Source organism: Molothrus ater, unplaced genomic scaffold, assembly GCF_012460135.2.
Source record: "Molothrus ater isolate BHLD 08-10-18 breed brown headed cowbird unplaced genomic scaffold, BPBGC_Mater_1.1 matUn_MA100, whole genome shotgun sequence".
NCBI lineage: Eukaryota > Metazoa > Chordata > Aves > Passeriformes > Icteridae > Molothrus > Molothrus ater.
Window position 1 is genome coordinate 1 of NW_023416561.1, and position 130,295 is coordinate 130,295.

The 130,295-nt window shown below is 62.2% G+C and overlaps 15 protein-coding genes across 28 annotated transcripts in view; 10 read left to right on the forward strand and 5 right to left on the reverse strand.

Moving 5' to 3' along the window:
* The first annotated feature begins 133 nt into the window (after positions 1-133).
* NDUFB11 (NADH:ubiquinone oxidoreductase subunit B11) lies at positions 134-1,740 on the forward strand. The gene is made up of 3 exons (XM_036405509.2): positions 134-297; positions 861-991; positions 1,537-1,740. Exons 1-3 carry the CDS (start codon positions 145-147, stop codon positions 1,658-1,660), a joined length of 408 nt encoding a protein of 135 aa, XP_036261402.1. The 5' UTR covers positions 134-144; the 3' UTR covers positions 1,661-1,740.
* Positions 1,741-2,756: 1,016 nt separating this feature from the next.
* Positions 2,757-30,636, forward strand: UBA1 (ubiquitin like modifier activating enzyme 1). The gene is made up of 26 exons (XM_036405506.2): positions 2,757-2,831; positions 4,227-4,337; positions 5,560-5,618; positions 7,573-7,741; positions 8,819-8,953; positions 10,034-10,140; positions 11,350-11,440; positions 12,413-12,545; positions 13,172-13,269; positions 14,427-14,573; positions 15,219-15,374; positions 16,174-16,284; positions 16,894-16,974; positions 17,651-17,806; positions 18,744-18,909; positions 19,689-19,885; positions 20,779-20,843; positions 21,957-22,152; positions 23,504-23,578; positions 24,913-25,102; positions 26,898-26,986; positions 27,097-27,189; positions 27,988-28,179; positions 28,828-28,929; positions 29,353-29,453; positions 30,330-30,636. The coding sequence occupies exons 2-26, from the start codon at positions 4,227-4,229 to the stop codon at positions 30,463-30,465; spliced, it is 3,156 nt and encodes a 1,051-aa protein (XP_036261399.1). The 5' UTR covers positions 2,757-2,831; the 3' UTR covers positions 30,466-30,636.
* Positions 30,637-31,253: 617 nt separating this feature from the next.
* Positions 31,254-34,326, reverse strand: CCDC115 (coiled-coil domain containing 115). Its single transcript, XM_036405507.2, is given in 8 exon segments — positions 31,254-31,465; positions 31,534-31,749; positions 32,170-32,298; positions 32,582-32,673; positions 33,169-33,272; positions 33,723-33,823; positions 34,166-34,256; positions 34,258-34,326. Coding segments are annotated over 7 exon segments (783 nt in total). The 3' UTR covers positions 31,254-31,465; positions 31,534-31,552.
* Positions 34,327-34,410: 84 nt separating this feature from the next.
* IMP4 (IMP U3 small nucleolar ribonucleoprotein 4) lies at positions 34,411-39,096 on the forward strand. Of its 2 annotated transcripts, none has more exons than XM_036405538.2 (9): positions 34,411-34,472; positions 34,862-34,970; positions 35,319-35,402; positions 35,988-36,097; positions 37,163-37,295; positions 38,164-38,318; positions 38,517-38,611; positions 38,689-38,759; positions 38,842-39,096. In XM_036405538.2, the coding sequence occupies exons 1-9, from the start codon at positions 34,470-34,472 to the stop codon at positions 38,952-38,954; spliced, it is 873 nt and encodes a 290-aa protein (XP_036261431.1). In that variant the 5' UTR covers positions 34,411-34,469; the 3' UTR covers positions 38,955-39,096. The 2 variants fall into 2 exon arrangements, with proteins under 2 accessions (XP_036261431.1, XP_036261432.1); XM_036405539.2 differs by having other exon boundaries at positions 35,994-36,097.
* On the reverse strand, positions 39,057-40,164 carry PTPN18 (protein tyrosine phosphatase non-receptor type 18). The gene is made up of 4 exons (XM_054518242.1): positions 40,146-40,164; positions 39,543-39,754; positions 39,375-39,449; positions 39,057-39,248 (listed from the first exon to the last, which is right to left on the reverse strand). Exons 2-4 carry the CDS (start codon positions 39,712-39,714, stop codon positions 39,181-39,183), a joined length of 315 nt encoding a protein of 104 aa, XP_054374217.1. The 5' UTR covers positions 39,715-39,754; positions 40,146-40,164; the 3' UTR covers positions 39,057-39,180.
* A 928-nt stretch (positions 40,165-41,092) lies between these two features.
* LOC118700944 (vacuolar fusion protein MON1 homolog B-like) lies at positions 41,093-44,874 on the forward strand. Its single transcript, XM_036405535.2, has 5 exons — positions 41,093-41,148; positions 41,570-42,589; positions 43,001-43,817; positions 43,916-44,063; positions 44,673-44,874. Exons 2-5 carry the CDS (start codon positions 41,683-41,685, stop codon positions 44,853-44,855), a joined length of 2,055 nt encoding a protein of 684 aa, XP_036261428.1. The 5' UTR covers positions 41,093-41,148; positions 41,570-41,682; the 3' UTR covers positions 44,856-44,874.
* Positions 44,875-46,849: 1,975 nt separating this feature from the next.
* LOC118700945 (synaptonemal complex central element protein 1-like) lies at positions 46,850-49,734 on the forward strand. Its single transcript, XM_036405536.2, has 10 exons — positions 46,850-47,459; positions 47,579-47,653; positions 47,872-47,919; positions 48,148-48,202; positions 48,302-48,391; positions 48,495-48,558; positions 48,680-48,746; positions 49,017-49,071; positions 49,159-49,248; positions 49,422-49,734. The coding sequence occupies exons 1-10, from the start codon at positions 47,204-47,206 to the stop codon at positions 49,474-49,476; spliced, it is 855 nt and encodes a 284-aa protein (XP_036261429.1). The 5' UTR covers positions 46,850-47,203; the 3' UTR covers positions 49,477-49,734.
* A 157-nt stretch (positions 49,735-49,891) lies between these two features.
* On the forward strand, positions 49,892-64,409 carry CXXC1 (CXXC finger protein 1). Its single transcript, XM_036405534.1, has 15 exons — positions 49,892-49,952; positions 50,052-50,149; positions 51,158-51,258; positions 51,843-51,946; positions 52,629-52,784; positions 54,306-54,332; positions 55,011-55,160; positions 56,831-56,938; positions 57,982-58,166; positions 58,952-59,159; positions 60,633-60,743; positions 61,897-61,946; positions 62,476-62,572; positions 63,280-63,432; positions 64,141-64,409. Exons 1-15 carry the CDS (start codon positions 49,950-49,952, stop codon positions 64,279-64,281), a joined length of 1,692 nt encoding a protein of 563 aa, XP_036261427.1. The 5' UTR covers positions 49,892-49,949; the 3' UTR covers positions 64,282-64,409.
* A 751-nt stretch (positions 64,410-65,160) lies between these two features.
* Positions 65,161-74,273, forward strand: MBD1 (methyl-CpG binding domain protein 1). Of its 8 annotated transcripts, XM_054518237.1 has the most exons (17): positions 65,161-65,262; positions 66,009-66,130; positions 66,536-66,650; positions 66,928-67,193; positions 67,459-67,544; positions 67,962-68,002; positions 68,098-68,247; positions 69,113-69,247; positions 69,382-69,429; positions 69,539-69,595; positions 69,674-69,742; positions 71,296-71,460; positions 72,554-72,664; positions 72,737-72,817; positions 72,906-72,992; positions 73,071-73,163; positions 73,798-74,273. In XM_054518237.1, the coding sequence occupies exons 1-17, from the start codon at positions 65,254-65,256 to the stop codon at positions 74,239-74,241; spliced, it is 2,079 nt and encodes a 692-aa protein (XP_054374212.1). In that variant the 5' UTR covers positions 65,161-65,253; the 3' UTR covers positions 74,242-74,273. The 8 variants fall into 8 exon arrangements, with proteins under 8 accessions (XP_054374212.1, XP_054374209.1, XP_036261419.1 ...); XM_054518234.1 differs by having other exon boundaries at positions 72,554-72,817; XM_036405526.1 differs by having other exon boundaries at positions 72,554-72,817; positions 73,098-73,163.
* A 1,155-nt stretch (positions 74,274-75,428) lies between these two features.
* LOC118700918 (activator of basal transcription 1) lies at positions 75,429-77,425 on the reverse strand. The gene is made up of 4 exons (XM_054518241.1): positions 77,379-77,425; positions 76,873-77,262; positions 76,461-76,639; positions 75,429-75,857 (listed from the first exon to the last, which is right to left on the reverse strand). Exons 2-4 carry the CDS (start codon positions 77,255-77,257, stop codon positions 75,564-75,566), a joined length of 858 nt encoding a protein of 285 aa, XP_054374216.1. The 5' UTR covers positions 77,258-77,262; positions 77,379-77,425; the 3' UTR covers positions 75,429-75,563.
* Positions 77,426-79,301: 1,876 nt separating this feature from the next.
* LOC118700919 (metabotropic glutamate receptor 6-like) lies at positions 79,302-88,803 on the forward strand. Its single transcript, XM_036405489.2, has 10 exons — positions 79,302-79,592; positions 81,209-81,425; positions 82,148-82,283; positions 82,846-83,000; positions 84,000-84,161; positions 84,756-84,953; positions 85,613-85,749; positions 86,101-86,644; positions 87,143-87,534; positions 88,654-88,803. Exons 1-10 carry the CDS (start codon positions 79,317-79,319, stop codon positions 88,801-88,803), a joined length of 2,367 nt encoding a protein of 788 aa, XP_036261382.2. The 5' UTR covers positions 79,302-79,316.
* Positions 88,804-88,885: 82 nt separating this feature from the next.
* LOC118700941 (uncharacterized) lies at positions 88,886-94,049 on the reverse strand. Of its 2 annotated transcripts, XM_054518226.1 has the most exons (10): positions 93,984-94,049; positions 93,414-93,498; positions 92,921-93,026; positions 92,251-92,417; positions 91,938-91,988; positions 91,255-91,337; positions 90,258-90,432; positions 89,902-90,011; positions 89,437-89,593; positions 88,886-89,078 (listed from the first exon to the last, which is right to left on the reverse strand). In XM_054518226.1, exons 1-10 carry the CDS (start codon positions 94,010-94,012, stop codon positions 88,974-88,976), a joined length of 1,068 nt encoding a protein of 355 aa, XP_054374201.1. In that variant the 5' UTR covers positions 94,013-94,049; the 3' UTR covers positions 88,886-88,973. The 2 variants fall into 2 exon arrangements, with proteins under 2 accessions (XP_054374201.1, XP_054374200.1); XM_054518225.1 differs by lacking the exon at positions 93,984-94,049 and having other exon boundaries at positions 93,414-93,950.
* Positions 94,050-94,265: 216 nt separating this feature from the next.
* On the reverse strand, positions 94,266-97,675 carry TSR2 (TSR2 ribosome maturation factor). 5 transcript variants are annotated; one of them, XM_054518229.1, is made up of 5 exons: positions 96,359-96,628; positions 96,068-96,158; positions 95,892-95,983; positions 95,010-95,080; positions 94,266-94,562 (listed from the first exon to the last, which is right to left on the reverse strand). In XM_054518229.1, the coding sequence occupies exons 1-5, from the start codon at positions 96,437-96,439 to the stop codon at positions 94,364-94,366; spliced, it is 534 nt and encodes a 177-aa protein (XP_054374204.1). In that variant the 5' UTR covers positions 96,440-96,628; the 3' UTR covers positions 94,266-94,363. The 5 variants fall into 5 exon arrangements, with proteins under 5 accessions (XP_054374204.1, XP_054374205.1, XP_054374206.1 ...); XM_054518230.1 differs by lacking the exon at positions 96,359-96,628 and adding an exon at positions 97,564-97,675 and having other exon boundaries at positions 94,375-94,562; positions 95,010-95,249; XM_054518231.1 differs by lacking the exon at positions 96,359-96,628 and adding an exon at positions 97,409-97,452 and having other exon boundaries at positions 94,375-94,562; positions 95,010-95,249.
* WNK3 (WNK lysine deficient protein kinase 3) lies at positions 96,619-112,944 on the forward strand. Its single transcript, XM_054518224.1, has 21 exons — positions 96,619-96,636; positions 97,792-98,344; positions 100,063-100,235; positions 100,306-100,526; positions 100,589-100,746; positions 100,821-100,909; positions 100,992-101,211; positions 101,741-101,951; positions 102,557-102,687; positions 102,759-104,258; positions 104,338-104,454; positions 104,707-104,817; positions 104,910-104,937; positions 105,013-105,093; positions 105,501-106,180; positions 107,932-108,085; positions 108,768-108,814; positions 109,341-109,543; positions 109,861-110,072; positions 110,673-110,791; positions 111,327-112,944. Exons 2-21 carry the CDS (start codon positions 98,030-98,032, stop codon positions 111,450-111,452), a joined length of 4,896 nt encoding a protein of 1,631 aa, XP_054374199.1. The 5' UTR covers positions 96,619-96,636; positions 97,792-98,029; the 3' UTR covers positions 111,453-112,944.
* Positions 112,945-114,107: 1,163 nt separating this feature from the next.
* The window catches only part of PHF8 (PHD finger protein 8), a 32,638-nt gene continuing 16,450 nt past the window's right edge, over positions 114,108-130,295 (forward strand). The window contains exons 1-13 of the mRNA XM_054518221.1: positions 114,108-114,238; positions 115,007-115,092; positions 115,420-115,528; positions 117,015-117,175; positions 118,450-118,591; positions 120,523-120,709; positions 121,650-121,812; positions 123,652-123,739; positions 125,584-125,690; positions 127,371-127,462; positions 128,843-128,932; positions 129,381-129,533; positions 129,844-129,929. Coding sequence (XP_054374196.1) covers positions 114,141-114,238; positions 115,007-115,092; positions 115,420-115,528; positions 117,015-117,175; positions 118,450-118,591; positions 120,523-120,709; positions 121,650-121,812; positions 123,652-123,739; positions 125,584-125,690; positions 127,371-127,462; positions 128,843-128,932; positions 129,381-129,533; positions 129,844-129,929 — 1,562 coding nt within the window. The 5' untranslated portion in view covers positions 114,108-114,140. The remainder of the gene's footprint in view (positions 114,239-115,006; positions 115,093-115,419; positions 115,529-117,014; positions 117,176-118,449; positions 118,592-120,522; positions 120,710-121,649; positions 121,813-123,651; positions 123,740-125,583; positions 125,691-127,370; positions 127,463-128,842; positions 128,933-129,380; positions 129,534-129,843; positions 129,930-130,295) is intronic.

The following is a 130,295-nucleotide window of genomic DNA, read 5'->3' on the forward strand; positions in this document are numbered from 1 at the left end:
GGGGTCATAATGAGTGAATGGGGCGCGACAACGTAAGCGCAGCGCTGCGATTGGCTGTCCGGCGCGAGGGCGGGACGAAACGGCAATGCGAGGTTGCCATTGGCCGAGTTGAGCGGAAGAGGCGAGGCGAAGTGGCGGGGCAAGATGGCGGCGCTGTGGCGGGCGCTGCGGGCGCTGCGGGCGCTGCCCGCCGGGGCTCGGGGCCGCTCGGCGGGGTCGCCCGGGGCCGTGGCGCTGCCGCGGCCGCTCGGGGCCGACGCGCACGAGGAGGAGCCGATGTTGGTGGCGCAGAGGAAGGTGAGCGGCCAAGGGCAAAGCGGGAGGGGCGGGGCGGGTTTGTGTGGGGATTGTGGGTGGGCGTGTTCTGATGAGGGGGCGCGGCTTCGTGGCGGGGCCACTCTTGGGTGGGGTTTAATGTACATGACTGGAAAGGGGCGTGACTTAATTGGAATGGGCGTGGTGTAAAGGTTGTGGGCGGGGCTTGGGGAGTTTTGAGGGCATCGGGAAAGGGGCGCGGTTTTGTGGGCGGGCGTAATGTGGGCGGGGCTTTACCCTGCTCAGGTGAGTGTGTGCCTGCAAAGGGGCGTGGCCTGGAGGGGGCGTGACCTGGGCTGAAATAGGACTGGGGACACACCTGGGGACCGCGGGTGTGGTTCAGGGAAGGGCGTGGCCAGGAAAGGGCGTGGCCAATGCTGGGATTGAGGACGAGGACACACCTGGGGTTGGGGCTCAGGTGGCTCCTTTGGCTCAGTGCTCCTGAGGAGGGGCTGGGGCACACCTGGGGGCCTGGAGGAGAGGCCGGGATACACCTGGGGGTACCTGGGCAGGGGCAGGGGATTCACATGACCCTCCCCACACAGAACCCCGACTATCACGGCTTCTCGGCCGACCCCGAGGCCGACGTGCTGAACATGCGCGCCGCCTTCCTGGCCGGCATCTCCATCGCCATCGTCCTGGGCTCCGTCTTCGTCCATTACCTGCCCGACTACGGGTCCGTGATCGGGGGGAGGGGGGGGTCTCACCTGGGAACCTCCCACGGTGAAGGGGGGAGGGGGAGAGCCCCAAGGGGAGCTTGTATTTGAGAGTTGCTCCATAGCTTCCTACATTTTTGGGGGTTTTAGGGTTTTTTGGGGGAGTCTGTGAGTGTTGTAGGGTCTCCTGAGAGTTCTACAGGAGCTTCCAAGGGAATTGGGGGCCAACAAGACCCCTTGTACAGCCGACAGGGATTTCTAATAATTCTCTGGGGGGTTTCGGGGTCTATACGGCCCTTGGCAGCTTTGGGGGTGTCTATAGGAGCCCATGGGGGATCCAGGAGAAGATTTAGGGGACTACAGAGCCCTGTGGGGGCCTATGGAAGCTGGGGGTGGTTAGGGTGGACTCCTAAATCCTGGACCTCAAAATCTGGGGGGTGTATGGGGACCTATAGGGACACCTGGTCCTTTGAGGAGGGAGGAATTTGGACACCTGGCCGGGGTTTGGGAGTCCCCATGGATCCCCGAGGTGTGGCGCTCACCTGTCCATCCCCTCCCCCCGCAGGCTGCAGCAGTGGGCGCGGCGCGAGGCCGAGATCCTGGTGCGGGAGCGGGAGCGCTGTGGGGAGCCCCTGCTCACCTCCAACTACTACGACCCCAAGCGCCTCCCCCTGCCCCCCCCGGAGTGACCCTCGGACCCTCAGCCGCTACCCCGGAGTGACCCCGGACCCCGGTGTTGGTTTGTGAATAAAGTTCTGGGTCCCCCCCCCGACTCCTGTGCCTTTTATTTTGGGGGAGGAACCAGAAACTACATCTCCCAGCGACCCCTGCGGGTCCATGACGTCACAAGACAGCGACACCATGCGGAAATGCCGCTCTGGCCCCCGCGGCCTCTCCTGTGTGCTTAAGAGACTGCATCTCCCAGCGCACCTTGCGGCTCTGTGACGTCACCAGACAGCGACACCATGCGGAAATGGCGCCCTGGTCCCCACGGCCCCTCCCATGTTCCCCCATAGCTCCCCACAGCCCCTATGGGGCCCCCCATGGCCCCCTACAGCCACTCAAGCCCCACATAGCCTACGAGTTAGCCCGTCTAGGGCTCTGGAGACCCCCGAGGCTCCCCACGCTCCTCCTGGGCTGCCGCATACCCCCCCTCGGTCCCCTATAGCCCCCTCAGGTTCTCCCCACGCCCCTGCGTGAAGCCCCTTGTGGCTCTGGGGAACCCCCTTAGGCTTCTATAGGTCCTGCGTTACTTCGGAGGCCTTTATTTAAGTTTTTCTATACAGATCTACAAAGTTGTGCAATTCAGGATGACACTACGTAAAGTCTTCCGCCGTTTCCTGTGGGTTCTTTAAGCGCTTCTACGAGGCTCTGATCGGCCCCTATAACCCCCCAAAAAACCCCACTTGGGTCCCTATACCTCCCCAAGGGCCTCTAAAGCTCCCAGACCCCCCCGTACACATCCATAGCCCCCCGCACTCCGCCCTTTCCAGCCCCGTGTCCCCTCTCGGCCGCCGTCTGGGCGGCGCGCGCCGTGCCGTATCACGAGGCCGCGCAAGGGGCGTGGTCTTCCTCATCCGGGGCTCTGCGGCAGGAAAAGAGGCGTGGCCAGCCGGGGCGCGCCCGCCCAATCCTCGCGTCGGGTGAGGCGGGCAGGAAGGGGGGCGGGCGGTGGCGGGAGGAGACAACCAATGAGAGCGCGGTGCCGGGCGCGGCCGACCAATGGGAGAGCGCGGGAGGCGGGGCCTATCGCGCGCAGGGAGGGGGCGGCGGGTGGCAGCGGCCGCGGCCGCCATCTTGTCGCGGAGGAGCCGAGCGGAGCGGGCGGGACCCGGCGGCGGGGCCTGGACAGCGACATTGGTGCGGGGCCGGCGGCGAGCCCGGGGCTCTTTGGGGGCTGCCCTGGGCTGCAGGGGCGCGGGGAGGCGGCTCTGGGGCCGGCCAGTGCGGCCCCGCCTTGCGGGAGCCGGCGCCGGGCCTGAAGGGGCCGGGGGGAAGCCGTGAGGGGGAACCGCCCCCCCTCCCTCACACCGGGACCCTCAGGATGGGGAGCGCGGGTGGAACCGCGACCCCCGCTCTGGGACCCCCGGGGATGGGGACCCCCCTGGGTGGGACCCCCGGGGATGGGGAACCCGCCTCGGTTAATGGGGAAGCCCCGCAAGGGAGGCCCCGGGGGCGGGATCGCCCCGGGATGGGACCCCCGGGACCCCCCGGTGCTGGGAGCGCTCTCAGGGGCGGGGGGCGGTGCCGTGTCTGGGTCTGGGGGTGCTGGTGTGGTCTGATGTCCCTCAGTGCCACCTCGCTGTCCCCAAGTGTCCCTCCCCACCCTTCTGTGTGTCCCTCCATCCCTGCGTGTCGCCCTGTCCGTCCCCGGTGTCACTGGGGCGGTGACAACCAATGGGACAGCGCGGGGGCTGTCGCACCTGGTGGCCCCACCCGTGACCCCATTCAGCCGGTGTCACCGTCTGTGTCACCTGTTGTCACCCTCCCTGTCCCCGCTGTCACCTGGTGTCACCCTGCATCACCCTCTCCATCCCTCCTGTCTCTCATTGCCACCTCCGGTGTCACCTGGTGTCACCTCCAGCATCATCCCCTGTCCCTGGTGTCACCTCTCGTCACTTTATGTGTCGCTGCATCCTGTTCAGTGCCACCCCTGTGTGTCACCCCTTGCTCTTGGTGACCTCAGGGCACCACAAATGTCACCTCTTGCCCCCAGCCTCACCCTGTGTCTCTCCCAGTGTCCCTGCTGTCCCCAGCACTGTCCCCATGTGACCCTGCCTGGCTTCTGTCCCTGTTCCCAGATGTCCAGTTCGCTGCTGTCCCTGGATGTCCCCAGATGTGCCCTGACCCCATCCTTGTCCCCAGATGTCCAGCTCCCCTCTGCCCATGGATGTCCCGACCCCCTCTTTGTCCCTGTGTGTCCCCTGACCTGTCCTTGTCTCCAGGTGTCCCCAGCTGTCCCTTGATGTGTCCCTATCCCCATGTGTCCCCTGACTGTCTCTGTCCCCAGCTGTCCCCTGACCTGTCCCCAGATATCCCCTGACCTGTCTCCCAACTGTCCTTGTCCCCAGCTGTCCCTGACTGTCCCCAGCTGTCCCCAGATGTCCCTGACTGTCCCCAGCTGTCCCTGATGTCCCGGACTGTCCCCAGCTGTCCCTGATGTCCCTGTCCCCAGCTGTCCCTGATGTCCCTGACTGTCCCCAGCTGTCCCTGACTGTCCCCTGATGTCCCTGATGTCCCTGTCCCTGTCCCCAGATGTCCAGCTCCCCGCTGTCGAAGAAGCGCCGCGTCTCTGGGTCAGAGCCACCGACGGGCTCCAGCCGTGCCCCTGCCCCCGCCGTGTCCCCGAGCGTCACCCCCGCCAACGTGAGTGCCACCAACCCCCCCGAGTGCCACCGACCCATCCTGAGTGCCACCAACCCCCCCTGAGTGCCACCAACCCCCCCGAGTGCCACCGACCCCTCCTGAGTGCCACCGATGCCCCCTGAGTGCCACCAACCCCCCTGAGTGCCACCAACCCCCCTGAGTGCCACCAACCCATCCTGAGTGCCACCAATGCCCCCTGAGTGCCACCAACCCATCTTGAGTGCCACCAATGCCCCCCGAGTGCCACCGACCCATCCTGAGTGCCACCAATGCCCCCTGAGTGCCACCGACCCCCCCTGAGTGCCACCGACCCCTCCTGAGTGCCACTGTCCCATCTTGAATGCCACCAACTCACCCTGAGTGCCACCAACTCCTCCTGAGTGCCACCAACGCCCCCTGAGTGCCACCAACCCATCCTGAGTGCCACCGACCCCTCCTGAATGCCACCAATGCCCCCTGAGTGCCACCAATGCCCCCTGAGTGTCACCAACCCATCCTGAGTGCCACCGACCCATCCTGAGTGCCACCAATGCCCCCTGAGTGCCACCAACCCCTCCAGAGTGCCACCAACCCATCCTGAATGCCACCAACCCCCCCCGAGTGCCACCAATGCCCCCTGAGTGCCACCAACCCGCCCTGAGTGCCACCAACCCCTCCTGAGTGCCACCAACCCCTCGGGGACCCTGGACCACCCACAGGGGCTTTGTCACTCTCTGGGCATTGTCTGGTGTCATTGTCACCTCAGAGCTGCTGCTGGGGGCGTGGTGTCACCTGGTGTCACCTGTGGGTCTTGGGGCTGTCCCTCGATGTCCCCTTACTCTGCTCAGGGTCATTTCCTGTTCCTCTTTGACTTGGGGGTGACATTTGTCCCCAAATGGGCGGTGTCACCCACAAGGTGTCACCTGTGGGTCTTGGTGGTGGCACATGTCCCTTAATGTCCCCTCAGTCCATTCAGGGTCACTTTATACACAATGCTTTGGTGACAATTATTGTCCTTTGCTGTCCCTCTCTTTGTCCTGAGGGTGACATTTGTCCCCCAGGTCCCCAATGTCCCCTCAACAATGGGCACCTCAACAATGTCCCCTCAACAATGCCACCCTGCCATCCCTGCTGTCACCCCCTGCCACCCCTTGGGGGTCCTGCTCCCTGTCCCAGGGTGTCACAGCACCCGTTGGCACCCTCAGTGTCCCCGTGGTGACACCGCTGTCCCCTGTGTCCCCAGGGAATGGCGAAGAACGGGGCCGAGGCCGAGATCGATGAGGGGCTCTACTCCCGCCAGCTGTGAGTGAGGGGGACATGGGGGGGACATTTTGGGGTCTCCAGGGGGGTTTTGGGGTCCCCAAGGGATTTGGGATCTCCACAGACTTGGGGGGCTCCCTGTGGAGTGGGCGAGTCCTGGTAGTTTGGGGTTTCTCCATGGATTTGGGGTTTCCCATGGATTTGAGGTTCCCCCATGGATTTGGGGTTTCCCCATGGATTTGGGGTTTCTCCATGGATTTGGGGTTTCCCCATAATTTGAGGTTTCCCCATGGATTTGGGGTTTCCCCATAGTTTGAGGTTTCCCCATGGGTTTGGGGTTTCCCCATGGATTTGGGGTTTCCCCATGGGTTTGAGGTTTCCCATGGATTTGGGGTTTCCCATGGATTTGGGGTTTCCCCATGGATTTGGGGCTTCTCCACAGTTTGAGGTTCCTCATGGGTTTGGGGTTTCCCCATGGATTTACGTTTTCCCATGGGTTTGGGGTTTCCCATGGATTTGGGGTTTCCCCGCAGTTTGGGGTTTCCCCCTGGAATTTGGAGTTTCCCCCATAGTTTGGGGTTTGCTCTATGGGTTCTGGGGTCCCCATGGATTTGGGGTTCCCTGTGGATTTGGAGTTTCCCCCATAGTTTGGGGTTTGCTCTATGGGTTCTGGGGTCCCCATGGATTTGGGAACATCCCATAAATAGGAATTTTCTTGGGAATTTTTATAAATTTAAGGGATGAAATGGGATCTGCCTGAATTTGGGTCTTGCAGCCTTGAGGGGTTTCCTTGGGACTTTTGGGGTCCCGTTGAGTTCTTTGGGTTCCCACTGAGATTTTTGGGTTTCCCATTGAGTTCTTTGGGATTTCATTGAGATTTTTGGGTTTCCCATTGAGTTCTTTGGGTTCCCATGGAGATTTTTGGGTTTCCCATTGAGTTCTTTGGGCTCTCATTCAGATTTTTGGGTTCCCATTGAGTTCTTTGGGATCCCATTGAGTTCTTTAGGATCCCATTGAGATTTTTGGGTTCCTGTTGAGTTCTTTGGGATCCCATGGAGATTTTTGGGTTCCCGTTGGGTTTTTTGGGATCTCATTGAGATTTTTGGGTTCCCATTGAGTTCTTTGGGTTCCTGTTGAGTTCTTTAGGATCCCATGGAGATTTTTGGGTTCCCGTTGAGTTCTTTGGGATTTCATTGAGATTTTTGGGTTCCCATGGAGATTTTTGGGTTCCCGTTGAGTTCTTTGGGATTTCATTGAGATTTTTGGGTTCCCGTTGAGGTTTTTGGGATCTCATTGAGATTTTTGGGTTCCCATTGAGTTCTTTGGGTTCCTGTTGAGTTCTTTGGGATCCCACTGAGATTTTTGGGTTTCCCATTGAGTTCTTTGGGTTCCCATGGAGATTTTTGGGTTCCCGTTGAGTTCTTTGGGATCTCATTGAGATCTTTGGGTTCCCATTGAGTTCTTTGGGATCTCATTGAGATTTTTGGGTTCCTGTTGAGTTCTTTAGGATCCCATTGAGATTTTTGGGTTCCCGTTGAGTTCTTTGGGATTTCATTGAGATTTTTGGGTTCCTGTTGAGTTCTTTAGGATCCCATTGAGATTTTTGGGTTTCCCATTGAGTTCTTTGGGTTCCCATGGAGATTTTTGGGTTCCCATGGAGATTTTTGGGTTCCCATTGAGTTCTTTGGGATCTCATTGAGATCTTTGGGTTCCCGTTGAGTTCTTTGGGATCCCATGGAGATTTTTGGGTTCCCATGGAGATTTTTGGGTTCCCGTTGAGTTCTTTGGGATCCCATTGAGATTTTTGGCTTTCCCATTGAGTTCCTTGAGACCCCACTGAGATTTTTGCTGTCCCAATGAGGTTTTGGGGTTTTTTTCTTTCGACTTGAACTGAGGAGACTTCCTCCGACCTTACCGAATTCCCCGTGACTTCTGAGTTCCCATTTCATGTTTTTGGGGTTCCCATTGATATTTTGGGGTTTTTTTTCCCCCCCAGGTACGTGCTGGGCCACGAGGCCATGAAGCGCATGCAGACCTCCAACGTTCTGGTGTCGGGGCTGCGGGGCCTGGGCGTGGAGGTGGCCAAGAACCTGGTGCTGGGGGGGGTCAAATCTGTCACCCTGCACGACCCCCACCCCGCAGCCTGGGCCGACCTGGCCTCCCAGGTGGGTCCCTGCTTGGGCTTTTCCTGGGCTTTTTTTGGGGTTTTTTTTCTTGGGTTTTTTTTATCCTGAATTGTCGTTAATTTGCCGCGTTTGGGTGGCGGAGTTTCTTGTGGGCGTGAGGGGATTTTGGAGGGAGGGATTTGGGGTGGTTTGGGGGGGATTTGGGGGGTGTTTGTTGGGGTTTTGGGGTGGTTGGAGGGGTTTTGGGGGTGTTTGGAGAGGTTTTGGGGGTGGTTTGGGGTGTTTTTAAGGAGGTTTGGAAGGGTTTTGGAGGTGTTTGGGGTTGGTTTTGGGGTTGGTTTTGGGACTGTTTTGGGGATGTTTTTGCGGCATTTTTGGGGATGTTTTTGGGGTTGTTTTGGGGACGTTTTGGGGTTTCTGATCCTCATGCCCCCCAGTTCTATCTGTGAGAGGAGAACATGGGGTGTTTGGGGGATGGTTTTGGGGTTGGTTTTGGGCTGTTTTGGGGTTGGTTTTGGGGCTGTTTTGGGGTTGGTTTTGGGGATGTTGTAGGGACGTTTTTGGGATTGTTTTGAGGACTTTTTGGGATTGTTTTGGGGCTGTTTTGGGGTTCGTTTTGGGGCTGTTTTGGGGGTTTTTTTGGGCTGTTTTGGGGTTGTTTTTGGGGCTGTTTCGGGGTTGTTTTGAGGATGTTTTAGGGATGTTTTTTGGGGCTGTTTTGGGGTTGTTTTTGGGGCTGTTTGGGGATTGTTTTGAGGATGTTTTAGGGATGTTTTTGGGATTGTTTTGGGGATGGTTTTGAGGTCTTTTTGGGGTCCTTTTGGGGCTGTTTAGGGGTTTCTGACCCCCATTCCCCCCAGTTCTACCTGCGGGAGGAGGACATGGGGTGTTTTGGGGGTGGTTTTGGGGATGATTTTGGGGTTGCTTTGGGGATTTTTTGGGGTTGTTTTGTGGATGTTTTGGGGTTGTTTTGGGGATGTTTTGGGGGGGTTTTTTTGAGGATGTTTTGGGGTTGTTTTGGGGATGTTGTTGGGGACGTTTTTGGGATTGTTTGGGGGATTTTTTGGGATTGTTTTGGGGATGTTTTTGGGGTTCCTGACCCCTCCTTCCCCCCAGTTCTACCTGCGGGAGGAGGACGTGGGGCGCAGCCGGGCCGAGGCGACGCTGCCGCGCTTGGCCGAGCTCAACTCCTACGTGGCCGTGAGCAGCACCCGGGAGCCGCTGTCCAAGGAGCTGCTGGGCACATTCCAGGTAACCTGGCACAGGTGTGCCCACCTGGGCACAGGGGTAACCCCCAGGTGTGCCCCCTCAGACAGGTGTGCCCACCTGGGCACAGGGGTGTCCTCTCAGATATACCCACCTGGGCACAGGGGTAACCCCCAGGTGTAACCCTCAGACAGGTGTGCCCACCTGGGCACAGGGGTGTCCTCTCAGATATACCCACCTGGGCACAGGGGTAACCCCCTCAGACAGGTGTGCCCACCTGGGCACAGGGGTAACACTCAGGTGTGCCCACCTGGGTACAGGTGGCCCAGATAATCCAGGTGGGTGGCCCAGGTGAGCACTCAGGTGAGTGCCCAGGTGGGTGCCCAGATTCCCCAGATGAGTGCCCAGGTGAGTACCCAGGTGAGAGCCCAGGTGAGCGCCCAGGTGAATGCCCAGGTGGGTGCCCAGGTGAGTGCCCAGGTGTGCGCCCAGGTGTGTGCCCAGGTGAGCACCCAGGTGAGTGAACACCCAGGTGAGTGAACACCCAGGTGTGTGCCCAGGTGAGCGCCCTGGTGAGTACCCAGGTGAGCGCCCAGGTGAGTGCCCAGGTGAGCGCCCTGGTGTGTGCCCACATGAGTGCCCACGTGAATACCCAAGTGAGTGCCCAGGTAAATTCCCACGTGAATACCCAGGTGAGTGCCCGGGTGAGTGAACACCCAGGTGAGTGAACACCCAGGTGTGTGCCTAGGTGAATACCCAGGTGTGTGCCCAGGTGAGCGCCCTGGTGTGTGCCCAGGTGAGTGAACACCCAGGTGTGTGCCTAGGTGAATACCCAGGTGTGTGCCCAGGTGAGCGCCCTGGTGTATGCCCACGTGAGTGCCCATGTGAATACCCAGGTGTGTGCCCAGGTGAATACCCATGTGTGTGCTCAGGTGAGTACCCAGGTGAGTACCCAGGTGAGTACCCAGGTGAGTGCCCAGGTGTGTGCCCAGATTCCACAGGTGAGCACCCAGGTGAATACCCAGGTAAATGCCCACGTGAATACCCAGGTGAGCGCCCAGGTGAGCACCCAGGTGAGCGCCCAGGTGTGTGCCCAGGTGAGTGCCCAGGTGCCCTGTCCCACAGGTGGTGGTGCTGACCAACTCCCCGCTGGAGGAGCAGCTCTGGGTGGGCGATTTCTGCCACAGCCACGGCATCAAACTGGTGGTGGCCGACACGCGCGGGCTCTTCGGGTGAGGGGCACCCCCACCTGGGGGCGTTCGGGGTCCCTTTTGGGGTGGGTCCTTTTGGGGTCCCTTTTAGGGTGGGTCCTTTTTGGGGTGGATTCCTCTTGGAGTGGATCTCTTTTGGGGTGGATCTCTTTTGGAGTGGGTCCCTTTTGGGGTGGGTCCTTCTGGGGTGGGTCCTTTTTGGGGTGGGTTCTTTTGGGGTGGATCTCTTGGGATGGGTCTCTTTTGGGGTGCATCCCTTTTGGAGTGGGTTCCTTTTGGGGTGCATCCCTTTTGGGGTGGGTTCCTTTTGGGATGAGTCTTTTTTGGGGTGTGTCTTTTCTGGGGGGTCCCTTTTGGGGTGGGTCCTTTTGGGGTGGGTTCTTTTAGGGTGGGTCCCTTTTAGGGTGGGTCCTTTTGGGGTCCCTTTTGGGGTGGTTTCTTTTAGGGTGCATCCCTTTTGGGGTGGATCTCTTTTGGGGTGGGTCTCATTTGGGGTGGATTCCTCTTGGGGTGGGTTCCTTTTGGGGTGGGTTCTTTTAGGGTGGGTCCCTTTTGGGGTGGGTCCTTTTTGGGGTAGGTTCTTTTACGGTGGGTCACTTTTGGGGTGGATTCCTCTTGGGGTGGGTCTATTTTGGGGTAGGCTCCTTTTGGGGTGGGTCCCTTTTGGGGTGGGTCCCTTTTTGGGCTGGGTTCTTTTAGGGTGGATCTCTTTTAGGGTGGGTTCCTTTTGGGGTGGGTCCCTTTTTGGGGTGGGTTCTTTTAGGGTGCATCCCTTTTAGGGTGGATCTCTTTTGGGGTGGGTTCCTCTTGGGGTAGGCTCCTTTTGGGGTGGGTCCTTTTTGGGGGAAATTTTGAGGTGTGTCCATGTTGGGGTGGGATTTTTAGGGGAGTTTCTTTCTGAGGTTGATTTTTAGGGGATTCTTTTCTGGTCTGGGATTTTTGGGGTGGGATTTTGGGCCGGATCCTTTTTGGGATGTGGATTTTAGGCTGGATTCCTTTAGGACAGGATTTTTAGGGGGGTTCCTTTTTTGGGAGGGAGGATTTTAGGACGTTCCTTTTTAGGGTGGGATTTCGAGTTGGGATTTTTGAGGGGGGCATTTTAGGACAAATCCCTTTTTGGGGGCGGGGGGGATTTTTAGGAGATTCTTTTCTGGGATTGCACTTTTAGGGTGGGGATTTTGGGCTGGATCCCTTTTGGGGTTCAGCACTGACCCCTTTCCCCCCTCACAGGCAGCTGTTCTGCGACTTTGGGGACGACATGGTGGTGACAGACCCCAACGGGGAGCAGCCCCTCAGTGCCATGGTGTCCATGGTCACCAAGGTACAGGGAGGGGACAGCTCGGGGTGTCCCCAGGGGTGCAGGGAGGGGACAGCTCGGGGTGTCCCCACACGCCTGTCCTGGGGATTTTTGGGGTGTCCTGGTCCCCTCAGCACCTTCTGGGTGTCCCCAAGGGGGTTCCTGGGTGCCCCTCAGCACCCCTTGTGTCCCCTCAAGGGTGTCCTGGTCCCCTCAGCACCCCTTGTGTCCCCCTGTGTCCCCTCATGTCCCCCAAGGGTGTTCCTGGGTGTCCTGGTCCCCTCTGGGTTCCTGGGTGTCCCTCTGTCCCCTCTCCATGTCCTGTGTCCCCAGGCCTGGGGAGGTCCCTTGTTGTCCCCCCCATGTCCCCTGACTGTCCCATGTCCCCAGCGCTGTCCTGGGGAGGTCCCTGGGTGTCCCCCCCGTGTCCCCTCACACTGTCCCATGTCCCCAGTGTTGTCCTGGGGAGGTCCCTTGGTGTCCCCCCGTGTCCCCTCACACTGTCCCTTGTCCCCAGGGCTGTCCTGGGGAGGTTCCTGGGTGTCCCCACCATGTCCTGTGTCCCCAGTGCTGGCCTGGGGAGGTCCCTGGGTGTCCCCCTGTGTCCCCTCACACTGTCCTGTGTCCCCAGGAATTTCCCGGGGAGGTCCCTTGGTGTCCCCCCTGTGTCCCCTGATTCTGTCCTGTGTCCCCAGGGCTGTCCTGGCGAGGTTCCTGGGTGTCCCCCCGTGTCCCCAGTGTTGTCCTGGGGAGGTCCCTTGGTGTCCCCCCTGTGTCCCCAGTGTTGTCCTGGGGAGGTTCCTGGGTGTCCCCCCCATGTCCCCTGACTGTCCCATGTCCCCAGTGTTGTCCTGGGGAGGTTCCTGGGTGTCCCCCCCATGTCCCCAGGGCTGTCCTGGGGAGGTTCCTGGGTGTCCCCTCCATGTCCTGTGTCCCCAGGCCTGGGGAGGTCCCTGGGTGTCCCCCCCATGTCCCCTGACTGTCCCGTGTCCCCAGGGCTGTCCTGGGGAGGTGACCTGCCTGGACGAGGCGCGTCACGGCTTCGAGACGGGCGACTTTGTCACCTTCACGGAGGTGGAGGGGATGGAGGAGCTGAACCGCTGCGGGCCCGTGGAGATCCGGGTGCTGGGTGAGCCCTGCTTGGGGGGGCCTCACCTGGGGGTCCTTTTTGGGGTCTCTGAGGCACCTGGGGGTCCTTTTTGGGGTCTCTGAGGCACCTGGGACTGTTCTTAGGGGGTCTCTGAGGTACATTTGGGTCCTTTTTGGGGTCTCTGAGGCACCTGGAGCTGTGCTGGGGGTGTGTCTGAGGTACCTGGGACCCATTTTGGGGTCTCTGAGGCACCTGGGGGTCCTTTTTGGGGTGTCTAAAGCACCTGGGACTGTTCTTAGGGGGTCTCTGAGGTACATTGGGGTCCTTTTGGGGGTCTCTGAGGCATCTGGGGTTCCTTTTTGGGATCTTGGAGGCACCTGGAGCTGTGCTGGGGGTGTGTCTGAGGTACCTGGGGTCCTTTTTGGGGTGTCTAAAGCACCTGGGACTGTTCTTAGGGAGTCTCTGAGGTACATTGGGGTCCTTTTTTGGGGTGCCTAAGGTACCTGGGGTTCCTTTTTGGGGTCTCTCAGTCACCTGGGGCTGTCCTTAGGGAATCTCTCAGGCACCTGGGGCCATTCTTGGGGTGTCTGGGTCCCTTTTTTGGGGTGCCCCAGACCCCTGGGTCCCTTTTTTGGGGTGCCCCAGTGACACCCCCGTGTCCCCAGGGCCGTACACGTTCAGCATCGGGGACACCAGCGGCTACGGGGACTACGTGCGGGGTGGCATCGTCACCCAGGTCAAGATGCCCAAGCACATCCACTTCGTGAGTGGCACTGGGAGGCACTGGGAGGCACTGGGAGGGCACTGGGAGGGCACTGGGAGGGATTGGGGGGCACTGGGAGGGCACTGGGAGGGCACTGGGGGGCTACTGGGTTATACTGAGCTATACTGGGTTGTACTGGATTGTATGGGCCTGTGCTGGGTTATACTGGTGTATACTGGGTTATACTGGTGTGTACTGGGTTATACTGGTGTGTACTGGGTTATACTGGGCTGTATAGGGTTATAGGAAGTTATACTGGGTTACACTGGGCTATACTGGGCTATAGGGGTTTATACTGGATTATACTGGGCTATACTGGGCTATAGGGGTTTATACTGGGTTATACTGGGCTATATGGGTTTATACTGGGCTGTGCTGGTTTATACTGGTTTGTGTTCAGCTATACTGGGTTGTACTGGATTATACTGGGCTATACTGGGCTATAGGGGTTTATACTGGGTTATACTGGGCTATATTGGGTTGTACTGGGCTGTATTGGGTTATAGGAAGTTATACTGGGTTACACTGGGCTATACTGGGCTATAGAGGTTTATACTGGGTTATACTGGGCTATACTGGGTTGTACTGGGCTGTATTGGGTTATGCTGCGTTGTACTGCATTATATTGACTTGTACTGGTTTATACTGGGATATATTGGGTTATACTGGATTATACTGGGTGCTGTTGAGTTATACTGGATTGTACTGGGTAGCACTGACTTATACTGGGCTCTACTGGTTTATACTGGGCTATGCTGGTCTATACTGGGTTATACTCAGCTATACTGGTTTATACTGGTTTACACTGGGCTGTTCCCCCCAGAAACGGTTGCGGGACGTGCTGCCAGGGTACTGAGGTGTACTGGTTTATACTGGGATATACTGGGTTGTACTGGTTTATACTGGGCTATACTGGTTTGTACTGGTTTATACTGGTTTACACTGGTGTGTTTTCCCCAGAAACGGTTGCAGGACGTGCTGCCAGGGTACCAAGGTGTACTGGTTTATACTGGGCTATGCTGGGTTATACTGGTTTATACTGGACTATACTGGTTTATATTGGGTTATGCTGGGCTATAGGGGCTTATACTGGGCTATACTGGTTTATACTGGTTTGTACTGGTTTATACCGGTTTACACTGGTGTGTTTTCCCCAGAAACGGTTGCGGGACGCGCTGGCCGAGCCCGAGATGATGGTGACGGATTTTGGGAAGGCCGAGAGGCCCTCGATGCTGCACTGGGCGTGGCAGGGCCTGCACCGCTTCCTGCAGCAGCACGGCCGCGCCCCGCGGCCCCGCCACCAGGTGGGGACACCAGGGGGACAGCGGGGACACCGGGGGGACAGCAGGGTGTGGGGACGTTGGGGACATGGAGGCCACCGTGACACACGGTGTTCCTGGGGCCCTGGCACCAGCTGGTGACACTGGTGATGTTGAGGGACATGGAGGTCACCATGACCTGCCCCAGCAGTGTCCCTGGGGCCCTGTCACTGGTGGCACTGGGGACATTGAGGATGTTGGGGACATGGAGGTCCCCATGACCTGCCCCATCATGGCCACCCCCAGGTGGTGACACTGGGGACATTGAGGGTGTTGGGGACCTGGAGGTCACCATGTCCTGCCCCATCATGGCCACCTGCAGCTGGTGACATCGGGGACATTGAGGGTGTTGGGGACATGGAGGTCACCGGGGCCCCACCAGAATTTGGGGACATCAGAGGGCTTGGGGGTGGTTGGGGCTTGGAGGGACATTGGGGACATGAAGCCACCGTGTCCTGCACCAACAGGGACCCCCACCACGGTCCCCTTATCTCTTGGGGACACTGGTGACCTCATTTGGGGCTGCCACAGATGGTGGAGTGGCCTTTGGGGACTCTGAGGCCATGGAGGCCACCAAGCCCTTCTCGTGGGCCATCCCCAGCACCACGTCCCTGTCCTTGTCCCCATCAGGGTGACGCAGCCGAGGTGGTGGCCCTGACCAAGGAGGTGGCGGCGGGGGCCGAGCTGGACGAGGAGCTTGTGCGGGAATTGGCCTTCCAGGCCACCGGCGACCTGGCCCCGGTCAACGCCTTCATCGGCGGCCTGGCCGCGCAGGAGGTCATGAAGGTACCGTGTCCCCGTGTCCCCAAGGCCACCTGGGGCTGCTGTCCCTGTGTGTCGCAGCTGGAGCCGCTCAGCTGGCCCTGCCTGGGGTACCAGACTTGGTGTCCCCTGGTGTCCCCTGGGTCACTGTGGTGTCCCTAAGGTGCTCACTGGGGTTCCCCCGAGGTCGCTGCCTTGTCCTTGTCCCGTCCCTGACATGTCACTTGAGATGTCCCTGGTGTGTTCCCCAGAATTTCCCTGTCCCCGATACTTCCCTGGCTGTCCCTGTCCCTGACTGTCCCTAGGCTGTCCCTGTCCCTGACATATCCCAGAGCTGTTTGTGATGTGTCCCTGACTGTCCCCAGGCTGTCCCTATCCCTGACGTGTCCCCAGGCTGTCCCTGTCCCTGACATGTCCCCGGGCTGTCCCTGTCCCTGACTGTCCCCAAGCTGTCCCTGTCCCTGACATGTCCCTGGGCTGTACCTGTCCCCAGGTTGTCCCTGTCCCTGACTGTCCCCAGGCTGTCCCTGTCCCTGACTGTCCCCAGGCTGTCCCTGTCTCTGACGTGTCCCCGGGCTGTCCCTGTCCCTGACTGTCCCCAGGCTGTCCCTGTTCCTGATGTGTCCGCAGGCTGTCCCTGTTCCTGACTGTCCCCAGGTTGTCCCTGTCCCTGACTGTCCCCAAGCTGTCCCTGTTCCTGATGTGTCCCCAGGTCGTCCTTGTCCCTGACTGTCCCTGACGTGTCCCTGGGCTGTCCCTGTCCCCAGGCTGTCCCTGTCCCTGACTGTCCCTGACGTGTCCCTGGGCTGTCCCTGTCCCCCAGGCCGTGTCAGGGAAGTTCACGCCCATCACGCAGTGGCTTTACTTCGACGCGCTCGAGTGTCTGCCCGAGGAGAACCGCGACACGCTGCTCACCGAGGAGCAGTGCCGGCCGGTGAGGGGACACGGGGACACCTGGGGACACCTGGGGGACACCTGGGGGCTGGGGGACACCCCTGGGGGCTGAGGAGAGCCGCGACATGCTGCTCACTGAGGAGCAGTGCAGGCCGGTGAGGGGACACACCTGGGGGACACCTGAGGAGCATTACCAGCTGGTAAGGGACATGGGGACATTTGGGGACACCTGTGGGGGCTGGGGGACACTGGGGACACCTGGGGGACACCTGAGGAGAGCCGCGACACGCTGCTCACCGAGGAGCAGTGCCAGCCAGTGAGGGGACACCTGAGGGACATTCATGGGGGCTAAGGGACACATGAGAACTGCAGTGGGGGACACCTTGGCGGGACTGGGGGACACCAGGGGGGCTGCGGGTGTCACCCCTGGGTGCTGTCATCGTTGGGGGGACATTGCTTAGGGGATGCCCATTGGTCACCCCATTGGGGACAGCAGGTGGCGGCCACCCAGCACCCATGGGTGGTCATTCCGTGAGGACACAGCCATGGCTGCTGTCACCCCCCGCGTCCCCGTGGTGGCTCTGCAGCCGCGGGGGTGTCCCCTGGCAGGTGACACAGCCAGGTGACGCCGGTGTCGCGTCGTCCCCAGCGCAACAGCCGCTACGACGGGCAGATCGCCGTGTTCGGGGCCGAGCTGCAGGCCAAGCTGGGCGCCCAGAAGTACTTTGTGGTCAGTGTCCCCAATGTCCTCAAGTGTCCCCACCCACGTTCTCCATCGTCCCCGAGTCTCCTGTGTTGTCACCTCTTCCTCAAACGTCACCAAATTTCCCTTCGTGAATTTACCAAGCGTCGCCTCTCCCACACGCACGTCCCCAGCCCTCCTGGGCCACCCTAAGTGTCCCCATGTGTCCCTTAGGTGTCCCTTGGTGTCCTCACACGTTTCCTGATTGTTCCTTCAAGTCATCTGTATGTCCTCAATGTCCCTTGTGTCCCCATGCCCTGATTGCCCCAGAATGTCCCCTCACCCTTATCCCTTTCTCACCACATGTCCCCAACCCCACAGGCCACCTCGTGCTCTGTCCCCATATGTCCCCAACCCCACAGGCCACCTCCTGCTGTGTCCCCCCACATCCCCACATGTCCCCAATCCCATGGGCCGCCTTGTGCTGTGTCCCCACATGTCCCCAGCCCTGTGGGCCACCTCCTGCTCTGTCCCCACACATCCTCACATGTCCCCAGTCCCACAGGCCATGTCCCGCTGTGTCCCCACGTCTTCGCTTCTTCCCGCACACGTCCCCACGTGTCCCCAGCCCTGTGGGCCACCTCGTGCTTTGTCCCCGCATGTCCCCAGCCCTGCGGGCCACCTCGTGGCTCTGTCCCCACGTGTCCCCACGTGTCCCTGCCAGGTGGGGGCGGGGGCCATCGGCTGCGAGCTGCTCAAGAACTTCGCCATGGTGGGCCTGGGCTGCGGCCCCGAGGGCAGCGTCACCGTCACCGACATGGACACCATCGAGAAGTCCAACCTCAACCGCCAGTTCCTCTTCCGGCCGTGGGACGTCACGGTGAGGGCTGGGAGTCACCCAAGGGTTGGCCAACGTTGAGTTGGCTGCGCCAAGTGGGGAGGGAGGAGTTGGGGGGACAATGAGGGGCAGAGTTTGGGGGGGTCTGGAGAGGCAGAGCCGGGGGGGGGGTTGGGTGGCCACCCTTAAGATGGTGCCATTGAGTTGGCCAAGGTCAACGTTGAGTTTCATGCTTGGTGTCAAGGATTGAGTTTCGTGCTCAATGTCAGCGGTTGAGTGTCATACTCAATGTCAACACTTGAGTTTCTCAACCAATGTCAACAGTTGAGTTTCATGCTCAATATCAACAGTTGAGTTTCTTGGCCAATGTCACCTTTAGAGTTTCCTGGTCAACATCAACAGTTGAGTTTCTTGGCCCATGTCACCAGTTGAGTTTTGTGCTCATTAGTTTCTTGGCCAATATCAATGATCGAGTTTTGCATTCGATGCCAGGAGTTGAGTTTCTTTGGTCAACGTCAACAGTTGGTTTTTCTGGTTAATATCAATGACAGCTTTGTACTCAACGTCAACAGTTGAGTTTTTTGGCCAAAATCAATGATTGAATTTTGTGCTCAACGTCAACAGTTGAGTTTCTTGGCCAATGCCAATGGTTGAGTTTTGTGCTCAACGTCAATGGTTGAGTTTCTTGGCCAACGTCAACGATTGAATTTTGTGCTCAACGTCAACGGTTGAGTTTCTTGGCCAACGTCAACGATTGAATTTTGTGCTCAACATCAACAGTTGAGTTTCTTGACCAACGGTTGAGTTTCTTGGCCAATGTCAACGATTGAATTTTGTGCTCAACATCAACAGTTGAGTTTCTTGACCAACGTCACCGATTGAGTTTCCGAGCTGTGTCAATGCATTAGGGAAGGGGCGTGGCCTACCAGGGCGTGTCCCGAGGGGCGGGGCTCACCTCCCAGCTGTTCCCCGCCCACAGAAGCTGAAGTCCGAGCGGGCGGCGGCGGCGGCGCGGGAGATGAACCCGGCGCTGCGCGTCAGCAGCCGCACCGACCGCGTGGGCCCCGACACCGAGCGCGTCTACGACGACGACTTCTTCGAGGGGCTGGACGGCGTGGCCAACGCGCTGGACAACGTGGACGCGCGTGAGCACGGCGGGCTGGGCGCCACAGGGAGCTCGGGGGGGCTCTGGGGACCCTTGGGGGGCTGGAGAGACCCTTTGGGGGTCCCTCTTGGGGGGTATGGGGATCCTTGGGGGGCTATGGGGACCTTTGGGGGGTTATGGGGACCCTTGGGGGGCTATGGGGACCCTTGGGGGTTTATGGGGATTCTTGGGGGGCTGCCCCATAGCCCCTGCTTGTGCCTTATATCTGAGGGGTGCCCTCAGCCCCTGGGGGTGCTCCATATCAGAAGGTGCCCCATATTTGGGGGTGCCTCATACCTGGGTCCCCCACAGCCCTTGGGGTGCCCCATATTCACGGGGTGCCCCATAACCCTTAGAGATCTTAGGCAGCGTGTACTGTGGGGTATCCCATATCTGGGGGTACCCCATAGGCCCTGAGGGTGCTCTGGACCCCCTGGGCTGCCCCATAACTGCCCCCACACCCCCAGGCAGGGCTGTACATGGACCAATGCTGTATTTACCATAGGGTCTGCTATATCACCCTGCTCATGCCCCATATCTAGGGGTGCCCTACAGCCCTTGGGGGTGCTCTACACCCCCTGGCCGTGCCCCACACCCCCTGGGCTGCCCCATAACTGCCCCCACACCTCCAGGCAGGGCTGTACATGGACCAATGCTGTATTTACTGTAGGGTCCCCTATATCACCCTGGTCATACCCCATATGTAGGGTGCCCTACAGCCCTTTGGGGTGCCCTACACCCCCTGGGCTGCCCCATAACTGCCCCCACCCCCCCGGGCAGGGCTGTACATGGACCGGCGCTGCGTTTATTACCGGAAGCCGCTGCTGGAGTCGGGCACGTTGGGCACCAAGGGCAACGTGCAGGTGGTGATCCCGTTCCTGAGCGAGTCCTACAGCTCCAGCCAGGACCCCCCCGAGAAGGCCATTCCCATCTGCACCCTCAAGAACTTCCCCAACGCCATCGAGCACACGCTGCAGGTGCGTCCAGGTGTGCCCAGGCCTGTTTTGGGGTCACCTGCTGTGTCCCAGGTGGTTTTTTTGGGGGGGTTCCAGATGGTTGGGTGGTGTTTGAGGGGTCCTGGACAGCACAGGGGTGCTGTTTTAGGGCATCCCAAACTTTGTGTTTCCTGCTTTGGGGGGTTCTGGATCTGGGGTTGTGGTTTGGGTGGGTCTTGGACGCTGGAGTTGTTGTTTTGGGGGGCGGTGGACACCGGGTTCCCTGGTTTTTGGGGCTCCCGGGTTCTGGTTTGGGGGGCTCTGAACACTTGGGTTGTGGTTTACGGGGTGTCCTGGACACTGGGGTCCCATTTTGGGGGATCCCAGACTCAGTGTTCCCTGGTTTTGGGGATCCTGGACACTGAAGTGCCCATTTTGGGGGGTCTTGGACACCAGGGTTGTTTTTTGGGGGGTCCTGGACACAAGGGTTCTGTTTTGGGGGGTCCCCTGACACAGAGTTCCCTGGTTTTGGGAGTTCTGGACCTCGGGTTCTGGTTCTGGGGGTGTGGACACTGCACTCCTTGTTTTTGGGGGGGTCTGGACACCAGGGTCCCTGGTTTTGGGGCTCCTGGGTTCTGTTTTGGGGGGTTCTGGACACTTCAGTCCCCATTTTGGGGGGTTTGGATGCCAAGTTTTGGTTTGGGGGTGTCCTGGGCTCTCCAGTCCCTGTTTTGGGGTGTCCTGGGCACTCCAGTCCCTATTTTGGGGTGTCCTGGGCACTGCAGTCCCCGTTTTGGAGGTTCTTGGGCACTACAGTTCCCGTTTTGGGGTGCCCTGAGCACTCCAGTCCATTTTGGGGTGCCCTGAGCACTGCAGTCCCCGTTTTGGGGTGCCCCTGGTGCCAGGACCCCCCAGTGACCCCCCCGTTTTTGCAGTGGGCCCGTGATGAGTTCGAGGGGCTCTTCAAGCAGCCGGCCGAGAACGTGAACCAGTACCTGATGTGAGTGTGGGGGACGGGCCCCCCAAATCCCACAGGAGCCCCCCAAATCCCACAGGAACCCCCCCAAATCCCACAGGAGCCCCCCAAATCCCACAGGAACCCCCCAAATCCCACAGGAGCCCCCCCCAAATCCCAATGGATCCCCCCCAAATCCCACAGGAACCCCCCAAATCCCACAGGAGCCCCCCAAATCCCAATGGACCCCCCCAAATCCCACAGGAACCCCCCAAGGTTCTTGGAGTGGACCCTGTGACTCATTGAGAGCCCTCCTTAACTCTGTACCCCCCCTTTTCCCTGGAGACCCCAAATTCCTGGAGGGGACCCTGCACCCCCATAATCCCCTGTACCCCCATAAGCCCCTGCACCCCCTTTTCCTCCCAGGGACCCCAAGTTCCTGGAGCGCACCCTGTGACCCACAATCACCCCCTGTGACCCATTGTCACCCCCTGTGACCCATTGTCACCCCCTGTGACCCATTATCACCCCCTGTACCCCCTCTTTTCCCCCAGGGACCCCAAGTTCCTGGAGCGCACCCTGTGACCCATTGTCACCCCCTGTGACCCATTGTCACCCCCTCTTTTTCCCCAGGGACCCCAAGTTCCTGGAGCGCACCCTGTGACCCATTGTCACCCCCTGTGACCCATTGTCACCCCCTGTACCCCCTCTTTCCCCCCAGGGACCCCAAGTTCCTGGAGCGCACCCTGTGACCCACAATCACCCCCTGTGACCCATTGTCACCCCCTGTGACCCATTGTCACCCCCTGTGACACATTGTCACCCCCTTTTCCCCCCAGGGACCCCAAGTTCCTGGATCGCATCCTGTGACCCACAATCACCCCCTGTGACCCACAATCACCCCCTGTGACCCATTGTCACCCCCTGTGACCCATTGTCACCCCCTCTTTTCTCCCCAGGGACCCCAAGTTCCTGGAGCGCACCCTGTGACCCACAATCACCCCCTGTGACCCACAATCACCCCCTGTGACCCACAATCACCCCCTGTGACCCATTGTCACCCCTTCTTTCCCCCCAGGGACCCCAAGTTCCTGGAGCGCACCCTGTGACCCATTGTCACCCCCTGTGACCCATTGTCACCCCCTCTTTTCTCCCCAGGGACCCCAAGTTCCTGGAGCGCACGCTGCGCCTGGCGGGGACGCAGCCGCTGGAGGTGCTGGAGGCCGTGCAGCGCAGCCTGGTCAGCGACCGGCCCCGAGCCTGGCCCGACTGCGTGGCCTGGGCCTGCCGGCACTGGCACCGCCAGTACAGCAACAACATCCGCCAGCTGCTGCACAACTTCCCCCCGGGACAGGTGCGAGAGCGCTAATTACCTCGCGATTTAATTAATTACCTCATTAGCCATGATTAATGACGCTATTAACCCCATTGGTTACCTTGTTTACCCCCATTGCTTTATTTACCCAAAACTCATTTACCCCAACATCCGCCAGCTGCTGCCCAACTTCCCCCCGGGACAGGTGGGAGAGCCTTAATTACCTCGTTAGTCTAATTAATTATGTCATTCGCCCTGATTAATTTCCCTATTAACCCCATTAGTTACTTTATTTACCCCAATCCATTACCTCATTTACCCCAACATCCGCCAGATGCTGCACAACTTCCCCCCGGGACAGGTGCGACAGCCTTAATTGCCTCGTTAGTTAATTAATTGCGTCATTAACCCTGATTAATTCCCCTGTTTACCCCATTAGTTACTTTATTTACCCCAATATCCGCCAGCTGCTGCACAACTTCCCCCCAGGACAGCTTCAAGAGCCTTAATCACCTCGTTAGTCTAATTAATTACTTAATTCGCCCTGATTAATTTCCCTATTAACCCCATTAGTTACCTTATTTACCCCCATTGCTTCATTTACCCCAACCACATTTACCCCAATATCCACCAGATGCTGCACAACTTCCCCCCGGGACAGGTGCGAGAGCATTAATTACCTTGTTAGTCTAATTAATTACATCATTAACCCTGATAATTTGCCCCATTAGCCCTATAAGTTACCTCATTTACCCCAACCACATTTACCCCAATATTTGCCATCTGCTGCACAACTTCCCCCCAGGAAAGGTGGGACTGCCTTAATTAATTTGTTTATTTAAGTAATTACATTTTCAGCCCAGATTAATTACCCCATTAACCCCATTAGTTATCTCATTTACCCCAGTCAATTACCTCATTTACCCCAACAGCCACCAGCTGCTGCACAAATTCCCCCCGGGACAGGTGGGAGTCCCTTAATTAACTCATTAACCTGATTAATTACATTGTTAGCCCCAGTTAATAACCACAGTAACCTCGTTAGTTACCTCACTCCAATATCTGCCAACTGCTGCACAAATGGGAGAGCCTTTGTTGCCTTCTTAATTTAATCAATTACATCATTAGCCCTGATTAATTACCACATTCATCCCATTAATTACCTTGTTTACCCCATTGCCTCGTTTACCCCAATTAATTACCTTGTTAACCTATTAATTACCTCATTTACCCCAATACCTGCCAAGACAGGGGAGCACCTCTTGATTGCCTCGTTAATCTAATTAATTACCACGTTAACCTAAACAATCGGCTCATTAACTCCAATTAATAGCTCATTAAGCTCAATTAATGACCTCGTTAACCCTGATTTTCTCCCTCCCCCCCATAGAAAACGAACTCGGGGACCCTGTTCTGGTCGGGGCCCAAGCGCTGCCCCCACCCCCTCGTGTTCGACCCCGACAACGTGAGTGGGGTCACCTGGGGGGGAGGGGAGGGGACATCACCTGGGGGGCGGGGACATCACCTGGGGGGCGGGGACATCACCTGGGGGGGCGGGGACATCACCTGGGTCACCTGTGGGGGTGGGGACATCACCTGGGGAGGGTGGGGACATCACCTGGGGGGCGGGGACATCACCTGGGGAGGGTGGGGACATCACCTGGGTCACCTGGGGAGGGGAGGGGACATCACCTGGCTCACCTGTGGGGCTGGGGATGTCACCTGTGGGGCTGGGGATGTCACCTGTGGGGCTGGGGTTGTCACCCGTGTCACTCTTTGGGCCCCACCGTCCTAAAAATCATTTTTTGGGAGTTGTTGGGCATTGTTGGGTTCCAGTTTTTGGGTGCCACCCCTGCCTCATGGCTACCACCCCTGCCCCGTGGGTGCCACACCTGTCCCCCCTGGGTGCCACCTGTGCCCCTGTGGGTGCCAACTCTGTCCTGTGGGTGCCACACCTGTCCCCTCTGGGTGCCACCTGTGCCCCTCTGGGCGCCACCTGTGTCCCATAGCCCTTGCCCCTTTGGATGCCACCTGCCCCCCATGGGTGCCCCTCTGGGTGCCACCTGTCCCCTTTGGGTGCCACCTGTGCCCTTATGGGTGCCCCCCATGCCCCTCTGGGTGCCACCCGTGTCCCACAGCCCCTGCCCCTTTGGGTGCCGCCTGCCCCCTATGGGTGCCCCTCTGGGTGCCACCTGTGCCCCTGTGAGTGCCACCAATCCCCTCTGGGTGCCACACGTGCCCCGTGTCCCACAGCCCCTGCCCCTTTGGGTGCCACCTGCCCCCTATGGGTGCCCCCCATGCCCCTCTGGGTGTCACCCGTGTCCTGCAGCCCCTGCACCTTTGGGTGCCACCTGCCCCCCCGTGGGTGCCCCTTTGGGTGCCCCCCGTGCCCCTCTGGGTGCCACCTGTGCCCCTCTGGGTGCCACCTGTGCCCTGTGGGTGCCCCTAATCCCCTTTGGGTGCCACCTGCCCCCCCGTGGGTGCCCCTTTGGGTGCCACCTGCCCCCCTGTGGGTGCCCCCCGTGTCCCTCTGGGTGCCACCTGTGCCCTGTGGGTGCCCCCCATGCCCCTCTGGGTGCCACCTGTCCCCTCTGGGTGCCACCTGTGCCCCTGTGGGTGCCACCAATCCCCTCTGGGTGCCACCTGTGCCCCATGTCCCTCAGCCCCTGCCCCTTTGGGTGCCACCTGCCCCCCCGTGGGTGCCCTTTGGGTGCCACCTGTGCCCTGTGGGTGCCCCCCGTGCCCCTCTGGGTGCCACCTGTGCCCCTCTGGGTGCCACCTGTGCCCCGTGTCCCCCAGCCCCTGCACCTGGACTACGTGGTGGCGGCGGCGAACCTGTTTGCTCAGAGCTACGGCATCGCGGGCTCGCGGGACCGGGCGGCCGTGGCCGAGCTGCTGCGGCACGTCCGGGTGCCCCCGTTCGCGCCCAAGGCCGGCGTGCGCATCCACGTGTCCGACCAGGAGCTGCAGAGCGCCAGCGCCGCCCTGGGTACGGGACGGGGGCACTGGGACAGGGGCTGGGGGACTGGGAGCACTGGGACAGGGGCTGGGGGACTGGGAGCACTGGGAGAGGGGCTGGGGGCACTGGGACAGGGGCTGGGGGCACTGGGAGCACTGGGAGCACTGGGAGCACTGGGAGAGGGACTGGGGGCACTGGGGGCACTGGGAGCACTGGGAGCACTGGGAGAGGGGCTGGGGGCACTGGGAAAGGGACTGGGGGCACTGGGAAACTGGGAGAGGGGCTGGGGGCACTGGGAGCACTGGGAGAGGGGCTGGGGGTACTGGGAGCACTGGGAGAGGGGCTGGGGGCACTGGGACAGGGGCTGGGGGTACTGGAACAGGGGCTGGGGGACTGGGAGCACTGGGAGCACTGGGAGAGGGACTGGGAGCACTGGGACAGAGGCTGGGGGTACTGGAACAGGGGATGGGGGCACTGGGAGCACTGGGAGAGGGGCTGGGGGCACTGGGAGCACTGGGAGAGGGGCTGGGGGCACTGGGACAGGGGATGGGGGCACTGGGAGCACTGGGAGAGGGGCTGGGGGCACTGGGAGAGGGGCTGGGGGCACTGGGAGAGGGGCTGGGGGCACTGGGACAGGGGCTGGGGGTACTGGGACAGGGACTGGAGACACTGGGGGTACTGGGAGAAGGGCTGGGGGTACTGGGAGAGGGGCTGGGGGCACTGGGAGCACTGGGAGAGGGACTGGGGGCACTGGAACAGGAGCTGCAGAGCACCAGCGCCACCCTGGGTACGGGATGGAGGGACTGGGAGAGAGACTGGGGGCACTGGGAGCACTGGGAGAGGGGCTGGGAGCACTGGGACAGGGGCTGGGGGCACTGGGAGAACTGGGAGAGGCGCTGGGGGCACTGGGACAGGGACTGGGGGCACTGGGACAGGAGCTGGAGAGCACCAGCGCCGCCCTGGGTACAGGATGGAGGGACTGGGAGTACTGGGAGCACTGGGAGAGGGGCTGGGATACTGGGAGAGAGACTGGGGGCACTGGGACAGGAGCTGCAGAGCACCAGGGCTGCCCTGGGTATGGGATGGAGGGGGACTGGGAGAACTGGGAGAGGGACTGCAGAGTGCCAGTGCTGCACTGGGTACGGCACCAGGGCACTGGGGGATACTGGGAGAGGGGCTGGGGGCACTGGGAGAACTGGGACAGGGGTTGGGGGACACTGGGAGAGGAGCTGGGAGCACTGGGACAGGGACTGGGGGCACTGGGACAGGAGCTGCAGAGCATCAGTGCTGCCCTGGGTATGGGATGGGGGCACTGGGGGGCACTGGGTGAGGGGCTGGGGGCACTGGGGGGCACTGGGAGAGGGGCTGGGGGCACTGGGGAGCTGCCAATGCCACACTGGGCACAGGCTGGGGCCACTGGGTGTACTGGGTGTACTGGGGGCCTGGCAGTGCCACTGCAGGTGAGGGGCTGGGGGGTCCTCCAGGTGCCCAGGAGGTGCCAGGGGAGTCCCACAGGTACCCAGGGGGTGCCAGGGGAGTCCCACAGGTGCCAGGGGGTGCCAGGGGGGTCCCACAGGTACCATGGGGGTGCCAGGGGGGTCCCACAGGTGCCCAGGGGGTGCCAGGGGGGTCCCACAGGTACCCAGGGGGGTGCCAGGGGGGTCCCACAGGTGCCATGGGGATGCCAGAGGAGTCCCACAGGTACCCAGGGGGGTGCCAGGGGGGTCCCACAGGTACCATGGGGGTGCCAGGGGGGTCCCACAGGTACCATGGGGGTGCCAGGGGGTGCCAGGGGGGTCCCACGTGCGCCCCTCCCTCCCCACAGACGACGGGCGCCTGGAGGAGCTGAAGGCGTCGCTGCCCAGCCCCGAGGAGCTCCCAGGGTTCCGGATGTTCCCCATCGACTTTGAGAAGGTGGGTGCTGCCCCCCCCCCCCCCCCCGCCGGGTGCTGCCCCCACCTTGGGTGCCCCCTGCCCACCCTGGGTGCCCCCTGCCCACCCTCGCCCACCCCTGGCTGTCCCAGGACGATGACACCAATTTCCACATGGATTTCATCGTGGCCGCCTCCAACCTGCGGGCGGAGAACTACGACATCCCCCCGGCCGACCGCCACAAGGTGGGCACTGGGAGGGACTGGGAGCACTGGGGAGGGACTGGGGAGGGACTGGGGGCACTGGGGAGGGACTGGGGATACTGGGGAACACTGGGAGAGCACTGGGGAGGGACTGGGGAGAGACTGGGAGCACTGGGAGAGCACTGGGGAGGGACTGGAGGGTACTGGGAGCACTGGGGAGGGACTGGGGAACACTGGGAGCACTGGGGATGGACTGGAGGAGGGTTATTATGGGGTGCTGTGGGGTTTTTATGGGGTTTTTATGGGTGCTGGGGGGTGCTTTGGGGTATTCCAGTGGTTATTCTGAGGTGCTGTAGGGTTTTTATGGGGTTATTATGGGTGCTGGGGGGTGTTATGGGGGTTATTATGGGGTGCTATGGAGTTTTTATGGGGTTTTTATGGGTGCTGGGTGTGCTTTGGCATATTCCAGGGGTTATTATGGGATGCTGTAAGGTTTTTATGGGTTTTTTATGGGTGCTGGGGGGTGTTATGGGGGTTATTATGGGACGCTGTAAGGTTTTTATGGGGTTTTTATGGGTGCTGGGTGTGCTTTGGCATATTCCAGGGGTTATTATGGGATGCTGTAAGGTTTTTATGGGTTTTTTATGGGTGCTGGGGGGTGCTTTGGCATATTCCAGGGATTATTCTGGGATGTGTGGGGCACACACAGAACCCGTACAGACCCCACAGTGTCTGTGTGCCCTTTATGGTTCTGTGAGACACTCAGACTGATTTTTTGGGGCCATCCCCCAAACCCCCAAACCCTAAATCCCTTTTTGTTTTGTGTCTTTCTCCCCCCAGAGCAAACTGATCGCGGGGAAGATCATCCCGGCCATCGCCACCACCACGGCGGCCGTGGTGGGCCTGGCGTGCCTGGAGCTCTTCAAGCTGGTGCAGGGGCACCGCCGGCTGAGCTCCTACAAAAACGCCTTCCTCAACCTGGCCCTGCCCTTCGTGGGCTTCTCCGAGCCCCTCGCCTGCCCCCGCAACAAGGTGGGCACTGCCAGGGCCGGGGGGCAACGGCACCGGGGGGACTGGGGTGGCTGGGGGGTGGCAGGAGGGGGTTTGGGGTCAGAATGGGGCTGGGGGTGTGGGGAGAGGGGATTTGGGGTCACAGTGGGGCTGGGGGATGTGGGGAGAGGGGGTTTGGGGTCACAGTGGGGCTGGGGGTGTGGGGAGAGGGGGTTTGGGGTCACAGTGGGGCTGGGGGTGTGGGGAGAGGGGGTTTGGGGTCGCAGCGGGGCAGGGATCACTCCCAGAGGGGATTTGGGGTCACAGTGGGGCTGGGGTCACTCCCAGAGGGGATTTGGGGTCACAGTGGGGCTGGGGGGTGTGGGGAGAGGGGATTTGGGGTCACAGTGGGGCTGGGGTCACTCCCAGAGGGGATTTGGGGTCACAGTGGGGCTGGGGGGTGTGGGGAGAGGGGATTTGGGGTCACAGCAGGGCAGGGATCACTCCCAGAGGGGGTTTGGGGTCACAGTGGGGCTGGGGGGTGTGGGGAGAGGGGATTTGGGGTCACAGTGGGGCAGGGGTCACTCCCAGCAGGGATTTGGGGTCACAGTGGGGCTGGGGTCACTCCCAGCAGGGATTTGGGGATTTGGGGTCCCCCCATGGCTCTGACTGTCCCCACCGTGTCCCCAGTACTACGAGGTGGAGTGGACGCTGTGGGACCGGTTCGAGGTGCAGGGGCTGCAGCCCGACGGGCAGGAGATGACGCTGCGCCAGTTCCTCGCCTACTTCAAGGTACTGGGAGGGACTGGGAGGGACTGGGATGGGGGCAGGCAACAACTGAGGGACCCCTGACCAAGAGGGGAGTGCTGGGAAGAGGGCAAAGGTCACGCCCCTGTGGTGGCCGATGTCCCCAAGGCCATGGGTGCCCTGTGGTGGCCAATGTCCCCAAGGCCATGAGGTTCCTGTGGGTGCCCCATGGTGGCCGATGTCCCCAAGCCTTGCTGACCCCTGTGGTGGCCAATGTCCCCAGGGCCATGTGTGCCCCATGGTGGCTGATGTCCCCAAACCCTGCTGACCCTTGTGGTGGCCGATGTCCCCAAGGCCATGTGTGCCCCATGGTGCCCAATGTCCCCAAGGCCATGTGTGCCCCGTGGTGGCCGATGTCCCCAAGGCCATGTGTGCCCCGTGGTGGCCGATGTCCCCGTGTCCCCACAGAAGGAGCACCGGCTGGAGATCACCATGCTGTCCCAGGGCGTGTCCATGCTCTACTCCTTCTTCATGCCGGCTGCCAAGCTGCGCGAGCGCCACGACCAACCGTAGGGACGCCGGGGACACTGGGGGACATGGGGACACTGGGGGATGCTGGGGACACTGGGGACACAGGTGGGGTTGGAGGAAGGGCACAGCCTGCGGCAGGGACATGTCCTGGGGACAAGAACGCAGCCCTGAGGTGGGGGAAATGTCCCAGGGGTGGGGACAGGGCGTGGTGGTGTCCCCTCCATGTGTGCCCTGGCACTCCCTCCCTGTCCCCAGAGGATGATCCGTGTCACATCTCCCTGCCTGCCGTGTCCCCCGGTCTCCATACGCTGACAAGAGACCCCATGTCCCGGCCTTGTCCCCTGTCCCCTCAGGATGACAGAGGCCATGTCCCCCATGTCCCTGCAGGATGACAGAGACCAAACCCCATCTCCCACCCTGTCCCCCCAGGATGACCATGCCCCATGTATGTCCCTGCCATGTCCCCTGTCCCCACAGGATGACAGAGGCTGTCCCCCATGTCCCCTGTTCCCACAGAATGACTGTGCCCCATGTTCCCTGTCCCTGCAGGATGACAGAGACCCTACCCCCTGTCCCTGCCATGTCCCCCACATCCCCTGTCCCCACAGGATGACACAGACTGTGTCCCCTGTCCCTGCCATGTCCCCCCTGTCCCCACAGGATGACAGAGGCCGTGCCCCCTGTCCCTTCCATGTCCCCTGTCCCCACAGGATGACAGAGGCCGTGCCCCCTGTCCCTTCCACGTCCCCTGTCCCCACAGGATGACACAGACTGTGCCCCCTGTCCCTGCCATGTCCCCCCTGTCCCCACAGGATGACACAGACTGTGCCCCCTGTCCCTGCCATGTCCCCCGTCCCCACAGGATGACACAGACTGTACCCCATGTCCCTGCCATGTGCCCCCTGTCCCCACAGGATGACAGAGATCGTGACGCGGGTGTCCAAGAAGAAGCTGGGCCGCCACGTCAAGGCGCTGGTGTTCGAGCTGTGCTGCAACGACGACAGCGACGCCGACATCGAGGTGCCCTACGTGCGCTACACCATCCGCTAGGGGGCGCCCGGCCCCGCCCCTCCGCCCGGCCCCGCCCCCCGCACAGGCCACGCCCCGTCACGCCCCGCCCCTCTCCCATAGTCGTTGTTGTGTCGGCCCCGCCCCCTGGGTGGGGGCGGGGTCTGGGGGCGGGGCGAGGGCCCCGCCCAATAAACATAGACCTTGGCAAAAGGGGGGCGTGTCTGAGTCACGTGGCGCTGGCACGGCCGGCATGTGACAGCACAGAGGTGACAATTTACCCTATGGTGGCATCGCTGTGGCTGGCATGTGACAGCAGGGACAACTGAGCCCGTGGTGCCACCAGCATGTGACAGCAGTGACAATGGTACTGCTGTGGCTGGCATGTGACAGCAGGGACAACTGAGCCCGTGGTGCCACCAGCATGTGACAGCAGTGACAATGGTACTGCTGTGGCTGGCATGTGACAGCAGGGACAAATGAGCCCATGGTGCCACCAGCACGGCCAGCATGTGACAGCAGTGACAATGGCACTGCTGTGGCTGGCATGTGACAGCAGGGACTAATGAGCCTGTGGTGCCACCAGCATGTGACAGCAGTGACAATGGTACCGCTGTGGCTGGTATATGACAGTGGTGACAAATGAGCCCATGGTGGCACTGGCACGGCCAGCATGTGACAGCAGTGACAATGGCACTGCTGTGGCTGGCATGTGACAGTGGTGACAAATGACCCCACAGTGCCACTGGCACAGCTAGGATGTGACAAAGGTGACAAATTATTCCGTGGTGGCATTGGCTATGGTGGCACTGGCACATCTGTCACAGCAATAACGTGTGGCCCTGTGGTGGCACCAGGGTGACTTTATTGGGGGTGGGGACATGGGGGAACCACCCTCAGTCACCTGCTGGGCTCGGTGTCACCTGCAAAGTCCTCAGTGTCACCTGGTGTCACCTCAGTGCCACCCGCAGGCCTTGGGGACTTGGTGTCACCCACAGGCAGGTGCTGCTGTCCTCCGTGTCACCGGTGGCAGCTGTGTCACCTGTGAAAGGTCACCGTGTCACCTGTGTCCCCGTGGCTCACAGTGTCACCTGTGTCCCCATGCGTCACCTGCAGATGTGTCCTCGTCTCACGCAGTCACTGAGGTCACTGTGCCACCCTCGGTGTCCTTGCTGTCCCCAGGGCTTCCCGTGGAGCTCTGGCTGTCCCCGCTGTCCCCATTGTCCCCATCCAGGTGACGTTTCTGCCGCAGGAGCTGCCGGTACCGGGCGGCCGCCGCCTCCATGGTGGCCTGGAGCTCGGCCACCTCCACGGCCAGCGTCACCCCTGGGGACAGGGGGACACCAGGGCGACCGAGGAGGTCACAGGGGCCACGACCTTTAGGCCCTCCCCAGGTTTGGGGACACCCCAGATTTGGGCTGTTCTTGGGTCCCTCTGGGTTTGGGGACCTTTGCTGGTTTTTGGGGTCCCCCAGTCCCTCCCAGTCCCTCCCCAGTTCTTCCCATTTCCTCCCAGTCACCCCCATTTCCTCCCAGTTCCTCCCATTTCCTCCCAGTCCCCCCCAGTCCCTCCCATTTCCCTCCCATTTCCTCCCAGTCCCCCCGTTTCCTCCCAGTCCCTCCCAGTCCCCCCCATTTCCTCCCAGTTCCCTCACAGTCCCTCCCAGTTTCCTCCCAGTCCCCCCCATTTCCTCCCAGTTCCCTCCCAGTCCCTCCCAGTTCCCTCCCAGTCCCCCCCAGTCCTCACCCTTCTGGAAGCTTCCCTGGGCCTGCCTCAGACTGGGGGGCACCAGGACCCCAAACCAGCCCAGGGGGTCTGGGGGGGGCCGGCTGGGGGTCCCCCCTTTTTCGGGGGCTCCCCGGCGCTGCCGCAGCCCTGGGGGAGAGAGAAAGGTCAGAGACCCCCCCAAAAAAACACAACTGAGGGACCCCCAAACACCCACAGGACCCCTCAGAACCCCCCAGCACCCACAGGACCCCTCAGAACCCCCCCCAGCACCCCAAATTCCCCCCCCCCCCCCAGTTCCTCCCTTGCCCCCCCAGCACCCATGGGTGACATCCCCAGACCCCCCAGTCTGTCCCCAACACCCACTGGGGCCTTCTGGGGACCCCCACACCCACAGGACCACCCCCCCGAAGGGACCCCAACCCCCCCTCACCGTCACCCCCCCCCTGCTGGGGGTCGGGGTCCTCGGGGTCCCCCCCTGTTCCAGGCACCTCCTCAAAGTGGGGGCGTCCCTCTGGGTCCTGCCTGGGGGTGACACAATGGGGACAGCGTCACCACCATGTCCTGGTGTCACTTGGCCACCACAGGGACATCCCAGCACCCCCCAGAACTCCTAAACCTCCCCCACACTGGGGACATTGATGTCACCCCTGTGTCACCTCCCCAAACTGGGGTTGGGTCCCTGATGTCCCCATCCCCATGTCCTTCCCTGCATCACTGCCACCCCCCTCAGTGTGTCCCCGATGTTCTCATGTCCCCCCCGTGTCCCTGCTGACCCCACTGAGTCTCCCCAATGTCCCAGTGTCCCCCCCAGCGTCCCTGTCACCCCCCTCAGTGTGTCCCCAATGTTGTCATGTCCCCCCAGTGTCCCTGCCACTCCTCACTGAGTGTCCCCAGTGTCCCTCTCTGTGTCCCTGTCACCCCCCTCAGTGTGTCCCCAATGTCCCAGTGTCCCCCCCATGTCCCTGTCACCCCACTGAGTGTCCCCAGTGTCCCCTCCCCAGTGTCCCCGTCCCCCACCTGTGGCACACACGGACCCGGGGCACCATGGTGGCCCCGTACTGCAGGGATGAGACGCGGTGACATCCCAGGGAGTAACGGGCCTGAGCCAGGGACAGCCACCCCTGTGGGGACATTGGGGACATCAGGGACACAGCACGGGGACAGCCACCCCTGCAGGGACATTGGGGACACAGTATGGGGACAGCCACCCCTACACAGACACAGGGGGACATTGAAGGGGACAGAGGGACACCAACTCTGGGGACACAGGGACATGGCGTTAGGGACACTCACCTGGGGGGACACGGGACATTGTGGCGTGTCCCTTTGTGTCCCCACAGTGGGTGACACGTCCCCCCAAGATGTCCCATGACGGGTGGTTTGTCCCCAGCCATGTCCCCACAGCAGGGGACTGTCCCCAGCTGTGTCCCCATGGGGGTTGGCACATCGCTGTAGCGGGTGACACCCGCCAGGTGTGTCTCTGTGGCAGGTGGCACCTCCTCACACGTGTCCCCGCGAGGGGTGGCGTGTCCCCATAGTGTCCCTGCTGTGTCCCCGTTGTGTCCCCTCACCTGCCGCAGGTGCTGCTCCAGCTGCTCCCGCCGCTGCTGCAGCAGCTCCAGCGCCTCCATCACCTCCAGCGCGGCCGCGTCCAGGGACAGCGACAGCGACCCTGGGGTGGGGGACACGGCTCAGGACCCCAAACAACACCCGGGGGCACCCCAGGGGCTCCCCCAGAACCACCGAAACCGCCCCGCAGAGGGACCGGCCCGGTGTCCCCACAGTGTCACCCATGTCCCCGGGAACCCCCCCAGACACCTCCGGGCCCTCAGAGACCCCATCAAGACTCCTCTGGGCCCCCGAAAACCCGCTCAAAAAACCCTCAGGATCCCTGAATCCCCAAAACTACCCCAAAACGTTCCCGGTCTTCTGAAAACCCCCCAAAACCCTCGGAGAGCCCTAAAAACACCCCCGGGACCCCCAGAGACCCCCGGAGCCCCCGGTCCTCCCTCACCGTCCATCGCCGCCCTCACCGCGGCCTCAGGCCCGGCCCCGCCTCGTCCAATCCCAGCCCGCCCCGGCACCTCTCGACCAATCAGCGGGCGCCGCAGCCCGGGAGGCGGGGCCTGCATGAGGGCCGGCAGCTCAGCGGAGTGACGCCGACCCGGCCGCCATCTTGCGTGAGGGCGCAGCGGTTCCTCCCCTTTCCGGCAGCACCGCGCGCTCCTATTGGTCCGCCGGCGCTCGGCCAATGGGAGGCGGCGATGCTGGGAGGTGCCGGCGTGTGAGGAGCATCGCGGAGCGGAGCGATCGCGACCATGGTGAGGGGCCGGGGGTTGGGTCGGTGGTCCTGTGTCCTCATCGTGTTCCCCCGTCCCTCTCGTGTCCCACAAGACGTCCCAAACCTCCCCTCCGTGTCCTCCAACCTCTCATTTCCCCGGCCCCCACAGCGGGCCCTCCCCCGTGCCCAGTGTCCCCATATCTCCCCTCACGCGTCCCTCACTCTGTGTCCCTGTCCCCTGATGTCCCCCGATGTCGCCGCTGTCCCCCATCCCTCCATGCCTCCCCCTCAGTGCCCCCCATCCTCTCATTCCTCCATATCACCGGGCCCTTCCCCGCATCCCCTCGTGTGTCACCTGTGTGTGTCACCTGTGTGTGTCACCTGTGTGTGTCACCTGAGTGTGTCCCCGTGTGTGTCCCCGTGTCGTAGCTGCGTCGCCAGGCCCGGGAGCGTCGGGAGTACCTGCAGCGCCGGGCCAAGGAGCAGCAGCAGCAGCGGCAGCGGGAGCGAAGGGAGAGCCTGAAGCGGGCGCTGGACGGTACCGGAGGGGCACGGGAAGGGGGCGAGAGAGGGACTGGGAGGGGGAAAAAGGCACCCAGAGGGGTGAAGGGGGGCCGGGAGGAATTTGGGGGGGTTTGGGAAGAGTTAAGGGGTGTTAGAGGAGATTCCGGGTGTGTGAAAAGGGGGTTGGGGGCGGTAAAGAGGATTTGGAGGAGTTGAGGAGAATTTTGGGGGGTAGAGAGGAGTTTAAGGGGTTATTTGGGGGTGTTAAAGAGATGAGATGGGGGTGCTGTGGGCCCAGAGGGTTATTTGGGGTTGGGGCATTGGCATTGGGAGGGTTGGGGGTCCTGTCTGAGCCCCCCCCGTTTCTCTCCTCACCCCCCAGAGAATCGGCTGCTGCCCACAGAGCTGCGGCACGAGGCGCTGGCCCTGCAGAAGGAGCTCGAGTTCGACTTCCAGGCACCGGGGGGTGAGAGGGACCCACAAATCGGGCAAGAGGGACCCCAAAATCAGGGGGGAGGAATGGGGAGAGGGACCTTTAAATCAGGGGAAAAGGGATCCCCAAATCGGGGGGGAAAGGTGGGGAAAGGGACCCCCAAATTGGAAGAGTTTGGAATTTCCAAACCCAGGGGTGAGGGACAGGCAAGACCCTTGAATGAGCTGGACCCCAAAATGGGGAGAGGGGAATCCAGGGACAGGAGGGAGGCAGCCCAAAAAACGACTTAAAAAAAAAATTGTCTCCAGTTCCAAGAGTTTCCTCAAATTCTTTGGGCGTTTAAATTCCCCAGATGAGATTAAATTCACCCCAAAATGAGTGTGGGCTTGCACCAACACCCACAGTCTGGGCTGTACCCCAAATCTGGGCCTCGTTCCTCCCTCAATGGGCCATAAATCCCCCAAAATTGGAATTAAACCCCCAAAATGGGAGTTAAACCCCCAAAATCCCCCCCAGAACCATCACTGGATTGACCCCAATGACCCTGGGCTGGGTGTGGCTGCACTGGGCGGGGCTACGAACGCAGGTGGGTGTGGCCTGACAAAGCCCCGCCCCCAGAGACAGGTGACAGCCAGGATGACGAGTACAGGTGGGCGGGGCTGGAGCCCCCCAAGGTGATGGTGACGACGTCACGTGACCCCAGCGCCCGCCTGCGGCTCTTTGCCAAGGTGGGCGTGGCCAGGTTTGGGTGTGGCTCTGGATGGGTGTGGCTGGATTAGGGTGTGGTCTGAGGGGTGGGTGTGGCTTGATTGGGTGGGGCTCATGAGTGGGTGGGGCCAGTTTTGGGTGGGCGTGGCCCAGCCTTAGCACCCTGACCCCACCCCTTGTGGCTGCTCCCATGGGGGTGTGGCCTCGAACAAGGGTGGGTGTGGCTTGCAAGTGGGAGGGGCTTGATTGGCCCCACCCCTTGAGGGCTGTGCTAGGGATGAGCCAATGCTGGGCCGTGAAACTCACAGGAGTGGGAGGAGTCTTTGTGGGTGTGGCCTGAAAGTGGGCGTGGCTCATAGTGACCCTTAAATGGTGAAGGGGCGGAGCCAGGGGATGAGTGTGTCACTGTCACCGTGTGCTGGGGGGACACAGGGGGGACACAGACTTGGGGACATGGGGGGGTGATTTGGGGACACAGGGGAGGTGATTTGGGGTACATGGTTAGGGATGATTTGGGGGACATGGAGGAGGTGATTTGGGGACACGGGGAAGGTGATTTGGGGTGGTAATGGGGTAATTGAGGGGTAATTTGGGGGACACAAGGGGGGTGATTTGGGGGACACAATGAGGGTTATTTGTGGGACACAGGAGGGTGACCGGGGACATGGAGGAGGTGATTTTGGGGACACAGGGGGGGTGATTTGGGGGACATGAGGGGGGTGATTTGGGGGACATGGGAGAGGTGATTTGGGGGACACCAGGGGGGTGATTTGGGGGACATGGGAGAAGTGATTTGGGGGACACGGGGTGATTTGGGGGACATGAGGGGGGTGATTTGGGGGACACGGGGTGATTTGGGGGACACAGGGGGTGATTTGGGGGACATGTGGGGTGATTTGGGTGATTTGGGGGACACGGGGTGATTTGGGGGACATGAGGGGAGTGATTTGGGTGATTTGGGGGACCTGTTGACGCTGCAACGGCCCAAGCCAGGGGGGGGGGACGCTGTGCGAAGGAGTGACACCAACAGGGCGTGGCAGGGCTGTCACTGAGCCCGCCCCGTGTCCCCGTGTCCCTGTCCCCAGGAGCTGTGCCTGCTGCTGCCCGGGGCTCGCCGCATGAACCGCGGCCGTGCCGAGCTGGGCGCTCTGGTGGCGGCGTGCCGGGCCGCGGGCGTCACCGACCTGCTGGTGCTGCACGAGACCCGCGGGCGGCCCGGTCAGTGCCAAATGGGGGGGCTGGGGGCGCCTTCTGGGGTCTCTGCTGGGAGGGGAGGGCCTGGGGAAGTGCTCTGGAAGGCTGAGGTAGCACAGAGCTAGGCAGGGTTAATTGATAATAAAGGAGGGATTTGTGAAAAGGGTATTCTCAGTGGAATGCAGCTTGGGCAGCACAAGAGCTGCAGCCAAGGTGAAGCAAACTGGGCACAAAATGAAGGCAAGGTGAAACAAACTGGTCACAAAATGAACTCAAGATGGACCAAAATAGTCACAAAATGAACCAAAATGGTCACAAAATGAACCCAAGATGGACCCACATGGTCACAAAATGAACTCAAGATGGACCAAAATAGTCACAAAATGAACTCAAGATGGACCCACATGGTCACAAAATTAACCCAAGATGGACCAAAATGGTCACAAAATGAACCCAAGATGGACCCACATGGTCACAAAATGAACCCAAGATGGACCAAAATGGTCACAAAATGGACAACTGCTCACAGGGTCTCTTCATTTTTATAAGTTCTGCTCCATTTGCATATTGGAGTTAATTGTCTAATTATGGCTTTAGGTTATGTAGTTCCATCTTTCTTGTTTTTCTCTTTTCAATCCAAATGGTTTTATGTTGTCAGGCCTGCGATTTTGATCGCTGTCCTTGCCCCCCAGCCAGAGAAGGAATTGCTTTGTGTCCTATCTGTGCAGAGAACCCTCCAACATTTAATGTGAACCACACAGATCCACACACTGAAGCAGGACAGAATCTGAAAAGCATAAAACCTGAGGGACAAACAGAGTGGGTGGGGCTAATCCCAATGGGGGTGTGGCCTGTTTGTGGGTGTGTCCTTATCAAGCTCCACCCCCCCCAGACGGGCTGACCGTGTCTCACCTGCCCCACGGCCCCACTGCCCACTTCACCCTGAGCGGGGCCGTGCTGCGCCAGGAGGTTGGGGGGCTCGGGGGGGCCCCGCTGGCCGCCCCCCACCTGCTGCTGCTGCGCCTGGACTCCACGCTGGGGAAAAGGGTAAGGCTGGAGGGACACTGGGGACATGGGGGGGACATTGGGGGGACAGGAGGGGAGAGGGGGACACACACACCTTGGGGGGCCGTGAGTAGATACTGGGGGGTGCGTGGGGAGGAAACGGGGACGCTGGGGAGGAACACGGGAGGCGCCAGGGGTGGGGTGAGCCCATCTCTGCCCCCATCCCTGTCCCCCCTCCAGGTCGGGACCATCCTGAAGCACCTGTTCCCCGTTCCCCGTGCCGACAGCCGCCGCGTGGTGACCTTCGCCAACGAGGACGACGTCATTTTAGTGCGGTGGGTGACACATGGGGGACACGGGGACACGGACAGACCCCCCCCCCCCGGGCCTGTCTGACCCCCCCTCCCCACAGGAACCACGTGTACCGGCGCCGGGGCCGCACGGTGGAGCTGGAGGAGGTGGGACCCCGATTCCAGCTGAGGCGTGAGTGTCCCCCGCTGTCCCCAGAAAATGTCCCCATGTGTCCCCAAAGTCCCACCAACCCCTCCCCGTGTCCCCCCCCCAGCCTACCTGATCCGTCTGGGGACCCTGGAGCAGGGGGACGCGGCCGACGTGGAATGGCGCTGGCACCCGTACACGGCCACGGCCCCCAAACGCCGCCTGCTCAGCGCCACCTGAGCCCCCCGGGACCCCCCCAGGTGGGACCCACCTGCACACCTGAGACCACCTCGGCAGCTGAGACCCCTCTGGACCGGCCCAGGCACGGCTGGGTTTCTCACAATCGGTTTTTATTTGCCATAATAAATGGGTTTTGTTTATATCAGGTTCTGTAAGGGTCAGGTGGGTTCTGCTGCAGCTCCTCCTCTGTGGGGGGGGGGGGGGGGCCAGGGATCTGGACCCCCCCTCACACCTGGGACCACTCGGCCGGGGGGTCCCGCGGGCCCTTGGGCTTCCCGATGCGGAAATTAAACCCTGAGGGGAGGAGTGGGGGTCAGTGAGGGGGGGCTGGACATTGATGTCCCCCCAGGACCCCCCAAACCCCTCCCAGTCACTGAGACCCCCCCCCCCCCTCAGAACACCAGGGACCCCCATGCTCACCCAGGCAGGGGCCGCTGCCGGTGTCCACGGGGGGGGTCACAACCTCGTAGGCGCCATCCGAGGGTCTGGGGGAGCCTGGGGGGGGGGGGGACCAGGGTCAGAATTATCGATCCTGGGGACCCCTGAGCCCCCCAAAAACCCCCCCGAACCCCCCCCCCCCCCACTCACCTGCCGGGCTGGGGGAGGGGCGGCGCACGGGGCTGCCCGGAAGGGAGCACGTGCCCGAGGGGGCGGAGTCTCTTCCGAAGGGGGCGTGGTCTCTTCCAAAAGGGGAGGGGGCTCTCCCCGCGGCCCCGCCCCCCCGGCGGGGCTTGTTGACCACGGCGTAGGTGACGTCCATGGTGGGGGGCGCGGGGGGCTCGGCCGGCACCGAAACGCTCCTGGAGGGGCGGCGAGGGAGGGGACACCTGTCCGGGTCACCTGTCCCCTGCTGCCCGGCTCACCTGTCCCCGCTGCGAGCACTCACCTGAGCAGCGCGGGCCGCAGAGCCCGGCGGGCCACGGCGTCCTGGTACAGGGGGGCCTGGGGAGGCGGGGGTGGGGGTCACCTGCGGCCCCCCCAAACTGGGGCGGCCGGAGCTCCCGAGTCCCCCCAACCTCTCGGATTCCCCCCCCGAGCTCTTGGGGTCCCTCCCGGCCGTCCGGGTCCCTTCTTTCACTTCCCCTTTCCGGGGGCAGGAAGTGCCGCGGCCGCCCTCGTGCCCCCACCCCGCCCCGGATGCTCGCGGCCCCCCAGGCTCCCCCCAGAACCGCGGTCCCCCTCCTCTCTCACCTGGACCCCGCGGGACAGGCTGAGGTGGCCGGGGGGCGGTGGAGGTGCCATGGGGGTCCGGGATGGGGGGGGTCTCAGGTGTGTGGGGCACCGAGGGGACCTGAGGGGTTTTCAGTGCCCCCCGGGCCCCGCCCCCGGCTGGAGCCCCGCCCCTGGGCTGGACCCTAAAGCTCCGCTGGGAATTCCCTGTGGCGCTTTGGGGGGCTCCTGAGGGACCCTATAGGCACTGCAGGGGCTGTTTAGGGGCTCTCTGGGGCTTCTTGGGGTCCCTATAGACACTGCAGCGTCTGCAGGGGCTGTTTTGGGGCTCTTTAGGGCTTCTTGGGGTCCCTCTTGCCCCTGCAGCGAGTCTGGGGGGGCTCTAACAGACCCCACAGAGCCTCTGTAGAGATTTTGGGTGTCCTTATGGACCCTACAGTCCCTGCATGGGTCCCCTAAAGCTCTTCGGGGGGGCCTATAGAGTTTTTGGGGTGTTCCTAGAGCTCTTCGGGAGTTCCTATAGAGTTTTTGGGGTGCCCTAGAGCTCTTCGGGGGTGCCTATAGAGTTTTTGGGGTGCCCCAAAGCCGCCCCGGTGTGTCTGTGGCTCCTGGGGCTCACCCGGGAGGCGCTGAAGTTGCGATGGGGCCGTGCCGGGGGGGTCGCAGGGTTGCCCCCCACATTGAGGGGTCCCCTATGGCCCTGCGGGGGCGGGGCCAGGCGCCTATAGCCGCTATAGGGATCGCTCTGGCCCCGCCCTCCGCAATGAGGCTGCGTTCTGACCCCGCCCCTTTGTGACGTCACGGAGAGTCATGAGGGAAGGGGGTGGAGCGGTTGAACCCGCCAAAAGAGGCGTCACTCCTTAGGCCCCGCCCCGCGGTCGCTGATTGGTGCACCCGCGAAGGCCGCGCCCCCTTCCTCCGCGCCGCGCGGTGATTGGTGGATGCGGCGGCGCAATGACGTCACGGGGCGCGCGGCGCGGCGGCCCCGGAAGCGGCGGCAGCGGCGGGAGCGGGAGCGCGGCCGGTGAGCGCGCGCGGGGCGGGGACAGCGCGGGGGCGGGGATAGCGGGGGCGGGCACGGCTGGGGGCGGGGCCTGAACGAGGGCGGGGCCGAGTGGGGAGGGGGCGGCCCGGGGGCGATCTCGCCGGAGGGCGGGGCGGCCCGGGGGCTCCGGAGGCGGAGCTAAAGATATTTGGGGCGTGGCTTGTAGCTGTGTGGGCGTGGCTTCACTTTGGGGGCGTGGCCTGGGATGCACGTGTGGGGTGTTCCGGGGTGAGGCTCGTTGGGGGCGTGGCTTGTTGATAGTGGGCGTGGCCTAGGCAAAGACCACCAGGACTGAGACATACTGGGTGGGGCTGGAGGTGTGGCCACAAGGTGTGGATTAGGGGTGGGGTGTGGTCTGTGAAGCCACGCCCCCGGTGAGCCCACCCCATCTCCCCCACAGGTGCCCAGGAGCCCTGACCCCACCCTTGGTGAGGGCAGGGTGGGGCAGGGCGGGGCTGTCCAGGTGTGCAGGCACCGCCCCGGCGCCCCCTGCTGGTCACAGGTGAGGCAGAGATGGAGCCAGGCAGGACAGTGGACACGGCGTTCCCAAGCTGTCACCACAGTGGGGACGATGAGGAGGAAGATGTGACAGCAGCGGCAGCCATGACATCATCCGTGTGTCACCCTGCTGGGAATGAGGAGGAGGAGGACAAGGAGGTGGCAGCAGTGGTGACAGCCACAGCGTCCCTGAAGTGCCACCCCAGTGAGAAGGAGGAGGAGGAGGTGGCAGTGGCCATGGCATCCCAAGGTGGGCCGTGTGGCAGGGATGAGGATGTGATGGCAGCAGTGACAGCAGAAGCAGCCACAACGTCCCAGGGCTGTCATCCCAGTGAGGAGGAGGAGGAAGTGACCACAGCAGGGACATCCCTGGGGTGTCCCCCACTTGGGGGTGAGGAGGAGGAGGTGACCACAGCAGGGACAGCAGCAGTGACATCCCCAGGCATTCAACCCAGTGAGGAGGAGATGACCATGGACGCAACGTCCCCAGCACGTCCTCCTGTAGGGGATGAAGAGGAGGTGACAACAGCGGTGACATCCCCAGGGTGTCACCCCAGTGAAGAGGAGGTGACGGCAGCAGTGACGTCCCCAGTGTGTCACCATGAGGAGGAAGAGGAGGAGGTGACGGCAGCAGTGACGTCCCCAGTGTGTCACCCCAGTGAGGAAGAGGAGGAGGTGACGGCGGCGGTGACGGCAGCGGCGGCCACATCGGCGCCAGGCGGGCGGCGCGGTGCGGACGAGGACGTGGCGGCCGCGGGCTGGCGAGCACGGCGCAAACACGTGTTCGTGCTCAGCGAGGCCGGGAAGCCGATCTACTCCCGGCACGGCAACGAGGAGGCGCTGGCGGCCACCATGGGTGTCATGATGGCCCTTGTGTCCTTCATCCAGAGCGGCGGCAACGCCATCCGGGCCATCTGCTCCGGTACGGGGCCAGCGGGGGGCGGACACAGAATCCCCAGATTTACACAGACCTGTGGGTAACCCCAAACCTGCATAGCACCACCCCCAGGTAGCCCCGAAACAGCCCCCACAGGTACGGCCATCCCTGCTCCAAACAGCCCCCTCCAAACACAACATCCCAGCCCCAAAACCACCTCTCCCAGGTACAGCTGAATCTACCGAATCAGCCTGCCCAGGTACAACCAGCCCCCCAAAACTCTCTACCCCCCCAAACCCCTTCCTGGCTCCTGCCACCCCCCCTAAAAACCCTGCCTTGCTACAGCCACTCTCCAGAAACAGCACACCCCACAATGTCCAGGTACATCTGGCTACCCCCAAACCCTCCGTGTCCCCCCGCCCCGTGTGACCGCCGTGTCCCCTCTCTGCCCCGCAGAGGACCGCACGCTGGTGTTCGAGCAGCGGGGCCCGCTGCTGCTGGTGTCGGTGTCCCGCACACGGCAGTCGGCGGCGCAGCTGCGGCGGGAGCTGGCCTTCGTTCACGAGCAGATCCTGTCGCTGCTGACCCGCGGGGGCATCGCCCGAGTCTTCGCCCGACGCCGCGGCTTCGACCTTCGCCGGCTGCTGGCGGGCGCCGAGGCCGTGCTGGACCGGCTGCTCTGCGGGGCCGCGGCCGACGGGCGGCTGCTGCTGGGGGCCGCTCGCTGCCTGCCCCTGCCCGGGGGGCTCCGCCGCGCCGTGTCCGGGGCCCTGCGCCGCGCCGCCGCCGCCGCCCGCCCCGCGCCCGCCCTGGCCGTGCTGGCGGCCCGGGGCCGCCTGGTGACGGCGGCGCGGCAGCGGGCGCTGGCCGAGGGCGGGCGGCTCTGCGCCAGCGACCTCCACCTGCTGCTCAACCTGCTGGGCGGCGGGGCGGGCGCGGGGGCGGGCGAGGTGTGGACCCCCGTGTGCTTGCCACGCTTCAACCCCGATGGGTATTTCTATGCGTACGCGGCGCGGCTGGGCGAGGAGGAGGAGGAGGGTGTGACGCTGATCCTGCTGTCCACGGAGCGAGAGGGATTCTACGCGGCGGCTGCGTGCCGGAGGCAGCTGGAGGACACGCTGCGGGCGCAGGGCTGGCTGGCCGAGCTGGCGGCGGCCGTGCGAGGGGGAGCGGGGTACGGCCCGTCCCGTCCCGGCGCCCCCGAGCTCCGGCACTTCCTCTACAAACCCTTGGAAGGGCCGGAGGAGATGCAGCAGCTGCCGCAGTTCACCAGGTGCGCGGATGGGGGGGGGGACACGCCAGAATTGGGGGGGTGGGAGTGTCCCTGACCTTCACCTGACGCCCGTGTCCCCCCTCCCTCACTGGCCGCAGCCCCGAGCTGGAGGAGCCCTACACCAGCGAGGAGGAGCAGCACCGGCTCTTCGACCTGTACCACTACCTGCACAGCCGGGTGCACAGCCCACACCGGCCCCTGCGCCTGCTCTACCACGTGGCCGAGAAGGAAACGCTGCTGGCCTGGGTGAGCCGCGGGGAAGGAGCCCTCAGCAGGGCCCAGAGGCAGCAGCACCTGTTGGTGCTTTCCTGAGAAGATTCCAGAGTTAGTGGGGGTCACTGGCTGGTGGTGCTGTCGGTAGATCCTTCAGTTAACGGGATGTGGTGTCATCAGTAGGTGCTGCAGTTAATGGGATTCTCACTGGCGGTGTCAGTAAATCCTGCAGTTAATGGGATGCTCACTGGCAGTGCCATCAGTAGATCCCACAGTTAGTGGGATGCTTGGTGTCAGTACCATCAGTAAATCCCACAGTTAATGGGATGCTCGGTGTCAGTGCTGTCAGTAAATCCCACAATTAAGGAGATACTTACTGGCAGTGCCATCAGTAGATCCCATAGTTAACAGGATGTTCCCTGGTGGTGCTGTCACTAAATCCCACAATTAATGGGATGCTCACTGGCAATGCTGTCAGTAGATCCCACAGTTAATGGGATTTTCACTGGCAATGCTGTCAGTAGATCCCACAGTTAACAGGATTTTCACTGGCAATGCCATCAGTAGATCCCAAAATTAACAGGATTTTCACTGGCAGTGCCATCAGTAAATCCCACAGTTAACAGGCGTGGGTTCTCACAGGTGACCAGCAAATTCGAGCTGTACAGCTGCTTCAGCCCGCTGGTGACGAAGGCGGGCGCCATCGCCGTGCTGACCAAGCTGCTGCGCTGGCTCAAGAAGGAGGAGGACTGGCTGTTCATCCGCTACCCGGCACCGTTCTGCGCCGCGCCCGCGCGCCCCGAGGGGCCCGAGCCCGAGGGCTGACAATAAACACTGAGAGCCCGGGGAGAGTCCTGACTCCGGGGGGACTGGGGGGACAGGGGACACGGCCTGAGGGGTGAGGGGACATCCTGAGGGGTGAGGGGACATCCTGAGGGATCAGGGGATGGCAGGGACATCCTGAGGGGTGAGAGGATGAGGGGACACGGCCTGAGGGGTGAGGGGACGTCCTGAGGGGTCAGGGGACATCCTGAGGGGTGAGGGGATCAGGGGACACGGCCTGAGGGGTGAGGGGATGGCAGGGACATGGCCTGAGGGGTGAGGAGATGAGGGGACATCCTGAGGGGATGGGGGGACACGGCCTGAGGGGTCAGGGGACATCCTGAGGGATGAGGGGATGGCAGGGACATGGCCTGAGGGGTGAGGGGATTGGGGGACACGGCCTGAGGGGTGAGGGGATCGGGGAACACAGCCTGAGGGGTGAGGGGATCAGGGGACATGGCCTGAGGGGTGAGGAGATGAGGGGACATCCTGAGGGGATGAGGGGACATCTTGAGGGATGAGGGGATGAGAGGACATGGCCTGAAGGGTGAGGGGACATCCTGAGGGGTCTGGGGACATCCTGAGGGGTGAGGGTATGGGGGGACACAGCCTGAGGGGTGAGGGGACAGGGGGGACACAGCCTGAGGGGTGAGAGGATCGGGGGACACAGCCTGAGGGGTGAGGAGATGGCAGGGACATGGCCTGAAGGGTGAGGAGATGAGGGGACATCCTGAGGGGATGAGGGGACATCCTGAGGGGTGAGGGGATGGAGGGACACGGCCTGAGGGGTGAGGGAATGAGGGGACATGGCCTGAAGGATGAGGGGATGGAGGAACATCCTGAGGGGATCGGGGATTGGGGGACACGGCCTGAGGGGTGAGGGGACAGGGGACATCCTAAGGGGATGAGGGGACATCTTGAGGGATGAGGGGATGAGAGGACATGGCCTGAAGGGTGAGGGGACATCCTGAAGGGTGAGGGGACATCCTGAGGGGTCAGGGGACATCCTGAGGGGTGAGGGTATGGGGGGACATGGCCTGAGGGTTGAGAGGACGGGGGGGACATCCTGAGGGGTGAGGGGATGGGGAAGGGGGGAGAGGAGATGAGAACAGCGACAGCGAAGGGGGAAAAGGGAACTGAAAATGAGAGGAATGCGGGAGGGAAAATGGGGAGAAAACCTTAAAGAAAAGGTGGGTAAGAGTAGGCAAAAAAGAGGGGAAATGGGGCAGGAAAGAGAGGGGTGAGGAGACAGAAATCAGTGGGAAAATGTGACAGGAAAGGCTGGAAGAGGTGACAAGAAATGGAGAGCAAAAATAGACAGGAAAGGGAGCAGAAAAAGGGAAGAGGATATGCTGGAAGAAGTGACAGATTGGGGGTGAAAAGGGGACAGAAAATGACATCAGGAAGGGACAGAAACAGCTGGAAAAGGGGACAAAAATTAGGGCAAGGAGTGGATGGAAAATGACGGGAAGTTGTGAGGGGGAAAGGTGGAAAAATGTGAGAGGAAAAAAGGTGGGGAAATGTGAGGGGAAAAGTGGAAAAATAGAAGGGAAATGGCATGAAAATGTGAGGGGCGAAAGGCAGGAAAACATGAGGGGGAAGGGTGAGAGAAATTAGGGAGAAATTAGGGAAAAAAGTAGAAAATGTGAGGGGAAAGGGGCAAGAAAATGTGAGGAGAAAAGGGCGGGAAAACGTGAGGGGAAAAGAGCGGGAAAACGTGAGGGGAAAAGGGCGGGAAAACGTGAGGGGGGAAACAGCAGGAAAACCTGAGGGGAAAAATATAGGAAAACATGAGGGGAAAAGGGCAGGAAAACATGAGGGGAAAAGGTAGGAAAACATGAGGGGAAAAGGTAGGAAAAAGTGAGGGGAAAAGGGCGGGAAAACATGAGGGGAAAAGGGCGGGAAAACGTGAGGGGGAAAAGGATGGGAAAATATGAGGGGGAAAGGGTGGGAAAACGTGAGGGGAAGAAGAGGGAAAAACCTGAGAGAATGGGAAGGACATGAGCTGAGAAAGCTGTAGAAAGAAGGTGAAGGGAAAGGGGGGATGAAAAGGGACGAAGTGTAAGGACACAAGACAGAAAAGTGTAAAAAGAGGGTGTTGGTGACTGAAAATGGAGCAAGAGGGGAAAGGACTGAGGGGGAAATGAGGGGCAGAAATGGAAGGGACAGAGGCGGCAGGAACTGGAGGAAGCAGGTGACAGGAATGGGAGGAACCCTAGAGGAAAGAGATAAGGAGGGAGAAAATGGTGAAACGTGACAGAAAATGTGGGGCTGAGGGTGGAAAAAGGGGAATGAAGAGGATGACAAGGTGACAGGAGGGGACAAGCCACTGCCCACCATCATCATCCTCCATGTACCCCTATGTCCCCACCGTGTCCCTCCAGGCTGCAGTGATGGACCCGGACCCACGCAGTGAGGGGTTCTATGGCCAAGACCCCCCAAGACCACCGTGTGTCCCAGTGTCCCCCCGCCCCAGGGACAAGGTGGTCTCAAGTGTCTCCAAGAGAGGCAGTGGCCCTGTGTCCTGCCCAGTTCCCCCCTCAGGTCCCTCTGGGGGGACACCACAGCTGGAGGTGCTGCTGAGGCAGGTGCACAGCCTGAAGAAAGGTGAGTGTGAGGAGCCCTGTGTTCCCCCATGTTCCCATGTCCCACATGTCCTCCTGTGCTCCCTCATGTGACTGCCATGTCCCCCTGTGTCCCTCTGTCCATCCCACCGTGTCCCACAGTCCGTGAGGCCACAACAGAGGAGCTGGTGAAGGCACAAGACTGCAGTGAGGAGTTGCGCCAGGAACTGGAGCAGCGTGGGTCACCTGGGGGGGACACTGAGAGGTTTGGGGGATCCCTAAGGGGTCTGGAGGGGGACACAGAGGTTTGGGGGATCCCTAAGGGTTCTGGAGGGGGACTCAGAGAGGGCTGGGGACACACAGAGAGGGGTCTGTGGTGTCGCAGGGTGGTGGGTAGGGACCCTGAGGGGTTTGTGGGGACAGAGGGCTCTGAGCTCGTTTCCCCCTCCCCACAGTGCAGCAGCAAAAGCAGGCACTGGAGAGGACCTGGCAGCAGGTGCAGGGTGAGCCTGGGGGGTCCTGGGGTCTTTGGGCCGCCCCCAAAACCTCCCCTGATGTCCCCTGAACCTCTGACCCCCTTGACCCCCATGATTCCCTGACCCTTGTGGCCCCTCCTGACTCCCCCAGAAGGGGTGGGACCCTGTCACAGAGGGACCCCCTTGGCCCCTGTGACCCCCTGACCCCTGTGACCCCCTGACCCCTGTGACCCCCTGCCCCCCCCCCCCCCCAAGAGTCACTGCGGAGAGCACAGCTGCAAGGGAAGGAGGTGGAGGCCAAAGGTCAGAGGTGAGTGGGGACACCTGTGACCCTCCCCAACCTCACCTGTGCCCACATGACCTCTGACCCCCTCCCCAAGCACACCTGGTGCCCCCTGACCCCCCACAGGCACTGTGGGCTCTGCCTGGAGCAGCAGCAGGACCTGGAAGGGACAAAGCAGCAGTGGGAGCAGCTGAAAAACCTGCGCCGGGAACAGAGGTGGGGCTGGGGGACACAGGTGGGCTAGGGGTGGCACCAGGTGACCCACACAGGTCATGTGACCACCGTGTCACCCCCCCCCCCTATGTCCCCTCACTCCCAGGTGGCAGCACTGCCAGCAGCTCGAGGCCATCATGGAGGAGCTCAAGCACCTGCATGTCACTCACGTGAGGCCTGGGCTGGGGTCCCTGACACACCTGGGGGTCCCACACACACCTGGGGGTCCCACCCACACCTGGGTTCCCTGGCACACCCCGGGATCACCCCCTCCCCCCTGTCCCCCCACAGGCTCCAGCCCACCTGAAGGCTGAACTGGTGAAGCTGGAGAAGATGAAGGAGAAGTGGCTGAGCTTGGGTGAGCCCCTGACACCTGAGTGACCCCCCCAGGACCCCCCTCGAGCACCTGAGTGTCCCTGCTGACACCTGAATGACACCTGTGACACCTCTGGGCACCTGAGGGACACCCTTGAACACCTCAGTGCCAACACCTGAGTGACCTCCTGAGCTCCTGACTGACCCTGAACCCCTCTCCCACAAGCCCCTGAGTGACCCCCCCTGGACACCTGAGCCCCCCCAAACCCAGGTGTGTCCCCTTGGGCTGATCAATGTCCCCCCCCTTGCCCAGAGCGCCGTGTGATGGACACCGAGGAGCAGCTGGGCCCAGAGGGAGCTGTGCTCTGGTGAGTGCCCAGCTCTGGCCCCGCCCCCTCAAAGGTGACCCCGCCCACTTGGGGCCTGTCCCCACCCCCCAATCCCCATTCTTGCAGGCGATTGGTGCAGCAGGAGCAGGAGTGGGCGGAGCGACAGCTGGAGGTGGAGTTGGGTCGGCAGCAGCTGAGCCTGCAACGCCGTGACAGGTGTGTGACACCTGGGACAGGTGTGTGACCCCCAAGGATGGGTGTGTGACCCCCTCAGGACAGAGGTGTGATTCCTGGGGACAGGTGTGGGACAGGTGTGTAGGACAGGTGTGGCCCTGTCACCTGGGGCCTGCCCACGTCTGGCCCCACCCCTTCTCTGGCCCCGCCCCCAGGTTGGCAGAGGAGCTGCAGCAGCTGCAGCACTCCCAGGAGGCTCGCCCAGAGTGACAGGGGACGAGATGGACACACCCCGTGGGATACCTGTGGCACCTGTGTGACACCTCCGTGTGGCACCTGCGGGCCACCTGCGTCCTGCCATGTTCTCATGACCCCCATTCCCTGTTGTCCTCCCCACCATATCCCCCGTCTCCCCCCAGGTCCCCATGTGTCCCCCATGTCCCCCCACTGTCCTCCATGTCCCCTCATATCCCCAATGTCCCCCATGTCCCCTCACATCCCGATGTCCCCCATGTCCCCAATAAACGTTCTGCCACAACTGCTGTCTCTCAGGCGTCTCTTTGCGACCGCGGGTGACATTTCCCCCACACATGGCGGCCCCTCATGGCCGCCGCCATTGCTCTCCTGGCAGCCGCCATGCTGTGGGCGGGCGCGTCCCTAACAGGAAGCGGAAGTTGGCCACGCCTCCGCTTCCGGCCGCGGTTGGGCCTAGCCGGGAGCGTCCCTCGGAGGCGGCGGCAGCGATGGTGGGAGGGGGGAACCAGGGGTGTGTGGGGGCCTCAGGGGGGCTGCGGTGTCTGGGGGACCCCCCCAGGCCCTGACACCCCCCGCCGTTACCCCCTCAGGACAGCGAATTCTCGGACGCGGAGGCGGCCCCGGGCGGGGAGGAGAACGCGCCGGTTTATTGCGTGTGCCGCAAGCCGGACATCAACTGCTTCATGATGTGAGGAGGGGTCTGGGGGGTCCGTAACTACTTCAGGATATGAGGAGAACGGGGAGGAGTGGGGTCTGCAGATGTTTCAGGATGTGAGGGGAGGTTGTCGGGGGTCTCCAAGTGCTTCAGGATGTGAAGGGCGGTCTGGGGGGGTCCACAGGTGCTTCATGATGTGAGGGGAACGGAGGGGAGTGGGGTTTGCAGGTGCTTCATGATGTGAGGAGGGGTCTGGGGGGGTCCCCAACTGCTTCATGATGTGAGGAGGGGTCTGGGGGAGTCCCCAACTGCTTCAAGGATGTGAGGGGCGGTCTCGGGGGTCTCCAAGTGCTTCAGGATATGAGGGAGGGTCTGGGGGGTCCTCAACTGCTTCAGGATGTGAAGGGCGGTCTGGGGGGGTCCCCAACTGCTTCATGTTGTGAGGGGGGGATCTGGGGGCTCCGTAACTACTTCAGGATATGAGGAGAACGGGGAGGAGTGGGGTCCTCAACTGCTTCAGGATGTGAGGGATGGTCTGAGGGGTCCTCAACTGCTTCATGATGTGAGGGGGGGTCTGGGGGGTCCGTAACTACTTCAGGATATGAGGAGAACGGGGAGGAGTGGGGTCTGCAGGTGCTTCAGGATGTGAGGGGCGGTCTCGGGGGTCCCCAAGTGCTTCAGGATGTGAGGGGGGGGGGTCTGGGGAGTGCCCAGCTTCTTCAGGATGTGAGGAGGGGTCTCGAGGGTCCCCAGCTGCTTCAGGATATTTGGGGGAATGGGGGGAGCAGGGTCCCCAAGTGCTTCAGGATGTGGGAGAGGGTCTGGGGGGGTTGCAGCAAATCTGAGGGGGCAGCAGTGGGGGGGGACACAGGGCTGAGGGTCCCAGGTGCCTCTCAGGGTGGGATTTGGGGGGTCCTGGCTTGTCTTGGCCCCGGGGGGTGTTGGAGGGGATCCCTTGAAGCGGGGAGGGGTTCAGGGTCCCCCCGGGGGGGTCTTTGGGGGTGCCCAGCTGAGGGTCTCGGTGTCACCCCCGTCCCACAGCGGCTGCGACAACTGCAACGAGTGGTTCCATGGGGACTGCATCAACATCACCGAGCGCATGGCCAAGGCCATCCGCGAGTGGTACTGCCGGCAGTGCCGCGGTGAGAGGGGCTGGGGGCTCTGGGAGGGCTCTGGGGGGCTCTGGGAGAGCTTTGGGGGGCTCTGGGAGGGCTTTGGGGGGGCTCTGCAGGGGCTCGAGGGGGCCACCCAGGAGTGGCAGTGCCGCGGTGAGAGGGGCTGGGTGCTGGGGGAGAGCTTGGGGGGCTCTGGGAGGGCTTTGGGGGGCTCTGGGAGGGCTTTGGGGGGCAATTCAGGAGTGGCAGTGCCACGGTGAGAGGGGCTGGGGGCTGGGGGCCATCCAGGAGTGTTGGGCTGCAGTGAGAGGGGCAGGGGCTGATTTGAGGGGTTCCAGGGACACCCGGCGGGGCTCTATGTGGTTTTGTGGGGGGGATTGGGTGGTTTTTGGGGTGCCTGACCCTGTTTTTGGGGTGCCTGACCCCAGATCAAGTGCTCAGCCCTGCATGTGCAGTGAATGTAAGGCAGGGGTGTCCCTGGTGGGATTTGGGGTGCTCCTGGGCTCCTGGTGGGATTTGGGATGCCCGACCCCGTTTTTGGGGTGCCTGACCCTGTTTTTGGGGTTTCCCCGGCGGTGGACCCCCCTGACCCCTCTGTGACCCCCCCTCAGAGAAGGACCCATCCCTGGAGATCCGGTACCGGCACAAGAAGTGGCGCGAGAAGGAGCACGAGGGGGCCAAGGGGCAGGAGCTGGAGCAGGGCCGGGCTGCCAAGGTGGGCTCTGGGGGGGTCACGGGGTGGGGACCCCACAAAGGGGGACACCCCAATTCTGGGGGGAGGCTGGGAGGTGCCTGAGTGCCCTGGGATGAGGATTTGGGGGGCACCAGGGGGCTTGGGGGTGCTTTGGGGGAGATTCGGGGATCTGATCCTTTCTGGGTGCCTGGGACCCCTGCCCGGGTTGGGTTTTGGGGTGTCCCTGGGTGTGTTTAGGGGTGCCTGACCCCATTTTCAGGGTGCCTGATCCCATTTTCGGGGTTCCTGACCCCGTTTTTGGGGTGCCTGACCCCATTTTCAGGGTGCCTGATCCCATTTTCGGGGTTCCTGACCCCGTTTTCGGGGTTCCCAACCCCAAATCAAGCGCTCGGCCCGCGTGTGCAGCGAGTGTGAGGCAGGGGTGTCCCAGGTGGGGATTTGGGCTGCCTGACCCCATTTTTGGGGTGCCTGACCCGATTTTTGGTGTACCTGACCCCATTTTCGGGGTGCCTGACCCCGTTTTTGGGGTGCCTGACCCCGTTTTCGGGGTTCCCGACCCCAGATCAAGCGCTCGGCCCGCATGTGTGGCGAGTGCGAGGCAGGGGTGTCCCTGGTGGGGATTTGGGGTGCCTGACCCCATTTTTGGTGTACCTGACCCCGTTTTTGGGGTGCCTGACCCCGTTTTCGGGGTTCCCGACCCCAGATCAAGCGCTCGGCCCGCATGTGTGGCGAGTGCGAGGCGTGCCGGCGCCCCGAGGACTGCGGGCAGTGCGACTTCTGCCGGGACATGAAGAAATTCGGGGGCCCCAACAAGATCCGCCAGAAGTGCCGGCTGCGGCAGTGCCAGCTGCGGGCGCGGGTGAGCGGGCGCCTGGCGTGTCCCCAACGTGTCCCCAGCGTGTCCCCAGCGTGTCCTTGGTGTGTCTTTAGGGCGTCCCCCGCATGTGCTCGGCGTGGCCACGGCGCCCGCCAGGGCTGGGGGTGTTGAGGTGGCCTCAGTGTGTCCCCAGCGTGGCTCTTTGTCACTGTGTCCCTGTCAAGTGGCTCTGTCACCACCTCGTGTCCCTTTGTCACCCTGCCCTGTGTCCCTTGTTAGCGTTTCGTCTTGTGCTGCGTTCCTTTGTCCCCATGTCCCTGTCCTGTGTCCCTTGGTCACCGTGTCTCGTGTTGTGACACATCCTTTGTCACCGTCCCGCCGCGTCCTTGTGTCTCTTTGTCACCTCGTGCCACGTCCCTGATGTGTCACGCTCCTGACGCGTCCCTGTGTCCCCAGCAAGCTGCTGCGTGTCCCTGTGTCACCCTGAGGTGTCCCCAAGGTGTCCTGTGTCCCCAAGGTGTTCTGTGTCCCCCGCTGTCCCATGTCCGTGTGTTCCCGTGTCCCGTGTCCGTGTGTCACTGTCTCACAGTGTCCCCAACATGTCCCCAATGTCTCTTGTGTCCCATGTCCCTGTGTCACCCTGTCTCGCTATGTCCTCACGTCCCGTGTCTGTGTGTCACTCTGTCAGCATGTCCCCAGTCTGTCCCCAACATCTCTTGTGTCCCCAAGCGTCCCGTGTCCCGTGTCCTTGTGTCCCTGTGTCACCCTATCCTGTATCCCTGACATGTCTCCAAGATGTCTCGTGTCCCTGTCTCATGTCCATCCCTGTGTCACCCTGTCCCATGTCCCTGTGCCACTGTGTCCCCATGTCCCTGCGTTACTGTATCCTGTGTCCCTGTGTCACCCTGTCCCATGTCCCTGTGTCCCTGTGTCTGTGTCACCCTGTCCTGTATCCCTGACATGTCTCCAAGATGTCTTGTGTCCCTAACTGTCCCATGTGTCACCCTGTCCCGTGTCCCTGTGTCCCCATGTCCCTGCGTTACCGTATCCTGTGTTCCTGTGTCACCCTGTCCCATGTCCCTGTGCCACTGTGTCCCCATGTCCCTGTGTTACCGTATCCTGTGTCCCTGTGTCCCCCTGTCCCGTGTCCCTGTGTCCCTGTGTCACCCTGTCCCATGTCCCTATGTCCCCATGTCCCTGTGTCACCCTGTCCCGTGTCCCTGTGTCCCCATGTCCCTGCGTTACCGTATCCTGTGTTCCTGTGTCACCCTGTCCCATGTCCCTGTGCCACTGTGTCCCCATGTCCCTGTGTTACCGTATCCTGTGTCCCTGTATCCCCCTGTCCCGTGTCCCTGTGTCCCTGTGTCACCCTGTCCCATGTCCCTGTGTCACCCTGTCCCGTGTCCCTGTGTCCCCATGTCCCTGTGTCACCCTGTCCCATGTCCCTGTGTCCCCATGTCCCTGTGTTACCGTATCCTGTGTCCCCCTGTCCCCGCATCCCCGTGTCCCCACATCCCTGTGCCACCGCCCTGTCCCTGACATGTCCCCTCGGTGTCCCCACAGGAGTCCTACAAGTACTTCCCCACCTCGGTGAGTCCCTGGGGTACTGGGGGGGGAGGGCAGGGGGAGGGGAAAGGGGGGACCCCAGACCGCCCCCCCCCCCGTCCCCATGAGAAGGGAGTGGGGGAGGGGCACCCCAAAACCCTCATTGCCCTTGGGGTGGGGTGGGGGGGGGCTCACAGGTACAGGGGGTGGGGGTGTCCAGGAAGGTGCTGACCCCCCCCCCCCAATTAGTGCAGGGGGGTCCTGGGGGTGCCATAAGGGGGTCCTGGAGGTGTCTGGTGGGTCCCAGGGGGTCCCTGGTGGGTGCTGACCCCCCCCCCCCCCCCAAACTGATGGGGGTGCCATGGGGGGGTCCCTGGCAGTGCTGCCCTCCCCCCCCCAGCTGGCACAGGAGCACAAGGGGGAGCTCAGGGTGGTCCCGGGGGTGCCATGGGGGGGTCCTGGGGGTCCCTGGCAGTGCTGACCCCCCCCTCAGCTGGCACAGGAGCACAAGGGGGGTCCCGGGGGTGCCATGGAGGGTCCTGGGGGTCCCTGGCAGTGCTGTGCCCCCTCAGTTGGCACAGGACCACAAGGGGGGTCCCTGGGGGGGTCCCAGGGTGCAGTGGGGGGTCCCAGGGGTGCCATAGGGGGGTGTCCCGGGGGGGTCCCAGGGGTGCCATGGGGGGGGTCCCGGGGGTCCCTGGCAGTGCTGACCCCCCCCCCCAGCTGGCCCGGGGGCGTGAGGGGGACCTGGAGCTGCTGAAGGCGCAGCTGGGGGGGCCGGGGCCCCCCGAGAGCCTCTCGGATGAGGAGCTGCCCCTCGACCCCCGGCTCTACCAGGAGCTCTGCGCCGGCGCCTTCGACGAGCACGGCCTGGTGAGCCCCCAAAAACTGCCCCCCCGGGACCCCAAAACTGCCCCCCCGGGACCCCAAAAACTGCACCAGGAGCCCAAAAACGGCCCCCACTGGGACCCCAAAACTGCCCCCACTGGGACCCCAAAACTGCCCCCACTGGGACCCCAAAACTGCCCCCCCGGGACCCCCAAAAAATGCCCCCCCCGGGACCCCAAAACTGCCCCCCCGGGACCCCAAAAACTGCCCCCCCGGGACCCCAAAACTGCCCCCCCGGGACCCCCAAAAAACTGCCCCACAGGTCCCCAAAAACTGCCCCCACAGGTCCCCAAAAACTGCCCCCCCAGTATCCCAAAACTGCCCTCCCTGGACCCCAAAACTGCCCCCACAGGGACCCCAAAAACTGCCCCCATTGGGACCCCAAAACGGCCCCCCCCGGGACCCCAAAACTGCCCCCATTGGGACCCCAAAAACTGCCCCCCCCGGGACCCAAAAACTGCACCAGGAGCCCAAAAACGGCCCCCACTGGGACCCCAAAATTACCCCCACTGGGACCCCAAAACTGCCCCCCCGGGACCCCCAAAAAACTGCCCCCACAGGTCCCCAAAAACTACCCCCACAGGTCCCCAAAAACTGCCCCCCCAGTATCCCAAAACTGCCCCCCCTGGACCCCAAAACTGCCCCCACAGGGACCCCAAAAACTGCCCCCACTGGACCCCAAAAGTGCCCCCCCGGGACCCCAAAAACTGCCCCCATTGGGACCCCAAAACGGCCCCCCCCCGGGACCCCAAAACTGCCCCCATTGGGACCCCAAAAACTGCCCCCCCGGGACCCAAAAACTGCACCAGGACCCCAAAACTGCCCCACAGGACCCCAAAAACTACCCCCCGGGACCCCAAAAACTGCACCAGGAGCCCAAAAACGGCCCCCACTGGGACCCCAAAACTGCCTCCCCAGTATCCCAAAACTGCCCCCCCGGGACCCAAAAACTGCCCCCCCGGGACCCCAAAACTGCCCCCATTGGGACCCCAAAAACGGCCCCCACAGGGACCCAAAAACTGCACCAGGACCCCAAAACTGCCCCCCAGCACCCCAAAACTGCCCTCCAGGCACCCCAAATACCTCCTCGGGCCCCCAGAACTGCCCCCTGGGCACCCCAAATCCCCCCCCAAATACCACAGGAGCAGATTTGAGGGAGGATTTTGCACGTCAGGGCCTGGTTTAGTTTGTTTAGGCCTGGTTTAGGCTGCTTAGGCCTGGTTTAGGCTGTTCAGAGGTGGTTTTGTGTGTCAAGGTGAGCTTCAGGTGTGTCAGGGAGTGTCCCCAAATGTCCCCAGCGTGTCCTGGCACATCAGGACACGTCCCCGTGGCACTCTGAGGCGTGTCCCTGCATGTCCCCAGCGTGTCCTGACACATCAGGACATGTCCCCATGGCACTCTGAGGCGTGTCAGGCGTGTCCCTGTGTGTCCCCAGCGTGTCCTGGCGCATCAGGACATGTCCCCATGGCACTCTGAGGCGTGTCCCTGTGTGTCCCCAGCGTGTCCTTGCACGTCCCCACATGCCCGAGGCACCTCAGGCCACGTTGTCCCCTCGTGTCCCTTCACGGGCCACGCTCTGAGGCGCATCGGGGACGTCACCCCCACACGTCCCCGTGTGTCCCCCACGTGTCCCCATGTGTCCCTGGTCCTGCCAGCCCTGGCTCAGCGACGCCGAGGACGCGCCGTTCCTGGACCCTGTCCTGCGCAAACGCGCCGTGAAGGTCAAACACGTCAAACGCCGCGAGAAGAAGTCGGACAAGAAGGTGAGAGCTTATTGGGAGCTACTGGGAGGGCCACTGGGAGCTTACTGGGGGTTACTGGGAGGTTCCATGGGCTACTGGGAGGGCTCCGGGTGGTTGCTGGGTTACGGGCAGTGGTTACTGGGTGGTGACAGGTGGTTACTGGTGCTCACTGGTGTGGAAGGAGGAGCGGTGGAATGAGCACTGGGAGCTGCTGGGAGGTACTGGGAGGGTTCTGGGTGCTAACTGGTGCTAACTGGTGTTAACTGGTGTTAACTGGTGCTAACTGGTGCTAACTGGTGCAGAAGTAGGAGCGCTACAAAGGGCGTCAGCAGTGGGCACAGTACCTGGAGGGCTCTGGTGGTTACTGGGCTATGAGTGCTGGTTACCGGGTGGTGACTGGGTGGTTACTGGTGCTAACTGGTGCAGAAGGATGAGCACTACAAGTGGCATTGGCAGCGCTGGGCTATGAGAGGTGGTTACTGGGAGGTTACTGGGTGATTACTGGGAGGTTACTGGGTGGTTACTGGGAGGTTACTGGGTGGTTACTGGTTCTAACTGGGGGTTACTGGTGCAGAAGGAGGAGCGCTACAAGCGGCACCGGCAGCGGGCGCGGCACTGGGAGGGCTCTGGTGGTTACTGGGCTATGAGTGGTGATTACTGGGAGGTTACTGGGTGGTGCCTAGAAGGTTACTGGGTGGTTACTGGTTCTAACTGGGGGTTACTGGTGCAGAAGGAGGAGCGCTACAAGCGGCACCGGCAGCGGGCGCGGCACTGGGAGGGCTCTGGTGGTTACTGGGCTATGAGTGGTGATTACTGGGAGGTTTCTGGGTGATTACTGGGATGTTACTGGGCAGTGACGAGGATGTTACCGTGTGGTTACTGGTTCTAACTGGGGGTTACTGGTGCAGAAGGAGGAGCGCCAAAAGCGGAACCAGCAGCGGGCACAGCACTGGAGGGGCTCTGGTGGTTACTGGGCTATGAGTGGTGATTACTGGGATGTTACTGGGTGGTGACGAGGATGTTACCGTGCGGTTACTGGTTCTAACTGGGGGTTACTGGTGCAGAAGGAGGAGCGCTACAAGCGGCACCGGCAGCGGGCGCGGCACCGCGAGCGCCGCGGGCACCCCGAGCGCGCCGACGCCCGCGACCCCGCGGGGCTGGGCCAGTGCCTGGGCCCCGGCTGCACCCGCCCCGCGCGCCCGCCCTCCAAGTACTGCAGCGAGGCCTGCGGCATCAAACTGGCTGCCAAGTGAGTACCCACCAGTACGGACCAGTATAAACCAGTACGGGACAGGACAGGCTGGTATGGACCGGTATAAACTGGTACAGAATGGTGCTGACCGGTACAGACCGGTACAGAATGGTACAGGCGGTATAGACCAGTATAAACCGGTACAGATTAGTAATGACGTAGACCAGTATAAACCAGTACAGACCAGCAGTGGATCCCAGGGATCCTGAAGCCCCCATTAACCCTTTCCCCCCCAAATCCCAGCCGGATCTACGAGATCCTGCCGCAGCGGATCCAGCAGTGGATCCCAGTCCCCATTAACCCTTTCCCCCCCAAATCCCAGCCGGATCTACGAGATCCTGCCGCAGCGGATCCAGCAACGGATCCCAGGGATCCTGGTGCCTCCATTAACCCTTTCCTCACCCAAATCCTAGCTGGATCTACAAGATCCTGCTGCAGCAGATCCAGCAGTAGATCCAGCAACGGATCCCAGGGATCTTGGTGTCCCCATTAACCCTTTCCCCCCCAAATCCTAGCCGGATCTACGAGATCCTGCCGCAGCGGATCCAGCCATGGATCCCAGGGATCCTGAAGCCCCCATTAACCCTTTCCCCCCCAAATCCCAGCTGGATCTACGAGATCATGACGCAGCGGATCAGCAGATCCAGCAGTGGATCCCAGTCCCCATTAACCCTTTCCCCCCAAATCCCAGCCGGATCTACGAGATCCTGCTGCAGTGGATCCAGCCGTGGATCCCAGGGATCCTGCAGCCCCCATTAACCCTTTCCTCACCCCGATCCCAGCCGGATCTACGAGATCCTGCCGCAGCGGATCCAGCAGTGGCAGCAGAGCCCGTGCGTGGCGGAGGAGCACGGCAAGCGGCTGCTGGAGCGCATCCGGCGCGAGCAGCACCAGGCGCGGCTGCGGCTGCAGGAGATGGAGCGGCGCTTCCACGAGCTCGAGGGGCTCATCGCCCGCGCCAAGGGGCACCCGCCCCGCGAGGACGAGGAGGTGGGCACCCCCGGGGCTCACGGAGGGCTGGGGACCCCCAAAGTGCTTTATTTCTACCCATTTTGGGTTTCTCATGTGATCGCCCTTGGTCCTTCATGGACGCCTGGGTCTCCCCCAGATTTTTAATTCTCCCCATTCTGGGTCCCTCTTGAGGTGCCCCCGGATCTTTTGTGGATACCCAGGTGCCCCCTAAACCCTTTAATTCTCCGTTTTGGGTTCCTCTTGTGATCATCCTTGGTTCTTCACGGACACCTGGGTCTCCCCCAAACCCTTTAATTTTTCCCATTCTGGATCCCTCTTGAGATGCCCCCTGATCCTTCATGGACACCTGGGTCTCCCCCCAATTTTTAATTCTCCCCATTCTGGGTCCCTCTTGAGATGCTCCCTGATCTTTCGTGGACACCCAGGTGCTCCCCAAACCCTTTAATTCTTCCCATTCTGGGTCCCTCTTGAGATGCCCCCTGATCCTTCATGGACACCTGGGTCTCCCCCCAATTTTTTATTCTCCCCATTCTGGATCCCTCTTGAGATGCCCCCTGATCTTTCGTGGACACCCAGGTGCCCCCCAAAACCCTTTAATTCTCCCCATTCTGAATCCCTCTTGCGATCCCTTTTGGTCCTTCATGTACACATGGGTGCTCCCAAATAATTTCATTTTCCCCGTTCTGGGTTTCTCTTGAGACCCCTCTGCTCCCCTGGTACCCACACGCAGCTCCTGGAAGGCTGGGGACCCCCAAAAATCCTTTAATTCTCCTCATTCTGGGTCCCCTTTGAGACCCCTCTGCTCCCCTGGGGACACCTGGGCACCCTCACGTGGCTCCTGGAGGGCTGGGGACCCCCAAAACCCCTTTAATTCTCCCCATTCTGGGTCCCTCTTGAGATCCCCCCCTGGTTTTTCATGGTCCCCAAATGCGAGTCCCCCCCTCACTGTCCTTGCCTGGGTCCCCCCCAAAATCTCTGGGTCCCTCCCAAAATCTCTGGGTCCTTCCTGAGCTCCATCCTGGGCGCCCCCAAACCCTTTAATTCTCCGTTTTGGGTTCCTCTTGTGATCACCCTTGGTCCCTCATGGACACATGGTTGCCCCAAACCCTTTAATTCTCCCTCTTTTGGGTCCCTCTTGAGATCCCCCCTGCTTTTTCATGGACTCCTGGATGTCCCCAAATGCGAGTCCCCCCTCACTGTCCTTCCCTGGGTCCCCCCCAGTCCCTGGGTCCCCCCCAAAATCTCTGGGTCCTTCCTGAGCTCCATCCTGGGTACCCCAAACCCTTTAATTCTCCCCATTCTGGGTCCCCCCTGAGCCTTCCCCAAATCTCTGAGTCCCCCCTGAGCCCTGTCCTGGGTCCCCCATGAACACCAGGGTCCCCCCAAACCCCTCCCTGGAGCATCTGGTTCCTCCTGGAGCCCCCTAACTTTGTGTGCCCCCCAATCCCTGGGTGCCCCTGTGGGACCCCCTGACCCCGCTGTCCCCCCCAGAGCACGGAGGGGGACAGCGAGGACACGGACCTGCAGATCTTCTGCGTGTCCTGTGGCCACCCCATCAACCCCAAGGTGGCCCTGAGGCACATGGAGCGCTGCTACGCCAAGGTGAGCCCGGGCTGGGGGGCACCTCTGGGTGCCTGGGGGTTCCTGGGCTCTGTGGGATCGTCCATGGCACTCCAGGCTCCTGTGGGATCATCCATGGGGTCTGTGGGATCATCCATGGGCTCTGTGGGATCATCCATGGCACTCCAGGCTCCTGTGGGATCATCCATGGGCTCTGTGGGATCATCCATGGGGTCTGTGGGATCATCCATGGCACTCCAGGTTCCTGTGGGATCATCCATGGGGTCTGTGGGATCATCCATGGGGTCTGTGGGATCATCCATGGCACTCCAGGCTCCTGTGGGATCATCCATGGGGTCTGTGGGATCATCCATGGCACTCCCTGGGCTGCTCTGGGATCATCCATGGGATTTGTGGGATCATCTATGGCACGCCAGGCTCCTGTGGGATCATCCATGGGATCTGTGTGCCCCTGTTGGTTCTTGGGATCTGTGGGATCATCCATGGGATCTGTGGGATCATCTGTGGGATCATCTTTGGGATCTATGGGATCATCTATGGCACTTTCTGGGCTGCTCTGGGATCGTCCATGGGGTCTGTGGGATCATCTGTGGGACCATCTATGGCACTCCAGGCTCCTGTGGGATCATCCATGGGGTCTGTGGGATTATCTTTGGGATCTGTGGGATCATCTGTGGAATCATCCATGGCACTCTCTGGGCTGCTGTGGGATCATCCATGGGGTCTGTGGGATCTTCCATGGGGTCTGTGGGATCTATGGGATCATCCATGGCACTCTCTGGGCTGCCGTGGGATCGTCTGTGGGATCTGCTGGATCATCTGTGGGATCTGCGTGCCCCTGTTGGTTCTTGGGATCTGTGGGATCATCCATGGGGTCTGTGGGATTACCTTTGGGATCTGTGGGATCATCCGTGGCACTCTCTGGAACTTTGGGGGTCTCTGTAGGGTCTGGGGGGGCTGTAGGGACCTCCTGGGAGCTCTGTAGAGCCTGGGGGTTCTGTGGGGTCCCATGGGACTCTATAGGGGCTGGGGGGGCTCCATGGGGAAACTGTGGGAGGGCTCGGGGGGCTCTGGAGGGGCTGGGAGTCCCTCTGGGGGTCCATAGGGCTTTGGGGAGGGGGCTCAGGGTTCCCATCCCTGACCCCCTTTTGACCCCCCCCCAACCCCATTGCAGTACGAGAGCCAAACGTCCTTCGGGTCCATGTACCCCACCCGCATCGAGGGGTGAGTGGGGAGGGGGCTCTGGGGGGGAAGGGGGACCCCAGACCCCTGAATCCTCCTGGGAAGGATGGGGAGCAGCCTGGGGAGACCCCAGACCCCTGAATCCTCCTGGGAAGGATGGGGAGCAGCCTGGGGAGACCCCAGACCCCTGAATCCTCCTGGGAAGGATGGGGAGCACCCAGGGGAGACCCCAGACCCCTAAACCCTCCTGGGAAGGATGGGGAGCACCCAGGGGAGACCCCAGACCCCTGAATCCTCCTGGGAAGGGAGGGGGAGCACCCAGGGGAGACCCCAGACCCCTGAATCCTCCTGGGAAGGGAGGGGGAGCAGCTTGGGGGGACCCCAGACCCCTGAATCCTCCTGGGAAGGGAGGGGGAGCAGCCTGGGGGGACCCCAGACCCCTAAATCCTCTGGGAATGGAGGGGGAGCACCCAGGGGAGACCCCAGACCCCTGAATCCTCCTGGGAAGGGAGGGGGAGCACCCAGGCCAGGCTTTTTGGGGTGGGAGTGTCACCTCTCGTGTCCCCTCCAGGGCCACCCGGCTGTTCTGTGACGTTTACAACCCCCAGAGCAAAACCTACTGCAAGAGGCTGCAGGTGCTGTGCCCCGAGCACTCCCGGGACCCCAAGGTGGGCACAGAATGAGGTTTTGGGGTGGAATTTAAGGGGATCTGTGCCCTGAGCACTCATGGGACCCTAAGGTGGGCACAGAATGAGGTTTTGGGGTGGAATTTAGGGGATCTGTGCCCAGAGCACTCATGGGACCCCAAGGTGGGCACAGGGGGACAAAACAGGGGTAGTGCCCAGGACAGTCTTGAGATCCCTAAGTGGGCACAGAATGAGGTTTTGGGGTGGAATTTACGGGATCTGTGCCCTGAGCAGTCCAGGGACCCCTAAGTGGGCACAGAATGAGGTTTTGGGGTGGAATTTAGGGGATCTGTGCCCAGAGCATTCCCAGGACACCAAGGTGGACACGGGAGGGGGGACAGCACAGGGGCAGTGCCCAGGACACTCCTGAGACCCCAAGGTGGGCACAGAATGAGGGTTTGGGGTGGAATTTAGGGGATCTGTGCCCAGAGCACTCCTGGGACCTCAAGGTGGGCACAGAATGAGGTTTTGGGGTGGAATTCAGGGAATCTGTGCCCTGAGCACTTCCAGGACACCAAGGTGGACATGAGGGGACAGCACAGGGGCAGTGCCCATGACACCAAGGTGGACATGAGGGGACAGCACAGGGGCAGTGCCCAGGACACTTCCAGGACCCCCAGGGTGGCCGTGGAGGTGGCAGGGGGGGCTCTGGGTGTCCCCAGCCCGGCGCTGACCCCGTGCCCGCCCAGGTGCCCGCGGATGAGGTGTGCGGGTGCCCTCTGGTGCGCGACGTCTTCGAGCTGACCGGGGACTTCTGCCGCGTCCCCAAGCGCAAGTGCCACCGTCACTACTGCTGGGAGAAGCTGCGCCGCGCCGAGGTGGACCTGGAGCGCGTCCGCGTGGTGGGTGCCACCGCCCAGCGTCCCCACAGTGTCCCCAAAGTGTCCCCACGCTGCTCCATGTCCCCGTGGTGTCTGTCCCATGTTCCGCTGTCCTCATGTGGTCCCCATGTCCCCACACTGTCCTGTGTCCCTGTCTCCTTGTCACTGTCCCTGGTGCTGTCCCCACGCTGTTCTTGGCACCATCCCCACACTGTCCCATGTCCCCACACTGTCCCCACGCTGTCCCCTCCTGCAGTGGTACAAGCTGGACGAGCTGTGTGTCCCTGTCCCTGTCCCTGTCCCTCTCCCCACAGTGGTACAAGCTGGACGAGCTGTTCGAGCAGGACAGTGTCCCAGTGTCCCTGTCCCTGTCCCACACTGTCCCTGTCCCTGTCCCCACAGTGGTACAAGCTGGACGAGCTGTGTGTCACTGTCCCTGTCCCCACATTGTCCCTGTCCCTGTCCCCACAGTGGTACAAGCTGGACGAGCTGTTCGAGCAGCACAGTGTCACTGTCCCTGTCCCTGTCCCACACTGTCTCTGTCCCTGTCCCCACACTGTCCCTGTCCCCACAGTGGTACAAGCTGGATGAGCTGTGTGTCCCTGTTCCTGTCCCCATACTGTCCCTGTCCCTGTCCCCACACTGTCCCTGTCCCCACAGTGGTACAAGCTGGACGAGCTGTTTGTCACTGTCCCTGTCCCCACATTGTCCCTGTCCCTGTCCCCACAGTGGTACAAGCTGGACGAGCTGTTCGAGCAGGAGCGCAACGTGCGGGCGGCCATGACGAACCGGGCGGGGCTGCTGGCGCTGATGCTGCACCAAACCATCCAGCACGACCCTCTGACCACGGACCTGCGCTCGGACCGCTGAGCAGGGCCTGGCTCGGGCTGCTGACCGCCCCTGGAGCCCCAAAACCCCCCAGACCCCTCCCCACATCCCCCCCACCCCTGGTTCCTGGGTGCTCCCCCATCCCCAAATAAACTGGGTGTGCAAAAGGAGTCTGGGGGTGTCCCTGGGCTCTCAGTGGGATTTGTGGGATATAGGGAGGGATTTCTGTGGGGTCTTTGGGATCCTGGGGGTGCCTTTTGGGGGAATTTCAGGAGCTTTGGGGTTCTGGTACCCCCCCAGACCCTGCAGAGGCTGTGGGGATCCCTTCTCTGGCCTTGGGGGTGGCTGAGGGGGTCCTGAGGAGACTGGGGGGTCTTTGGGGGACAGGGGGGATGGAAATGGGAGCAGCAACCAAGAGGGGCATTGAGGGGTCCCAGGCGGTTTTGGGGGGCTCTTTGTGGGGGGGTCCTGAGGGTTCTGTGGGAGTGGTCATAGGAGCACTGTCCAAGAGGGGGCTGGGAGGGGTCCCTGGTGGTGTTTGGGGTCCTTTGGGGGGGTCCTGAGGGTCTTGGGCAGAGGGAAATGTCAGCACTGTCCAAGGGGGAAGCTGGGAGGGGTCCCTGGTGGTGTTCGGGGTCCTTTGTGGGGTCCTGAGCAGGGGGAAGGGTCCCAATGCGCGCGGGGAAAACGCTCAGGATTCATTAGCATAGTCACGCCCACGCCGTGCCTCATTAGCATAGCACCGCCCCTCCTCGTCACGCGCCCGCTGTCACGTGCCCCTCCTCTCCCATGGGTCGCCTATCGCCCCGCCCCTCCCTGGTTTTCCCTTTTCTCATTGGTCCATGCCAAATCATGTGACCCACAGACCCCGCCCACTACCTTTCCCGCCCGGCGTTTCCGCTTCTGGCACAGGGCCCCGCCTCCTCCGCCCCCCGCGGCCTCGCGGCGTCGCCGGAGGAAGAGGAGGAGGAAGAGGTGGAGGAAGAGGAAGAGCTGCGCCACAGGCGGGGGCGGATGGGAACGGTGAGAGGCCAGGGGGGTGCGGAACCTCAGCGGGGTTCGGCGAGGAGCGGGGAGCGTGAGGGATCCGAGCGGGGAGACGCGGCCGGTGGGGACGGGCGGGCGGCTGGGGGGGGGGGGGTCGTCGGGTCGTCGGGGGGAAGGGGCGTGAGGGAGAGGACTGGGAAAGGGAGAGGGAGTTTGGGGGCAGTTTGTGAGGGGGAGAGGCTGTTTGTGAGGGAAAGGGGCAGTTTTGGGGCAGTTTGTGAGGGGGAGGGGCAGTTTGGGGTTGTTTCTGAGGGGGAGGGGCAGTTTGGGGTTGTTTCTGAGGGGGAGGGGCAGTTTGGAGGGCAGTTTTGGGGGCTGTTTGTGAGGGGAAGGGGCGGTTTGTGAGGGGGAGGAGCGGTTTGAGGGCGGTTTGTGAGGGGAAGGGGCGGTTTGTGAGGGGAAGGGGCGGTTTGAGGGCAGTTTGTGAGGGGGAAGCGGCAGTTTAGGGGCAGTTTATGAGGGGGCGGCACCGCTTACAGGGTATTTGTGGTTGGGGGCGGAACTCCGGGCCAGTTTTGGGGGTGTCCTTGCGGGGCAGGGGCGGACCCGGAGCTGTGTTTGTGTGGGGGAGGGGAGGGGGCCCTGGCGGTGGGGGAGGGGAGGATAGAGTCACGTGGGGAGGGGGCGGGGCCGGGCTGTGTTTGGGGGCGGGGTCCGGGGGGGTGTTTGGGCTCTCGGGGCCGGCCGTGACCCCCTCCCCACCCTCTCCCCGGGGCTCTCAGCCCCCCCGCAGGATGGCGGAGGGCTGGGCCGAGTGCCCGGCGCTGGGCCCGGGCTGGCAGCGCCGCGAAGCTTTTCGGAAATCCGGGGCCACCAGCGGCCGCAGCGACACCTACTACAAGAGGTTGCCCTTCCCCAAAAACCCCCAACGCCCCCCTCCCACCCCCACGGGACTGCGGCTGGGGCCGCTTCTGCCCTTTCTCCCTCCTAGACCCCATCCCGTGTCCATCTGGGGGCTTCCCCCCACCCCCCGGTGGTGTTTCAGAGCCCATCTCCCCCTCCAGGATCTCCCCTGGGCCACCTCAGTGCCCCTTTCCCCAAATATTCCCAGTCCCCTCCAATTCTTCCAGGCTATTTTAGGGCTTGGTGGGTCCTTTTTGAGAGTTTTGGGTTCCCCTGGGCTCTGTTTGGTCCCCCTTTCCCAATCTCCCTTTGGCATTTGGGGGCTCCCCCAGGCTCAGCGGTTCCCCTGTGGTTTTGGGGCCGTTCCTGGGGATTTTGGGGCCCATCTGACCACACTCCCCGGCAGCCCCACAGGGCAGAAGTTCCGCAGTAAGATCGAGCTGCGGCGGTTCCTGGGCCCTGGGCACGACCTGAGCAACTTCGACTTCAAATCGGGGCAGCAGCGACCTGGCCCCACCCGGGTATGGGGGATGGGACCCTAAAAAACCACGGGAGGGGGCACAAAAATCCCAAAAAACCTCGGGGAGGGAAACCTGGAGTTCTCCTTGGGGGGCAGCCCCATGACTAGAAAGGAATTAGGGGTGGAATAAAAAGATTGGGCAGAAGAAGCTCCTCAAAATGAAGTTGAGGAGAACCTAAATTGGGGAAGGGGAGAAACATGGGGTCTTTAAACTGGGGAGGAACAGTCAATGGGGGTTTTATGGGGGTTTTGAAGTGGCCCCTTTTTGTGCCTTTCAGACCAAGAAGAGCCCAAAATGGCACCTGCCCGCCGGGCCCCTCCCAGAGCCCCCCAAAATCTTCAAAAAGGAGGAGGAGGAGGTGGAGGTGGAAGTGGAGGTGGGCGGGGCTGAGACCGAGAAGGCCCCACCCTCATCAGTTCAGGCCCTGCCCACCCCCATCCAGGCCACGCCCTCTCCATCTGTGGCCACGCCCCTGCCGGAGCCCCCCCATCGCCGGACCCGGAAGCGGCCGCCCCTGGAGCCCCCCCAGGATGGGGTGGTGGCGTGAGTGGGGGATGGGGGGGGGGGTCCCTGGGGGTCCTCCAGGTGTGGGGGTGGGGGTGCCCTGGAACTCTTAGCGTGGGGAGGGGGTCCCAGGAGCGGGGGGTGACCCCAAGAGGGAGGGATTGGGGTCCCTGGGGGGAGTTTGGTAGAGCCCTGGAGAGGAGTTTTTAGTGGGGGGGGGATTCCCTCAGGGGGGTTCTGGGGGGCAGTGGGGGTGTTGGGGTCCCCCTAGCCCCCCCCAAAAATGCTGCCCTCTCCTCTGCAGGCTGTGTGCTGGCTGCCAGAGCCTCTTCCCGGGGGTGTCCCTGCCCCCCCAGCGCCGCTGCCGCTGGCTCTGCCCTGACTGCCGTGGTGAGCTTCGGCCTCAGCGCCCTCCTCCTCATCCTCTCCGTGCTCCTCCTCATCCTCTCCGTGCTCCTCCTCATCCTCTCCGTGCTCCTCCTCCTTCTCTTGAGTTTCCCTCACCTTCTTCATCTCTCTCAGAGCTTTTTGTGTTTTATCCTCTTCCTTATTATCCTGTTGTTCTTTGCCTTCATTCCCTGGGTTTTTCCCCTCCATCATCATCATCATCATCCCCTGGATTGTTTTAACCTCATAATTATCATTTTATTCCAACTTCCCATTCCTCCTCCTCTTTCCTGGTTCTTCCTGCTCCTTTTTCCCTCTGCTTTGGACCATTCTGGTGGGGAAGGAGTTTGGGAGGGGGAGTCAGGAGGGAATCCCAGGAAAGCTGGGGTGACCCTGACCCCCTTCCTCCACCTCCCCCAGCCCAGAGACGAGACTTCAACCGGGAGCAGCGATTCTACAAGGTACCCCCAATCCCTCAGGGGGGTTGAATGGTGCTCCCCAAATCCCTCAGGGGGTTTGGGGGCTCCCCCAGAGCCCTGACACCCCCTGCCCACAGCGGGTGGGCTGTGGCACGTGCCAGGCCTGTCGCATCCCCGAGGACTGCGGCATCTGCAGCGCCTGCGCCCGCAGCGCCCCCGGGGGCCCCGCAGGGCCCGGCCGGACCCCCAAGTGCCTCCTGCGCCGCTGCCTGCGCATCGTCAAGAAGGTACCGGCACCCCCCTGTCACTGGCACCCCTCTGGGTGTCACCAACGCCCCCCCAGTGTCACCAGCACCCCCTCAATGTCACCGGCACCCCCTTGTCACTGTCACCCACTCTGGTGTCATCAACATCCCCCCAGTGTCACCAACACCCCCTTGTCACTGTCACCCACTCTGGTGTCACCAACATCCCCCCAGTGTCACCAACATCCCCCCAGTGTCACCAACACCCCCTTGTCACTGTTACCTCCCTCGGTGTCACCAACACCCCCCCAGTGTCACAAACATGCCCTCAATGTCACCAGCACCCCCCTGTCACTGTCCCTTGTCTGTGGCTGCTCATTCACCCATGTCCTCCTATATCCTCCCGTCTTATCCCATATATGTTATCCCATATTTTCCCATGTTTTCCCACATTTCCCTGTGTTTTCCCATGTTCATTATCCCATATTATCCTATGTTTTCCCATGTTTTCCCATATTTCCCTGTGTTTTGTCCCCGCAGGGCCTGGGCTGCAGCTCCTGCCTTGTCCCCCTGTCCCCTGTCTGTGGCTGCTCATTCACCCACGTCCTCCTATACCCTCGAGTGTTACCCCATATTTGTTATCCCATATTTTCCCATATTCCCCATGTGTTACCCCATATTTGTTACCCCATTTTTTCCCATGTTTTCCCATATTTGTCCCTGCAGGGCCTGGGCTGCGGCTCCTGCCTTGTCCCCCTGTCCCTGTCCCTTGTCTGTGGCCATTCATTCACCCACGTCCTCCTATAGGCTCGAGTGTTATCCCATGTTTGTTATCCTATATTTTCCTGTGTTATCCCATATTTGTCACCCCATTTTTTCCCATGTTTTCCCATATTTGTCCCCGCAGGGCCTGGGCTGCGGCTCCTGCGCCGCCTGCCTGAGCACCGAGGACTGCGGCAGCTGCTGCATCTGCCTGCGGCGCCTGCAGCCCGGCCTCAAGCGCCAGTGGCGCTGCCTGCGCCGCCGCTGCCTGCGCCCCAAGGTGGGACTGTCCCCCCAGAACCCCCCCAGTGTCACCCCTGCCGTCCCTGGCACCCCCAGCCACCTCCCCGCTGTCACCCTGGTGTGCCCCACACCCGTTGTCACCTGCTGACCCCTCACCCTGTGTCCCCCTAGAAAGCCAGAGTGGCCAAGAAGCCGCAGAGCCCCCGGCCCCTGACAGAGGTGAGTGTGGGACCCCCACACCGGGCAGTGGCAAAGCACAGACCCCCGGGTGTTCGGGGAGAGGGGGGACCCCCAAAGTGCCCCCCTCAGCCCCATTTCCTCCCTCCAGAAGTGGAAGCCTCTCGTGGAGCGGGAGCCCAGTGACACCTCCGGCGCCAGGCACAGAGTGAGTGGGACCCCCCTGGGCACACCTGGGCACATCTGGAACCCCCAGCCCCCCCCAAAACCCCCCCCTCCCTCCCAGAAGCTGCTGAACAAGGGCAAGGAGAAGAAGAAGCCGGGGCGACCCCCGAAGGCCCCTGGGCTCCGCGGGGTGAGTGACAGACCTTGGTCCCGCCCCCTCTCTTATAGCCCCGCCCCTCCCTCAATGGCCACGCCCTTCCCAGAGCAGCTATTGGGGCAGGGGGGGAAGTCGTAATGCCCTTAATATAGGGGCCTAAAAAGGGGGCAGTATTGGGGTGCAGGTACCGTAATGATCCTATGAGCCATTCCAAGGCTCAATATTGGCATTCAGCACATTCAAACCCCACAGATATTTGGGTGCCAGTACCATAATACCCCTAATGCTGGGGCCAGGTCATTGTGACACCCCAAAAATTCTTCACAGCTGATGGTGGGATCTGAACAACCCTGGCTGTGAGGTTGGGGCACTGTAATGCTCCAAATAATGGGGTTCACGTACCCCAGAACCCCTCAGAGCAGGGTTTGGTTACCATAATTTCCTAGTAACTACTCCAGGTTTAATAGCAGGACCCAAGGTACCAATATTGGGGTGCAGATACCGTAATGCCCCAAATAGCAGGGCATAGATACCACAATGCCTTTAATAGCAGGGTGCAGGTACCGTAATGCCCCAAATACTGGGACTCACATACCATAATGGCTTTAATAGTGGGACTCACATGCCATAATGTCCCAAATAGCAGGGCATAGATACCATAATGCCTTTAATAGCAGGGTGCAGATACCGTAATGCCTCTAATAGTGGGATGCAGGTACCGTAATGCTTCTAATAGTGGGATGCAGATACCATAATGCCTCTAATACTGGGGCTCAGATACTGTATTGCCCCAAATAGCAGGGCTCAGATACCGTAATGCCTCTAATACTGGGGCTCAGTACTGTAATGGCCCAAATAGCAGGGTTCCGATACCGTAATGCCTCTAATACTGGGGCTCAGGACTGTAATACCCCAAATAGCAGGGCTCAGATACCAAAATGCTTCTAATAGTGGGATAGCAGGTACCGTAATGCCTCAAGTAGCAGGGTAGCAGGGTTCAGATACCGTAATGCTTCTAATACTGAGGCTCAGATGCCATAATGCCCTATATACTGTAATGCCTGTAATAGTGGGATACGGGTACCGTAATGCCCCAAATAGTGGGGTTCAGATACCGTATTGCCCCAAATAGCAGGGCTCAGATACCGTAATGCCCCAAATAGTGGGGTTCAGATACCGTATTGCCCTAAATAGCAGGGTTCAGATACCGTAATGCTTCTAATACTGGGGCTCAGATGCCATAATGCCCTATATACTGTAATGCCTGTAATAGTGGGATACAGGTACCGTAATGCCCCAAATAGCGGGGTTCAGATACCGTATTATCCTAAATAGCAGGGCTCAGATACCGTAAAGCCTCAAATTCTGGGGCTCACGTACCGTAATGCCTCTAATAGCTGCTCCTACCTGAATACCTGCCTCGGCCTAATCTCCTGCTGCTGCTGCTGCCTGGCTGCCGCAATACCCCTAATACCGCCGCATCTACCGTAACGCTCCTAATAGCTGCTCCCACACTAACACCGCGCCACCGGGCGGGTCCTGGGGACAGTTGGGGACCCGGGGGTGACGCCGCTCTCTGCCGGCAGCGGGGGGTGCGGAGCCGGGCCAGCCGGCGCTGCGGGGTGTGCGCAGCCTGCCGGCGCCCGGCCGACTGCGGCCGCTGCGACTTCTGCCGGGACAAGCCCAAATTCGGGGGGCAGAACCTCAAGCGCCAGAAGTGCCGCTGGAGGCAGTGCCTGCGCTGTGCCATGGTGGGTGCCCCCCGGTGCTTCTTCCTCCCCAGTGCCTCTCAGTAACCTCCCAGCGGAGCCCCCAGCCATGCCCTCCACCCCCCCTTTCCTCAGCGACCCGACTCCTTCGGCTGGGGAAACTGAGGCACGCGCAAGGTTCGGGCTCCCCCGGCCACCCCGGCGCTGGGTGCAGCCCAGTTTGGACCAGTACGGACAAGTTTGGGGTGGGAGGGGAGGGGGAAATTGGTCGGCGCCCAGGTGGCACCTGGTGGACACTTGGGTCTTGTTTTTGGGTGGGGAGGGGGGGGTTGCCCCGACGCCTGGGTCCTTCCTGCATTGCTTGGCTTTGGGGGGCTCACCCTGGGTCCCTTTTGGGGGGAAGGGGTGGGGGTCCCTCAGCCAGCTTGGGCCCACCTTGGGGGAGTTCTTCCTGCATTTGTGCCCCCCCCCAAATCCAAATCCGCATCCCCCTCCCCTTGGAACTGCCCCACCCGCTCTGAGGTTTCTCTCCTGGCGCAGAGGCGGCTGCTGCCGGTGGGGGGGGGTCGCTGGGGGCCCCCCTGGAGCGGCCGCCCCCTCCCCCTGTCCAGGCCCCGCCGCCGCTGGCCCCCCCGGCCCCCCCGCGCCGCTGCCCGGAGCCGCCGCCGCCCGCCCCGCCCCCCCCGCAAGGTAACGGGACCCCCCCCACCCCCAACTCTGCTCATGGGGGACCCCAAAATGCTCCCCCCACCCCCACGGGACCCTCACACATCCCCCCCCCCCCCCCCCTTGGCTGTGCTTGCTTTGCTGCTTTGCTCTGCACGGACCCTCCCCCCTCCGGGGGACCCAGGTGTCGGGGGAGGGGACCAAGGTGTCCCCACGTCCCCCCTCCCGCCGCGGGAGGGGCTCTGGGGGGTTTTGGGGGACCCCCAGATGCCTTGGTCCCCTCCTCCCCCGTTGACCCCAAGGTTTGTGCGTGTGTGCCTCAGTTTCCCCACAGGGGATGAGGTGGGGGTGGGTCCTCTGCAGACACTTAGGTCCCTTTTTTGGGGGTGGGGGGGGGTCCCTCCTGGATACCTGGGGGGAAAATGGGGGGGGTCTCACCTGGCTGTCCTGACCTGCCCCTCCTCCACAGGAGAAGGAGGAGCCGCTGGGGGGGGCTGAGAAGGGCTCCAGGCCCCTCCCGGGCCCCCCTCTGCGCCTCTGCCCCATCAAGGAGGAATCAGGACCCCTCCCCCGCCTCGAGGTGAGACCCCCCGGCTGCCTGGGGCCCTCCCTGGACACCTGGGACCCCCCCGTGACCCCCCCTGCCCCCCAGGACCCTCGCCTGGGGCTCCTCATCGCCTCGGCCCCGCGCCTCAAAGGGGCCCCCCCGGAGCCCAGCGTCGCCCCCCAAAGGGTGAGTGGGACCCCCAAACACCCCCTGAGCCTCCTCGGGGTGCCTGGGACCCCCATAACGCCCCTGCCCCCCCCCCCCCCTTTTCCAGCCCCCCTCGGGGGATTTGGGGGTCCTGATTGCCGCCACCCCCCGCGTGAAGCAGGAGCAGCCGCAGCCCAGCGCGTCCCTGGTGCCGGTAAGGGGGGGAACCCTGGGATTTGGGGGGGTGTCCCTGGGATTTGGGGGGGTCCTGAGCCTCTGCCTTCACCCCCAGGTGCCCCCCCAACCTCCCCCTGCCCAGCTGGTGGTACTGGATGAGAGTGAGGAGGAGGAGGAGGAGGAAGAGGAGGAGGGCAGCAGCCGAGTGGTGAGGAAGGGGGGGGGTCCTGAGGAATTTGGGGAGTCCTGGGGGGGGGGGGGGGGATTTTAATGGGTTGAGAGGATCTTGGGAAGGGGTTGGGAGTGTCCTGGGGGGGCTTTAGAGGGGATTGGGGCAGGGGAGGAGGTTCTGGGAAATGGGAACTTTTGGGGGGTTTGTGGGGTCCTGGTGAGCTTGGGAAGGAATTTTGGGGAGCAGGGGGAGGTTTTTGTTGTCCTGGTGATTTGCAGAAGGGATTTTGGGGAGTGAGGGGAGGTTTTTGGGGTCCTGGTGATTTGGGGAAGGGATTTTGGGGAGCAGAGGGAGGTTTTTGGGGTCCTGGTGATTTGGGGAAGGGATTTGGGGGAGTGGGCTGAGGTTTTTGGGGTCCTGGTGATTTGGGGAAGGGATTTTGGGGAGTGAGGGGAGGTTTTTGGGGTCCTGGTGATTTGGGGAAGGGATTTTGGGGAGCAGGGGGAGGTTTTTGGGGTCCTGGTGGGTTGGGGAAGGGACTCTGGGCATGACCCTTGAGTTTTTTCGGGAGGCTCTCCAAACAGGGGGGTTTATACAAGGAGGCTGGGGGGGATTCTTGGGGGGGTCTCTATGCATCCCCCCCACCCTGTTAACCCTTTCTCTCCCGCAGCCCTTCCCGCTGCCCCCCGCTCCCCAGCTCTGGCCCGGCTCCTTCCTGGAGGAACTGGCTGAGATTCCCCTCCCGGCTCACTGGGGAGTCGTGGGGGCTGACGGGGGTCCCGGGCCGTGCCCGGCGCGGGGGCTCCGCCTGGTGCAGCGCTGCCCCCGCTCCTCCATGGCCGCGGCCGCCGTGCTGCTCAACCCGGGCTTGGCTTTCCGGGTCCTGGTGGCCCGCGGCCGCCCGGTGCCCCCCGGGCACGAGGTGCTGGCCCGGCGCCCCCCCCTGCGCTCCGTGCTGGACCTGGTGGAGCTGCTCTGCGATCTCGAGGCCTACGGGCCCTGCCCGGGACCCCCGGGACCCCCGGCCCGGCCCCCCGCCCCTCGCTGCCATGTCCTGGTGAGGGGGGGGCGCTGCTGCCGGCCCTGCCAAATGCTGGCGGGGGAGGGGCATTGAGGGAAAATGGGAAGGGGGGGAGGGGATTTAGGGAAGGGATTGGGGTGGGGGGGGCGGGGAGAGGGGGGGAAGGGATTGGGGGAGATGGGAGGGAAAAATGTGGGGAGGGGGATGTTGATGGGAAGGGGAAAGGGAAATGGGGAAGGAAGCAAAATTTGGGGGGGTTGGGAAGTGATGGCTGAACTGGAATTGGGGTGGAGGAAATGAGGGGGGGTGGGGGGGATAAAATGGGGAGGGGGGAGAGCAAAATGAGGGACCTAAAAGTGAGAGGGGAACTAAAATTGGGGGATGTGGGGGTGGTGGGGAGCAGGGATGGGGGTGTTGCACCTTTGGGGAGTGGGATTTGGGGATGGAGCCTTGGGTGTAGTGGGGAAGGGGCACCGGGGGGGTCCCCAGGGTGGGATTGGCACCCCTGGAGACCCCCAGAGAGTCACTGGGAGGTTCTGGGGTGCCCTCCCCCCCCCCAGGTTTGGGGGCTCCAGGACCTCACTGTGGGAATTCAGGGGGACCCCAGGGTGACACCCCGATTTTGGGGACCCCTGGTGTGTCCGTTCCCCCCCCCCCCCACAGTGTCAGGATGCCCCTCCCCCAGTGACACAGCAAGGCTGAGGGACCCCAGCGGTGGCATTTTGAGGGGGGGGAGTCCCCAGTTTGGTACCACTCCCCCCGTTTGGTTTCCCAGGGAATATTGGGGTGCTCTCAGCACCCATTTTTGGGGGGGCTTGCCCCCCACCCCCCAGGTTTATGGGGACATCAGGTTTATGGGGCCCCGAGTTTGTTCGTTCTCCCATTTCCCCAGTGCTACACTGGGGCCCCTCCCCCACCCCCCCAGAGCTTCTATTTTTGACACTGGAACCGCCCCCCGAAACGGGGGCGCGGCCCCTTTAAGAGCCCTTGCCCTCCCCTTTGTAGAGATTTAAATAACCTGATTAAAGCGCGGGGAGGGGCGTGGCTTTCTCCAGCCCCGCCCCTTTGTTCAGGCCCCGCCTACACGCACCTTTCACCCGCTGTTGCTTCCTTGGGCCACGTCCTTTTATGGCAAAAGGGCGCGGCCTGAGCTGCTTTAGCCACTCCCACTCCCCGCCCCTTGCGCTGCCTTCAGGGAGTTTCGCGCCGAAGCCATAACCCCGCCCACTCCCCTTAGCCCCGCCCCCCCCCACGGCAGAATTTAAAGAGACCGCGAGGAATTATTTTTGTTAAAAGTAATAAAAGCTTTAAGGAGAAAAATAAAACATTCGGTGGTCCTTGACACAGGGATCGGTGTCGGGAGGGGGCCCTGGCGTTCCAAGGACCCTGAGCCCTCCCAAATTTGAGGGAGGGTCTCACCTGCCTGTCCCAAACACCTTCTCCAGCAGGCTCTGGGGGGGCGCGGCCGGCGGGGGCCGAGCTTTGCGCCGCCAAATCTCCTCCTCGGTGGCTCTCTGGGTGAAGCCCCAGGTGCGGGGAGGGGCTGCGGCGTCTCCCGAGGTTTTGGGGGGCTCCTTGGAGGCACGGCGGGCGTAGAACCCCCCCTCCCGCTTGGCCTGGGCCACCTCGGCCCGCAGGCGCTGCGCCCGCACCTGGCGCTCGTAGCTGAGGCGCTCGCTCAGGTGAGGCCACCGGAACCCGGGCAGGTACTGGAAGGGGGGGGATGATGAGCACAGGTCAGGGGACCCCCAAACAACCTCAGATCGCCCCCCAAAAGAAGGTTTTGGGTTGCTCAAACCCCCCTCAGCTGCTGGCCCAGGTGTGTGGGAGGGGTCTCCCAACACAGCCCAGCCCCTCCTCACTGAATGCCCCTCTGCCAGTGTGGGGGACCCCCCTGAACCCTAAAACAGGGACCCCCAGTGGGCCAAAACCATCCGAGATGCCCCAAAAAAGGGACCTGGGTGCTTCCTACAGATCTGGGACCCCAAAAAAGGGACCCCAACCCCTCACCCAACCCCCTCCCAGTTGCCTAGGAATCCACAGGTGTCTCCTTTCCCCCAAAGGTCTGAGACCCCCCCTAAAAGGGATCTGAGATGCCCCAAAAAATGGACCCAGGTGCTCCCTACAAATCTGGGACCCCAAAAAAGGGACTCCAACCCCTCACCCATAAAGGGTCCCAATCACCCAGGAGCCCACAGGTGTCCCCCCCTCCCCCAAAAAGGGATCTGAGACCCCCCAAAAATGGATCCAAGCCCCCCCTAAAACGGTTCTGAACCCCCCGGGACCCCTCCTCAGGACCCCCCGATCCCCACCTTGATGCTCCAGTAGTGATGGCGGAAGGGGCTGCGGGGCCGGGGGGCCATGGGGGCCCCGTGCAGGATTTTGGCCGCGCGTTTGGCCGCTCGCTTGTCCCGGAATTCCACCCAGCCCTCGGCGAACGCCACGGCCGGGGGCCCTCCCGGGCGCTGCCGCCGCCGCCGCACGGAGCCTCCTGCGGGAACGGGGAGGGGGCGCTGAGACCCCCGGGAGGGCTGAGCCCCCCACCCAAGGGTGCTGAACCCGCCCCCCCCGGCTCCATTGGTGTCAGCGAGGCTGATCCCCAAATTCTGTACCTGCCTGTGGGGACCCCCCCCCTTCCCCATTGCTGGGGGTCCCCTGGCACCCCGGGGCTGCGGGAAAACACCCCCAGACCCCCCCCCCGTCCCCCGGGACCCCCGGACTCACCGTGGGGCTGCAGGAAGACCCTGCCCAGCTCCCCGTGCGGCCGCAGCAGCGCCCGGGCCTGGCGGGGCCCGAAGCCCGGGGGGAGGAAGGACAAATAAATGACCCCCGGTACCACCGGCTTTGAGGGGGGGTCCGAGGGGGCTTCGGCGTGGGGGGAGCCCTCGGGACGCTCCTCTTCTTCCTCCTTTCCTTCCTCTTCCTCCTTTCCTTCCTCTTCTTCCCCCTCCATTTCTTCCTCTTCTTCCCCCTCCATTTCTTCCTCTTCTTCCTCCTCCTCCTCTTCTTCTTTTTCCTCCTCCTTTTCTTCCTCTTCCTCTTCTTCCTCCTCTTCTTCTTCCTCCTCTTCCTCGCCCCTCCCGTGCGGGTCCCGCTCGGCCCCAGCCATGGCCCCTGCGATGGGCAGGAGGGAGTTAAAATGAAGTGACCCCCCCCCCCAGAGCCCTCCCCACCCCTTTCCAGGCTCTGCCGCACCCCGAATTCCCCCCGGGCCCCCCCCGGTCCCGCACCCGCACAACGCGGCCGGCCGCGGTCGTAAAACACCAACACAGCCGTAAAGCACCGCTAGCAGGGGGCGGGGTGTCGCGAAAAAGCCGTAAAGCGCGGAGGGGCGTGGCCGAGCCTTAGGGGGCGTGGTTACACCAGGAGGGGGCGTTGCTCAAACGCGGGGGCGTGGCCTGGCGGTGGCGAGAAGCGCGCGCTGCGGTTTGGGCGGGAACGGCTGAGGCGGAGTTTTGGGCGGGAAAGGCCCCGCCCGCTCTGGGGCCTCTCGAACCCCGCCCCTGCCACAGCCCCCGGACCCACTGACCCCTGCCCGGACCCACTGAACCCCTCCGGGACCCACTGACCCCTGCCCGGACCCACTGAACCCCTCCGGGACCCACTGACCCCCCCCCCCCCCAATGTCCCCTCCTTGTCCCCTCAGAGCTCTCCATGGTGCGTTCACCCCCACCACATCCCCCACAGAGCCCCCCCGTGCCTGTCCATGGCCCCCTCAGCCCCCTCAATGTCCCCACATCCCCCACAGACCCCGCCGTGCCTCTCCATGGCCCCCTCAGCCCCCTCAATGTCCCCACAGCCCCCCAGGATCCTCCTCAGGTCCCCAGAGCCCCCCCCACACGAGTCCCCCTGAGCCCCCCCCGTGCCTGGTGCTCATCTGGTGCTGGGGGGGGGTCCTGGCTGCAGATGAGCAGTGGATTATCCCCCCCCCCCCCTCCCCATAATCCCACAGCTGGGGGGGATTAGAGCCCTCCCGACCCCCCCCCAAACCCCCCGAGGGCTCAGCCCCACATGGGACCCTCTGGGGATGTGTTCGGGGGGGGTGGGCACCCCTAATCCCCCTCACCCCCCCCTCCCCAATAATTAACATCTGGTTTAATTGGGGGGGGGGGGCTGGGAGCTGCGGGAGTTTGGCCAAACCGGGATTGGGGGGGTGGGAGGTGGAGCCCTCCCCCTCCCTTCCCCATCAGCATCTGGAGGGACCCCGAGGGGGGGGAACTGGGGGGGATTTGGGGGGGCCAGGACAGAGGCAGCCCCCACCCGCAGTCCCCAGCGGCTGCACAGGGACAGGAGCACCCACGGGCCAGGTGAGCGGGATGGGGGCACGGGGACCCCGAACTGGGGGGTGCTGGGGACCCCCAAACCTCCCTCCAGGGTGGGGACAGAGCCCCCTGCCCCATGGGGGGGCTGCCCCCCTCATTGGGGGTGTCCCTGCCTCATGGGGTGTCATTACCCCCTCCCCATCCCCAACAGGGTGTCCCCCCACCCCAATGGGTGCCACCCCCCGCCCCTCACCCCCTGGGTGTCCTCTCTGTAACCCCCTCTGTCCCCTCCTTGTGTCCCTGTGACCCCCCCTGGTCCCTGGGGTACCGCCCCCACCCCACAGGTACTGACCCCTGCCCCACGGGGTGCCACCACCACTGCCCACCCTGCTGACCCCCCCCAGTGACCCTCCTGTCCCTGTGCCCCCCTGGCACCCACCCTGCCCCACAGGGAACCACCTCTGCCCCATGGGGTGCCACCCCCACCCCACCGTGCCACCACTGCCCACCCTGCTGTCCCTGTGCCCCACAGAGAGTCACCTCTGCCCCCCATCACCCCCTAACCCCCCTCTTTGCCCCCAGCCCACCATGCCAGCCCCACTGGTGGCCCTGCTGGTGGCCCTGCTGTCCCTGTGCCCCACAGAGGGTCACCTCTGCCCCCCATCACCCCCTAACCCCCCTCTTTGCCCCCAGCCCACCATGCCAGCCCCACTGGTGGCCCTGCTGGTGGCCCTGCTGTCCCTGTGCCCGCCGTGCCGCTGCCCCCCGGCGCCCACCCAGCCCCACGCCATCCGTCTGGAGGGTGACCTGACTCTGGGGGGGCTGTTCCCGGTGCACGCCCGCGGCCCCGCCGGGGTGCCCTGCGGGCCGGTCAAGAAGGAGAAGGGCATCCACCGGCTGGAGGCCATGCTGTACGCGCTGGACCGCGTCAACGGCGACCCGCGCGTGCTGCCCAACCTGACGCTGGGCGCCCGCATCCTCGACACCTGCTCCAGGGACACCTACGCGCTGGAGCAGGCGCTGAGCTTCGTGCGCAGCCTCCTGCCCCCCGAGGGGGGCGAGGGCAGCTGCCCCGACGGCTCGGCCCCGCGCCGGCCCCCGCCCGAGCGCCTGGTCGGGGTCATCGGGGCGTCCGCCAGCTCCGTGTCCATCATGGTGGCCAACGTGCTGCGGCTGTTCGCGGTGGGTTGGGGGCAGCTGGGGGCACTGGGGACATGGAGGGACATTGAGGACATGAGAGGACATTGGGGCATGGGGGGACATTGGTGACTCTGCCAGCTCTGTGTCCATCATGGTGGCCAATGTGCTGCGGCTCTTCACGGTGGGTTGGGGGGATTTGGGGACCTTGGGGACATGGAGGGACATTGAGGACATGAGGGGCATTGAGGACATGGGGGGACATTGGGGTATGGGGGGACATTGGGACATGGGGGGACATTGGTGTCTCTGCCAGCTCCGGGGCCATCATGGTGGCCAACGTTCTGCAGATCTTCACAGTGGGTTGGGGAGATTTGGGGGCGTTGGGGGTGTTGGGGACATGGAGGGGCATTTGGGGACATGGAAGGGCCTTGGGGGCATGGAGGGGACATGGGCAGCAGTGGTGCCTCTGCCAGCTCCATGGCCATCATGGTGGCCAATGTCCAGCGGCTCTTTGTGGTCACTGGGGTCGTTGGGGACGTTGTGGGGCTGTTGGGGACGTTGGGGGAACGTGGGGGGTGTTTTGGCTGGGGGGACCCTGAGGGGACACGGGACAGTGCTGTCCCCACAGTGTCCTCATGGTGTCCACTGCCTCCCTGTGAGGGGGGGCCTGGACACCTGGTCCCCCTCTGTCCCCCCCCCCCACCCCCCCGGGTCCCTTCCAGAACCTTCCCCCCCTCCCCCCTGGGTGTTACCCACAATCCCCTGGGACGGCAGCAAATGGCCCAGGGGGATTAGGGGGGATTAGGGACAGGGACAGGGAAGGGGGGGTCCCACAGTGCCAGGTCCCCCTGGGTGTCACCCGGGTCTCCCCCCGCATGTCCCTCTTGTCCCCAGCCTCGAGGCTGAGCCCCCCCTGCCCCCTCACTCTCCCCAATGTCCCCCCAGACCCCTCCTACATCAACAGCTCCACACTGACACCCCCATAGCCCCTCACCCCAATCTCCCCATGGCCCCACAATGTCCCCATGGCCCCACAATGTCCCCATGTCCCTAACATACCCCTGTGTCCCTAATGTTCCCAATTTCCCCCTGTCCCTGACATACCCTGATGTCCCCATCCCTGACACGCCCCAATGTCCCCAATGTGTCCCTGTCCCTGACATGTCCCCAATATCCTCCTGCTCCCAACATGTCTCTGATGTCCCCAATGTCCCCACGTGTCTGACATGTCCCCAGTGCCCCCAGATCAGCTGCACATCCATGTCCCTTGAGCCATCAGATCCCTGTGTGTCCCCAAACCCCCCAATGTCCCCCTGTCCCTGACACGTCCCCGTGTCCCCAGATCCCCCAGATCCCCCACGCCTCCACGGCCCCCAAGCTGTCAGACCTCTGTGTGTCCCCATGTCCCTGACTCATCTCAAATGTCCCCCTGTCCCTGACACATTCCTGATGTCCCCAGTGTCCCCCTGTCCCTGACACGTCCCTGTGTCCGCAATGTCCCCCTGTCCCTGACATGTCCCTGACACGTCCCTGTGTCCCCAGATCCCCCAGATCAGCTATGCCTCCACGGCCCCCGAGCTGTCAGACCCCTGTGTGTCCCCAAACCCCCCAATGTCCCCCTGTCCCTGACACGCCCCCAATGTCCCCAATGTCCCCAGATCCCCCAGATCAGCTACGCCTCCACGGCCCCCGAGCTGTCGGACCCCGGGCGTTACGAGTTCTTCTCGCGGGTGGTGCCTCCGGACTCGTACCAGGCGCAGGCCATGGTGGCCGTGGTGCGGGCGCTGGGCTGGAGCTACGTCAGCACGCTGGCCTCCGAGGGCAACTACGGCGAGAGCGGCGTCGAGGCCTTCGTGCAGAGCTCCCGCGAGGCTGGTGGGCTGTACTGGGCTGTACTGGGCTGTGCTGGGCTGTACTGGGTTGTACTGGGTTGTACTGGGCTGTACTGGGCTGTACTGGGTTGTACTTGGTTATACTGGGTTATATTGGGTTGTACTGGGCTGTACTGGGCTGTACTGGGTTATATTGGGTTGTACTGGGCTGTACTGGGTTGTACTGGGTTGTACTTGGTTATACTGGGTTATATTGGGTTGCACTGGGCTGTACTGGGTTGTACTTGGTTATACTGGGTTATATTGGGTTGTACTGGGCTGTACTGGGTTATATTGGGCTGTACTGGGTTATATTGGGTTGTACTGGGCTGTACTGGGTTGTACTGGGTTGTACTTGGTTATACTGGGTTATATTGGTTTGAACTGCGTTGTACTGGGTTGTACTGGTTTGAACTGGGTTGTACTGCATTGTACTGTGTTGTACTAGGGCACTGGGAGCACTGAAAGGACACTGGGTTATACTGGGAGCACTGGGAGGGGCACTGGGAGCATTGGGAGGAGCACTGAGTTATACTGGGAAGCACTGGGCCATACTGGGATGTACTGGGAGGGTGAAGGAAGGGGGAGGTTCTGAGGCCGGGGCAGGGAGGGCGATCCCCATCCACACTGGTCCATACTGGTCCGTACCGGTCTGTACTGGTTTATACTGGTCCGTACTGGTTTATACTGGTCCGTACTGGTTTATACTGGTCCGTACTGGGGCAGGGGGCCTGTGCATCGCCCAGTCCATCAAGATCCCGCGGGAGCCGAAGCCGGGGGAGTTCGCCAAGGTCATCGGGCGCCTGATGGAGACGTCGACCGCGCGCGGGGTCGTGCTCTTCGCCAACGAGGACGACATCCGGTGAGACCAGTGCATCCCAGTGCACACCAGTGCATCCCAGTGCATCCCAGTGCATCCCAGTGCACACCAGTGCGCCCCAGTGCACACCAGTGCACACCAGTGCGCCCCAGTGCACACCAGTACACAGCAGTCCTGCCCCAGACTGCCCCAGTCCCTCCCCAGCACTCCTCAGCATGCCAGAGTTCATCCCAGTTCATTCCAGTCCAGTCAGGTCCCCTCCCAGTAGCTCCCCAGTCCAACCCAGTGGCCTCCCAGTCCTTCACAGTCCTTCCCAGGAGCCTCCACTGTTCATCCCAGTAGCTGCCCAACCCATTCCAGTGCCTCCCAGTTACCTCCCAGTGCCCTTGAGTCCATCTCAGTAGCTCCCAGTCTATCCCAGTAGACCCCAGGCTATCCCAGTAGACCCCAGTGATCTCCAGACTCTCCCAGTCCCATCCCAATAACCCCCCCAGTTCCCCTGAGTCCATTCCAGCAGCCTTTGAGCCCATCCCAGTAGCCCCCAGTCCCTCCCAGTGCCCCCAGTCTCTCCCAGTTTGCCCAGTAGGCGTGCCTGTCCCCGCAGGCGGGTGCTGGAGGCCGCCACTCTGGCCAACCTGTCCGGCCACTTCTCGTGGGTGGGCTCGGACAGCTGGGGGGCCAAGATGGCGCCGGTGCAGGGCCTGGAGGACGCGGCAGACGGGGCCATCACCATCCTGCCCAAACGAGCCTCGGTGCCCGGTGAGCACTGGGAGGACTGGGAGGACTGGGAGGGACTGGGAGGGACTGGGGGGACTGAGGGTTGGGGGAACTGGGATGGACTGCGGGCTACTGGGAGGGACTGGGATGGACTGGGGACACTGGGGGGACAGGGGACACTGGGGGGACTGGGGACACTGGGGGGACTGGGGACACTGGGGGGACTGCGGAGACTGAGGGCTACTGGAATGGACTGGGGGCTACTGGGCGGACTGGAGACACTGGGATGAACTGGGAGGTACTGGATGGACTGGGGACGCTGGGATGGACTGGAGGCACTGGGGACACTGGGGGGACTGGGGAGACTGAGGGCTGGGGAAACTGGGATGGACTGGGGGCTACTGGGATGGACTGGGGGCTACTGGGATGGACTGGAGGGACTGGGAGGGCTGGGAGGGAATGGGGACACTGGGAGGGAATGGGGACACTGAGGGGGCTGGGGGAACTGGGGAGACTGAGGGCTGGGGAAACTGGGATGGACTGAGGGCTACTGGGATGGACTGGGGGCTACTGGGAGGGACTGGGGGCTACTGGGAAGTTATTAGGAGGGACTGGGGTGAATTCAGAGGGGCTGGGGGCAACTGGAGATTGCTGGGGGGCTCTGGGGGTTCCAGGGGACTCTTAGGGGACTTTGGGGAGACCTGAGGGGTTCTGGGGGGACCCAGGTGGGCTCAGGAGGGTCTCTGGGGGAACTCAGGGGGGGTTTGGGGGGCTCTGGGGGACCCCGGGGCTTTGGGGGGTTCATGGGACACTCCAGGATTCTGTGGGACCCCATGGCTCTGTGGGGTCCCTGGTGGCTCTGTGGGGTCCCCATGTCCCCATGGGGTCCTTGGTGGCTCTGTGGGGTCCCTGGTGGTTCTGTGGGGTCCCCATGTCCCCATGGGGTCCCTGGTGGTTCTGTGGGGTCCCCATGTCCCCATGGGGTCCCCATGGCTCTGTGGGGTCCCCCCCTGACCCCGCGGTGTCCCCGTGTCCCCCCAGGCTTTGACGAGTACTTCACGTCGCGCTCTCTGGAGAACAACCGCCGCAACCTCTGGTTCCACGAGTTCTGGGAGGACGATTTCAACTGCCGCCTGCCCCACGGCACCGCGCCCCACGGGGACCCCGCGGGGCCACCCGGCGCACCCGTGCGCAAGTGCACAGGTACCCGGCCCTACAGGCACCCTAGAGGGACCCTATAGGGACCCCATGGCTACCCTGCCCTATAGGCACCCTAGAGGGACCCTACAGAGACCCCATGGGTACCCTGCCCTACAGGCACCCTAGAGGGACCCCCTAGCGGGTTTGGGGTGCCCCTAGCGGGTTTGGGGTGCCCCTGGTGGATTTGGGGTGCCCCTGGCAGGTTTAGGGTGCTGTGGTGGGTTTGGGGCACCCATGTGGGGTCTCTGGTCCCCCAGGGTGGGAGTGCATTGGGTGGGACTCGCCCTATGAGCAGGAGAGGAAGGTGGGGTGTCCCTGGCAGGTTTAGGGGTCTCGTGGCAGCCTTGGGGTGCCCGTGGTAGGTTTGGGGTGCCCCTGGCAGGTTTAGGGTGCTGTGGCGGGTTTGGGGCGCCCATGTGGGGTCTCTGGTCCCCCAGGGCGGGAGCGCATCGGGCGGGACTCGCCCTACGAGCAGGAGGGGAAGGTGCAGTTTGTCATTGATGCCGTGCTGGCCATAGCGGGTTTGGGGTGCCCCTGGTGGGTTTGGGGTGCTCAGGGCAGGTTTGGGGTGCCCATGTGGGGTCTCTGGTCGCCCAGGGCGGGAGCGCATCGGGCGGGACTCGCCCTACGAGCAGGAGGGGAAGGTGCAGTTCGTCATCGACGCCGTGCTGGCCATGGCCCACGGGCTGCACTCGATGCTGGGCGAGGCCTGCCCGGGCGGGGGGCTCTGTGCCCACATGGACCCCCCCGACGGGCGCCGCCTGCTCACCCACATCCGCAGGGTGGCCTTCAACGGTACTGGGGGCACTGGGAGCCTACTGGGATATGGGGGGCACTGGAGACCAAACCAGGAACCACTGGGAGGCACTGGGATATACTGGGGGGGCACTGGGAGCACTGGAGACCATACCAGGAACCACTGGGAGGCACTGGGATATACTGGGGGGGCACTGGGAGCACTGGAGACCATACCAGGAACCACTGGGAGGCACTGGGATATACTGGGGGGGCACTGGGAGCACTGGAGACCATACCAGGAACTACTGGGAGGCACTGGGACATACTGGGAGGCACTGGGGAGGGGATGGCGGCACTGGAGACCGTACTGGGACATACTGGGAGGCACTGGGGAGGGGATGGTGGCACTGCAGACCATACGGGGACATACTGGGAGGCACTGGGGAGGGGATGGCGGCACTGGAGACCGTACTGGGACATACTGGGAGGCACTGGGGAGGGGATGGCGGCACTGCAGACCATACTGGGACATACTGGGAGGCACTGGGGGATAGCAGGATGGGAGCACTGGTGAACATATTGGGAGCACTGGTTTGCCCTGTAGTGGGGGCATGCCAGGGCTGGGGTGGTCGCTGACTTCTCCTGCGGGGTGGCAGGGGGTGTCCCTGACCTAGACCGGTGCTTACTGGTTTATACTGGTCCATACTGGTGTGCAGGCAGCGCGGGGACGCCAGTGTCCTTCAATGAGAACGGGGACGCCCCCGGGCGCTACGACATCTTCCAGTTCCAGGGGGGCAACGGCACAGGGGCCTACCGGGCTGTGGGGCAGTGGGTGCAGGGGCTGCACCTGCAGGTGGGTCTGGGACCCCTGAGCCCCCCAGAGCCCAGGGGTGCCCCCCAGGGTCAGCTGGGGGGGGGATCCCAGTGGCCAACTGGGGGTACTGGGTGGGGGATGCCCCGTTCTCCCTGGGGAGGGGGTGTCCATGGGGGGCTTGGGGGAACCATGGGGTGCTTGTGGGGGGTCTCTGAGGAGGTTTGGGGTATCCATGGGGGGGGGGGGGTTTGGGTTTTCCATTGGCTGTTTAGGATATCCATGGAGGGTTTGGGGGATCCATGAGGTGCCCATGAAGGGTTGGGATGTCCATAGGTTGATCAAGGTGTCCCTGGGGAGGTTTGGGGTGTCCCTGACTGTCCCCCCCACCAGGAGGACGCCATGGCCTGGGGCTCCAACTCGTCCTCGCCGCCACCCTCGGTGTGCAGCCTGCCTTGCGGCCCCGGCGAGCGCAAGAAGCCGGTGAAGGGGGTTCCGTGCTGCTGGCACTGCGAGCTCTGCGGGGGCTACCAGTACCGGGCCGACCTGTTCACCTGCCTGCCCTGCGCCTCTCACCTGCGGCCCACGCCCAACCGCACCGCCTGCCGCCCCACGCCCGTGCTGCGCCTCAGCTGGGGCCACCCCTGCGCCGCCGTCCCGCTGGCCCTGGCCACGCTGGGGCTCATGGCCACCGCCTTCGTGCTGGCCACCTTCGTGCGGCACCACGAGACGCCCATCGTCAAAGCCTCGGGGCGAGAGCTGAGCTACGTGCTGCTGGCTGGAATCGCCCTGGTCTACGCCATCACCTTCCTCATGGTGGCCGAGCCCGGCGTGGGGGTCTGCGCCCTGCGGAGACTCTTCCTGGGCATGGGCATGAGCCTGACCTACGCTGCACTGCTGACCAAGACCAACCGCATCTACCGCATCTTTGAGCAGGGTGAGGGGCTGGGGGGCACACGGGGGGCACAGGAGGGGCAGGAGGCTGGGGTGAGGGGCTGGGGGGCACAGGGTGAAGGGCTGGGGTCTCACCTGTGCCATGCTCTCACTAAGACAACCTGCATTGCCACATCTCTGAGCAGGGTGAGGGGCATGGGAGGGCACATGGGGGCACAGGAGGGGCAGGAGGCTGGGGCGAGGGGCTGGGGTCTCACCTGTGCCATGCTCTCACCAAGACCAACCTGCATTGCCACATCTCTGAGCAGGGTGAGGGGCACTGGGGAGCAGGAGCTTGGGGTGAGGGGCTGCATGAGAGACATGGGACAGGGTCCCCACCCTGTGCTCCTCACCAACACCACCAAGGGAGGTGACTTCCAGGGCCTCTAAAACTGTTGGGGTTCCAGATCAGACCAAAGGACATGGGGGTACCCCCACCCCTTCAGGCCAGGCGAGCTCTGGGGGTGCCAGCAGCCCCCCATAACCCATCCGTACCCCGCAGGGAAGCGCTCGGTGACGCCGCCACGCTTCATCAGCCCCACCTCGCAGCTGGTCATCACCTTCACGCTCAGCGGGCTGCAGCTGGTGGCCGCGGCCACCTGGCTGCTGGTGCGGCCACCCCACGCCCTCATCGACTACGAGATGGGCCGGACCCCCGACCCCGAGGCGGCACGGGGGGTCCTGCGCTGCGACATGGCCGAGGGGGCCACGCTGGCCTGCCTGGCCTACGCGCTGCTGCTGATGCTCACCTGCACCGTGTACGCCGTCAAAGCGCGCGGCGTCCCCGAGACCTTCAACGAGGCCAAGCCCATCGGCTTCGCCATGTACACCACCTGCGTGGTGTGGCTCGCCTTCGGGCCCATCTTCTTCGGCGCCGCCCAGTCGGCAGAGAGGGTGAGGAGGAGAGTTTGGGGGTCCTGGGGGTATTTGGGGGGTCACTGTGGTTTGCCTTCGGGCCCATCTTCTTCGGCGCCGCCCAGTCGGCAGAGAGGGTGAGGAGGAGAGTTTGGGGTTTTTTGGGGGTATTTGGGGGGGGGGTCACTGTGGTTTGTTTTGGGCCCATCTTTGGCGCCACCCAGTCAGCAGAGAGGGTGGAAGTTTGGGGTTTCTCGGGGTATTTGGGGGGTCCCTGGGGGTATTTAGGGGTTCACTGTGGGCACATGTTGTCTGGTTTGTCTTTGGGCCCATCTTATTTGGCACCACCCAGTCGGCAGAGAGGGTGAGGAGGAGAGTTTGGGGTCCCTGGGGGTATTTGGGGGATCAGGGTGGGCACTCGTGGTCTGGCTCATGTTCAGGTCCATCTTTGGCACCACCCAGTTGGTGGAGAGGGTGAGGAGGGGGTTTGGGGGGTCCCTAGGAGTATTTGAAGGTCCCCTGGGAGCACTTGAGGGGTCTGCAGGGGTGTTTGAGGAGGTCCCTGTGGGATTTGGGCATCAGTAGGATTTGGGGACACCTGATTTTGGGGTCAGTAGGATTTTGGGGTCAGTGGGATTTTGGGGTACCATTTTTGGGGTGCAGGTACATGAACAGACGGCCACGCTGACGGTGTCCATGAGCTCTTGGGACAGCTGGGTTGGGGAATGGCTGGGTTTGGGGGGTCAGTGGGATTTGGGATGGAGGATTTTGGGGTCAGTAGGATTTTGGGGTACCATTTTTGGGGTGCAGGTGCACCTGCAGACGGCCACGCTGACGGTGTCCATGAGCTCTTGGGACAATTGGGTTGGGGAATGGCTGGGTTTGGGGGGTCAGTGGGATTTTGGGGGTCAGTGGGATTTTGGGGGTCAGTGGGATTTGGGATGGAGGATTTTGGGGTCAGTGGGATTTTGGGGTCAGTGGGATTTTGGGGTCAGTGGGATTTGGGATGGAGGATTTTGGGGTCAGTGGGATTTGGGGGTCAGTGGGATTTTGGGGTCAGTGGGATTTTGGGGGTCAGTGGGATTTGGGATGGAGGATTTTGGGGTCAGTGGGATTTTGGGGTCACTGGGATTTTGGGGTGCCGTTTTTGGGGTGCAGGTGCACGTGCAGACGGCCACGCTGACGGTGTCCATGTCCCTGTCGGCCTCGGTGCCCCTGGGGCTCCTCTACGCCCCCAAGGTCTACGTGATCCTGCTGCACCCCGAGCGCAACCAGCCCAAGCGGCGCGGAGCCGACCCCCCCCCGTAGGGACCCCCGGATTGGGGGACCCCCGGCACCCCAAAACCCCCGACCCCCAGAGCCCCCTCCCCACAATAAAGCTGCTCCTGCAAACCCCCAGAAATGGATTTTTTTTTGGGGGGGTGAGACAGAGCTGGAGAAGGGGTGGCCGTGAGTTTATTGGGGTGCAGTGGGGTTTTTTATGGGGGGGGGGAGAGAGGGGGATCCCCGGTTTTCAGGACCCCCCCCCCCCCCACCACCAGCAGCTCCAGCCACCGTGTCAGAGTGGGGGGCTCTGGGGGTGCCTGTGGAGGAAAAGGGGGTTTGGGGGTCACTCCCAGAACCCCCTCTGTGCCCTTCTAAGGTTCCCCCCCAAACCCACCAAGAACCCTAAAACCATCCCTGGGATGCCCAGGTGCCTCTGGGACACCCCCAAATTGCCCTCAGTGACCCCCAAGTGCCCCCCCAGGACCCCCAAACCACCTCCAGACACCCCCCAGTGCTGCTGGGAACCCCAAAATTGCCCTCAGTGACCCCCCAGGACCCCCAACCCACCCCCAGGGACCCTCAAATTGCCCCTGGATCCCTAAACCTGTCCCCAGAGACCCCTAATCCCCTCTGAGGGACCCCCAAACACCCCTAAGACACTCCCAAAGGACTCACAGGGATGGGGGGGGCCCCCTTTGGGGGGGGCAGCAGTTTCACTCCCCCGCTCTGGGGGTACCCCGGCTCCACCTGCAGCGTCCAGAGGGTCTGGGCACCCTGGGGGCCCCCCAGGACTCGCAGGAGCCCCAACTCCGGCTGCCAGTCCAGGGCGAACCTGGGGGATCACCAGGGGGTTGGGGTGAGCCCCCCAATTAACCCCCAGCCCCCCCAAATTAGCCCCCAGCCCCCCCAAATTAACCCCCAGCCCCCCCAATCAACCCCCCCACCCTGGCAATTACTCCAAAGCCCCCCCAGAACTGCCCCAAAACCTTTTACAAAGAGCCCCCAACCTCTCCCAGAGGCCCCTCAATCAACCTCCTAAATGCCCCTACCCCTCCCAGTTACCCCCCAGACCCTTCAGACTCACCCCAAAGACCCCTCCAGCTGCCCTCAAAGCCCCCCCAAAGACCTCCAACCCCTCACCTGTTCCTCAGGTGTGCCACCTCTTCCCAGAGGCTCCAGCTCTCCCAGCAGCGCTGCTGCAGCTCCAGCAGCCCTGGGCCCAGGGGAGGGGGCAGCCCCAGGGGGGGTTCCTGGGGAGGAAAAAAGGGAGGTGGTGAGACCCCAAAACCACCCAGGACCCCCCCCTGACACCCCCAGATCAGTCCCCAACCTCAAAGTGGCGACTTCATTGTCTTCCTGACAATCTTCCTGACCCCCAAAAATTCCCACCCCCAACTTTCGGTGCTCCCCCAAATCCCTCCCAGTGCCCCCCCCCTCAGCCCCCAATCCCCCCAAAATCCTCCCCAGCCCCCCAAAATCCCCCCTAAGCCACTCACCTGCAGCTGGACCTCCCCACTGGGGGTGAGGGTCAGGCAAAGGGGGGGCAGGGAGCGGGAGGAGCCAGGAGGGGGTCCCAGCTCCAGCTGCAGCTCCTCCTTGGGGGTCCCTGGGGAGAGGGGCAGCACCTGGGCCCCTGCCAGGGTCTGGTACAGCTCACACGAGGCCTTCACCCTGAGGGAAATGACAGAATGTGGGTAGGGGGAGACACAACCACACCCCCCCCCCCCAGAGTTCCTGGATTGTGGGAATTTGCACAGAACTGCAATGTTGACTCCATGTCCCAGAAGGCTGGTTTGTTATTTTATGGTATTTGTTATATTAAGGGAAAATGACATATTGAAATTATACCAAAAGAATAGAAGAAAGGATTTTATCAGAAGGCAAGGAAAGGAATGATAATAAAATCAAACAAAGGAAAGGAATGATAATAAAATCAAACAAAGGAAAGGAATGATAATAAAATCTTGTGGCTGACCAAACAGTCTGAGACAGCTGAACTGTGATTGGCCAATAATTAGAAACAACCACATGAGGCCAGTCACAGATCCACCTGTTGCATTCCACAGCAGCAGATAATTATTGTTCACATTTTGTTTCTGAGGCCTCTCGGCTTCTCAGGAGAAAAATTTCTAAGGAAAGGATTTTCCAGAAAATACCGTGGCTACAATGGATCCCCCCATTATCCCAGGAGCCCCACCCGGACACCTGGACTCCCACTGGGTCCCCTCCAGGGCTCTCCTCTACCCTGAGGATCCCTCCCCCATGCTGGAGGTCCCCCCACAAAACTCCTGAGTCTCTCTCAGGACCTCTGGACCACCCCCCAAAATCCCAGGGGACCCCAACCCTGCTCACCTGTGCCCCTGCCATGGCCCCCCTCACCTGTCCTGGCTTCACCTGACCCTCTTCACCTGTCCCCTCACCTGTCCCCCTCACCTGTCCCCCTCACCTGTCCCTCACCTGTCCCCTCACCTGTCCCCTCACCTGTCCCCTCACCTGGCCACTCTCTCCCGCAGTCCCTGCAGCTCCTCCTGCCGGCAGAGCCGCTGCAGGCGCCGCTCCTGAACCCGTCGGAGCAGCTGAGGGGAGAAAGAGACCCCAAATTGGGGGGAAAAGACCCCAAATTAGAGGGGAAAGAGGCCCCAGACTAGGGGAAAAAGAGATCCCAAATTGGGGGGAAAAGACCCCAAATTAGAGGGGAAAGAGACCCCACATTTGGGGGGGAAAAAGACCCCAGAGTAGGGGAAAAGACCCCAAATTAGAGGGGAAAGAGGCCCCAGACTAGGGGAAAAAGAGATCCCAAATTGGGGGGAAAAGACCCCAAATTAGAGGGGAAAGAGGCCCCAGACTATGGGAAAAAGAGATCCCAAATTGGGGGGAAAGACCCCAAATTAGAGGGGAAAGAGACCCCACATTTGGGGGGGAAAAAGACCCCAGAGTAGGGGAAAAAGATCCCAAATTGGGGGGAAAAGACCCCAAATCAGAAGGGAAAGAGACCCCACATTTGGGGGGGGGAAAAGACTCCAGAGTAGAGGAAAAAGAGATCCCAAGTTGGGGTGACCCCAAAATGGAGGGAAGGGACTCAGAGCCAAAATGAGGGAGGGAACCCTCAAATGTACCCCCCCCCAAAAATACCCCAAGGTGAGGGAGACCCCACGGGGGCGCCCTCTCAGTCTCACCTGGTCCCGTCTCTCTGTGGCCTCTCGCACCTTCACCTTCAGCTCTTCTTGCTGGGGAGGGAAGGAGGAACAGCACCCATGGGAGCCCCCAGACCCACACAGTGCCCCCAGCCCCCAAAGGAGCCCCCAGACCCACACAGTGCCCCCAGCCTCCTTCCACCCATGAGATCCTCCAGCACCCCTAGGACTCCCCAGGATCCACATTGTGCCCCCAGCCCTCCAAGGACCCCATAGGAACCACATTGTACCCCCAGCACCCATGGGACCCCCAGCACCCATGGGACGCCCCCCAGCCCTCCTGGGACCCCCGTACCTGTTCCAGCCGTGCTTCCAGGGCTGCCTTCCCTCGCTGCAGCAGCTGCTGGCCCCGCTCCAGCTGCTCCAGGGCAGCGGGCACGGCCTCCTCCAGGGCCCCCAGGGCCTCCCCATACCTCGCCTTCAGCTCCTGCCAGCGCCCCCGTGCCTGTGCCACCGCCTCGCCTGAGGGGGAGCCCCAAATCAGCCCCCCAAAACACGAGGGGACCCCAAAAGGGACCTGGGAATCACCAATCCCTCCCAAAGGGGTCCCAGGAACTCCCAAAGAGGACTCAGATGTACGGGAATCTCCAAATATCCTCTGAGCTCCCTCCCCAAGGGGACCTAGGAACCCCCAAAGGGGACCCAGGTACCCCCAGACCCCTGCCCCAAAGGGGACCCAGGAAACCCCAAAGTAGACAAAGACGATCAAGGGGTTTCGAGGTTCAGGGTCAACCCAGGATTTTGAGGGGGGGTCAGGTAATTTTGGGGGGATAACACAGGCTGAGGGCAGCTCTGGGTTCAGTTTGGGGGCCTAGGGGGTTTTGGGGTTCAGTTTGGGGGCCCAGAGGGTTTTGGGGTTCAGTTTGGGGGCTCAGGGGGTTTTGGGATTCAGTTTGGGGGCCCAGAGGGTTTTGGGGTTCAGTTTGGGGGCTCAGGGGGTTTTGGGGTTCAGTTTGGGGGCTCACGCAGGTCGGTGGGGGCCAGGGGCTGCCCCGGGTTCTCGACGACCCCCAGGAGCAGCTTCAGCACCCGGAGCTGGGACAGGAGCAGCTTCTGCTTCCTCCGGGTGTCCTGGGGGGCAGGTTTGGGGTGTCACGGGAGATTTGGGGTGCCAAGGGGGTCGGGGGAGGTCACGGAGCAGGTGTTAGAGGTGTGGGGGAAAAATGGGGTGTGGAGGGGAGAAATGGGGGGACAAAGGAGAATTTTTGAGAAAGTTAAGGGGGCAGGGAGGATGTCACAGATAGAGCAGTTGGGAAACTTTAGGGGATAAATATAGGAGTCACTAAAAGAATCAGGGCCAGATAGGGAGGCTGTGAGAAGTGTGGGGAGGTCAGAAATAAATTTAGAAGGGGTGTGGGGGTGTTGGGGGGCAAATCCAGAGACCAAGGACACCTATGGGAGAGACGTGGGTGCTGCAGGTCTATTCTGAGGTGCTGTGGGGCAGTTTTGGGGTCTCACCATTTGATGTTCCGCCAGGACCCGGGTGGGGACATCACCCTCCTCCTCCTCCAACTCCAGGGCGGCCTCAAGCGCTGCCAGCGCGCTGGGGACAAGTGTGGGGACACGGGTGAAGATGGGGGGGACATGGGTGAGGATGGGGGAGACACCCCCAGACCCCTCCAGAAACGAGGAGATCCTCCCGATATCCCGCAATGACACGAGTGGGGACATGGAGACAACCAGGAGCCCTCCTCGGACACGCGTGGGGTCCCGAGGACCCCCGTGGGGATGAGGAGACCCCTCGGTGACCCCCTCCCCATCCCCAGAGCCCTCAGGATACGTGAGGGCACGGAGACGCTGCAGTGCCCCGTGTGGGGCTGGGCGTCACCCCAAGGAGCCCGTAAGGACCCGGTGAACCCTCAGGCACCCCAGTGAGGATGAGGAGGTGACCCCAGGGACCCCAATGGCAGCCGGTGAACCCCCCGAGACCCCCGCAGGGTGGTGGGGGCCGCCCCCGACCCAAGATGGCGGCCGGGCAGCCCTCAGGGGTTCCTGCCTTTTTGGGGGGGGGGGGGGTCGCGCGCTCACCCCTTCGCGCGCTCCAGCGGCGCCGCCATTGCCGCCCCGACTTCCCGCGCTCCCGCCTCGCTCCGCCCACCCGAACGACAGCGACCAATTAGCGCCCGCGCCCAGACGGTTTGTCCAGCTGACCAATCACCGCTCGCCTCGGCTTTAGCGAACCAATCATAGCGTGAGGCAGGCGAAGGGCGTTCCCACCGATGCAAGGTGCAACCAATCGCAACGCGCGGTGAGAAAGCCACGCCCCTCACTGCCCTGGAGCCCTCAGAGCGGCCGCCAAGATGGGCGGGGCTGGGCGAGAGCACTGGGAGGGACTGGGTTATACTGGGAGGGATCGCTGGGGTCCCAATGGGCCCAGGGGTTCTCTAGGCGGCCTCTCCCTCCAATAATCACACGACGCTTCTTCCCACACCCCCATGGGGGGAGGGGCCTTTATTCCCCCCCAGTTTGGGGAGCAGGGTGGGGGAGGGGTGTCCCCCAAGCTGGGGGGGGACACACAGGACACCCCTCCCCCCATCATCGCCGCCGCCGCCGCTGCACCACGGTCCAGCCGTCCGAGGGGGGCGGGGGTGTCCCGCACTCCATGGCCTGGGGGGGACAATGATGTCATCAGTGTCACACACACCGCCCCCCAGTGATGTCATCAGTGTCACACACACACCCCCAGTGACATCATCAGTTCCCCTCCCCTGCCCTCACAGGAGTCTTGGGGTGCCTCTCTCTAAATTTGGTGACACCATCACTGTCCCATCCCCATCCCAGCTTCCCCCTACTTGATGACATCATCAGGACTGAATGACATCATCAGGAATGACATCATCACCCCCTAGCCCCTCCTCACTTGGGGGTTCTGAGAAGTCTCCACTCCCCAATTTAATGACATCATCAGTATCCCCCCCAGTTACACCCCATGATGTCATCACCACATCCCCACCCCCCTTTGATGACATCACCAGCACCCTCCCAATCCCATGCCCCCAACCAATGACATCATCAGCTCCCCATGACATCATCCCAATGATGTCACCCCCTCACCTCCTCCTCTTCCTCGCCGCTCTCCTCCTCTTCCTCCTCCTCCTCCCTTCGCTCTCGGGGGCTCCGGGGGGCTGTGGGGGGGGTCCCAGGGGGGCTCTGGGGGTCTCCCCCAGGGCGGGCGGTGGCCAGGGCAGCAGCCAGGGCGGGGCCACGCCGGGCCAGAGCCCCCAGGGCCGCCCCCACCCCCCCAACGTCCCCCCCCCGCGCCCGGGCAAAAAGGGTCACCAGCTCCCGGCTGACCTGCAGGGGGACACTGGGATGGACTGGGAACCACTGGGAGGGACTGGGAACCACCAGGGAGGGACTGGGATGGACTGGGAACCACCAGGGATGGACTGGGAACCACCAGGGAGGGACTGGGAACCACCAGGGAGGGACTGGGATGGACTGGGAACCACTGGGAGGGACTGGGATGGACTGGGAACCACCGGGGAGGGGACTGGGATGTACTGGGATGGATCTGGGGGTGCTGAGGAGGATGTGTGGGACTGGGATGGACTGGGAATCACTGGGAGGTACTGGGATGGGTCTGGGGGTGCTGAGGGTGATGTGTGGGACTGGGATGTACTGGGAGGATGTAAACAAGCACTGAGAACCGACTTGTCTATACTGGGAGGTGCTGGCAGCACTGAAGGTAACAGCCTGGGGATGGAATGGGATGAACTGGGAGTAGCTGCTGGGAACATCCTTGACCATACTGGTTTATACTGGGAACTACTGGGAGCATCTTGAAGGGACCAAGGGTACCAGGAAGGGACAAAGGCCACTAAAAGATGCTGAGAGCAGCCCGAGGACAAACTGGGCTGTACTGGGAGTGCCTGGGGGAGGCTGGCCAGCTGCTGGGGGCACACTGCTCCATACTGGTCCGTACTGGGAGCCCACCTGCTGCAGGCTGCCGTCCTCCACCACCGTGTCGAACTCATTGTCCATCACCTCGGCCAGGAAATCTTCCACCTCCTCCTGCTCCAGGTCAGCTGGGGGGAACATCGGGGGGTGTCACCTCTGCCCCTCTTCCCCCCCCCCGGACCCACTCTCTTCCCCCCTCCCCCGGCACGCACCGTTCTGTGTGAAGAAGTCGAGCAGCGCCGAGCTGAGCCACGCGGCTTTTTCGGGACCCTGCGGCCCCCCGAAGCCCTGCGCCACCGCCAGCTGCGGGGACAGCCCGGGGGGGACATGGGGACACCCGGTGCTGGTCCTGGGGTGCCCCCTCTGTGTCCCCAAGTGCCCCCCGGAGCCCCCTCACGCTGCCCCCGCCTCATCTGCAGCGCCGCCCGCCCCCCCAGCACAGCTCGCAGCTGTCCCCAGTGTCCTCCCAAGGTGTCCCCAGGTGTCCCCGGTGTCCCCCTCACCTGCAGCGCCGCCCACCCCCCCAGCACGGCCCGCACCCCCTCCGCGAACAGCGCTCGCGCCTCCACCCCGGGGGCCGCCATGATGGCGCTGCGCAGGCGGCGCGGCCGAGCGCCGAATCCTCGAGCGAGCGAGGCACGGAGCGATCCCCGAGTCACCGATGGACGCGTAGGGGCGTGGTAGATCGTGGGCGTGACATTGGGGGCGTGGCCACAGCCAGAGGGAGGACGGGAACTACATCTCCCGACAGCCCCCGCGCGGCGGTGGTCACGTGACGCAGGTGAGAGGGTGGGGGTCTGGGGGCTGTGGGGGATATGGGGATATGGGGCACAGGGGGAATTTGGGGACACGGCTGATTGTGGGGGATATGGGGACAGGGGGAATATGGGGACAGGGGGGATATGGAGGCACAGGTGGCTGTAGGGGATATGGGGACAGGGGGATATGGGGGCTGTGGGGGATATGGGGGCACTATGGGGGTACTATGGGGGTGCGGGGCACACAGGAGCTGGAGGGATATGGAGAAACTCTAGGGGGCTCCATGGGGTATAGGGGACACAGGTTATAGGGTCTGGGGGGCTCTATGGGGTATAGGAGAGCACAGGGGTTATAGGGTCTGGGGGGCAATAGGGAGTATAGGGGCTTTAGGGGCTGGGAAGCTCTATGGGGTATATGGGATTTAGGGGCTGGGGGACTCTGTGGGGTATGGGGGGCACAGGGGTTATAGGGGCTGGGGGGTTCTATGGGGTTTAGGGGCTTTAGGGGCTGGGGGGTTTATGGGGTTTAGGGGATTTAGGGGCTGGGGGCTCTAGGGGCTGGGGGCTCTATAGGGTTTAGGGGATTTAGGGGCTGGGGGCTCTATGGGGTTTAGGGGATTTAGGGGCTGGGGGGGCTCTATGGGGTATAGGGGGGCAGACAGGAACTGAGGGGGGCTATAGGGGGTGGGCTATGGTGGTCCAGGGGGGGCTACAGGGGTCAGAACTGGGCACGCCCCCCCCCCCACACAGGATACATAGGGAGCCCCACAGCGGGGGGAGGAGGGGCTGAGGTACCTGTGGCATCCTGGGGGGGGGTACCTGTGACACCCGGGGGGGGGCGAGGGTACCTATAGCACCCTTGGGGGGTACCTATAGCATCCTTTGGGGGGTACCCATAGCACCCGAGAGCATCCCGAGGGTACCTATGGCATCCTTGGGGGCGGGCGTACCTGTAGCATCCTTTTGGGGGGGGGGGCTGCCCCCGGAAGTCCTTCCTCCGCAGGAAGAGCAGCCGCTCTGCGGGGGGGGGGGGCCGGGGGGATGCTTCCACCCCCCCCAGATTTCGTGGACCCCCCCAATTAACCTCGCTGCCCTTATTAATTACACCCTCCCCCCCCCCCCTCCCCGATTACCCCCCACCCCCCCGCCCCATCGAAGCCTCTTTGTCTCCCCTGCAGGTCCCCCCCCGCAGGGGAGGGGGTGACGCGGCCACCGCCGGTGCCACCCGAGGGGGGGGGACACCCCTAAAATCGAGGTGACCCCCCCCAGACCCTCATAACCCCCCCCGGACACGCGGCCCCCTCCCCTCCTTCATCCATAGGGGCAGCTGGGGCTGGCGGCGGGAGGGGGGGGGGTCACCCCCAAAAATTTTCGGGCGGGTGTGGGGGGGGGTGGGGTGGGGGAGTGGGGACAACCATGGCCGCCGATCTGGGGGACCCCAAAACTCCCGCGTCCCCCCCCGCCCCCCCAAAACGCTTCTTCCGCAAGAGCGTGGAGGTGCTGGAGGAGGAGGAGCGGGGCGAGCGCGGCGGCGACCCCGGCCCGCGGGGCGACCCCCGGCTGGGGGCAGGCGAGGAGGGCGAGGAGGAGGCGGAGATGAAGGCCGTGGCCACCTCGCCCGGTGGCCGCTTCCTCAAGTTCGACATCGAGCTGGGGCGCGGCGCCTTCAAGACGGTCTTCAAGGGCTTCGACACCGACACCTGGGTGGAGGTGGCCTGGTGTGAGCTGCAGGTGAGCCCCGAGCCGGGGGGGGGTCGTGGGGGGGAGTTTTGGGGGGATTGGGTGGGTGGGAGGTGAAATTTGGTATTTTTAGGGTCATGGGGATGGGGAGGATGTGTGGTGGGTTCTTGAGGGGGGGGGGTTTGATGCTCTTTGGGAGATGGGGACACCCCAAAATTCGTCATGAACCCCCTGATTGGGCCTCTCAAGTTGGTGTTTAACTTCTTCCAAAGCCATGAGTGGCTCCTCAAACTCAGCTTGAGGCTCTTCTGGCATCAGCGATCCCCCAAATCCTCCCTTGAATCCCTCAGCTGGTCCTTTGAGCTCACCTTGAAGCTCTCCCAAACCCCAAAATTCATCATGAACCCCTTGACTGGCCCCACAAATTGATGTTGAAGCCCTTCCAAAGCTGTGATTGGTTCCTCAAACTCATCTTGAGGCTCTTCCAAAATCAGTGATCTCCAAAATCCACCCTTGAATCCTATAGTTGATCCTTTGATCTTATCTTGAACAAAGACTGGGACACCCCAAAATTCATCATGAACCCTCTCAAACTCATCATTGGCTCCTCAAATTGATGTTGAAACCCTTCCAAAGCTGCGATTGGTTCCTCAAACTCATCTTGAGGCTCTTCCAACATCAGCGATCTCCAAAATCCACCCGTGAACCTTTCAGCTCGCCTTGAGCCCCTCCCAAAGACGGGGACACCCCAAAATTCATCATGAACCCTGAAATCGAGACCCCAAAATCACCACGAACCCCACAGGTGACCACCTCTGCCACCTGTGCACCCCACAGCCACCCCAAATCCCGTCAGTTCCCCCCAAACTGAGCCGTTTGTCCCCCAAAGTGCTTTGTTACCCCCTGAAATTGGGGAATGAGGATGATGATGATGAAGGAGTTTGGGGGTGAGCATGATGACCCTGGAGTGGGGGGATGATGATGATGATGATGATGAGGATGATGAAGGAGTTTGGGGGTGAGGATGATGACCCTGGAGTGGGGGGATGATGATGATGATGATGATGATGATGAAGGAGTTTGGGGGTGAGGATGATGATGATGATTCTGGCAATGACCCTGAGGTTTAGGGACGATGATGATATTGGGGTTGGGGGATGATGATGATGATGATGATGATGACAACAGCCCTGGAGTTTGGGGATGATGATGATGATGATGATGATGATGATGATGATGATGATGATACTGGAGTTTGGGGGATGATGATGATGATGATGATGATGATGCTGTCAACGAGGTTTAGACATCATGATGATGATCCTGGGGCTGGAAAATGATGCTGAAAACAATGATGATGATGATGATGATGCTGGCAATGACCCTGAGGTTTAGGGACGATGATGATATTGGGGTTGGGGGATGATGATGATGATGATGATGACAACAGCCCTGGAGTTGGGGGATGATGGTGATGATGCTGTCAACGAGGTTTAGACATCATGATGATGATGGGGGGGAAAATGATGATGAAAACAATGATGATGATGATGATCACGATCCTGGGGCTGGAGAATGATGCTGAAAACAATGATGATGATGATGATGATGATGATGATGATCACGATCCTGGGGCTGGAGAATGATGCTGAAAACGATGATGATGATGATGATGATGACGATCCTGGGGCTGGGGGCTGCTAATGCTCACCCTGGAGCCCAGACCCAACACCGCTGCCGGACTTTGGGGTGTGTCTGTGCCCCCCCAGGACCGCAAGCTGACCAAGGCGGAGCAGCAGCGCTTCAAGGAGGAGGCCGAGATGCTCAAGGGGCTGCAGCACCCCAACATCGTCCGCTTCTACGACTCCTGGGAGTCCTCGCTCCGCGGCAAGAAGTGCATCGTCCTCGTCACCGAGCTCATGACCTCGGGCACCCTTAAGACGTGAGTTGGGGGCGCAGGGGGGAGACCTGTTTGGGGGGGGGGTCCAGGTGTGGCTGATGGGACCCCACAGGTACCTCAAGAGGTTCAAGGTGATGAAGCCGAAGGTGCTGCGGAGCTGGTGCCGGCAGATCCTGAAGGGGCTGCAGTTCCTGCACACGAGGACGCCGCCCATCATCCACCGCGACCTCAAATGCGACAACATCTTCATCACCGGCCCCACCGGCTCCGTCAAGATCGGCGACCTGGGGCTGGCCACGCTCATGCGCACGTCCTTCGCCAAGAGCGTCATCGGTGAGCACCGTGGGGACCTCGGGGACGCCCCTGAGGGCGCCCCCTGACCGCCCGCCCCACAGGGACCCCCGAGTTCATGGCCCCCGAGATGTACGAGGAGCGCTACGATGAGTCCGTGGATGTCTACGCCTTCGGGATGTGCATGCTGGAGATGGGCACGTCCGAGTACCCCTACTCCGAGTGCCAGAACGCCGCCCAGATCTACCGCAAAGTCACCAGCGTGGGTGTCCCGCCACCCCCTGAGACCCCCAAGTGCCCCTCAGAGCCCCCCAAGTCACCACGTCCCCCCCACAGGGCATCAAGCCGGCGAGTTTCCACAAGGTGACGGACCCTGAGGTGAAGGAGATCATCGAGGGCTGCATCCGGCAGAACAAGGCTGAGAGGTGGGGTGGGGTGGGGTGTCTGGGACCCCTGCAGCCCCCCCAGGACTGACCACACTGACCACACCCCCCATCCCCATGCCAGGCTGTCCATCCGGGACCTGCTGGACCACGCGTTCTTTGCCGAGGACACGGGGCTGCGCGTGGAGCTGGCCGAGGACGACGCGGGGCTGGACCCGGCGCTGGCGCTGCGGCTCTGGGTGGAGGACCCCAAAAAGCTCAAGGGCAAGCACAAGGACAACGAGGCCATCGAGTTCAGCTTCAACCTAGAGGCTGATGTCCCCGAGGAGGTGGCCTATGAGATGGTGAGGGAGTGACCTCAAAACCCTTCAGGGTTGGCCCCTGATTGGTGTTGATTCTCCCCAAATGCAATGAACCCCCAAAATTGTGGCTCAAGCTCGTCTTGAGCACCCCCAAAGGCAGTGACAACCCAAAATCCACCCAAGGAACCCAACAGCTGGTCCCTCCAACTCTTCTTGAGCCTCTTCCAGAACAAAAGTCACCCCAAAATTCATCCCTAAACTTCACCTTGAGCCTTTCCCAAAACCGATACCCCAAAATTCATCCCTGAATCTCACTTGAACCTCTCCCCCAAAACTGATCCCTAAACTTCATCTTGAACCTTTCCCAAAACCGATAACCCCAAAATTCATCTTGGAACCTCAGCTTGAACCTCTCCCAAAACCAACGACACCCCAAAATTCATCCTTTAACCTCACCTGGATCCTCTCCCAAAACCGACACCCCCCAAAATTCCCTCTGGAACTGATCCTGAGTCCCCCCCCACCAGCTCTCAGTGACCCCCCCCGGACACCCCCAAATTCCCTCTCTCAGGTGAAATCTGGGTTCTTCCACGAGAGCGATTCCAAGGCTGTGGCCAAATCCATCCGGGACCGGCTGGTGCTGGTGAGGAAGACGCGGGAGAAGAAGCAGGCGGAGGGCAGGGGGGGCCCCGAGAGCCGGGGGGGCCCCGAGAGCGAGGACACCGAGGTCGATCAGCACGTGAGGCAGCAGCTGCTGCGGGAGCAGCCCCCAGCCGGCCCTGGTGAGACCCCAAAACTGCCCCTGGACACCCAGAACTGCCCCCAGTGCCCCCAAAACTGCCCCTGGGCACCCAGAACTGCCCCCAGACCTTCAAACTGCTCCCTAAAGTTGTCCCCAGTTCTCTCAAAACTGCCCCTGGACACCCAGAACTGCCCCCAGACCTTCAAACTGCTCCCTAAAGTTGTCCCCAGTTCTCTCAAAACTGCCCCTGGACACCCAGAACTGCCCCCAGTGCCCCCAAAACTGCCCCTGGGCACCCAGAACTGCCCCCAGACCTTCAAACTGCTCCCTAAAGTTGTCCCCAGTTCTCTCAAAACTGCCCCTGGACACCCAGAACTGCCCCCAGTGCCCCCAAAACTGCCCCTGGGCACCCAGAACTGCCCCCCAGACCTTCAAACTGACCGCTAAAACTGCCCCCAGTGCCTCCAAAACTGCCCCTGGACACCCAGAACTGCCCCCAGACCTTCAAACTGACCCCTAGAACTGCCCCCAGTGTCCTCAAAACTGCCCCCTTGTCTCCCAATCTGCCCTGAGCCCCCCAAAACTGCCCCCAGTGAGACCCTCCCCAGCAGTGACCCCCCCCCCCTCCTTGCTCCCTCCCCGCAGCCGAGGGGCTTCTGGACAATGTCCCCCCCCAAGATGTCCCTGGTCCCTGTGGTGTCACCGGAGCCCCTGAGCAGCTCTGGGGGTACCCACAGGGAGCCCAGGATGGGGTGTCCCCCCCTGTGCCACCACCGGTAAGTGCCCGTCACACTGGGGGGGGTCCTGAGTGGGTCCAGACCCCCTGGCACTGCCCCGTGTCCTGCAGGTGACCCAGGGGACCGAGGGGACAGCAGAGGATGGCACCGGAGGAGCCACCACGGAGCCACCTGGGCCTGAGGGGGACCCTTGTGGCTGTGGCGGGGGGTCGGTGACAGTGGGGACACAGCCACAGGTGGCACCCGGGGCACCGGGGCCGGGGATGGCACCGAGAGCGGCAGCGGGGGTGGCACTGCCAGCTGCGGGGGTGACAGCGGCTCCTGGAGTGTCACCAGCACAGGGGGTGCCACCTCTTACTGGAGCGCCACCGGCCTCGGGGGGGACACCGGCTCTGGCAGTGACACCAGCTCTGGGGGTGCCGCCTCCAGCTGCAATGCCACCAGCTCCAGGAATGCCACCAGCTCCAGGGGTGCCACCAGCTCTGGGGGTGCCACCAGCTCCGGGGGTGCCACCAGCCCAAGGGATGCCACCAGCTCCAGGGGTGCCACCAGCTCTGGGGGTGCCACCAGCCCAAGGGATGCCACCAGCTCCAGGAATGCCACCAGCTCCAGGAATGCCACCAGCTCCAGGGGTGCCACCAGCTCTGGGGGTGCCACCAGCCCAAGGGATGCCACCAGCTCTGGGGGTGCCACCTCCAGCTGGAATGCCACCAGCTCCGGGAGTGACACCAGCCCCAGGGATGCCACCAGGAGTGGCACCCCCAGCTGGGGTGCCACCACAGTTGGTCCCCATGGTGCAGCTGCAGCCAGGTCCTGGAATGCCACCAACAGCCCCTGGGATGCCACCAGGTCCAGGAATGCCACCACAGCCAGTCCCCACCATGCAGCCACAGCTGGTGCCAGGGATGTCACCAGCTCTGGGGCTGCCACCACTGTCCATCATGACACCAGTCTTGGGGATGTCACCGGCCCCGGAGATGCCACCTCCATCCGTGATGCCACCAGCCCAAGGGATGCCACTTCCATCTGTGATGCCACCAGTCTTGGGGGTGTCACCAGCCCCAGGGGTGCCACCTGCCCAAGGGATGCCACCACCATCCATGATGCCACCAGCCTCAGAGATGCCACCACCATCCATGGTGCCACCAGCCGTGGCAATGCCACCAGCCCAAGGGATGCCACCAGCACAAGGGATGCCAGTTCCACCCATGATGCCACCAGCCCAAGGGATGCCAACTTCATCCGTGATGCCACCAGCCCCAGGGGTGCCACCTCCATCTGTGCTGCCACCAGCCATGGGGATGTCACAAGCCCCGGAGATGCCACCACCATCCATGATGCCACCAGCCATGGGGATGTCACCAGCCCCAGAGATGCCACCACCATCCATGATGCCACCAGCCATGGGGATGTCACCAGCCCCAGAGATGCCACCACCATCCCCAATGCCACAACCCCCGATGCTCCCTGGCCCCGAAGAGCCCTCGGTGCCCGCCGAGGCCGCGTCGCTGCTGCGTGTCCCCGATGTCCCCGATGTCCCCGGGCCGCGTGCCCGGCAGCGCCGCGCGTCGTGCCAGCGCCCCGCCCGCTTCCAGCTCACCGTGCTGCAGGTCAGGGCAGGGCCGGGGGCCGGGGGGGACCGCGTGGGGACGTCCCAGCACGGTCACAGAGTGTCACCACCCTCCCCAGGTGTCCTCAGCTGGGGACAACACGGTGGAGTGCCAGCTGGAGACCCACGACAGCAAGATGGTCACCTTCAGGTTTGACGTGGATGGGGACGCGCCCGAGGACATCGCCTGCTACATGGTGACCCCCGAGCTGTCCCCGTGTCCCCAGCCTGTGTCCCCTTCCCCAATCTCTGTCCTCTGTCCCCTTCCCAAACCCGTGTCCCCCTCCTCAACCTGTGTCCCTGTGTCCCCAGCCCATGTCCCCTTCCCCCACCCATATCCCCCCTCAATCTCTGTCCCCTGCCCCACTCTGTGTCCCCATGTCCCCACTCCATGTCCCCCTTCCCAATCTCTGTCCCCCCCCTCCCAACCCGTGTCCCCCCCCCCGCAGGTCGAGGACAACTTTGTTCTGGAGGGGGAGAGGGACAAGTTTGTGGAGGAGCTCAAGGCCATCGTGGAGCAGGCGCGGGGGCTCCTCGGGACCCCCGCCCCGGACCCCCAGGTGCTCCCCCTGCCCCCCTCATCTCACCCCTCCCCCCCACCCAGACCCCCCCCCCCCGCGCTGACCCCCCCCCCAAATGTGTCTCCCCCCAGGTGGGACCCCTGGAGCCGCCAGCGGGTGGTGAGTAGTGGGGGAGGGGAGGGGAGGGGGCTGGGATCGCCCCCCACCCGCTGACCCCTCGCCCCCCCCCACCAGGGGAAGGACCCCCCCAGTCATCGCCCGTGGGGCGCTGGAGGTTCTGCATCAACCAAACCATCCGGAACCGCGAGGCCACCGGTGCGTCCCCGGGGGCTGGGAGGGGACACGGACCTGCCACCACCCCCCCGGGGCTGGGGGGTGTCACCCCGACCCTGTCCCTGGCAGGGGTGTCACCCTCACCCCATGCCTGATGATGGTGTCACCCTGACCCCTGCCTGTCCCTGGCAGAGGTGTCACCCTCACCCCATCCCTAACGGGGGTGTCACCCTCACCCCATCCCTGACAGCCCCGACAGGGGTGTCACCCTCACCTATCCCTGATGATGGTGTCACCCTCACCCCATCCCTGATGATGGTGTCACCCCGACCCCATCCCTGATGATGGTGTCACCCCGACCCCGTCCCTGTCAGGGGTGTCACCCTCACCTATCCCTGACAGGGGTGTCACCCTCACCCATCCCTAACGGGGGTGTCCCCTCCCCACAGGCCCCGGCGGACCCCCGCCCGCCCGGAGAGCCCTGGGGACATCCCAGGGGGGTCCCCAAGGACAGGGGACAAACAAGAGCGGAGCGTCGGAGCAGGATGGGCCAGGGGGGCCGGAGATGGGGGTCCCCAAAGCCCAGGACCTGGATGTCCCCCAGGGACAGGAGTCGGCTGTCTCCAAACCGGAGCAGCTGGGTGTCCCCCCGGCTTTGGGGACAGCTGTCACTGGTCCCCAGGAGGTGGCTGAACCCACGGGACCAGAGAGGATCAACCCCGAACCCCAAGATCTGGGGGCTCCCCAAGGCTCGGGGCTGAGCGTCCCCAGGCCTGGACACCCGGACGTGGCTGTCCCCGAACCTCCGGAGCTCAATGGCCACCAAGAGCCCCTCGTCCCTGGGGACACAGAGCCAGGTGTCCCCCAGGAACAGGGGACAGTCACTGCCCCATTGGAGCAGGAGGGACCCAGGGAACCGCCCGAGCCCACAGAGCCCAAGGACGTGTCCCAAGAGCCAGGTGACCCCCAAGGACTGGGGACATTCGTCACTGGACCCCCAGAGCCACCAGGTGACCCCCAAGGACTGGGGACATTCGTCACTGGACCCCCAGAGCCACCAGGTGACCCCCAAGGACTGGGGACATTCGTCACCATTGCCTGGGGGCAGGAGGGACCCCCGGGACCAGAGGTGAGTGTTCCCCACGCCAAGAGCTGGACATCCCAAAGCCCCAGGTGTCCTCCGGTCCCCAAGGTCTCAGTGTCCCTCAAGGACCAGAGGCTGCTGTCCCCATCCCCAGAACTTTGGTGTCCCCCAAACCCAAACACCTCAGTGTTCCCCAAAGACCAAAGGAATGACTGTCCCCCAAACCATGAGTCCTTGGTCTCCCTGAACCCCAAACCCCAATGCCCCAATGACCCCAGAACCCCATCCCCAAGGCCTTGACGACCCCCAACTCCAAGACCCCAATGACCCTAAACCCAAACCCCCACGCTCCTGATGTCCCTTTAACCTCAAAATGTCAGTATCCCCCAAACCCAAAATCCCAAGAGCCTGATGACCCCAAACCCCAACCTCAGGACCCTGATGTCCCCCAAAACCTCAAGACCTTGATGACCCCAGCCCCCTGTGTCCCCTCAGCCCCAGGCCCTGGTGTCCCCCCAGTCCCAAACCTCAGTGTCCCCAAACCTTCAACCCCAAGGCCCTGTTGTACCCCGGCCATGCTGATGCCCTGTTCCCATTGCTGTTCTCATTCCCATGCCCATTCCCATCACTGTTCCTGTTCCCATCCCATTCCCATTCCCATATTCCTATTCTCAATCCCATCCCCATTCCTGTTCCTGTTCCCATATTCCCATCCTCATTCCCATTCCCAATCCCATCCCCATTCCCATATTCTCATTCCCAATTGTACTCCCATATTCCCATTCCCAATCCCGTTCCTGTTCCTGATCCCATTCCCATTCCCATTCCCATATTCCTATTCCCATATTCCCATATTCCCATTCCCAATCCTGTTCCCATTCCCATATTCCCATTCCCGGTCGCACTCCCATATTCCCATTCCCATATTCCCATTCCTATATTCCCATGCCCATCCCCATTCCCTCAATCCTATTCCCACATTCCCATTCCCGTTCCCGTTCCCTTAATCTCATTCCCATATTGCTATCCTCATTCCCACATTCCCATTCCCATTCCCACATTCCCATTCCCATTCCCATATTCCCATTCCCATATTCCCACTCCCGGTTGCACTCCCATATTCCCATCCTCATTTCCATTCCTATATTCCCATTCCTATATTCCCATTCCCATGTTCCCATTCCCAATCCCATTCCCGTTCCCATTCCCTCAATCCCATTCCCACATTCCCATCCCCACATTCCCACATTCCCATTCCCGTTCCCATTCCCTCAATCCCATTCCCACATTCCCATTCCCATTCCCATTCCCATTCCCATTCCCTCAATCCCATTCCCATATTGCCATCCCCATATTCCCATATTCCCATTCCCACATTCCCACATTCCCATTCCCTCAATCCCATTCCCACATTCCCATCCCCATATTCCCATTCCCACATTCCCATTCCCACATTCCCATTCCCGTTCCCATTCCCTCAATCCCATTCCCACATTCCCATCCCCATATTCCCATATTCCCATTCCTATATTCCCATGCCCATCCCCATTCCCTCAATCCCATTCCCGCATTCCCATTCCCGTTCCCATTTCCTCAATTCCATTCCCACATTCCCACATTCCCATTCCCGTTCCCATTTCCTCAATCCCATTCCCACATTCCCACATTCCCATTCCCGTTCCCATTCCCATATTGCCATCCCCATTCCCACATTCCCACATTCCCACATTCCCACATTCCCACATTCCCACATTCCCACATTCCCACATTCCCACATTCCCGTTCCCGTCCCGCAGGCCGTGCCCCCCGCCCGCCCCCCGCCCGGGGGTGCCTCGTTCCCGCTGGGGCTGTGCCCCCGCCTGCGCAGCCCCCGCAAGGGCTGGGGGCGCCGCATCAAGAGCTGGGCCCGGCGCCTGCGCCCCCCTTCTGGGGGGGGGGACCCCCACACAGGTACGGGGGGGAACCCCAAAACCCCTGGGCAGCCCCACACCCCGTCCGCGCCCACCCCGTACCCCTAAACCTCATCTGTGCCCCCCCCGTACCCCTAAATCCCATCTGTGCCCCCGTGTACCCCTAAATCCCATCTGTGCCCCCACCGTACCCCTAAATCCCATCTGTGCCCCCCCCGTACCCCTAAATCCCATCTGTGCCCCCGTGTACCCCTAAATCCCATCTGTGCCCCCACCGTACCCCTAAATCCCATCTGTGCCCCCGTGTACCCCTAAATCCCATCTGTGCCCCCACCGTACCCCCTAAATCCCATCTGTGCCCCCGTGTACCCCTAAATCCCATCTGTGCCCCCCATGTACCCCTAAATCCCATCTGTACCTGCCCCAGCCCCCTAAACCTCATCTGTGCCCCCTCCATACCCTAAGCCTCATCTGTGACCCCCCCCGTACCCCTAAACCTCATCTGCGCCCCCCATGTACCCCTAAATCCCATCCGTGCCCCCCATTCATGGCCCTTCATGTACCCTCCACGGGACCCCCTTGTGCCCCCCATTTACACCCCCTTACCCCCCATTTACACCCCCTGTACCCCCCATTTGCACCCCCCATTTACACCCCCCTATCCCTCTGTACCCCCATTTACCCCCCATGCCCCCCCCCCCACTGACCCCCCTGTCCCACAGAGGAGCCAGAGGAACTCGGGGACCCCTCAAGGCGAGGGCACTGCCAGGTGGGTGTTGGGGACCCCAAAATCCCCCAGGGACCCCCCCCAAACCACCCCAGAAACCCCAAATCTGCCCCAGAGACCCCCCCCCCCCCAAAATGGCCCAAGGAATCCCTAAACTGCCCCAGGGACCCCAGAACTACCCTAGGGACCCCCAAACTGCCCCAGGGATCCCCCAAACTGCCCCAGGGACCCCAGAACTACCCTAGGGACCCCCAAACTGCCCCAGGGATCCCCCAAACTGCCCCAGGGACCCCAGAACTCCCCTAGGGACCCCCAAACTGCCCCAGGGATCCCCCAAACTGGCCCAAGGAATCCCTAAACTGCCCCAGGGACCCCAGAACTACCCTAGGGACCCCCAAACTGCCCCAGGGATCCCCCAAACTGCCCCAGGGGCCTCAGAACTACCCCAGAGGCCCCAAATTTGTCCCAGAAACCCCCCACAACTGCCCCAGGGACCCCCCAAATCCCCCCAACCCCACCCCTTCACCCCCATCCTCTGTCACCCCTCTCTCCCCCTGTTCCTCCCCAGCCACCCCCTGAGCCCCCCGACCCCGAGGGCGACTGGGGGGGCCCCAGCTCGGGCAGCGAGAGCGGGGGGCTGGGGGGACCCCCGCACCCCCCTGGGGCCCCCCTGCTCCCCCCGGGGTCCCCCGAGACCCCCCTGAGCAGCGATGGGGACTCGGAGCCCGAGGACGAGGCCCTGCGGGAGCAGCTGCGGCGGCTGCGGGAAAAGTGAGTGAGGGGCTTTTGGAGAGGGGGGAATTTGGGGGGTCCGGGGGAGGTTTTAGGGGTCCCAAGGGGGATTGGGGGGGGGGGGTGTGGGGGCACCCCCCGACCCCACGCAGGCAAATCCAGGGGGTGCTGAAGCTGCCGGTGTGGCAGGACTGGGATTCTGGAGGCGTTTTGGGGAGGTCCTGGAGAGGTTTTGGGGGTCCTGGGGAGGTTTGGAGGTCTCGGGAGGGTTTTGGGGGTCCTGGGACGGTTTTGGGGGTCCCGGGAAGGGTTTGGGGGACCCCTGTGACCCCCCTCCCCCTTCCCTTCCCCCTCAGGCACATCCAGGAGGTTCTGGAGCTGCGGGCACGGCAGGACCGGGAGCTGCGGGAGCTGCACCGGCGGCTCCGAGCCCTCAAAGAGGCCCGGGGGGACCCCCCAAAATGGGGAGGGGGCGGCGGGACCCCCCCCCAGCGAGGCCATGGGGGGTCCCCACGGCGGCCTCGGGGGGCCCGGGCACGAGGGAGGGGCCGGGGCGTGGCCCTGACAGGTTTGGGGGGCTAGGAGGGGATTTGGGGCACAAAGGGGGGATTTTGGGGGGCTAGGAGGTGAATTTGGGGCACAAAGGGGGGATTTTGGGGGGCTAGGAGGGGATTTGGGGCACAAAGGGGGGATTTTGGGGGGCTAGGAGGGGATTTGGGGCACAAAGGGGGGATTTTGGGGGGCTAGGAGGTGAATTTGGGGGGGCAATTGAGGGATTTTGGGGGGCTAGGAGGGGATTTGGGGCACAAAGGGGGGATTTTGGGGGGGCTAGGAGGGGATTTGGGGGGGCAATTGAGGGATTTTGGGGGGCTAGGAGGGGATTTGAGGCAATTGAGGGATTTTGGGGGGCTAGGAGGGGATTTGGGGCACAAAGGGGGGATTTTGGGGTACAAAGGGTGGATTTTGGGGTACAAAGGGTGGGTTTTGTTGGGCAAAGAGGGGATTTTGGGGCACACGGGGAGGTTTAGGGGTAAAAAGGGGATGTTTTGGGGTGCAGGGTTTTAGGCTAAAAAAAGGGGAGGTTTTGGGGTGCGGGGGGAGGTTTTGGGGCGCAGGTTGGCCTTGGGGGGGCTCTTCCCTTTTCCAAACTCCCCTCCCTCACCTGCAGAGGCCTCAGCCCCCTCCCCGGGCCCCCCGAACCCCCCGGCTCCCCCAAAAAAGGGGCTCTTCACCGACGACCTGCACCGGCTGGTGGATGAGTGGGTCCAGGACACGGCCAGGGCCCAGGTGCGGGGGCTTTTTGGGGGGGCTGTGAGGATTTTTGGGGGGCTGGGGGGGGCCTGAACCCCTTTTTTGGGGGGCTGGAGGGGCCCTGCACCCATTTTTGGGCGGTTGGGGGGATATTTTGGGGGGCCTGAGATGGTTATTGGGGGGGGCTGGGGAGGGGGCCAAACCCATTTTTGGGGGCTGGGGGGGGGATTTTGGGGGGTTCCACATTTTTGGGGGTCTGGGGGGTGGGTGGGAAGCTGAGAGGGTTTTCTGGGGTGGGCTGGGATCGCTTTTAGGGAGCTGAGCCCCCTTTTTGGGGGTATGGGGGGCTATTTTGGGGGGGCTGCACCCCATTTATAGGGGCTTGGGGGGGATCTTGGGGGGCTGACATGGCTTTGGGGGGGTCCTTGAGCTCTTTGTGGTGTCTGAGGGGTTCCCACACTCACTTTTGGGGGGCTTTGGGGGGGGGTTCCCTTCACCCCCTTTTTTGGGGGTCCGGGGGGGGATCCCCAAAACCTGAACCCCTCTTTTCTCCCCTCCCCCTTCCCCCCAGGCCACCTCCTCGTGGGTCTCCACCCTGCGCGGCCCCCGCGGGACCCCCCGAAAATGGGGGGAGCTGCCCCCCCCCAAACCCGCCCTGCGCGGTGGGGGCAGCCCCCTCCCCCCGGGGGCTGAGTGAGGGGAGGGTCCCTCACTGAACCCTCCGAACCTCCCTGATTTTGGGTCAAAACCCCCCAATTTTGGGTCAAAACCCCCCAATTTTGGGTCAACCCCCCTCGCCCCCCCATTTTCAGCCCCCAAATCACTTTGTTTCACCCCACAACCCCCCCCTTGTTTTACCCCCCCCCACACCACTGGGTGACCCCAAATTTCCAGCCCTAAAATGACCTCGTTTCACCCCAAAATTCCCCTTTTTTTTGGGGGTCCTACAGTGTGACTGCTATTTCTGGCCCTAAAATTGCCTTATTTTGCCCTAAAATTCCCCCTGTTTTGCTGCCCCCATGTGCTGAATCCACTTTTTACTCTCAATTCACTCCTTTTTAGGATACTCGACCCCCCCCCCCCTCAATTTCTGGCCCCAAAACAACCTCATTTTGACCCTAAATCCCCCCCTTTTTGGCCCCAAAATCTCTGTATTTTCCTTTTTTTGGGTCATTCCCCTTTTGAAGGTGACTTCAATTTCTTCAATTCCAAAATCCCTGCATTTCACCCCAAAACTCCCCTTTTTTGTGCCTGCCTATCCCAGTTTTCTGCCCTACATCCCTCATTTTACCCCAAAATCCCATTTTTGGGCATTTCCCCCTCTGCATGAGGTGACCCCATTTTTTAGCACCCAAATCACCTAATTTCACCCCAAAATTCCCTTTTTTGAGGCCTTTTCCCCCCTCTTTTTCACACCCCCTGAATGTGATGCCACTTACTGGCCCCAAAATTGCCTTGTTTAATCCCAAAACCTCCTGTTTGGGCCTATGTCTCCCTTTTTTACCTCTCCCACTACATTACCCTACTTTTTTCTCCCCAAATCACATAATTTCACCCCAAAAAGTCTCTTCTAGGACCTGCCCTTCCCCCTCAGGATATCACCCCAGTTTTCAGCCCCATAATTTCCTCATTTCACACAAAAAAAATCCCTTTTTTTGGGCCTTGCCGCTCTTTTTGTCCCCACACAAAGTGACCCCAGTTTTTAGCCCCCAAACGGGCTCGTTTTGCCCCCAAACACAAACAGTTGAACCCCAGCCTCTCATTTATATCAACATTCCTTTTTTCCCCCCTCAAAATACTCCAGAGACCCCAGAATTCCCATTTTTTACCCAAAGACCCTCATAGGCCTGGAATTCCCCCTCACGTGACCTCAGTCAAGGGGAGTGGGCTGTACTGGTTTTACTGGTGACCCACCCCCCCCCCATACTGGTCGTACTGGTGCAACAACCCCCTCTCATTCCTGTACCTCTCCCTCAGCCCATTTTTGGGTCATTTTGTCGTGTTTTCCTCTCATCTACCTCACCCCTTCACCAAGCCAGCAAGGTTATGGGGTGAATTCTCGGGTGTTCTGGTTCGAGGGGGTGGGGAAGGCGTTTGTTTTGCGGGGAAATTGTTAAAAAGCGCGAAAAAAAAAAATCGTAAAATTTAAGAAATAAAAGCGTGGCTGGTGCGCGCCACTCCCAAAATGGCGGCCGGACCCGCCACACTCAACCTGGCGACGGCGGCGCCACGCCCAAGATGGCGGCCCCGCCCCCGCATACCCAATGGAGGCGTTCCGTCCTTCCCAAAATGGCGCCCTCGCCCTTCCCAAGATGGCGGCGCGACGCGGCCAAAATGGCGTCCGGGCCCCGCCCTCTCCCTCCCCGTTTCCGCGTTTGAATAAAACTTTCCCGGGCGGCCCGGAGCGCGCAGAGGCCGAGGCGGCGGCGGCAGCACCGGGCCCGGGGCCGGCAACGGCGGCGGCGACCGGGCGGCGGCGGAGGAGCGGCCGCGAGAAGCGCTGGGCCTTGCCGGGGCGGGCTGCGGCCTAGTCGGGAGGTGGCGGTGGGGGGGGGCGCAGGCCTCGCGGCGTCCCGCAGGCCTCGGGGGGGTCCCGCCGGCCTTGAGGGGGTATCGGCGGCTTTTTGGGGGTTCCCAAAGCTTTTACGGGGTCCCGCGAGTCTTTAAGGAGGTCTCGGGGACCTCATAGCGCGCGGGGAGGGGGCGGCCGGGACCCCACGGACGCTGTGAGGGGACCCCGGGCCCTGCGGCGCTTTTGGGGGTCCCCACACGCTATAGGGGCAGGGGGGACCCTGTGGGCGCGTTTTGGGGGGGCTCTGGGCCCTATAAAACCTCGGGGAGGGGGTCCCAGATCCCTGGTGACCCTTGGAGGGGTCTCTTATCACCTCTAGACCCTTTTGGGGAGGTCTTAGGCCCTCATCAATACCTGAGGGGGATCCCAAGTCTCCGCAGGCCCTTTTGGGGTGACCCCGGCCCGTACAGGGGTTTTTGGGGGGTCGTGCTCCCCAATTCCCCTCAGGGCCCTCCGCAGGCCGCGTTTGGGGGGGGGGCTTTGGGGGTGTTTTTAGGGGAGCAGCCGAGGGGTTGGTTTTGGGGTTTTTTTGAGGTTTTTATGGGGGGTGGTTTCCAGGTGATTTTTGGGACTGTTTTAGGGGTTTTGCTGAGGCTGTTTTTGGGGGGTTTTGAGGCTGTTTTTGCGGGGTTTTGAGGCTGTTTTTGGGGTTTTTTTGAGGCTGCTTTTGGGGTGCGTTTGAGGGTGGTTTTTTTTAGTTTTTTTTTTCTTTTGAGGGGATTTTCGGGGGTCCGGCGGGCAGCGCGCGGATGTCCCGGGCCGGGGGGGGTCGCGGGGGTCCGTAGGGTCGGGGGTCGCCCCGGGGGCCCGGCCATGGCCTCGGTGCCCGTGTACTGCCTGTGCCGCCTGCCCTACGATGTGACCCGCTTCATGATCGAGTGCGATGGCTGCCAGGACTGGTTCCATGGCAGGTGGGACTGGGAGCACTGGGAGGGACTGGGAGGGGGACTGGGAGCACTGGGACGGGGCTGGGGGGGGACTGGGATGGGACTGGGGTTACTGAGAGGCATCTGGGAGGGACAGGGAGGCATTTGGAGGGTGCTGGAGGAGACTGGGATGTACCTGGGAGGCACTGGGGGGTACTGGGAGGCATCTGGGAGGGACTGGGAGAAGTCTGGGAGGCACTGGGGAGGGAACTGGGAGAAGTCCAGGGGTCATTGAAGGGACTTTGGGGGGGCTGGGAAGAACTGGGAGAAGTCTGGGCAGTACTGGAGGGCTCTGGGAGAAGTCTGGGGAGGGTTGTGGGATACTGGGAGGGACTGGGAGGCATCTGGGGGGTGCTGGAAGGGATTGGGAGAAGTCCAGGGGTACTGGAAGGGGCTTGGGGTGTACTGGGAAGGACTGGGAAGGGTTTTGGGGGTACTGGAGGGGCTGAGAGGGACTTGGGAAGTACTGGGAGAAGTCCTGGGGGTACTGGGAAGGAGTCAGGGAAGGACTGGGGGGTACTGGGAGGGATGGGGAGAAGTCTGGCAGGGACTGGGGGGTGTAAAGAGAGGTGTGGGGTGCAATGGGGGTTGCTGGGGAGGAGCCCGGTGGTTACTGGGAGGCACTGGTGGTTACTGGGAGGCACTGGGGGTTATTGGGGAGGTGCTGGTGGTTACTGGGAGGCATTGGGGGTTGCTGGGGAGGTGCCTGGTGGTTACTGGGAGGCACTGGGAGTTACTGGGGTGTCCCCACAGCTGCGTGGGGGTGGAGGAGGAGGCGGCGGCGGAGATCGACCTGTACCACTGCCCCCAGTGCGCCGTGCTCAGGGGGCCTTCTGTCAGTGAGTGGGACTGGGGGGACTGGGAGGGACTGGGATGGGGCTGGGGGAGATGCTCTGGGCTCCTTGTGGATCCCCCCGTGTCTCTCTGTCCCTGTGTGTGTCCCCCTGTCCCCACTGTGTCCCTGGGGCCCCTGTGTGTCCCTGCATGTCCCTCTATCCCCATGTGTCTCTCTGTCCTTGTGTGTCCTCACCATGTCCCTCTGTCCCTGTGTGCCCCCATTGTGTCCCTGTGTGTCCCCACCGTGTCCCTCTGTCCCTGTGTGTCCCCATTGTGTCCCCTGTCCCCATTGTGTCCCCCTGTCCCCACCGTGTCCCTCTGTCCCGCAGTGAAGCGGCGCCGTGGCCCGGCCAAGGCCCCGGAGCAGGACCCCGGCCGTCCGGCCCGCACCGGCAGCGCCCAGTTCATCCGGGAGCTGCGGGGCCGCACCTTCCCCAGGTGAGGGCAGGGACAGGTGTGGGTCAGTGCCAGGTGTGGGTCAGTGCCAGGTGTGGGTCAGTGCCGAGTGTGGGTCAGTGCCGGGCGTGGGTCAGTGCCAGGTGTGGGTCAGTGCCAGTGATGGTCAGTGCCGGGTGTGGGTCAGTGCCGGGCGTGGGTCAGTGCCGGGTGTGGGTCAGTGCCGGGTGTGGGTCAGTGCCAGTGTGGGTCAGTGCTGCCAGGTGTGGGTCAGTGCCAGGTGTGGGTCAGTGCCAGTGATGGTCAGTGCCAGGTGTGGGTCAGTGCCAGGTGTGGGTCAGTGCCAGTGATGGTCAGTGCCAGGTGTGGGTCAGTCGCAGCTATGGGTCAGTCCCTCTGTACCCCTTACCCAGGTGAGAATCAGTCCTGGTGGGTGTCAGTCACTCCTGGGTGATGTTGGTCACTCTTGGGGGGCTGTTGGTCACTCCTGGGTGATGTTGGTCACTCTTGGGGGGCTGTTGGTCACTCCTGGGTGATGTTGGTCACTCTTGGGGGGCTGTTGGTCACTCCTGGGTGATGTTGGTCACTCCTGGGTGATGTTGGTCACTCCTGCGGGCTGTTGGTCACTCCTGGGTGATGTTGGTCACTCCTGGGGGGTGTTGGTCACTCCTGGGGGGGTGTTGGTCACTCCTGGGTGATGTTGGTCACTCCTTGGTGGTGTTGGTCACTCCTGGGTGATGTTGGTCACTCCTGGGTGATGTTGGTCACTCCTGGGGGGTGTTGGTCACTCCTGGGGGCTGTTGGTCACTCCTGGGTGATGTTGGTCACTCCTGGGGGGGTGTTGGTCACTCCTGGGGGGGTGTTGGTCACTCCTGGGGGCTGTTGGTCACTCCCAGGGACTGTTGGTCACTTTTGGGGGGCTGTTGGTCACTCCTGGGTGATGTTGGTCACTCCTGGGGGGTGTCGGTCACTCCTGGGTGATGCTGGTCACTCCTGGGTGATGCTGGTCACTCCTGGGTGATGCTGGTCACTCCTGAGTGATGTTGGTCACTCCTGGGGGGTGTTGGTCACTCCTGGGGGGCTGTTGGTCACTCCTGGGTGATGTTGGTCACTCCTGGGGGGCTGTTGGTCACTTTTGGGGGGCTGTTGGTCACTCCTGGGTGATGTTGGTCACTCTTGGGGGGCTGTTGGTCACTCCTGGGTGATGTTGGTCACTCCGGGGGGGGTGTTGGTCACTCCGGGGGGGTGTTGGTCACTCCTGGATGATGTTGGTCACTCCTGGGGGGCTGTTGGTCACTCCTGGGGGCTGTTGGTCACTCCCAGGGGTCTCACCCCCCTGTCCTGCCCTCAGGTGTGGATAAGGTGCTGCTGCTGTGACCTAGGAAACGGGATGGGGATCCCTATAGGAACTGGGGGATCCCTGTAGGGGTTGAGTGACCCCTAAGGGGTTGAGTGACCCCTTTGTGGCTCGGGGGGTCCCCGTGGGGCTCTGGGGGGGTCTCACTGCCCCCTGCTCTGTCCCCCCCAGCGCGGACGAGGTGCTGCTTCGGCCCAGCGGGGCGCAGCTGACCGTGGAGTACCTGGAGGAGAACAGCTTCAGCGTGCCCATCCTGGTGGCACGGCACGAGGGGCTGGGCATGACCCTGCCCCCCTCGTCCTTCACCCCCCGGGACGTCCTGCACCACGTCGGTCAGTCTGGGGGGGCTTTGGGGGGGCTTTGGGGGGGCTTTGGGGGGGCTGCATCAGGGGACCCCCAGGACCCCATGACAGGGGAAGAGTCCCCCCCACTATAACTTCACTCTTTGTATTCTACTGAGGGGCTTTGGGGGAATGGGTGAGGGTCCAGAGGGTCCCCATTCAGGTTTTGGGGTGTCAGGGGGTCCCCAGGACCCCGTAAAAGGGGCAGGGTCCCCCTTATGATTTCACCCCCTTGTTGGTATCTTACTCCGTATTGAGGGGTGCTGGGGAGATGGGTGAGGGTCTAGAGGGTCCTCGTTCAGTATTTGGGGTGCACAGGGAGGTTTTGGGGTGCACAGGGAGGTTTTGGGGTGCACAGGGAGGTTTTGGGGGGTTTTTGGGGCGCTCAGGGAGATTTTGGGGGGGGGGGGGGTTTGGGGTCCCCCCAGCCGTTTTTGGGGTGCTCAGGGAAATGTTGGGAGGGGTTTTTGGGGTCTCCCCAGCCATTTTTAGAGGTGCTCAGGGAGGTGTTAAGGGGGTTTTTGGGGTCTCCCCAGCCATTTTTGGGGTGCTCAGGGAGGTGTTTGGGGGGGTTTTTGGGGGTCCCCCCAGCCGTTTTTGGGGTGCTGAGGCAGTTTTGGGGCACACACAGAGGTTTTGGGGGGGGGGGGTTTTGGGGTCCCCCCAGCCATTTCTGGGGCGCTCAGGGAGGTTTAAGGGGGAGTTTTTGGGGTCCCCCCTGCTGTTTTTGGGGTGCTGAGGCAGTTCTGGGGCCCACAGGTTTTGGGGAGTTTTTGGGGTTCCCCCAGCCCTTTTTAGGGGTGCTCAGGGAGGTTTAAGGGGGAGTTTTTGGGGCGCTGAGGCAGTTTTGGGGCACACAGAGAGGTTTTGGGGAGTTTTTAGGGTCCCCCCGGCCGTTTTTGGGGTGCTGAGGCAGTTTTGGGGCGCACAGAGAGGTTTTGGGGGGTTTTTGGGGTCCCCCTGGCCGTTTCTGGGGTCCCCCCCGGCCGTTTTTTGGGGCGCTGAGGCCGTTTTGGGGCCCACAGAGAGGTTTTGGGGGATTTTTGGTGTTTCCCCGGCCGTTTTTGGGGCACACAGAGAGGTTTTGGGGGGTTTTTGGGGTCCCCCCCGGCCGTTTTTGGTGTTCCCCCGGCCGTTTTTTGGGGCACACAGAGAGGTTTTGGGGGGTTTTTGGGGTCCCCCCGGCGGTTTCTGGGGTCCCCCCGGCGGTTTTCGGGGTCCCCCCGGCGGTTTTCGGGGCGCTGAGGCCGTTCTGGGCCCCGCAGGAGCTGACAAGGTGGTGGCCGTGCTGGACGTGGGCCGCCAGGCCGAGCTGCGCATGCGCCTCGGGGACTTCGTGGCCTACCTGGGGGGGCCCCGGCGCGAGCGCGTCCTCAGCGTCACCGGCCTGGAGTTCTCGGACACGCGGTGGGTCCCAGGGCTCCCAGTGCCCCATCCTAGTGAATCCCAGTGCTCCCAGTGCCTCCCAGTGCCTCCCAGTGCCTCCCAGTGCTCCATCCTAGTGAATCCCAGTGCTCCCAGTGAATCCCAGTCCTTTCCCAGTGCCTCCCAGGGCTCCCAGTGCCTCCCAGTGCTCCCAGGGCTCCCAGTCCTTTCCCAGTCCTTTCCAGTGCTCCCAGTGCTCCCAGTGCCTCCCAGTGCTCCCAGTGCTCCATCCTAGTGAATCCCAGGGCTCCCAGGGCTCCCAGTCCTTTCCCAGTCCTTCCCAGTGCTCCCAGTGCTCCATCCTAGTGAATCCCAGTGCTCCCAGTGCCTCCCAGTCCCTTCCCAGGGCTCCCAGTGCCTTCCCAGTGCCTTCCCAGTGCTCCCAGTGCTCCCAGTGCTCCCAGTGCCTCCCAGTGCCTCCCAGTCCCTTCCCAGGGCTCCCAGTCCCTTCCCAGGGCTCCCAGTCCCTTCCCAGTGCCTCCCAGTGCTCCATCCTAGTGCCTCCCAGTGCTCCCAATGCCTCCCAGTCCTTTCCCAGTCCTTCCCAGTGCCTCCCAGTGCCTCCCAGTGCTCCCAGTCCCTTCCCAGTGCCTCCCAGTGCCTCCCAGTGCTCCCAGTCCTTTCCCAGTCCTTTCCCAGTCCTTCCCAGTCCTTCCCAGTGCTCCCAGTGCCTCCCAGTGCCTCCCAGTGCTCCCAGTCCCTCCCAGTCCTGCCTAGTCCCTTCCCAGTGCTCCCAGTGCCTCCCAGTGCTCCCAGTCCCTCCCAGTCCTGCCTAGTCCCTTCCCAGTCTTTCCCAGTCCCTCCCAGTGCCTCCCAGTCCTTCCTTCCTTCCACATCGACTGCTCCCAATTCCTTTCAGTGCTCCCAGTCCTGCATAGTTCTTTCCCAGTGCTCCCAGTTCCTCCCAGTCCTTCCTGGTGCTCCCAGTCCCTCCCAGTGCTCCCAGCGACTGCCAGTGCCTGCCAGTGCTCCCAGTAACTCCCAGTCCTTTCCCAGTCCTTCCCCAGTCCTTCCCAGTGCTCCCAGTCCTTCCCAGTGCTGCCGGTAACCCCCACTTCCTTCCAGTGCTCCCAGTAACCCCCAGTTCCTTCTAGTGCTGCCTGATCCTTCCCAGTGCTCCCAGTGCTCCCAGTGCCTCCCCTTCCCACCTCCTCCAACCCCAGGGACCCTCAAAATCCCAAATCCTCCCCCTTCCCTTCTCTTCCCACCACCCTACACCTGAGCTTCCTCTGGCTGCTCCTCTGTCCCTTGTGGGGATCCCCCCACCCAAACTCCCTCCAGGGACCCTCAAAATCCCAAATCCTCCCCCTTCCCTTCTCTTCCCACCATAGGGATCCCCAAAATCCCAGACCTTGCCCTACAACTACCCCCAAAATCCCAAATCCTGCTCCCCAATGACCCCCAAAATCCCAAATCCTGCCCCCCACCCAAGTACCTTCAAAATCCCAAATCCTGCTCCCTAAGCACCCCAAAATCCCAAATCCTGCCCCCCCAAGTACCTTCAAAATCCCAGATCCTTTCCCCCAATGACCCCAAAATCCCAAATCCTGCCCTTCAAGTACCCCCAAAATCCCAGATCCTTTCCCCCAATGAACCCAAAATCCCAAATCCTGCCCCCCCAAGTACCCCCAAAATCCCAGATCCTTTCCCCCAATGACCCCCAAAATCCCAAATCCTGCCCTCCCTAGGCCCCCCAAAATCCCAAATCCTCCTCTCCCCAAGCACCCCCAAAACCCCAGACCCTCCTCCCAAGCACCCCCAAAATCCCAAATCCTCCTCTCCCCAAGCACCCCCAATACCCCAGACCCTGCCCCTCCCCGCCATCTCCCACTGCATCCTCTCCCCCCCGGTGTCCCCCGTGCCCCATGGGGGGGTCCCCCAGCCCCTGAGCCCCGTTTTTTGGGGCGCCCCAGGCTGTCGAACCTGGTGCAGACGCCGCGGATCGTGCGGAAGCTCTCGTGGGTGGAGAACCTGTGGCCGGGGGAGTCGGCGCGGGAGCGGCCGAGCGTGCAGAAATTCTGCCTGATGGGGGCCAAGGACAGCTACAGCGACTTCCACATCGACTGCGGGGGCACCTCGGCCTGGTACCACGTGCTCAGGGTACGAGGGGGGTCTCTAGGGGATTTGGGGGCAGTTATAGGGGATTTGGGGGCTGTTGTAGGGGATTTGGGGGGAGTTATAGGGGATTTGGGGGGAGTTATAGGGGAACTGGGGCTGGGGGTGTGTGGATACAGCGACTTCCACACCAGCTGTGGAGGCACCTTGGCCTGGTACCACGTGCTCAGGGTACGAGGGGGGTCTGTAGGGGATTTGGGGGGAATTATAGGGGATTTGGGGGCTGTTGTAGGGGATTTGGGGACATTTGTAGGGGATTTGGGGGCATTTGTAGGGGATTTGGGGGCAGTTGTAGGGGATTTTGGGCTGGGGGTGTGTGGATACAGCGACTTCCACATCAGCTGTGGAGGCACCTTGGCTTGGTACCACGTGCTCAGGGTACAAGGGGGGTGTTGTAGGGGATTTGGGGGCAGTTATAGGGGATTTGGGGGCATTTGTAGGGGATTTGAGGGCATTTGTAGGGGATTTGGGGGCAGTTGTAGGGGATTTGGGGGCCGTTATAGGGGATTTGGGGACAGTTATAGGGGATTTGGGGGCCTTTGTAGGGGATTTGGGGGCAGTTGTAGGGGATTTGGGGGCAGTTATAAGGGATTTGGGGGCATTTGTAGGGGATTTGGGGACAGTTATAGGGGATTTGGGGGCATTTGTAGCGGATTTGGGGGCATTTGTAGGGGATTTGGGGGCATTTGTAGGGGATTTGGGGCTGGTGGTGTGTGGCTACAGCGACTTCCACACCAGCTGTGGAGGCACCTTGGCCTGGTACCACGTGCTCAGGATATGAGGGGACATCCTCCAGGGCTCTGGGGGCGTTTGGGGCATTTTTGAGGGCGTTTGGGGGATTTTTGAGGGCGTTTGGGGGATTTTTGGGGGAATGAAACCTGGGGCTCTTACCTGTCCCGCGTGTGCCCCCTCACCTGTGCCCCAGGGCGAGCAGATCTTTTACCTGGCGCGTCCCTCGGCCGCCAACCTGGCGCTGTTCGAGGCCTGGAGCAGCTCCCGGAACCAGCCCGAGCTCTTCTTCGGGGACCAGGTGGATCGGTGCTTCCGGTGCCACCTGCGCCAGGGCCAGACCCTCTTCATCCCCACAGGTGAGGGGGGCTTGGGGACACCTGGGCACAAGCGCGGGGACACCTGTGTCAGACCCCAAACACATCCCCCAGTGTCACCTGTGCAAGGGACAGAGCCCCAAACACACCCACAGTGTCACCTGTGTCACCTGTGCCAGACCCCAAACACACCCCAGTGTCACCTGTGCCACCTGTGCCAGACCCCAAACACACCTGCAGTGTCACCTGTGCCAGACCCCAAACACACCTGCAGTGTCACCTGTGCCAGACCCCAAACACACCCCCAGTGTCACCTGTGCAAGGGACAGAGCCCCAAACACACCTGCAGTGTCACCTGTGCAAGACCCCAAACACACCTGCAGTGTCACCTGTGCCACCTGTGCCAGACCCCAAACACACCTGCAGTGTCACCTGTGCCAGACCCCAAACACACCTGCAGTGTCACCTGTGTCACCTGTGCCAGGGTCAGACCCCCTCAAACACACCCCAGTGTCATCTGTGCCAGGGCCAGACCCCCAAATGTGACCCAAGTGTCACCTGTGCCAGACCCTCTTCATCCCCACAGGTGAGGGGGGGCTCGGGGACACCTGGGCACAAGCGCGGGGACACCTGTGTCAGACCCCAAACACACCCCCAGTGTCACCTGTGCAAGGGACAGAACCCCAAACACACCCCAGTGTCACCTGTGCAAGGGACAGAACCCCAAACACACCCCCAGTGTCACCTGTGTCACCTGTGCCAGGGTCAGACCCCCAAACACACCCCAGTGTCACCTGTGCAAGGGACAGAACCCCAAACACACCCCCAGTGTCACCTGTGTCACCTGTACCAGACCCCAAACACACCCCAGTGTCACCTGTGCAAGGGACAGAGCCCTTTAGTGTCACCTGTGGCAGGGCCAGACCCCCAAATGTGCCCCCAGTGTCACCTGTGCCAGGGACAAACACCCCCAAGTGTCACCTGTGTCACCCAGGTGAGCGTTTGGTGGCCTTGGGGACCCCCCTAACGTCTCCTGGTGGGGGCAGACTGGGGGGCTCCCAGTAACTCCCAGTAACCCCAAAGCTTCCCTCACAATCCCCAGCAAGCCCCTGCTCCCTTCCCAGTGCTCCCAGTGCATCCCAGTGAACCCCAGTGCTCCCAGTGCTCCCAGTGCCCTGTCCCAGTGCTCCATCCCAGTGCTCCATCCCAGTGCTCCCAGTGCTCCCAGTGCTCCCAGTGCCCCATCCCAGTGCTCCCAGTGCATCCCAGTGCTCCCAGTGCATCCCAGTGCATCCCAGTGCATCCCAGTGCTCCCAGTGCATCCCAGTGAACCCCAGTGCTCCCAGTGCCCCATCCCAGTGCTCCCAGTGCCCCATCCCAGTGCTCCCAGTGCATCCCAGTGCCCCATCCCAGTGCTCCCAGTGCCCCGTCCCAGTGAATCCCAGTGCTCCCAGTGCCCTGTCCCAGTGCTCCCAGTGCTCCCAGTGCCCCATCCCAGTGCATCCCAGTGCTCCCAGTGCATCCCAGTGCCCCATCCCAGTGCTCCATCCTAGTGAATCCCAGTGCTCCCAGTGCCCCCTCCCAGTGCTCCCAGTGCTCCCAGTGAATCCTAGTGCCTCATCCCAGTGCTCCCAGTGCCCCATCCCAGTGCTCCCAGTGCCCCCAGTGCCCCATCCCAGTGCTCCCAGTGCCCCCAGTGCCCCATCCCAGTGCTCCCAGTGCCCTGTCCCAGTGCTCCCAGTGCTCCCAGTGCCCCCTCCCAGTGCTCCCAGTGCTCCCAGTGCCCCCAGTGCCCCATCCCAGTGCTCCCAGTGCTCCCAGTGCTCCCAGTGCCCCCTCCCAGTGCTCCCAGTGCTCCCAGTTGCCCGTGTCTGTCCCCAGGCTGGATCCACGCCGTGCTCACCCCCGTGGACTCGCTGGCCTTCGGGGGGCACTTCCTGCACAGCCTCAACATCGGCATGCAGCTCCGGTGGGCTGGGGCTGGGGAGCTCTGGGGGGGCTTGGGGGGCTTTGGGGGGGTCCTTTGGGAGAATTTGGGGGGGCTGGGTGAGGGTTTGGGGGTTTTGAACAGGTTTGGGGGGAGTTTGGGGGTGGTTTTGGGCACTTTGGGGGTGCGTGGAGGGGCTTTGAGGGTTTTGGGGGTGTCCTTTGGGGGGCTCGATGAGGATTTAGGAGTTTTGGACAGGTTTGGGGGAGTTTAGGGGTGGTTTTGGGCACTTTGGGGGGGCTTGGAGGGGCTTTGAGGGTTTTGGGGTTATCTTTTGGGGGAGTTTGGGGAGCTGGGTGAGGGTTTGGGGGTTTTGAAAAGGTCTGGGGGAGTTTGGGGGTTGTTTTGGGCAGTTTGGGGGTGCGTGGAGGGGCTTTGAGGGTTTGGGGGGTGTCCTTTGGGGGGCTGGCTGAGGGTTTGGGGGTTTTGAGAAGGTTTTGGGCACTTTGGGGGTGCTTGGAGGGGCTTTGAGGGTTTTGGGGGTGTCCTTTGGGGGGGCTGGGTGAGAGTTTGGGGTTTTGAGAAGGTTTTGGGGGAGTTTGGGGGGGCTTGGAAGGCCTTTGGGGTTTTGGGGGTGTCCTTTGGGAGAGTTTGGGGGACTGGCTGAGGATTTGGGGGGGCTTGGAGGGGCTTTGAGGGTTTTGGGGGTGTCTTTGGGAGAGTTTGGGGGGCTGGGTGAAGGTTTGGGGGTTTTGAAAAGGTTTAGGGGGGCTTTGAGGGTTTTGGGGGTGTCTTTTGGAGGGTTTGGGGGGGCTGGGTGAGGGTTTGGGGGTTTTGAGAATGTTTTGGGGGAGTTTGGGGAGGTTTTGGGCAGTTTGGGGGTGCTTGGAGGGGCTTTGAGGGTTTTGGGGGTGTCTTTGGGAGAATTTGGGGGGGCTGGGTGAGGGTTTGGGGATTTGGACAGGTTTGGGGGGGCTTTGAGGGTTTTGGGGGTGTCCTTTGGGGGGGCTGGGTGAGAGTTTGGGGGTTTTGAGAAGGTTTTGGGGGAGTTTGGGGGTGCTTGGAGGGGCTTTAGGGGTTTTGGGGGTGTCCTTTGGGGGGCTGGCTGAGGATTTGGGGGCTTTGAAAAGGTTTGGGGGGGCTTTGAGGGTTTTGGGGGTGTCCTTTGGGGGGGCTCGATGAAGATTTAGGGGTTTTGGACAGGTTTTGGGGTGGTTTTGGGGGGGTTTTGGGCACTTTGGGGGGGCAGGGAGGAGCTCTTGGGGGGGTTTTGGAAGGGTTTTTTTGGGATGTTTTTGGGATTCTGGGGGTGTTTTTTGGGGTGGCTTGGGGGGAAAATTGAGAGGGGGGTGAAGGAGAGATTTGGGGGTTTGGGTGAGAATTTGGGGGTGCAGGGAGAGTTTCAGGCCCAGCAGGTGCTGTGGGGTGCCCGTGGCCCCCCCAAAACCTTCCCAAAATCCTTCCTGACCCCCCAAAACCCCCCCAAAATCCTTCCTGACCCCCCAAAACCTTCCCAAAAACCTTCCTGACCCCCCAAAACCGCCCCAAAATCCTTCCTGACCCCCCAAAACCGCCCCCAAAATCCTTCCTGACCCCCCCAAAACCCCCCAAAAACCTTCCTGACCCCCCAAAACCCCCTAAAACCTTCCTGACTCCCCAAAAACCTTTCTGACCCCCCAAAACCCCCCAAAATCCTTCCTGACCCCCCCAAAACCCTCCCAAAATCCTTCCTGACCCCCCAAAAACCTTCCCAAAATCCTTCCTGACCCCCCAAAACCTTCCCAAACACCTTCCTGACCCCCCAAAACCTTCCCTAAATCCTTCCTGACCCCCCAAACCCCCAAAACCCTTCCTGACCCCCCAAACCCCCAAAACCCCCTCCCCAGGGCGTACGAGCTGCAGCGCCGCCTCAACACCCCCGACCTGGCCAAGTTCCCCAATTTCGAGACCGTCTGCTGGTACGTGGGGAGGCACCTGCTGGACACCTTCCGAGGTGGGTGCCCCTCCTGGGGGGCTGGGGGGGCTGGGAACACACCTGGGGGGGTTTAAACACACCTGGGGGGGGTTAGAACACACCTGGGGGGGGTTAGAATGCACCTGGGGGGGTTAGAATGCACCTGGGGGGGTTTAAACACACCTGGGGGGATTTAAACACACTTGGGGGGGGCTGGGAACACACCTGGGGGGGTTAGAACACACCTGAGGGGGGTTAGAACAGACCTGGGGGGTTAGAACACATCTGGGAACACACCTGGGGGGGTTTAAACACACCTGGGGGGGCTGGGAACACACCTGGGGGGGTTAGAACGCATCTGGGAACACACCTGGGGGATTTAAACACACCTGGGAGGGTTTAGAACGCACCTGGGGGGCTTTAAACACACTTGGGGGGGGTTAGAACACACCTGGGGGGGTTAGAATGCACCTGGGGGGGTTTAAACACACTTGGGGGGGGGGTTTAAAATCCACCTGGGGGTGATTTAGAACCCATCTGAAGGGGTTTAAACCCACCTGAGGGGGTTTAAACACACCTGGGGTGATTAGGAACACACCTGGGGGGTGATTTAGAACCCACCTGGGGGTGCTTAAAACCTCTCTGGGTGGGCTGGGAACCCACTTGAGGGGTTTAGAACCCACCTGAAGGGGTTTAAACCCACTTGGGGGTCTGGGAAGCCACCGAGGGGGGGGTTAGAACCCACCTGGGGGGGGGCTGGGAACCCACTTGAAGGGGTTTAAACCCACCTGAGGGGATTTAGAACCCACGTGGGGGGGTTAAAACACACCTGGGGGGGCTGGGAACCCACCTGGGGGGGTTAAAATCCACCTGGGGGTGCTTAAAGCCTCTCTGGGTGGGCTGGGAACCCACCTGGGAGGGGTTTAAACCCACCTGGGGGAGTTAAAACCCACCTGAGGGGGGGTTAAACACACCTGGGGTGATTTAGAACCCACCTGGGGGGGTTTAAAACCTCTCTGGGTGGGCTGGGAACCCACTTGAAGGGGTTTAAAACCCACCTGGGGGGGCTGGGAACAGACCTGGGGTGATTTAGAACCCACCTGAGGGGGTTTAAACCACCTGGGGGGGCCTCAAAGTCTCTCTAGGGGGGTTTAAACCCAACTGAGGGGGCTCTAAACCCAACTGAGGGGGCTCTAAACCCATTTTGGGGGGGCTCTAAACCCATTTCGGGGGGGCTCTAAACCCATTTTGGGGGGGCTCTAAATCTATCTGGGGCAGTTTAAGCCCATCTGGGGGGGGTCCCTAAACCCACCCGGGGGTCCCTAAACCCACCCGGGGATCCCCAAAATCTCCCTGTAGAGGGCTCTGTGGGAGTGTCATCCTCATTTTTGGGGTGTCCCTGGGGTTCCCACTCTGGCTCTGTGCTTCCCATCCCAATCTGGGGTTTTTGGGGTTTCCCTGAATTTCCCATCCCATTTTTGGGGTCCCCCTGAGTTTCCCACCCTGGCTCTGTGCTTCCCATCCCAATTTGGGGTTTTTGGGGTTTCCCATCCCATTTTTGGGGTCCCCCTGAGTTTCCCACCCTGGCTCTGTGGTTCCCATCCCAATTTGGGTTTTTTGGGGTATCCCTGAATTTCCCACGCTGAATTTTGGGGTCCCCCTGAGTTTCCCACCCTGGCTCTGTGCTTCCCATCCCAATCTGGCGTTTTTGGGGTGCAGGGCTGCGGGAGAACCGCCGGCACCCCGCGGCCTATTTGGTGCTGGGAGCCCGAGCCCTGACCGGGGCCTTCCGAGCCTGGACCCGCCGAGAGGTTTGGGGGGGTCCTGAGGGGTTTTGGGGGGGTCCTGAGGGGTTTTGGGGGGCTTAAAAGGGATTTGGGGGGGTCCAGAGGAATTTTGGGGGGCGGCTCAAAGGGATTTTGGGGGGGTCCTGAGGGGTTTTGGGCAGCTTAAAAGGATTTTGAGGAGTCCAAAGGAATTTTGGGGAGCTCAAAGGGATTTTGGAGGGTCCTGAGGGGTTTTTGGGGGGTCCTGAGGGGTTTTGGGGGGGGCTTCAAAGGGATTTTGAGAGGTCCAAAGGGATTTTGGTGGGATCCTGAAGGATTTTGTTGGTCCCAATGGATTTTGGGGGGGCTCAAAGGGATTTTGTGAGCTCCAAAAGGATTTTGTGGGTGTTGAAAGGGATTTTGTGGAGCTCTGAGGGTTTTTGTTGCTCCTGACAGATTTTGGGGGGTTTCCAGAGGGATTTTGGGGGGTTCTAGCGGGATTTGAGGGGGCCTCAAAGGGATTTTGGGGAGCTCTGAGGGATTTTGTCAGTCCTGACAGATTTTGGGGGTTCCAGAGGGATTTGGGGTGGCTCAAAGGGATTTGAGGGTGTTCAAAGGGATTTTGGGGAGCTCTGAGGGATTTTGTCGCTCCTGACAGAATTTGGGGGGTTCCAGAGGGATTTTATGAATATTCAAAGGATTTTGGGGTGCTCCAGGGATTTTGTCAGTTGTGACAGATTTTGGGGGGTTCCAGAGGGATTGGGGTGGCTCAAAGGGATTTTGAGGGTGTTCAAAGGGATTTTGGGAGCTCCAAAGGGTTTTGAGGGTGTTCAAAGGGATTTTTTGGAGCTCTGAGGCATTTTGTTGCTCCCTGACAGATTTTGGGGGGGTTCCAGAGGGATTTTATGAATATTCAAAGGATTTTGGGAGCTCCAGGGGATTTTGTCAGTTGTGACAGATTTTGGGGGGTTCTAGCGGGATTTGAGGGTGTTCAAAGGGATTTTTTGGAGCTCTGAGGGATTTTGTCGCTCCTGACAGATTTTGGGGGGGTTCCAGAGGGATTGGGGTGGCTCAAAGGGTTTTGGGGAGCTCTGAGGGATTTTGAGGGTGTTCAAAGGGATTTTTTGGAGCTCTGAGGGATTTTGTTGCTCCTGACAGATTTTGGGGGGGTTCAAAGGGATTTTATGAAGGTTCAAAGGGATTTTGGGAGCTCCAAAGGGATTTTATGAAGGTTCAAAGGGATTTTGGGGAGCTCCAGGGGATTTTGGGGCCCTGGGGGGGTGGTTTGGGAGGGTTGGGAAGGGATGTGAGGGGCTTAGAGGGGATTTGGGGGTGGGGTCTGGGGAATTTTGGGGGGTCCCAGGGGTGGAAGTTTTTGGGGGGAAAGGTTTGGGGTCTCCCCCATTTTAACCCTTTCACCCCCAGGTCCTGGCAGAGCACGAGCAGGAGATCCCTGAGACCGTCAGGCCGGGGCAGCTGATCAAGGAGCTGGGCAGGGAGATCCGGCTGGCAGAGGTGAACTGGGAGCACTGGGAGGGACTGGGAATGGCTGGAGCTGGGGGGGGGGGGGGCACTGGGAGCAACTGGGCAGGAACTGGGCAGCACTGGGAGGGATTTGAAGTGCGCTGGAAAGGGACTGGGAGCAACTGGGGAGGAACTGGAAGCAACTGGGGGGGACTGGGAGAGGTTTTGGGGTTGCTGGGAGTGACTGGGAGGGGTTTTGGGGTTACTGGGAGGGACTGGGAAGGGTTTGAGGAGGTTTTGGGGTTACTGGGAGTGACTGGGAGGGGTTTTGGGGTTACTGGGAGGGACTGGGAAGGGTTTGAGGAGGTTTTGGGGTTACTGGGAGGGGTTTTGAGGAGGTTTTGGGGTTACTGGGAGGGGTTTGAGGAGGTTTTGGGGTTACTGGGAGGAACTGGGCCATACTGGGCCATACTGGGAGCTCTGTATCCCCTCCCTACAGGAGCTGTTCCAGCAGAGCACGGGGATGTCAGGGACCCCCTTTGGGCCCCCCTGGGGGGTCCCAGGCCCCAAAAAGGGGGGGCCCCGCAAGCCCCCCCCCAATTCCCCGCACTCACGACGATGGGGGGACCCCAAACCCCCCCCCAGCCCCCCCTGAGGAGGATGAGGAGGTGAGGAGGGACTGGGGGGAACTGGGAGGAACTGGGGGGAACTGGGAGGGACTGGGGAGGACTGGGAGGAACTGGGGGGAACTGGGGGGAACTGGGAGGGACTGGGGGGAACTGGGGGGAACTGGGGGGAACTGGGAGGGACTGGGGGGAACTGGGGGGAACTGGGGGGAACTGGGAGGGATTGGGGGGAACTGGGAGGGATTGGGGGGGACTGGGAGGGACTGGGGGAGGAGTGGATTTATGGGGGGTGGATTTGGGGTCTCCTGCCCCCAAATCTCGGGGTGTCCCCCCCAGGTTGATCCCCCCAGCTCCAGCCCGGAGGAGACGGACCCCGACTCTGAGGGGGACCCCCAGATCCTGCTGGCCAATGGGGGCTCTCGGTGAGCAACTGGGGGGCACTGGGGGGGTTTGGGGTGGTCCCAGACAGAATTTGGGGAGGCCCAAGGGGGTTTGGGGGGACTTGGGGGGGATCCAAAGGGTTTTGAGGGGAGGGGAATTTGGGGGGCCTGGGGGTGTTCTGGGGTGGTTTGGGGGGTGCTGGGAGGGTTTTGGGTGGGTCTGGGATGGATTTTGGGGCTCATGGGGATCCCAGAGGAGTTGTGGGGGGCTGGAGTGGTTCTGGGTGGTTTTGGGGTGCTGGGAGGATTTGGGGGGGCACTGTGGGGGTTCGGGGGGTATGGGGGGGTTCTAGGGTGGTTTTGCAGAGGTCAGAGATGGATTTTGGAGTTTGGGTGGTCCAGGTTGGG

Excerpts from the sequence above, each read along its gene's own strand:
- LOC118700941 (XM_054518225.1), bottom strand. The coding sequence starts at position 93,626 with ATGTCCCCACTCGTGTCATTGCGGGATATCGGGAGGATCTCCTCGTTT. Across the intron at positions 91,338-91,937 it reads CCACAGAGAGACGGGACCAG|CTGCTCCGACGGGTTCAGGA; the intron begins GTGAGACTGAGA and ends TTCTCCCCTCAG. Across the intron at positions 89,079-89,436 it reads AGGGGGCCCCCCCCATCCCT|GCACCCCCAGAGCCCCCCAC; the intron begins GTGAGTCCTTTG and ends TTTCCTCCACAG.
- MBD1 (XM_054518234.1), top strand. Across the intron at positions 66,651-66,927 it reads AGCGACCTGGCCCCACCCGG|ACCAAGAAGAGCCCAAAATG; the intron begins GTATGGGGGATG and ends TGTGCCTTTCAG. Across the intron at positions 69,743-71,295 it reads AGGCCCCTGGGCTCCGCGGG|CGGGGGGTGCGGAGCCGGGC; the intron begins GTGAGTGACAGA and ends CTCTGCCGGCAG.
- LOC118700919 (XM_036405489.2), top strand. The coding sequence starts at position 79,317 with ATGCTGTACGCGCTGGACCGCGTCAACGGCGACCCGCGCGTGCTGCCC. Across the intron at positions 79,593-81,208 it reads ACGTGCTGCGGCTGTTCGCG|ATCCCCCAGATCAGCTACGC; the intron begins GTGGGTTGGGGG and ends CAATGTCCCCAG. Across the intron at positions 85,750-86,100 it reads TGCAGGGGCTGCACCTGCAG|GAGGACGCCATGGCCTGGGG; the intron begins GTGGGTCTGGGA and ends CCCCCCCACCAG.
- PTPN18 (XM_054518242.1), bottom strand. The coding sequence starts at position 39,714 with ATGGACGTCACCTACGCCGTGGTCAACAAGCCCCGCCGGGGGGGCGGG. Across the intron at positions 39,450-39,542 it reads CCCCTCCCCCAGCCCGGCAG|GCTCCCCCAGACCCTCGGAT; the intron begins GTGAGTGGGGGG and ends CCCCCCCCCCAG. Across the intron at positions 39,249-39,374 it reads CGGCAGCGGCCCCTGCCTGG|GGTTTAATTTCCGCATCGGG; the intron begins GTGAGCATGGGG and ends TCCTCCCCTCAG.
- LOC118700944 (XM_036405535.2), top strand. The coding sequence starts at position 41,683 with ATGGAGCCAGGCAGGACAGTGGACACGGCGTTCCCAAGCTGTCACCAC. Across the intron at positions 42,590-43,000 it reads CATCCGGGCCATCTGCTCCG|AGGACCGCACGCTGGTGTTC; the intron begins GTACGGGGCCAG and ends TCTGCCCCGCAG. Across the intron at positions 44,064-44,672 it reads AGGAAACGCTGCTGGCCTGG|GTGACCAGCAAATTCGAGCT; the intron begins GTGAGCCGCGGG and ends GGGTTCTCACAG.
- TSR2 (XM_054518227.1), bottom strand. The coding sequence starts at position 96,439 with ATGGCGGCCCCCGGGGTGGAGGCGCGAGCGCTGTTCGCGGAGGGGGTG. Across the intron at positions 95,250-95,891 it reads AGGACGGCAGCCTGCAGCAG|GTCAGCCGGGAGCTGGTGAC; the intron begins GTGGGCTCCCAG and ends GTCCCCCTGCAG. Across the intron at positions 94,563-95,009 it reads GCGGCGAGGAAGAGGAGGAG|GCCATGGAGTGCGGGACACC; the intron begins GTGAGGGGGTGA and ends TGTCCCCCCCAG.
- CXXC1 (XM_036405534.1), top strand. Across the intron at positions 51,947-52,628 it reads AGCAGGGCCGGGCTGCCAAG|ATCAAGCGCTCGGCCCGCAT; the intron begins GTGGGCTCTGGG and ends TCCCGACCCCAG. Across the intron at positions 63,433-64,140 it reads ACCTGGAGCGCGTCCGCGTG|TGGTACAAGCTGGACGAGCT; the intron begins GTGGGTGCCACC and ends CTGTCCCCACAG.
- IMP4 (XM_036405538.2), top strand. Across the intron at positions 35,403-35,987 it reads CGACTTCCAGGCACCGGGGG|AGACAGGTGACAGCCAGGAT; the intron begins GTGAGAGGGACC and ends CCCCGCCCCCAG. Across the intron at positions 38,760-38,841 it reads ACCCCGATTCCAGCTGAGGC|CCTACCTGATCCGTCTGGGG; the intron begins GTGAGTGTCCCC and ends TCCCCCCCCCAG.
- NDUFB11 (XM_036405509.2), top strand. The coding sequence starts at position 145 with ATGGCGGCGCTGTGGCGGGCGCTGCGGGCGCTGCGGGCGCTGCCCGCC. Across the intron at positions 298-860 it reads TGTTGGTGGCGCAGAGGAAG|AACCCCGACTATCACGGCTT; the intron begins GTGAGCGGCCAA and ends CTCCCCACACAG. Across the intron at positions 992-1,536 it reads CATTACCTGCCCGACTACGG|GCTGCAGCAGTGGGCGCGGC; the intron begins GTCCGTGATCGG and ends CTCCCCCCGCAG.
- LOC118700945 (XM_036405536.2), top strand. The coding sequence starts at position 47,204 with ATGTACCCCTATGTCCCCACCGTGTCCCTCCAGGCTGCAGTGATGGAC. Across the intron at positions 47,920-48,147 it reads GACCTGGCAGCAGGTGCAGG|AGTCACTGCGGAGAGCACAG; the intron begins GTGAGCCTGGGG and ends CCCCCCCCCAAG. Across the intron at positions 49,249-49,421 it reads AGCCTGCAACGCCGTGACAG|GTTGGCAGAGGAGCTGCAGC; the intron begins GTGTGTGACACC and ends CCCCGCCCCCAG.
- WNK3 (XM_054518224.1), top strand. The coding sequence starts at position 98,030 with ATGGCCGCCGATCTGGGGGACCCCAAAACTCCCGCGTCCCCCCCCGCC. Across the intron at positions 104,938-105,012 it reads CCTGGAGCCGCCAGCGGGTG|GGGAAGGACCCCCCCAGTCA; the intron begins GTGAGTAGTGGG and ends CCCCCCCACCAG. Across the intron at positions 106,181-107,931 it reads AGGGACCCCCGGGACCAGAG|GCCGTGCCCCCCGCCCGCCC; the intron begins GTGAGTGTTCCC and ends CCCGTCCCGCAG.
- UBA1 (XM_036405506.2), top strand. The coding sequence starts at position 4,227 with ATGTCCAGCTCCCCGCTGTCGAAGAAGCGCCGCGTCTCTGGGTCAGAG. Across the intron at positions 14,574-15,218 it reads CCCCGCGGCCCCGCCACCAG|GGTGACGCAGCCGAGGTGGT; the intron begins GTGGGGACACCA and ends TGTCCCCATCAG. Across the intron at positions 15,375-16,173 it reads CCGCGCAGGAGGTCATGAAG|GCCGTGTCAGGGAAGTTCAC; the intron begins GTACCGTGTCCC and ends CCTGTCCCCCAG.
- LOC118700918 (XM_054518241.1), bottom strand. The coding sequence starts at position 77,257 with ATGGCTGGGGCCGAGCGGGACCCGCACGGGAGGGGCGAGGAAGAGGAG. Across the intron at positions 76,640-76,872 it reads GGTCTTCCTGCAGCCCCACG|GAGGCTCCGTGCGGCGGCGG; the intron begins GTGAGTCCGGGG and ends CCGTTCCCGCAG. Across the intron at positions 75,858-76,460 it reads ATCACTACTGGAGCATCAAG|TACCTGCCCGGGTTCCGGTG; the intron begins GTGGGGATCGGG and ends CCCCCCTTCCAG.